Below are 144,179 nucleotides of genomic sequence, written 5' to 3' on the forward strand. Positions count from 1 at the left end.
GGCGGCAGCGCCAGTCTCAGGTGCTGCAGTGCTCTGGGATGCTGTCACCACGGCCCCGGGCTCACCCCCCCCTGCCCTGTGCTGGGGTGTGGGAGGTCAGGGTGCCTGTTGAGCCAGTGGACAGCTGGCTCTCTTCTTCCAGGTTGGGTTTTTTTTTTTTTTCCTTCCTGGTCATACCCCCCCCCCCCCCCCCCCCCCCCCCCCCCCCCCCACACACACACACACACACACACACACACACACACACACGTAGGGTGTAGGGTGGAGAGGCCACGTGCAGAGCCGCGTGGCCACTTGCCTCTCCTTTTTAACTGCACTATGATCATTATAACTCACAACACATACACACATACTACTCGATACACACAGGACCTTTGGGGCAGGCATGTTACTCAGAGGTTGATGAGATGGGGCCGCTGAGGTGGCCCCATTCAGATCCTCATTACTGCCTGTCCCCAAATTTTATTTGCGCTTTAGACATGGAGGGTTTTGGGGGGGCAGTGTGGGTGAGCACTGACGACCAGCAGTTGGTGCTTGTGGCACAACTGTCCCCTCAGTTTTAACTGCACCCTATACACCTCATTCATTCACAAACATAAACACATACACTTACAAGTTGGGTGAGGGGAGGGGGGGTGGGTCATCTCACACCCCGATTTCTTACACCTCGCCCGGGGTGGGGGTCGAGTGGTTCCTTGGGGACCGGGCTGGCGGCGTCTTGAGGTCACTGTTGGCCCTGGAGTGGTTTCCGCTCACCCCATCTCTAGAGGGTGGGTTGCTATGGATGAATGTGTGTCTTTGTATTTGTCACAGTCTTCGTGAGCATGGGTGGGTGAGTGGATGTGTACGTACGGTGTATCTATGTCTATATGTGTGTGGGTGAGTGTGTATGTGAATGTATGTGTATTTGTGCATAAATGTGTACATGGGTGTGCTTGCAGGTGTGCGTGTGGTTGTATGTTTGGCTGGACCTGGGTCTGGGCCTGTGCCTTGCCTCCTGGCCACTCCTTTCTGGTTGCCTCCTCCCCCCTGCACCCCTGGAGTGTGGGTACCTCCGGGTTCCTGGGTGGGGCTGGATATTCTGACGTGGGTGGTGGCCTGCTCCCCTGGGGGCTGCGGCGCAGGTCTGCATTGGCTTCTTTGGCGTGGGGGGGCTCTGTGGGGGCTCAGGCGGTCCTCGGGTACCGGGGCCCTGGGGCCCTGCTGCCGGCCCGTGCAAGGAGCTGGCCGCTGGGGGGGGCTGGCTTCTCGTTGCCTCGGATTCTCTGGTGCCCTTGCTCCTTGAATGGAGGGACTCCGTCTGACACCTCCCTCCCCCGTCTGCTGGGGTGGGTGTACAGTTGTCTTTGGAATGAGTGGCCGCGGGTCTTCGTAGGTCTTGATGGGCTGCTGGTGGCCTGGGCTTCCTGGGGCTGTCTTTGTCTGCCTCTAGCTTCTGATGGGCAGAGCTGCGGCGTTCTGCCCTCATTGGTAAGTACATTTCATGACACAGACACGGACACTCACGTAATCATAAGACAAAATGGTTGGTTTGTGTAACCAAGCAATTTTTGTTTTCCCCACACAATTTTTAATTTTGCAAGTATTGTCAGTATCTTTTATGTTTAACAAGTGACTAATTATTTAGTTTATTTACCTGTGCTCTTTCCTATTTTTTTCTCTCTCTCTATTCTCTTTTTTCCCCTCTCTCTTTCTCTCTCCCTTTTTCTTTTCTTCTTTTCTTTTTCCTAAGCCTGTCAGCTCTGGCAAAATTTGTCACACAGTATGCTAAAAATAACTCAAATAAAATAAAGGGTCTCACACCAACAAGAGAAGCCTATAGAGAACCTATAGAGCTCACCTTGAAATAGCAAATATGTTTGGCACAACAACGCATTCAGATCACAGTTCTGTTTGCAAGATCTGCCAGACATGATAGGCTAAAACAAAAGAAAGGCGGAGTGGGACATCATGCAACATAGCGAGCAGAGCCAAAGAAGTGGCCCTACTCACTGCAGCACAAGCTCCCCTCGCCCAAGACCCTATGTGTGTGTGATGTAATGTTTGACTGAGTGGGAGGAGGGGAAGGGCCAGGATATGTATGACTGAAGGGTAGAGAACTACCCCCGGAAGAAGAGAGCCAGCAAACTACTGGCTCACTAAACACCCCAGTTCCCTACACCCGACCACAGTGCAGGGAAGGCAGGTCCAGGGCCTGAAGTGGCCACAACCCCAGGGCACCACCATGCCCAAGGCACTCACAGTCCACACCACAGATAAGCACAACACAAAAACTCACCCCCCCACACACATACAAAAGACAACAAATATCACACACACAGTGGTCCTGAGTCTGGGACCAACCAGCCCCCTGTGGGAAACTACTGCTCCCTCACCTGAGTGCCCCACCACCCCAAAGGATGTGCAGGCACCCCAGAATCCCGGAATGATGGCCAGACATCTCGACGCAGGCCAGTCCACCCCACTTGGCGGTGCGCCCAAGGGGGCACAGACCCCCCAACGCAGGGAGGGGCCCAACCGGGAAACGGGCGACCCCGGGCACCAGGATTTCACTATAGTGGACTTAAGTATTTTTCATAGTAGCATATCGCTGTTTGTTGTTGTTGTTGCTCAAAGCCTGCAACAAAATGTTTTTAAAATAAAAGTTGTAATGCAGTACAGCTGCAGTTTATACATCTGCACACTATCATGTGTCAAAGTATTGATCAGACAATCGATGGTTCATGTAGTTATGATCCATGCCACAAAGACCAAAACATAATGTATTTATATATATTTTTGCATTTCTGTCATGTGTTACAGATGGGTCATTGAGCTTAAAAGGAAAAAAAAGTCCACACATATACAACACTACACATAACCCTAAAGGTGTTAAAGCATCTTTGTACTTCAGCACTGCTGTTATCAACATTATTCTTAAAGATAATTACCCATCTATTTATCTGCTGGTTGATCCATGAAAACTTTAGATGTTTTGTTTGCATAGATATGTTCATAATATATCTGTAGATTATCAAAGCATCCATTTCACAAATTCCAAGTTGGGCACACAGGACTACTGGTTGTGTAGACACACAGAGTATTTTGTTTATCTCCACAGTTTTTGTATATCACTCCTATTGTGGTTTTAGTTTAAAGCAGCTGTATAAGAGAGAGAAAAGCTTCAACTATATTCTAACAGCACACTTGAAAGGATGCTCAAAGTTTTACCCAAACCAGCGCTGCACCTCTCACATCTACTATGAAATGGTGAATAACAGTTAGGATTAGGTACCAGACGATGTTTTTATCAGTAAAATCATTGTATTGAATTGCATTACTATGAGATGAAATTAACAGCACCACACAGACATGGTTGTGGTGTTTATGTATGCAAAAACCAAACCCTTCAGCACTCTGAAAACATTAATGCTGCAGGTTCATTTATGCACACTTTACAAGTTTGACCCGATAAAGTTCACAGATTAAGCAAAAATGGACTCTAAACAATGCAAAATCCCACAACTACCCCCACCCAAACCCTATCAACACCAACAGTAGTCCACCTGTTGTAACATCCCCTATTATGTAATCTCAGCCACCAGACCAACAACACCACTTCTCCCCCCATCAGGCCAATACTACCCCACAACATCCCATATCAGCAGTCCTGTGTTTGATTTAAACCTACAGCCTGATGTTTAATTTTCATTTTGTTGCACATAAACTATTGTTTATAGTAAATTAGCCACATGTTTTCAGATCCTCCATCAGTTGTAAGTGCATTCTGAAATAAAAATAATGCAGTTGCACGTGGGGTTGATGGGTTCATAGATATCATAAAGTAGAGGAATATCAGGCTCATGTAGATGAAGAAAGAATTTTAAAACATTTATTTAACAAGATACATTCACACATATTTTGTTGTACTCTTGTAATAATCTCACAGCCTCTGACAGTGGACTCATCTCTGTTCTTGTCCTGTTGGACCTCAGTGCAGCTTTGATACTGTTGACCATAACATTTTATTACAGAGATTAGAGCATACTATAGGTATTAAAGATATTGCACTGCAGTGGTTTGAATCATATTTATCTAATAGACTCCAATTTGTTTATGTAAATGGGGAGTCTTCTTCACACACTAAGGTTAATTATGGAGTTCCACAGGGTTCTGTGCTAGGACCAATTTTATTTACATTATACATGCTTCCCTTAGGCAGTATTATTAGAAAGCACTGCATCAGTTTTCATTGTTATGCAGATGATACTCAGCTTTATGTATCCATGAAGCCAGATGACACACATCAATTAGTTAAACTGCAGGAATGTCTTAAAGACATTAAGGTCTGGATGACCTCTAATTTCCTGCTTCTAAATTCAGATAAAACTGAAATTCTTGTACTCGGCTCCACAAATCTTAGAAACATGGTGTCAAACCAGATACTTACTCTGGATGGCATTACTTTGGCCTCCAGTAACCAGTCATTTTTGACCAGGATTTGTCCTTCAATGCACATATTAAACAAATATGTAGGACCGCTTTTTTCCATTTGTGCAATATTTCTAAAATTAGAAACATCCTTTCTCAGAGTGATGCTGAAAAGCTAATTGATGCACTGTTTATTTTCCTTCACCTTATTTACTCTGTTTAAATTTCACTCTGTTTCTGGCTCTCTTCCACAGCATGTCTTTTGTCCTGTCTCTCTCCCCTCAGCCCCAACTGGTCACACCAGATGACTGCCCCTCCCTGAGCCTGGTTCTTCCTGTTAAAAGGGAGTTTTTCCTTCCCACAGTCACCAAATGCTTCCTCATAGGGCGTCGTTTTGACTGTTGGGTTTTAACTGTATTATTGTAGGGTCTTTACCCACAATAAAAAAGCACATTGAGGCAACTGTTTGTTGTGATTTGGCGCTGTATAAATAAAATAAAATTGAATTGAATTGTCTTGGGCTGAGCTTCGATCAAAGTCCTGCTTCATGCTGATGGTTTCCTTGATTTTCTCTTCAGGAGTCCGAGCTGAAGGGAAACACAATTCAGCAGGTAAACAGAGACCTCCGAGAAAAATAAAGACTCTGCATCAGCGGGAAAGTCTGACTTTAATCTTTGTAAATTCATTTCTTTACTGATGACTCTCTGCTTTCTGTTCAGAGTTTGATGATGTCAGGCTGGTGGGAGGAGCCAGTCGCTGTGCAGGAACACTGGAGGTGAAACATCTGAAAGAATGGAGACCAGTGGACTTCTCTGACTGGACCCTGAAGGCAGCAGCTGTTGTCTGTGAACATCTGGATTGTGGCTCTGCTGTTAGTTTCAGACAGAGAAGGCAGCGACCCAGATCTGTGTGGAAGATTAAACCAGACTGTGTTCAGTCTGGATCTGCTCTGATGGAGTGTGCAACATCAGATTATTCTTCTAGAATCCTGGATCTCACCTGTTCAGGTGAGTCCATTAGTTACATAATCTGTGCCATCATGTTTGATATTAATGCTCCAGGTTGACACATACACCAGCTTTCTTAGCTGATGGTTTCCAGCAGCAGCTCCTTTAGTTGCCATGGTGACAGGCATCAATGACCTACTAGCCACAACTTTCATCTGCTCTGATCAGCAGTTTCTCCTTCAGCCTGAGCAGCTATTTAAATGAACATGGTTATATCTTTGGCATTTTCTAAACAGAGTTTTATTCTGGATAAAACTCTGGATTTTATTCTCAGAAATACGTTGAAGCCAACTGTTGAAGTTGTTTGGGCTAAAAGCACAGATTCTGTAGTAGCTGAGCAGAAGGAACAGAATAAAGAAATCTGTAGATGATGATCTTCTCTGATCTCTCTGTGTGATCTTCTCTGATCTCTCTGTGTGATCTTCTCTGATCTCTCTGTGTGATCTTCTCTGATCTCTCTGTGTGATCTTCTCTGATCTCTCCAGACTCTGTCAGGCTGCTGAATGGTTCCAGTCTGTGTTCAGGCAGACTGGAGGTGAAGTCTAACCAGAGCTGGTCCTCAGTGTGTGAAGCTGACTTTGACCAGCAGGATGCAGACGTGGTCTGTAGGGAGCTTGGCTGTGGGCCTCCTTCGGTCCTCCAGGGGGCGCTGTATGGAGAAGTGGAGGCTCCGGTGTGGAGCAGAGAGTTCCAGTGTGGAGGCCATGAGTCTGCTCTCCTGGACTGTAGAAGCTCAGGCTCAGCTAGAAGCAGCTGCTCACCTGGCAAAGCTGTTGGACTCACCTGCTCAGGTAGAAGAGGAGCTACAGCTTTGATTTGGTTCAAACTTTATTCTGTTACTGATGACTCTCTGCTTTCTGCTCAGATCCTGTATTATTTTACTTTGGAAGCTTGTTTCTGCCACTGAACAAAACAAATATTCAGAAAAAAGCTTCCATATTTCACTGATGACTCTCTGCTTCCTATTTAGAGGTTGATCATGTCAGGTTGGTGGGAGGAGCCAGTCATTGTACAGGTAAACTTGAGCTGAAACATCTGGGAGAGTGGAGACCAGTGAAAGTCTCTGACTGGAGGTTGAAGACAGCAGCTGTTTTCTGTGCACATCTGGATTGTGGCTCAGCTGTTTTCACAGAAGAAAGTTTTGAGTCTCCACTCAGACCTGTATGGGAAATCACAGCTGAGTGTGTTCAGAGTCGATCTTCTCTAAAGGAGTGTGTAACATCAAAGGAATCACGTTTTGTCACAATGCTTAACTGTTCAGGTAAGCCCATTATCAGTGACATCATACATATAATCATCACAAGTTGATCAAGGTGAAAACTACTAAAGAAAAATAACTTCAGTTAAAAGTAGTGTGAAATTAAACAATTCATGTTAGACAAGAAATGACTAAAAGAATAACTTGAGTACATTTGAAAAAAAATATAACATCAGGTCAATATTCCTGATGTGTGGCTGTCTGAAATCACAAGGTCTAAATATTGCATCAATAACATGTTCTAACAGCCTGTTGTCCTTTCAGGTTGTGAACCTCACACTAGTATAATGAGCAGCCTGGTGTACACATCACTGTTAAGCAGAGTACAATGTTTTTGTCAAAGATTTCTACATGTCAGAATCTGCAGTCAACACATTCATAGTAAAGTTCATGGTACAAGAACTGGCTGAACACGTTGTGTAATGAGCTGCTGTGTGTCAGGAAGGACTCTGGAGATGAGACCTAGGTTCTATTCCAGGAAGCAGGTTTAGCTACAACTCCGGGTTTGTAACCCTAAAATAAGGAAACTGTTCAGGAGGAGAGCTAACCCCAACTCTGAGTCAGTCACCATGGTAACAGACTCTCTGACCCTCACCTGGCAGGTTTAACAAACTCTCTCTGACTCCGCCCCTCCTGCTGCACCTGAACCACCTGTCTGACACTCCCATTCATTTCCTCCTTCATAAAGTGGCTGTCAGAGCGTCAGAGGAGCGAATTCATCTGCAGACGTTTATGTTTCTACAAGCTCTGAAATCCCAGTTAGTCGTTAGTTTGTTATTTTTGTAACATGAAGCTTTTACAGTTGTTCACTCGTCAACAGGCTGTAAGGACGGAGACAGCGATGATGTCACGCATTTATAATGAGGCAGCTGCAGCTGTCAGACTGTCAGTCAGTTCCTCTGAAACATTTACTGTAGTTACTGCAGCATCACTGTTACATCACACTGATCTGGATGAAGCTGCTGACACAGAACACACTGATCAATGATAATGATCGATCATTGGTCGTGTTGGAAAAGCTCACTGATGGAAAATGTCTGATCCTGGAGATGATGGGAATGTTTGAGTGAAGATGAGGCTGAAATGATCTGAAGACTTCAAACTGAACTAAATGGATTTAAAGTGACTGAAATCAACATTTTGAAAGTTCTGCTGTCTGAAATTCAGAGTATGAATCTCAGCATATTTTCACTGAAAATCTCCTAAATCTGTGATCAGAGGCTCTATAAGCAAACTGTGTCTGAGTCCATCTGCACAGCAGGAGGATCCAAACAAATCTGTCATGGTCCTGGGCCGGTGGCACCGTGTTTTGGTTTCTAATTGTGAAGTTCTGTTCTATTTCTAGTTTTGGTTAGTTTAGTATTTGAATCTTAGTTTCTTTGTTTTCTGTTTTGGTTTCTCATGTTCTGTTTTCCCTATACCCCCGTGTGTGTGTAAGTCATGACCCTCTTGTATTTAGGTTCCCTTTGGTTTAGTTCTGTGTTTCTTAGTGTCTCTCCTTTGTCCCAGGTCTGGTTTAGTTGGTCATGTTCTCACTCCCTTTGTCAGTCTGTTAAGTCAGCATGTTTTTGGTTAGGTCAGTTCCTGTTTTATTTTGACAGTCTTGTGTTCCTTGTGCTTTGTGTTTAGTTTTGCTTCCCCTTTGTCATTAGTCTCATTTGGTTCACCTGTCATCCCCTGTTGTTTCCACTTGCCCTAATTCCCCTGTGTGTATTTAACCCCTTAGTCTGCCTTTGTTAGTTGTTGCGTCGTCGTCATTGTTATCCCCAGTGTTCCTGTCCTAGCTGTGTGTTTTGGGTTTTGACTTTCTCCCAGGCTTTTGTTTTGCCCTGGTGGAGATTTCGAGTTTTGGTGTTTTGTAATATTTGAGTTCCTGGAAATAAACAAGTTTTAGTTTACGTCTGCGTATGTCCTGCACTTGGGTCCTCTCCCTCCGCACACAGCCCCTCACCGTGACAGAACGACGCAACCACCATGGACCCAGCGGACTACCACTTTTTCGAGCCCGACGTGTGTGAGCCGTGGCTCGCTTCTGAATGCGATTCACGGTACGTGGGCACTCGCCTGGCCCTGGGAGGACCCGGCTGGAGGAAGAAGCCTCGGCGTCGCCGCATCTCGCCTTCGCCTCCAGCCCAAGCTTCCCCACTGCAGCTGCCGTTCACGACAGCTGCCGTATCGCCATCAGCCTACTCTTCTCCCGCCGCTTTCCTGGCTCGGATGTGGGATGGGGAAGAGGAGCCTGCCGCCACTACGCTTCTGCTTCATTCGGGCGGACGGAAGCGCAGCTCACGGTGGAGACAGAAGCAGCCACCAGCTGCTGCCTCTGGAATTTCTGCACAGCCTCAGCCTGGTACCACCGCGCAGCCACTGACCACTGCTGTCACCACAGCCTCCGCCCCTGTGTGTGAAATCACCGGACAATTTGTGAGTGCCACACATACGGATCTCTCTGATAATAGCACCTCATCCGGGATTATTTACAGACCAGAGGATTTTCAACAGGAATTCATTGACTCTGTATCGGTGCTCTGTGCACAATGGTTCAAGCTGCCCGATGAAGGGGCTCGGGAAGCAGTGAAGCATATTGTTCACAGACTGGTGTCCGCTCACCCAAGGTTTTTGGATTTCCTACCGGCATTAATAAAGGACTTTGTTGTGGAAATAATCCTCCCTGGTTTCTCACCCTCTTCTGTTTCAGCTCCCTTAGCTTTAGTTCCTGCTCCAGCTCCCTTAGATCCAGCATCCTCTGCTCCCTCTGCTCCCTCAGCCCCAGCTCCCTCCGCTCACCTAGCCCCAGCTCCCTCCGCTCACCTAGCCCCAGCTCCCTTAGCTCCAGCTCCCTCCGCTCACCTTGCATCAGAGCCTTCAGCTCCTGCATCAGCCGCCTCAGAGCCTTCAGCTCCCTCTGCTCGCCCTGCTCACCCTGCATCGGAGCCTTCAGCTCCCTCTGCTCGCCCTGCTCACCCTGCATCGGAGCCTTCAGCTCCCTCTGCTCGCCCTGCTCCCTTAGCTCCAGCTCCCTCTGCTCGCCCTGCTCCCTTAGCTCCAGCTTCCCCTGCACCCGTTCCTGTTCCTCGGGTGGGGGCAGCTAGGTCCAAGCCTTTGTATCAGTTTTCAGCGTTAGCTGCAGCAGCAGGGACTCAGTCAGCCTCTGTGGCTCTCCCTCTATCCCAGTCAGCTGTAGCTCCAGCCTCCGCTCTCCCCAGCTCTCAGTCAGCTCCTGTAGCTCTGCCTCGCACTCAGTTTTTGTAATATTTGAGTTCCTGGAAATAAACAAGTTTTAGTTTACGTCTGCGTATGTCCTGCACTTGGGTCCTCTCCCTCCGCACACAGCCCCTCACCGTGACAAGATCAGGATCAGGGGTTCAGACTGGATAAGGTCCAGATCCAGTTCAGGCTCCAGTCATTTCCCAGCTCATCCAGTTTGGATCCGTTCATAATGGATTCATTTTCCTGACACGATCTGCATTCTTTAATTAAAATGTCTCATCCTCCCAAACTGAAATATTTAAAACCTATAAAGCTGAGACATTTCTGAGAACATGAAACTGTGACTGACCTCTGACCTTTAACAGTGACTCAGGGAAACATCTCGGCTGTGGCTGTCAGAGAGCCGTCATCTATCAGTGAAGCTGATCTGAAATCAGATTAGGGAAATATTAAATTAGATTAGATTAGATTAAACTTTATTGTCATTGTACACAAGTATACAATGAAAGTTGCTGTTTCAGAACACCCGTCCAAGAGAAGACAAACAGTCCTGGGAGACAGGTGTCTGCAGCCATGCAGCCGTTTTACAGCACTACCGCTGATAAGAAGGAAACAACAGAAAAACAATAGGACATGTGAGGAAAAAAACATTTCATACTTTGCCCAGTAGGGGGCACCGTATGAGGTTGAAAAATTTTTAAAAACATTAAAGCAGTTTTTCTCTAAATCTCATTCTTATTCAGTAATGGCAGAAATAATGAAATTCTCATTTTTAAAATTAAGAATAAAATGAGGTTGATATTCCATCAATAGATTACATTTTTACTGAATACTTATTTAAACTGTTAAATGGTCTTAAACTGAACTGTCATAAGCTGAACTGTCTTAAACTGAACAGTCTTAAATTGCAGCAAAAACAGTTTTTATTAAATAAACTGACCTGAGGTCAGCCCCCTCCAGGGTCTGCTGCTGTCTCTAACACACAGGTCGGTCAGTAAACTCAGTCTGAACTGTTTCTCCACAGTTTTATCTTCACTTTCTGTCTCCTGCAGTTTGTCCGTCAGGCTGAATTATTAGATTTCATAAATCAAATGTGAAATTAGGATTCAGCTTCATCTGATGGAGATTCAAGTTGTGTAAATGATGACAGCAGACATTATAAAATAAATGATATATTTGATAACAAACTTTTATTCTGTCTATGATGATGTCAGAGTGGGTCAGGCTGATTAAAGTGACTCGTCATGCTCCACACTGACACGTGCGATCCTCCATCATCGGATTAAAATGGAGGCTCCACCCTTTATTTACCTGTTGCCATGGTGAATCCAGGTGTTGGCACTGCATTGATGATGGCTTTCTTTCCTTACTCATGTATGAGCTAACTCAGGGTGATCATACTCATAGTTGATTGACCAAACTCTGATCAGCTGTTATGGAACAGCTGATCAGAGTGGTGGTTAAGAGTTGCTGATCTCAGAGTTGATCAACTCAGACTATGATTTTAAACTCAGTTTGTTGAACATGCTTCCTGGAATAGGACCCAGCTTGAACAGTCCCTGGGAATGCCTTGGGATCCTTCCAGGTAAACTAGTGGAGGTGGCTGAGGAGAGGGAAGCCTGGGTTTCTCTGCTTAGGCTGATGCCCCTGCGACCTTGCCCCAGATAAGATCTCTTTTCTTTATGTCATCCTACTCTGACCACTCAGGGGCCAGTCAAGTATAAAGCAGGCTTGACCACCTTGAGGTGGAGCAGATCAGCCATTTACTTCACCCATTGTCTGCACAATTAGTGGCAGGCATGTTGGTGAGGTCTAACAGCCTTTTGTCCTTTCAGGTTGTGTACCTGACACTAGTATAAGGAGCAGCTTGGTGTACACAACACTGTTAAACACTATTAAGTAACTGTTAAATGTTTTGATCAAAGATTTCTACATGTCAGAATCTGCAGTCAACATGATCATAATAAAGTTCGTGGCACAAGAACTGGCTGAACACACTTCCCAGCTTTCCTGTGTCCTTCAGCTGAAGAAGGTTGATACGTTAAAATCTTCCAACCTGCCCACGTTCTCTTGATACTAATCAAAGAATCACCTACTTGAAATCATCTTTTCTTTAAACTGGCCAAAACTCTATAAATTACATCCTGGAGCCTAAATGAGCTACCAAGTATGGATCAAGGCTACCACAGTTTACTAAAACCAAACTGAAAGTAGGAAAATATTTTACTTTTTTGAAATTAAAATATATAGCTGGATATTAGGAAAGAGAAAAAACTCACTGAGTAGATATAATGCATTTAAAATGTTTTAAATGTTTTCAGTTTTAGTCTTTCAATCATCCATCCATCTTCATAACTATTATCTAATTCAGGGTGAGAACCTGGAGCCCTTTCAAGCTCTTATTGGGCAGGAGGTGGGGTACACCCTGTACATAACTGAATGTATCTAAAACATGCATTGTATCATAGCTACTATGAAACAACACATCAGTATACAGAACCTGTTCTATACTACATATACATATACTATACTGTGAAATACTGAATTCTGTTAATGAGATTTATCTTAACATGAACCACAGACTGCAGGTCTCTGTGTCACTACACTGACTAATATTATATGATGAAATTCTCCATCAGTGTTTGTGTACAACTCAACAACAGGAAGGAGGCTCCTCCTTGGTGGGGCTATTTGGCAGCTGTACTTTCATTCTTACAGTCAGTCCACTAACTTAGTAAAATCTCCATGTTCTGTGTCGTTTGAATGACCTCGGCCCAGTCAGTGCTGTGCACAGATGGAATACAGGGTAACAACTGCTTCTCTGAGGAAGCCCATGATGTAGCCACAAGGAAAGAAACTCAGGCATTTTAATCCACCGAATTCAAATAATTCATGCAGCTGAGGGCTCGATACGTATCAGAAGGGTGAGCCTGTATTCCTTAACCCCTCTCCTCAGTCCCTGCTCTGGAGTGAACATAAGATAACTGGAAGTCTTTACTGCTGGACAATGATGTTTGTTTTGGTGATGAAGGAAACTGGAATCATTTGGGTTGTTGCTCTGCTTCCCTAAACTCTGAGCCTCTTATTGCACAAGTTACTCTGCTGCTATTTCTACCAGCCCACCCAGATACAGCAGGATGATACCATCCTCACCAATGACCAGCTTGAACAGTCTCAGATTTCAATCAGTGCATTTTCATTTGCTGCCATGTTCTTCTTGTGTGTCTGCTGTCTCTGATCTCTCTGTGTGATCTTCTCTGATCTCTCTGTGTGATCTTCTCTGATCTCTCTGTGTGAGCTTCTCTGATCTCTCTGTGTGATCTTCTCTGATCTCTCTGTGTGATCTTCTCTGATCTCTCTGTGTGATCTTCTCTGATCTCTCTGTGTGATCTTCTCTGATCTCTCCAGACTCTGTCAGGCTGCTGAATGGTTCCAGTCTGTGTTCAGGCAGACTGGAGGTGAAGTCTGACCAGAGCTGGTCCTCAGTGTGTGAAGCTGACTTTGACCAGCAGGATGCAGAGGTGGTCTGTAGGGAGCTTGGCTGTGGGCCTCCTTCGGTCCTCCAGGGGGCGCTCTATGGAGAAGTGGAGGCTCCGGTGTGGAGCAGAGAGTTCCAGTGTGGAAGCCATGAGTCTGCTCTCCTGGACTGTAGAAGCTCAGGCTCAGCTAGAAGCAGCTGCTCACCTGGCAAAGCTGTTGGACTCACCTGCTCAGGTAGAAGAGGAGCTGCAGCTTTGATTTGCTTCAAACTCACTTTGTTCTCTTACTGATGACTCTCTGCTTTCTGTTCAGATCCTGAGGTTATCAGGTTGGTGGGAGGAGCCAATCGCTGCGATGGAATACTGGAGATGAAACATGTAGGAGAGTGGAGACAAGTCGATTACTATGACGAGACGCTGAAGAGAGCAGCTGTTTACTGTGAATATCTGGACTGTGGTTCTGTGACCTCTGTACAAAAGAGACATTACTCCAGTTACAAACCTTCGTGGAAGCTCAGTAACAACTGTGCTCAGTCTAGATCTGATCTGAGGGAGTGTGTAACATCAGGAATCTTTTACAATTTCCTGCATCTTACCTGTTCAGGTAAGAAGATGTGGCATACATGGGGTTAGAAAGACTAATTAAAAAAATACTTCAGCTAATTCCTGTTATAAAGATGTATCTGTTTATGTGAAGATGCTGCATGAGCTCTTTAGATAAGATAGAGATAAGATAAGATAGTGTTTATTTGTCACATGCACAGTTATACACAGTACAATGCACAGTGAAATGTATTTTGTACCTGCAACCATATATACACACACATATAAATAAGAAGAATAAAAATAAAAAAAAAAGTAATTCACACTATACACTATACTCTATATACTATACACTATACACACTTTTTAAATTATAATATTTATATTGTGCAATAATGGTCCAGTTAGGGCTCAGAGTTGAGCAGACGGATGGCTTGTGGGTAAAAACTCTTCTTCAACCTTTCAGTCTTAGCCCTCAGGCAGCGGTAACGCCGGCCTGATGGGAGCAGGGAGAAGAGAGAGTGTCCGGGGTGGCTGGGCTGTTTTAGGATCTTCATGGCCCTCAGCCTGCACTGCTTGGTGTAAATGTCCTGCAGGTTGGGGAGGGTGGTTCTGATGGTCCGTTCAGCTGAACGAACCACCCTTTTTAGGGCCATGAAGTCCTGCTTGGTGCAGTTTCCCATCCAGGTGGTGATGCTCCCACGCATGATGCTCTCGATGGTGCAGGTTTAAAAGTTCCTGAGCACCTTGAGTGGGAGCTTGAAGTCTCTCAGCCGCCTGAGGAGGTAGAGACGCTGTCTGGCCTTCTTCACAGTGATGTTTATGTGATGAGTCCAGGACAGGTCCTGTGAGATGGTCACTCCCAGGTATTTGAAAGTGTCCACTCTTTCCACCTCAGCACCACTGATGACAAGTGGATGGTAGTCCCTCTGCTGCTTCCTGCTGAAGTCCACGATCAGTTCCTTTGTTTTGCTGACGTTGAGCAGGAGGTGGTTCTCCTGGCACCAGTTCTCCAGGCGGGAGACCTCTCTCCTGTAGGCTGTCTCCTCATTGTGAGAGATTAGTCCCACAACAGCAGTGTCGTCAGCAAACTTGATGATGACGTTGGACTCTGACGTGGCCTCGCAGTCATGGGTGTACAGTGAGTACAGCAGAGGGCTGAGCACACAGCCCTCTGCTGTACTCACTGTACACCCATGACTGCGAGTACAGCAGAGGGCTGAGCACACAGCCTTGGGGGGATCCAGTGTTGAGGGTGAGGGAGGATGAGGTGAGGTGACCCACTCGTACCACCTGTGGTCTGCTGGTCAGGAAGCTGTGAACCCACCTGCACAGGGATGGGCCCAGGCCCAGGTCCAGCAGCTTAGAGACCAGCCTGGAGGGAACTATGGTGTTGAATGCTGAGCTGTAATCTACAAACAGCACTCTCACATAGTTCCCCTTACCAGTGTCTATGTGTGAAAGGGTCTTGTGGAGGAGGAAGGATATGGCGTCATCTGTGGATCTGTCTGGCCGGTATGCAAACTGTAGTGGGTCGAGGGTGGTGGGCAGTGAGGAGGTGATGAATGTCTTGATGAGTCTTTCAAAACACTTCATCACCACAGAGGTGAGCGCTATGGGCCTGAAGTCATTGGGGCTGCTGGGGTGTGGTTTCTTTGGGACAGGGACTATGATGGACTTTTTAAAGCAGGTGGGAATCACACACAGTTTCAGTGAGAGGTTGAATATCAGTGTAAACACAGGTGCCAGCTGGTCAGCGCAGGTCTTAAGGACACGTCCGCTAATACCGTCTGGTCCAGCCGCTTTCCTGGTGTTTACACGTCTAAACGCCCTCCTCACGTCGCGCTCCGTCACAGTGAGTGTCTCCGCCCCTCCGGCCGGGAGCGCAGCGGGCTGTCGGCTTCCCGACTCAAAGCGCGCAAAGAAGATGTTGAGTTCATCAGCCAGAGAAGCGTCGGCACTCACCGGGTGTGTGTGTGGTGCTTTGTAGTCCGTGATGGTGCGTAGTCCCTGCCACAGTCCCCTGGGGTCAGACTGTTGTAGTTGCTGTTCCAGTCTGCGGCCGTAGCGATGTTTTGCCTCTTTCACCGCTCTGCGGACGTTGTATGATGCAACCTTGTAGTCCTCCATGTTCCCAGAGGCGAGGCCGGAGTTGTAGGCAACGGTGCGGGACCTCAGGGCGTCGCGGACAGATTTATCCACCCACGGCTTCTGGTTGGGAAAAGTCCTGATGGTCCTCCTAAGTGAAGTGTCTTCAACAACTTTCCCAATAAATCCCACAACAGTTTCCGTAAACTCCTCGATGTCTCCGCCCGCGCTGCTGCGAAACATGTCCCAGTTGGTTGAATCCAACGCACCCTGCAGTGCGGCCTCTGTTTGATCAGACCACCGTGTCACTTCTCTCACAGCAGGGGGTTCCTGCCTGAGCCGTTGTTTGTATTTCGGCATGAGAAGCACAGAGGTGTGGTCAGACTTCCCAAAAGGCGGAAGAGGCTTTGCTTTGTAGCCATCTTTGAATGGAGAATAGCAGTGGTCTAGGGTCCTCTCTCCTCTGGTGGGGCAGTCGATGTGTTGAATCAACTCCGGTATCAGCTTTTTCAAGTTTGCACTGTTAAAGTCCCCGGCTACGATGAGAGCCGCATCACGCTGGTTAGCCTGATAGGTGGAAATAGCCTCATGTAGCTCGGATAGTGCAGTGTTTGTGTCCGCCTGAGGTGGAATATAGACGGCGCTGAAGATGACCGAAGTAAACTCGCGGGGCAGGTAGTGGGGGCGGCATTTCAGGGTTAGGAGCTCCAGGTTAGGTGAACATGATTGTTTCAGAAGGACAACATTCCTACTGTCACACCAGTTGTTATTAATCATTAGGCACACACCTCCTCCTCTTGATTTTCCAGACTCACTCGTTCTGTCCGTGCGATGAACACTGAAGAACTCCGACGGCTGTACGGCGTGGTCCGGTATGAGTGGAGTCAGCCATGTCTCCGTGAGACAGATGATGTTGCAGTCCCTTATGTCCCTCTGAAACTGTATCCTGGCCCTGAGTTCGTCCAGCTTGTTATCCAGTGACTGGACATTAGCCAACAGGATGCTCGGCAGTGGCGTTTGGTGCGCTCTGCGCCTCAGCCTCTCTCTTACGCCGGCTCTTTTCCCTCGGGGCCTTGTCCGTGACCTGGGTCCTTTGTTTGAGCTGGCCCACTGGAAACGCTGGATCTCCCGAGGCCAAGTCGGGTCGGGAGAAAAAGGTGTCAGAATACAGCCAGAGTGCTGTATTCTGATATTAAAAAGAGTCTGTCTGTCATACGTGATATGACACAGAGCAGGCGGAATTATAAAGTCCAAAATTAGAGCTAAACCTAATATATACAAAGAAAGCGTAGGAGCAGGTACGACGGCTGCTGACCTCACCAGCGCCATCTTGGATAGCAAAAACAGTCTCAGTTCTTTTTAAGAGGAAGAAACCTCCAGCAGAACCAGGCTCAGGGAAGGGCAGTCATCTGCTGTGACTGGTTAGGGCTGAGGGGAGAGAGACAGGACAAAAGACACACTGTGGAAGAGAGACAGAGATTAATAATAACTATTGATTAACTGCAGAGTGGGGTATAAACAGAGTGAAAAGAAGTAAATGAAGAAGCAGCCTAGGCCTACAGCAGCATAACTAAGGGTTCAGGGTCACCTTGTCATGAACTGCTGTGGCAGGAAGAGTAGGACCCCCAAAGGCAGACTCCAGAGACAAACTTAAACACAAAAAAACTCAACTTTATTGCACACACACACACACACACACACACACACACACACACACACACACACACACACACACACACACACACACACACACACACACACACACACAGGGACTGACATGGGACAACAGGAGACAGCTGGAGAGAACAGGTGGACAGACTCAAACTAAAGAGACTGGGGGAAGCAAAACTGAACACACTGCACAAGAAACCAGATACTACCAAAATAAAACAGGAAATAACACGAACTGGATAACCACACAGACTTGAAGCACAAGGCACTTGGGAACCAGAAATCAATATGTAAACAATAATTAAAAAAACAGGAACTACGATAACAGAACCAAAAGGAACTAGAACACAAAATGCTGGGCACACGCCCCAGGACCCTGACCGGTGATGGTATAGTTACCTTGAAAAAGTAGTCCGACTACTGATTACTGATTACTCCTTTAAAAAGTAACTTAGTTACTTTACTGATTACTTAATTTTAGAAGTAACTAAGGTAGATTACAAGTTACTTTATTAGTTACTTTCAGCAGCAGCCGGTCTTGTGCCAAAAAGTGATCGTCTGTCATAAAGTGATCCTGATGTTTCAGTGTGTTATTATGTGTAATGTCTTTGCTTATATTGGTAAACAGAGTGCAGTCAGCATGATTTATGGAGGGCTTATATATAAAATGCAGAAATAACCTGTTTTTCAACAATCTTTAGGAGTCTGTGTTATTGTACCTACATTATAATCAATCCAGAGCTTTTTGGTCACTTCAAATATCTTTATATAACTGTGATGTTATATTTGTTGTGATTTCTGCAGCTTTCTGAGCCAGATTTCTGTTTAAAAAGACATTTTCAATATAAAACGAATATATAAAAGTCACTTTGACAAAAACTGAGTGCAGCTTCTACCTTGTGATAGAAATGCTGTTTCTCACTCACAGTGACCTGATATCATTCATGAGATATGTTTGATATCTGCTTCACAGATTATAGGTCAACAAGTCATTTACAGACGTTTAAACACAATGAATGATTTTTTGGCAAATACTGAAAATTGCTTTTTGGCACAACACCAGCCTCTACTGCAGACTGTAGTAGAGGGCTACACAACGTCTTCAGCCCCCCCACCACTTACTGGTTTGTACTGAAGTCCAGCTTTTGTTGTTTGGGTGCTGGGGGGCTCCTGCATTAGCTGCAGCTCTGCTTCACCACCTGTTGAGACTCGCTCTGTAAGTTTGACTGCGTTATGACTCCAGATGTTTCCTCATATTTGACGTAGTGTTTTTGAAGCTAGATAGCACTTTGTCTGTGCACTCTGTGCTGTGACAAAGTGCTATCTAGCAGACACAGACTCACAATAGTGCCTGTGTTTCAGCTAGAAAACGCGCATCTCTCTCCTCCCTCCATTGTTACATTTGTGTCTCTGTGCTGTTGTTGTCCTCATGCTGAAAACAGGACTTAACTGTCACATCTGCCAGACGTCACTCCCCGAGACGCAAGACGAAAGCAAAAATATATCTTTGTACTGAGGAAAATGACAAAAACAGTAACGCACACTGACTTGGATAAATAACTTTAATCTGATTACTGGAATGCAAATAGTAACACGTTAGACTACTCATTACCAGGGGCGGTTCTAGGGGCGGGGCCACAGGGGCACTGCCCCCATCTCAAATCTGATTGGCCCCCTGAAGTGCCCCTGTCCTGTCACTCATCTGTCCTTTGTCCGAGAACAAGGATCAAATTAGAGGTGGATGCAATTCCATGCTGAAACACCAGTAGCGCTAATGAGCCAAATAGGAATGTCCAGCGTGAATAAAACTTACAGAAGAAAAAGAAGATTTGAACGATCTCGCGGAGAAAGTTTTTTTTAACCGATACCAGTTTGAGGAGTTTGTTGGTAATGATAAGTCATAAATCCCTTTTTATTCACAGCTGTCACAGCGCAAGTCTGATAAACATTAAAGTAAGAAGCAAAGTTAGTTAAGAGTAATGTTAACTGAGGCCCTACTTGTGTTTGGACATGAATGTTAGCATTTTACTAATTCATGTACTTCTTTGTAATTTGCATTTGTGTGTTAACATTAACTATAATGTTTGGCAGTGATAGAGAAGAATATGAAAAGAAAGGGTCAGTCTCAGGCGGGAATTCAGCAGTTTTTGAGCAGAGTGAGTCTGGCAGCTGAAGATGAGCAGGGTGAGAGGAGGGAGAGAGCAGCAGGACACAGCAGACCAGAGGCTGGTCAAGAGCAGGACACCTCCAGCCCCTTTTCATCAGGTCAGAAATCATTTAGGGAGAACAACAACAGTTAATGCTGTAATGTATGAAACTTCTGATATTGTTATTTAGTGAAACAGCATATAAGTTCACTGAATACTTACACCTCATGGTGATAAGATTGACTGTAACTTTAATGTAATGGCTTTAATTTTTATTGGTCCGTATATCACCACATCTACCACAAATACTTGGCCCCTCTATGAATACTGTGGCCCCTTGATGGCCCCTTACTCAGAAAAATCCTAGATCCACCACTGCTCCTTACTGAGAAAAAGTAGTCAGATTAGAGTAACGCATTACTAAGCAACGCGTCACTGATCATGACACACCTAATCCAGCCCTAACTATAAGCTTGATCATAAAGGAAAGTTTTAAGCCTAATCTTAAAAATAGAGAGGGTGTCTGTCTCCTGAATCCAAGCTGGAAGCTGGTTCCACAGAAGAGGCGCCTGAAAGCTGAAGGCTCTGCCTCCCATTCTACTCTTAAGTATCCTAGGAACCACAAGTAAGCCAGCAGTCTGAGAGAGAAGTGCTCTGTTGGGGTGATATGGTACTATGAGGTCTTTGAGATAAGATGGGGCCTGATTATTCAGGACCTTGTAGGTGAGGAGAAGAATTTTAAATTCTATTCTAGATTTAACAGGGAGCCAATGAAGAGAAGCCAATATGGGAGAAATATGCTCTCTCTTTCTAGTCCCTGTCAGTACTCTAGCTGCAGCATTTTGGATCAGCTGAAGGCTTTTCAGAAAGCTTTTAGGACAGCCTGATAATAATGAACTACAATAGTCCAGCCTAAAGTGTTAATTTTGACAGAAAATTTAGTTTTAGTCATAATTTAGTCATCTGAATAGTTTTTGTGGACGACTTATCGTAAGAATATAGTCGACTAAATCTACAGTCGATTTAGTCGACTAAAATATAAAGGGTGTAAATGTAAATGCTTTTTCTTCAGTTCCCTTGAATTAGTCATTATGCACACTTACACAAAATTAAACATTTATTAAAAGTTATGGAATATTATTAATAATATTAACTTTAGCGTTTCACCTGCTTCCCACACACCTGATCATTAACACCACCTCACTGAGATAATACGAGCGTTTTACAGCAGGACGCTCTGAAAGGTACAGGGCAGTGTTCAGGACTAAGATTAGGAAAGGCTAATCCACCGCGGTGTGGAGATTTTCTCTAAACATAAACGTTAAACTGGGAAAAACACTTTACCCTGCATGACATTAAAATGCTGACCTTTGCATGGAGATCTGGGTGACTGGTTTGCAGATGTCGTTTAAGATTTGACATGTTTTTACCCGAGATAGTCGCCCCACATGGTTTACACATCGTTTTGTTTGTCACAAGGACAAATGTGTCCATACATCGGCTCTTCTCTTTCTCCCTGCTGACATTGTTTACATAACTTAGTTCTATTGGAAGTAACAACCAATCACCTTCCCGGGTTTAGAGCAAATTTGTTCAACTCTGTGTTTGATTGGATGGTTTCCTAACTTGTCCCGCCCTGTCAAAAAATTCAGTCAGTTCTGATTGGATGCCGTCCCCGTCAAGCATTTTCCTCTCGTTTTCATTCATTGACGAACGTGTCAATTAATTTCGTTATCGTTTTTATTATTTTAGGTAGTTTTTGTTTAGTTATCGTCTCGTTATCGTCATGAAAAAAAGGTTCGTTAATGAAAACTATGACGAAAGTATTTCGTCAAAAAAAATTAACACTGTCAGCCTAGAAGTAATAAATGCATGAATTCACTTTTCAGCATCACTCTGAAACAGGATGTTTCTCCTCAAACATAAGGTGTTGGTTGAGGCTGCCTTAGTGCTATTTCTCAGGTTCCCTATCCTCAGTGTTACTGCATTACAAGTTAAATACCTACTATTTCTACCAGCCTACACAGACACAGTAGGCTATTATTGGCCCTGTCACTAATGAGTATGAATGATCTCAGGTTGGAATTTGAGCTTAAAGCACTGAATAGTTGATTGCTGCCATCTTCTTCTTGTGTGTCTCCTGTCTCTGATCTCTCTGTGTGATCTTCTCTGATCTCTCTGTGTGATCTTCTCTGATCTCTCTGTGTGATCTTCTCTGATCTCTCTGTGTGATCTTCTCTGATCTCTCTGTGTGATCTTCTCTGATCTCTCTGTGTGATCTTCTCTGATCTCTCTGTGTGATCTTCTCTGATCTCTCCAGACTCTGTCAGGCTGCTGAATGGTTCCAGTCTGTGTTCAGGCAGACTGGAGGTGAAGTCTAACCAGAGCTGGTCCTCAGTGTGTGAAGCTGACTTTGACCAGCAGGATGCAGAGGTGGTCTGTAGGGAGCTTGGCTGTGGGCCTCCTTCGGTCCTCCAGGGGGCGCTCTATGGAGAAGTGGAGGCTCCGATGTGGAGCAGAGAGTTCCAGTGTGGAGGCCATGAGTCTGCTCTCCTGGACTGTAGAAGCTCAGGCTCAGCTAGAAGCAGGTGCTCACCTGGCAAAGCTGTTGGACTCACCTGCTCAGGTAGAAGAGGAGCTGCAGCTTTGATTTGGTTCAAACTCACTTTATTCTGTTACTGATGACTCTCTGCTTTCTGCTCAGAACCTGTTAGGTTGGTGGAAGGAGCCAGCCGCTGTGATGGAACACTGGAGATGAAACATGCAGGAGAGTGGAGACCGGTCAGTGTCTATGACGAGACCCTGAAGAGAGCAGCTGTTTACTGTGAATATCTGGACTGTGGCTCTGTGGTTTCTTACAGACGAACAAATCTGTCCTCATACAGATTTACATGGTTTGTTCACCCTTTGTGTCTTCAGTCTGGATCTGCACTGAGGGACTGTGTAGAGCCACGTCTGCTTGACTCTGTTCTGGATCTCACCTGCTCAGGTAATTAAGGGGCCATTCCCTGTACATAAAGGACAGATGCAACCTTTGTGTAAACACCTTTAGTTTGTAAATGTTGCATTTTGAAGCCTCCACTTCATTTTTATGAGTGAATGATACTTTATTGGTCCCACAATGGGGAAATTATAGTTAACGTCAATGAGAACTGTCTTGTTGATTTTCTGGAGCTAGAAGTGTAGTGCTTAGTTAATTAGCTAACGCTAATGAGCTTTTTATAACTGACTGCTTGCTCATAGGGGGTCATTTTGTGTTTTCTCTGTAGCTATTGTCGGCTCTTTACAATATAAAACACATTCAGGCAGCTGTTTGTTGTGATTTGCTGCTATATAAAAAAATTGAACTGAATCAAAGTAAAGCACCTCTACACTTCTGCTGCTTTCTCACTCACTGCAACCTACATGGTTCTGCTCAGTGCCGCAGAGTCATGTGACCACAGCACAACTAATCACATCAGAGGAGGGGGCGGGGCAAAGTGTGCCTGCATGAATGTTTTTTTTTTTTTTTTTTTTTAATTACATTGAGTTAAAGATTTACATTAGTTAGTTTGTTAACAGTATCAAAATATCCATATACAGCCAAGTCGAAATATATATACACACCTCTATATATAGAAGCATGTAGAGGTAGGTAGAGGTAGGTAGTGTATGTACTATACAGTACTTTGCAATAAACAAAAACATGAAGGAACAAAACAATATCTGAGCTCTTACAAGAGGGTTGCTTAATGAGACACAATTTTGTATTTTTTGCATAGGTCAATAGTTTTAATCAATTTTTTATTATAAATTTTCAGATGTGATAATGTTTTGAAATATAAGGTCAGATCTGTTCGCTTAAAAACCGAATATAAGGTTTTTTTTTTTTTATTTCATTTCATGCATGTAGCATTTGGCTAGGATAATTAACAAATTGACAATATTTTGCTCATTGCTGGAAAAACGTAAATTGGAAAAGAATAATAATATATCATGCTCTCTAAGTACAACATCTTTACCAAAGTATCTTTCCAGATCTACCTGGAAATCTTTCCAAAACAGAGTCACATGCTTTTACCTCTATAGTTGACCTTAGAAACTGTTTACCTTGCCTTGTTTATCATTATTTTCAGAACCACCTCATGTGTGTGACTGCATAGTTATTCTTTCATTTTGGCATACTGTATTAACACACTGGACTTCATATAATCATATAAAAACAATAAAATCCGAGTAGAAAAAAATTTGATTATTTTTTTACTGTAAAAATCACAAACATGCTTAACAAATTATTTTATAAACTTAAAATTCAAATATAACTTGTAAATTTTCAAAACTTGTGTAAAAATATAGTAAATAATAAAGTTATATGCAACTATTCACATTAAAATGCAGGAAAGGCATCTGGCGTTTTTCTGTACAATATTTGCAGAGCAATCAGGACTCACAATAAGATGCTACACAAATTATTTATGCCACCTCAAAAACCAGTTTCTGTCCTCCACAAGACTGAGGGGCCATCACAGGCAAAACTTGCCATCAATGTTGTCTCTTTTACCACTTTTTCACCTGCTCCTCAGGAGCCAAATGCACCCAAATGCATCATGGTACCGCATAACTTCCTGATTGGTTGAAATGGTGAATTTTTTCATTAATAGGAAAGGGGTTGTCGGGTGTTATTTTGCTTTGTTTTGTTTTGTTTTTATTAGCAAGCACTTCCTGTTAGCGAAACTCAAGTTTTCGCCGTTTATTTCTGCACAAAACGCCCATCAAAGGTGAGGACAATATACAGGAAAAAGCATGGTGTAATTCATTGGGCATAACTCTGGTTTTACTTGGCCTATCAACGAAATTTCAAAACTGGTACGTAGGTTGAAGTCTGCTCTTTCGATACCTGTTGAAATGGACACTCAGCGCAGCAGCGTCCCGATGTTACGTCATCTCAAATCGGTGATGTCGTGGACTCCAGAGGGTTAAACAACAGTTCTTTAATCTTGTTGGGCAACACATATTTATAAGGGAGAGTAAAACAGAGTTCCAGATACTGTCCTCAATTGTTTGTTGGATCCATTTGTGTTTGACTGCTGTTCCTGATGTGGGACTGAGAGACTTTTTGTCCAAGATGAAGACGCCTTCAACTGTGACGTGAAAGTTATTAAAAGTAAAAAAGAGTCACACAAATCTGTACTGCATGTGACAGAGATATGATGCCAGATGACAGAGCATTTATTACAATTCTGTTCTCCTTTTTGGGAGACAGGAACGCTGTATTTCTGTACAAAATCATCATAAGAAAATGGAAGCCCTTCACAATTAAAAAGCTGTTTCACAAGTAGGACGTTATTTCTGAACCAGTTTTCAAAAAATAACGATATGTTTCTGTGTGTGATGTTGACATTGTTCCATATAAAGTATTTGTGAGAGAATAGTTGTGCTTGTAAAGGCGGGACCAGCACAGGAGAGCTTGTTTATGAAAGTTGGACAGTTTGGCAATTTTCCAACAGCAAAAGGGCACATTAATAAAAAATTAAGACCACCGACTCTTTTAAATAAAAAATTTGGAATCATGTTCCACATGCTATCTGGGTCTTTCAGGAATCTTTTGATCCAATTAATTTTAATGATTTGGTTAAATGAAGGGAAATCTAAGACGTTCAGACCGCCCTCTGCTAACGACAAAGACATAATTTTTTCTTAACCTTGTGTGGCTTATTTCTCCAAATGAAATTAAAAAGGATTCTGTCCAGATAGGATGTCTTATGTTTGGAGACTTCAAGAGAAGAGAAGACGTACGATGCCCTCGACAGGCCTTCTGCTTTGCTCAGTAATACTCTACCATAGAGAGATAAATCTGTGGCCAACTAAGAGTTAAATTTCTTTTGAATAGATGAAATAACTGGGTCTATATTATCTGTCATTAATTTCTTCTCATCCAGTGAGATTGTGATTCCCAGATATCTGACTGTATGTCTGGCTGAGATATTTCTGTATCAGTGATGTTTTTTAGAGCAAGAACGTCACGTTTGTTTAAGTTAAGGTGTAAACCAGATATTCCAGAAAACTCTCTAATGATGGATAATGCTGGGAGGACTTCACTTTTGCCTTCTAAGAATATGGTAGTATCATCAGCTAGCTGTGATATTTTTATTTGTCTGCCATCAGAGCTAATGCCCTTAAACTGATGCTGGGTTATTAAAAGGTTCAGGACTTGGCCTACCAGTAAAAAGAGGTAAGGTGAGACGGGACAGCCCTGACGAGGGCAGTTTCACTGAACTATTGTTTCCTTTATATAAGGTTTTAATTGCCTTTATAAAAAAGTCATCAATTATGAAAAAAGCCAGTGTGTCAAAAATAAAATTATGGAAAACTGTGTCAAATGCCTTTTGAAAATCCAAGAAAAGAATCAGGGGGCTACCATCAATAAGTTCTCTGTAGTTAACCAAGTCCAGAACCAGACGAATACTATTAGAGATATGACGTCTACTCATAAATCCACATTGACACTCATTAAATATTTCATTTAAGCCTGTTTTTAAACGCTTGGCTAGTAAGGAGGCCATAATTTTATAATCGCTGTTGAGGAGTGTTATTGGCCTCAGTTATCAATAAGTAGAGGATCTTTGTTAGTTTGGGGATTAGAGTAAGAAGTCCTTGCTTCAATGATGGGGCAGTTCTTCTTTAGAGAGCGCCTCATTAAATACAGCCAGTAAAAATTTAGCGAGTTGGTTGGCAAATACTTTATAAAATTCAGCAGAGAGCCCATCATTACCTGGTGATTCATTGTTTTTAAGACTTTTTATGCTTGCTGATACTTCGTCTAAAGTGATCTCTTTAGAGCATTCTCTGTTGAAATGAGCACTTATTGTTTTGACATTTTTGAGTTCAGAATATTAGACCTTTCAAGGCAATTAGTAGGGAGATAGAGATTGGCATAGTATTCAGATATATATTTAGCTATAGTATTACTGTCTTCACAAATTATGTCTCCAATGTTTAATTTGGTTATCATATTTATTTCTGAATTTCTCTTTTCTAAACTAAAACAGTATCTGCTGCTATTAGATCCCATTCCTACTAGACTGTTCAAAGAAGTCTTTCCAATTAATGATGCTTCAATCTTAAAAATGATCAATCAGTCTTTATTAGTTGGCTATGTACCACAGACCTTCAAGGTGGCTGTAATTAAACCTCTACTTAAAAAGCCATCACTTGACCCAGCTGTCTTAGCTAATTATAGGCCAATCTCCAACCTTCCTTTTCTCTCAAAGATTCTTGAAAGAGTAGTTGTAAAACAGCTAACTGATCATCTGCAGAGGAACGGTTTATTTGAAGAGTTTCAGTCAGGTTTCAGAATTCATCACAGTACAGAAACAGCATTAGTGAAGGTTACAAATGATCTTCTTACAGCCTCTGACAGTGGACTCATCTCTGTTCTTGTCCTGTTGGACCTCAGTGCAGCTTTTGATACTGTTGACCATAACATTTTATTACAGAGATTAGAGCTTGCTATAGGTATTAAAGGTACTGCACTGCAGTGGTTTGAATCATATTTATCTCATAGACTCCAATTTGTTCATGTAAATGGGGAGTCTTCTTCACACACTAAGGTTAATTATGGAGTTCCACAGGGTTCTGTGCTAGGACCAATTTTATTTACATTATACATGCTTCCCTTAGGCAGTATTATTAGAAAGCGCTGCATCAATTTTCATTGTTATGCAGATGATACTCAGCTTTACCTATCAATGAAGCCAGATGACACACATCAATTAGTTAAACTGCAGGAATGTCTTAAAGACATTAAGGCCTGGATGACCTCTAATTTCCTGCTTCTAAATTCAGATCAAACTGAAATTCTTGTTCTCGGCCCCACAAATCTTAGAAACATGGTGTCTAACCAGATACTTACTCTGGATGGCATTACTTTGGCCTCCAGTAACACTGTGAGAAATCTTGGAGTCATTTTTGACCAGGATATGTCCTTCAATGCACATATTAAACAAATATGTAGGACCGCTTTTTTGCATTTGCGCAATATTTCTAAAATTAGAAACATCCTTTCTCAGAGTGATGCTGAAAAGCTAATTCATGCATTTATTACTTCTAGGGTGGACTATTGTAATTCATTATTATCAGGCTGTCCTAAAAGCTCCCTGAAAAGCCTTCAGCTGATCCAAAATGCTGCAGCTAGAGTACTGACAGGGACTAGAAAGAGAGAGCATATTTCTCCCATATTGGCTTCTCTTCATTGGCTCCCTGTTAAATCTAGAATAGAATTTAAAATTCTTCTCCTCACCTACAAGGTCTTGAATAATCAGGCCCCATCTTATCTCAAAGACCTCATAGTACCATATCACCCCAACAGAGCACTTCGCTCTCAGACTGCTGGCTTACTTGTGGTTCCTAGGATACTTAAGAGTAGAATGGGAGGCAGAGCCTTCAGCTTTCAGGCCCCTCTTCTGTGGAACCAGCTCCCAGCTTGGATTCAGGAGACAGACACCCTCTCTATTTTTAAGATAAACTTTCCTTTATGATAAAGCTTATAGTTAGGGCTGGATCAGGTGACCCTGAACCATCCCTTAGTTATGCTGCTATAGGCCTAGTCTGCTGGGGGGGTTCACATAATGCACTGTTTCTTCTCATTCACCTTATTTACTTTGTTTATACTCCACTCTGCATTTAATCATTAATGGATATTAATCTCTGGCTCTCTTCCACAGCATGTCTTTCTCTCCCCTCAGCCCAACCGGTCGCGGCAGATGACCCCCCCTCCCTGAGCCTGGTTCTGCTGGAGGTTTCTTCCTGTTAAAGGGAGTTTTTCCTTTCCACTGTCGCCAAGTGCTGCTCATAGGGGGTCGTTTTGACTGTTGGGTTTTCTTTGAATTATTGTAGGCTCCTCGAGCTCTTTCTACATAAATTTCTTCTAGTTCATGTTGTAGTTTTTCTAGTGTGACATCATGATTTTCATCCTCTGCATTATCATGTAAACTTAGTGCAGATATGTCATTAAGCAGTGGCTATTTTTCTGATTTCAAATTTTAAAAATTCCCAGTATTTCCCATATTCTTTGCTTATCAATGCCCTATTCCGAAACTTTCCTATAAGATAGTTTATATCTGAAATTAGCTCTTCGCTTTTTAAGAGTGAGTTATTAAATTTCCAGTAACCAACACTCCTTTTATTGTTACATTTATTAAAGTTTAGTCTTAACGTTACCATTTTGTGGTTGGTCAGAATAGCAGAAGAGATTTCTATCTCACTTCCACTTTGTTCAAGTTCTGCTGAAATCAACCAAAAATCGATCGTGGACTGAATAGTAGAGTCTTTGTTTGCCCATGTGAGCTGCCTGTCTGCTGCATGCCGATGTCTCCATATGTCCAATAGGTTTGTCCTGTTGCAGAAACTGATTAGTTTGTTTTCTGAATTAATTGCTCTTGATGGACGGCGATCAGAGATGTTGGACCAAACCATGTTAAAGTCGCCCCCTAAGATAAGTTTTTCTGAGGAATATTTTTCAGAAAGAGAGTTAATATGTTTTTCTATTTCTTCAAGCAGTATAGTGTTTCCTGAAAGAGAGATATAACCATAAATGGTACCCAGTATGAACTGATCTCCTGTCACTTCAATAACAAGAACAAGCCAGGGGCCTTTGGATCACTTCTTGATTCTAACATTTCTCCACTGAATCTGCCTTTGAGGGTGGCGACCCCAGCAGAGTGATTAGATCCATGTGCCAATCAAATATCATTACCCCACTGATTTTTCCAGAAATTTAGATCATTTGGGCATGAATGACATTCCTGTAGCAGAACTAGATCTGCTATCATTTCTTTGCAAAAAAGAAAGAAGGCTTTCCTCTTCACCAAGTCTCGCAAACCTCTTGTGTTAACGAAAATTAACAATAACTCCATATAAGAACCTAAATATTACTCAGATAGTCAACAAATAAACAGATAAACAGCTCCTACATTAATTGTGTAAACCTGTGCAAATATAACTCTATTAAAGTGCTTTCATTTTGTAACAATATACTTTAGAGTTTGAACAACAGTAGAAAACTGAACTATAAAGATGTGGATGTGAGACACCACAGAGAAACACCCATGCTGAAAGATGGCTCCAAGTCTTACAGTTATGACCTTAACAGTCCTCTGGCATTGTCGGTTCTGGTCAGCTAGCGGACCGGAGACGGGGGAAAATTTTCAAAGGTCCATAGAAGTGTGTGAAGGGGTGATTGTCCACAAAAGCCCTCTTTTTTTAAAAATCATGTGTTATTGTCTTTTTAGCCTGGCCGAATCTCTTTCCTGTTGATGAAAGCCCTCAGACCGATGAAGTATCCTTTCTGCCCGTCTTTGCGTGCTTTTTCCACAGCAGGCCACGGCGTCGCTCTGGCTTCCTTCTCACCGTTTGTTAGATCCTCACCAAAATGAAGCTTCTTCTCTCTCAGGAAGGTGTGCCTGCATGAAAGGTGTCTGCACAGACATGTCTCCTTTCTGAGCAACAAACCGAACTTACAGGAGACAAACTAAAGCATCGATCCTATCACGCTTATATCGATCCAATACCAATACCAGTGTTGGTAGTGATACAATTGAAATTTGGATCAAATTGCGACTTTGCATAAAATAGAGCTGATTGCATCCTGTGGACATCTGCTCTGTCACCTGATTGAACCACTTGGGTCACCTGACCCGAAGCAAAATCAGAGTGTGTGACTGTGACTCAAACAGGCTCTCCTCCACACAGTCCTCATTCATACAGAGCTCTGCAAATGTGAACATTGCTGCTAATAGGTGGATTTTCCTGTGTCAGAGCAGCTAGCCAACAGCTACTGCTTCAGATACAGTGAAAGTGAACAGTATATCCTTGGATTTAACATGAACTCATTGCTGCAGCCAGGGGGCAGCACAGAGTGACCTCTTAAGCTGCTTTTTAGTTTGCTTGTTTTCCACTGTATTACCAGTTCTGATACTACAGTGGTATTCAAAAGTTTGGGCCCCCCTGATAATTGTCATGATTTTCCTTTATAAATCATTGGTTGTTCAGATCAGCAGTTTCAGTTAAATATATCATATAGCAGATGAACACAGTGATATTTGAGAAGTGAAATGAAGTTTATAGGATTTACAGAAAGTGTGCAATAATTATTTAAACAAAATTAGGCAGGTGCATAAGTTTGTGCCCCCCAAGCTTCATTTAACTTCTCAAATATCACTGTGTTCATCTGCTATATGATATATTTAACTGAAACTGCTCATCCGAACAACCAATGATTTATGAAGGAAAATAATCAAAATTATCATACCACTGTAGTTAGCTAAAATAAACTAATGTAAGTCTGTTAGAGGCAACCAGTCAATCCAGTGATGTCATGTTCTGTACTGCCACAAGATGGCGCTACATGTGCTCTAAAAACTTTAAGCACTTATTTCTTGGATCCAGCGTCACAGAGTTAAATCTGACAGTGTTCAGAGCAGGGCTCCATGCTGTAAATTAGCCTTCATACATGCAGCATTTCACATCCACTTTAAAGCTAACTGTCCGCCCTTCAAACTCATCTTCACTGTTTGATATGAAACCCACTGCAGTGTGTACAGAGGGGAAAATTACAGAAATATGTCATTTTCTAAAAACCTGTGGACCTAACAGCTGCTGAAGGCTCTGCCTCCCATCCTGCTGTTAGAACCTCGAGGAACCACAGCTGCAGTCAAAGACAAAGAGCTCCATTAGATCATTTGAAAACATGAGGTCATTAAGATGTTACAGGTCTGATTATTCAAGACTTTGTGTGTGAGAAGGAGTTAAAATTCAGTTCTGGATTTAACAGTGAGTCACTGAAGAGAAGCCAGTGTGGGAGGAACACTTTCTGTTTGTACTCTCACTGCTGTGATGTGTTTGGAATGACTGGAGTCTTTTTTAGGAAAAAACTGATAATAATGAAATATAAGAGTCCTGCTAAGTACAAATGTACTAAAATTAAAGTATTTTTCCAGCATCACTCTGAAACAGGATGTTTCTCCTCAAACATAAGGTGTTGGTTGAGGCTGCCTTAGTGCTATTTCTCAGGTTCCCTATCCTCAGTGTTACTGCATTACAAGTTAAATACCTACTATTTCTACCAGCCTACACTGACACAGTAGGCTATTATTGGCCCTGTCACTAATGAGCATGAATGATCTCAGGTTGGAATTTGAGCTTAAAGCACTGAATAGTTGTTTGCTGCCATCTTCTTCTTGTGTGTCTCCTGTCTCTGATCTCTCTGTGTGATCTTCTCTGATCTCTCTGTGTGAGCTTCTCTGATCTCTCTGTGTGATCTTCTCTGATCTCTCTGTGTGATCTTCTCTGATCTCTCTGTGTGATCTTCTCTGATCTCTCTGTGTGATCTTCTCTGATCTCTCCAGACTCTGTCAGGCTGCTGAATGGTTCCAGTCTGTGTTCAGGCAGACTGGAGGTGAAGTCTAACCAGAGCTGGTCCTCAGTGTGTGAAGCTGACTTTGACCAGCAGGATGCAGAGGTGGTCTGTAGGGAGCTTGGCTGTGGGCCTCCTTCGGTCCTCCAGGGGGCGCTCTATGGAGAAGTGGAGGCTCCGGTGTGGAGCAGAGGGTTCCAGTGTGGAGGCCATGAGTCTGCTCTCCTGGACTGTAGAAGCTCAGGCTCAGCTAGAAGCAGCTGCTCACCTGGCAAAGCTGTTGGACTCACCTGCTCAGGTAGAAGAGGAGCTGCAGCTTTGATTTGGTTCAAACTCACTTTATTCTGTTATTGATGACTCTCTGATTTCTGTTCAGAGCCTGTCAGGTTGGTGGGAGGAGCCAATCGCTGTGATGGAACACTGGAGATGAAAATGGGAGTGTGGAGGTCTGTGGAATTTAAAGAGTGGACCCTGAAGGAAGCAGCCACCTTGTGTGAATATCTGGACTGTGGCTCTGTGGTTTCTTACAGACGAACAAATCTGTCCTCATACAGAGATGCATGGTTTGTTCACCCTTTGTGTCTTCAGTCTGGATCTGCACTGAGGGACTGTGTAGTGCCACATGAGCTTAACTCTGTTCTGGATCTCACCTGCTCAGGTAATTAAGGGGCCATTCCCTGTACATAAAGGACAGATGCAACCTTTGTGTAAATACCGTTAGTTTGTAAATGTTGCATTTTGAAGCCTCCACTTCATTTTTATGAGTGAATGATACTTTATTGGTCCCACAATGGGGAAATTATAGTTAACGTTAATGAGAACTGTCTTGTTGATATTCTGGAGCTGTAGTGCTTAGTTAATTAGCTAATGTTAACGAGCTTTTTGATCTTTGATAAACTGTGATCATCGACCACTGCACAGACACCTGCTAATTAGTGCAAAGTAACAGATGAATATAATACTAGATTAAAAGAAAAGATAGAATTTGTCTCATTAAAGTTGAAGCACAGGCACACACAACATCACTCAAGACCTAGAACATAATCCATATTTATGACTGACTGCTTGCTCATAGGGGGTCATTTTGTGTTTTCTCTGTAGCTATTGTCGGCTCTTTACAATATAAAACACATTCAGGCAGCTGTTTGTTGTGATTTGCTGTTATATAAAAAAATTGAACTGAATTAAATTAAAGCACCTCTACACTTCTGCTGCTTTCTCACTCACTGCAACCTACATGGTTCTGCTCAGTGCCGCAGAGTCATGTGACCACAGCACAACTAATCACATCAGAGGAGGGGGTGGGGCAAAGTGTGCCTGCATGAAAGTTTTTATTTTTATTACATTGAGTTAAAGATTTACATTAGTTATTTTATTAGCAATATCAAAATATCCATATACAGCCAAGTTGAAATATATATACACACCTCTATATAAAAGTATGTCTGTGTAGATTCTCATTCATCCAGGTCATAGTCGTCTCTGGAGCTTGCAAAAAGGCGACTGGACTTCTTTTTGTTTCTTAAAGACGTTTCACCTCTCATCCGAAAAGCTTCTTCTCAACCAAATGGTGGAGAGACCCAGGTATTTAAACCCCTGTGGGCGTAGTCCCTTGGAGGTGGTTATGACCCTCTAAAAATTAAGACCACCGACTCTTTTAAATAAGAAATTTGGAATCATGTACCACATGCTATCTGGGTCTTTCAGGAATCTTTTGATCCAATTAATTTTAATGATTTGGTTAAATGAAGGGAAATCTAAGACGTTCAGACCGCCCTCTGCTAATGACAAAGACATAATTTTTTCTTAACCTTGTGTGGCTTATTTCTCCAAATGAAATTAAAAAGGATTCTGTCCAGATAGGATGTTTTATGTTTGGAGACTTCACGAGAAGAGAAGACATACGATGCCCTCGACAGGCCTTCTCCTTTGCTTTGATTTTTCCAGAAATTTAGATCATTTGGGCATGAATGACATTCCTGTAGCAGAACTAGATCTGCTTTCATTTCTTTGCAAAAATGAAAGAAGGCTTTCCTCTTTACCAAGTCTCGCAAACCTCTTGTGTTAACGGAAATTAACAATAACTCCATAGAAGAACCTAAATATTACTCAGATAGTCAACAAATAAACAGATAAACAGCTCCTACATTAATTGTGTAAACCTGTGCAAATATAACTCTATTAAAGTGCTTTCATTTTGTAACAATATACTTTAGAGTTTGAACAACAGTAGAAAACTGAACTATAAAGATGTGGATGTGAGACACCACAGAGAAACACCCATGCTGAAAGATGGCTCCAAGTCTTACAGTTATGACCTTAACAGTCCTCTGGCATTGTCGGTTCTGGTCAGCTAGCGGACCGGAGACGGGGGAAAATTTTCAAAGAAGGTCCATAGAAGTGTGTGAAGGGGTGATTGTCCACAAAGCCCTCTTTTTTTAAAATCATGTGTTATTGTCTCTTTAGCCCGGCCGAATCTCTTTCCTGTTGATGAAAGCCCTCAGACCGATGAAGTATGCTTTCTGCCCATCTTTGCGTGTTTAAATAATTATTGCACACTTTCTGTAAATCCTATAAACTTCATTTCACTTCTCAAATATCACTGTGTTCATCTGCTATATGATATATTTAACTGAAACTGCTGATCCGAACAACCAATGATTTATGAAGGAAAATCATCAAAATTATCATACCACTGTAGTTAGCTAAGATAGACTAATGTAAGTCTGTTAGAGGCAACCAGCCAATCCAGTGATGTCATGTTCTGTACTGCCACAAGATGGCGCTACATTTGCTCTAAAAACTTTAAGCACTTATTTCTTGGATCCAGCGTCACAGAGTTAAATCTGACAGTGTTCAGAGCAGGGCTCCATGCTGTAAATTAGCCTTCATACATGCAGCATTTCACATCCACTTTAAAGCTAACTGTCCGCCCTTCAAACTCATCTTCACTGTTTGATATGAAACCCACTGCAGTGTGTACAGAGGGGAAAATTACAGAAATATGTCATTCTCTAAAAACCTGTGGACCTAACAGCTGCTGAAGGCTCTGCCTCCCATCCTGCTGTTAGAACCTCGAGGAACCACAGCTGCAGTCAAAGACAAAGAGCTCCATTAGATCATTTGAAAACATGAGGTCATTAAGATGTTACAGGTCTGATTATTCAAGACTTTGTGTGTGAGAAGGAGTTAAAATTCAGTTCTGGATTTAACAGTGAGTCACTGAAGAGAAGCCAGTGTGGGAGGAACACTTTCTGTTTGTACTCTCACTGCTGTGATGTGTTTGGAATGACTGGAGTCTTTTTTAGGAAGAAACTGATAATAATGAATTATAAGAGTCCTGCTAAGTACAAATGTACTAAAATTAAAGTATTTTTCCAGCATCACTGAGACAGGCTGCTCCTAATTGTAACAATGTTGAACACTGAAAGAAGGCAGCCCTTGATGTGGCAGCTGAGGGAGTCAACAGTGAAGCCATAGTTCCTCGCAGGAGTGCTGGAGGCCAAAGTAACACCATCCAGAGTTCAGATTCTTTGGGCCAAAAACACCAACAGAGGTGAAGTTGGTGTTGCAGTGAGAAACACATTAAAACTGTGAAAACTTCATCCAGTTAAATTTTACATCCAGTGTCACAATTTAAAGCTAAAATCTTTAAAAATGTTCTCCCTCCAACGCTGTGGTTCCTCCTGGAAAATAGCACAACTCCAGAGTCAGCTGGAGACACACATGTGCTGTTGTTCTAAATTTCTGCCACTGAATTAAAGCCTTTGGTCTAACTGTATTAAGAAGAGTTTATAGTGTATTTGTGTGACGTGACACAGCAAACGACTCTGATCGATCTGCACATTATAAGCTTCAGTTTAACTAGCAAGTTGTAATGAAAAGGTCCAAGAGACAGAGATCCCTTTATTCACTTTTACACACAAGAGATGAAGCTGTAGTACAAATTTGTGACACTAAGTCACTGACGTTCGGTCCAAAGTGTAACTGAATCAAACAGGTCATTTTCAGGTTGCTGCAGTCTGAGTTTAATGAGAGCTGCTGGACTGATGATGGCTGTGAATGTATCTGATCAGATCCCACAGGTCTCATCATCAGAGTGGTCCTCCTGCCGCTGATTCTGCTGTTGGAGAACGTTGTCTTGTACTTCTACTGTAAGGTACTGAGCAACTCTTTGCAGCTCACAGTGAAGCCCTCAGTCTGTTTATTGAACTGCAGTGAGGAGCGACGCAGTCGGTCTAATCTGTGTGCCGTCATTCCTCTTCAGGCCAACAGGGGGCACAAGTCAGGCAGACGGGAGCACATTGAGCTGGTGGAGCGTAAACTCGGTGCTTGTGCAGCTGAAGGAGGGCCGGCTGAAGAAGGAGCTCATGGAGAGGAGGAGGACGTCCCAGCAGCTCATCGGACATCCTGATAAATTTGTGAGCAGAAACAGAAGCGACCATCAGCTCAGTCAAGGATTTGACTTTAACCACAAGGCTGGAATTATCCTGTAGCTCTCTGACAGGCAGCATGAAGAGAGCACAGACTGTATATAAAAGATACACATATGCCTGAATCTGACCTGCATTCCTTCTAATGTCCAGCAGGGGGAGACTCCTCTGGTTGCAAAAAGAAGTCTGATTGTATAGAAGAGAAAATGAGCCTGCTGCTCAGCTGCTCTCTGAGCTCAGTAACACTTCCTGATGTTGGTTGGTGAGTAAAACAGTCAGTGGAACATGAAGAGCAGAGGTGATGGAGCTGAAGAAAGTCACTGAGCACAAACACAAGCTGCCTGCAGCAAAGTCTGGGCCTCTTTGAATCCCTGTGTTCATGTATTGATGGATTATAGAGACGCCTGCTGAGACCGACCAGCTTACAGCTTACCTTCATTACAGGTGTTTTATTAAATATGCTTCAGGTTACTCCGATTTTAGGTCCACAGTCAGCCGTAGCTATAATAATAATAATAATAATAATAATATCAATACATTTTATTTTTAAGTGCCTTTCATGACACCGAAGGACAATTTACACGGTAGAAAACAAGACAAACCACAAAAGCACAAACAAGAAACTAAAATGAGCAACAGGACTAAAGTGATTTGCAGTTTGGAACAGGTCAGTTTTGAGTTGTCATATGAAAATATGAAAGAGTCGATATTGTCAATGGTGGGAGAGAGTTCCACAGCTGGGGAGCAGAGTGGGAGAAAGCTCTGTTCCCATAGTACTGAGGCGGGCAGAAGGAACAGTAAGGCGGATAGAGGAGGAGGAGCGGAGAGTGCAAGATGAGGAGGTGATGTGAAGAAGATCGACTAGATAAGGAGGGGCGAGGTTGTGGATGGCCTTAAATGCAAACAGGAGAATTTTGAACTGAATTCTGATCTTAACTGGAAGCCAGTGGAGCTGCTGTAGGACTGGGGTGATGTGGTGAAATGAGGGGGTTGTGGTGATAATGCAAGCAGCTGAGTTTTGAACTATTTGAAGCTTCTGGAGGGATTTGTAAAGGAAGGCTAATTAGAAGGAAATTACAATAGTCCAGGGGTGGCCAACTCCAGGCCTCGAGGTCTGGTGTCCTGCAGGTTTTAGATGTGTCTCTGCTTCAACACACCTGAGTCAAATATAGAAGTCATTAGCAGGACTCTGGAGAACGTGACTGCATACTGAAGGAACCTGAAAAACCAGCCTATCCCCCCAGGTTCCGGCATGTCCGTTTATTAAACAGGAATTGACAAAAACAATGGAATAAGGAGTCCAATTGTTAAATTTAATAAAACCATTTCAAACAGTTTACAGATTAATCTGGGTCAGACTGCATGCCATGAGATGGCATGCAGTACTGGCACATTCTAGTTCAGCTTACAGTTTCATATAGTCACAGCTTATCAGTCTTGTTACATCATTATTCAAAACAAGAAATGTGCAACACAGAGAAAAAGGATCCACAGCTGCTTCTCCCTCCAAGGGTTCCTTTATCATGTTTAGTCTCGTTGACCACTCAGGAGTCCTTGCTTCTGTTATTGATACAATGGCGACATAGCAGGAACATTGTGACCTAAAACATTATGTACTTGTGTATTTTAATCAGTTATGTTATTTTCCAGCCATTCCAGCCATTTGATTCATCCATTTGATTCAGGTGTGTTGGATCAGGGACACATCTAAAACCTGCAGGACACTGGCCCTCGAGGCCTGGAGTTGGCCACCCGTGCAATAGTCAATATGGGAGGTAACGAGACTATGAACAAGGATGGAGTTGGTATGCGGGGAGATGGAGGGGCGGAGGAGTTTATGTTTCATAGGTGAAATATGCAAACTGGGTAATATTATTGATATGGGAGTGAAAGGATAGAGTGCTATCAAGGATGATATCCAGACTCTTAACCTGAAGGGAGGCGGAAACTGAGGAGCTGTTGATGGTGAGGGAGAAACTGCCAACTTTGGATAGGGTGGATTTCTGTGAACTGTTTAATTTAGGGAAGTTTGAGGCGAACCAAGATTTGATTTCAGATAAGCAGGTGGTGAGGGAGGAGGGTGGGAGGGAAGAGTTAAGCTTGGTGGATAAATAGAGCTGGGTGTCATCTGCGAAACAATGGAAATGGATTTGGAATTTACGGAAAATATTGCCAAGAGGAAGAAGGCAAGTGATAAAAAGGAGGGGCCCCAGGACAGAGCCTTGAGGCACACCTGAGGTAACAGGAGAGGGGTGGGATTATATAGCCCAGTCCAGGGTAGGTGGATCAAATATGGTGATAATGAAGTTTTTGTTTAAGAAAAAATGGGTTTATTCATATTAGTGAGATATTAACCAAAACATGTTTCTGGCTCTGTTGTGGTTTACATTGATCATTTTCTGCTGACTGTCAGATTTTCAGGAATCAAGGCCACGTTAATTTTTGTAAATCAGGACTTTCTATTTAGGGATTTTGAGTCATTTTCATTCTTTGTAACTCCAGATTTTACTTACAGAACAAGAAGGAGACTTGCAGTAATTTTTCTCATCTTTATGTATAAAAATTTGCTGTTTTTTTACTCAAATTTGTCATTTTTGAGTAACTTTTCTTACCTTTATATTGATGTTTTACTTAAGAAATTGATTTTATACATATATTGCATAAATATCTAAATAAAACAATGTTTCAGGAGTTTCCTCTGTGAAATGTCTTCAGTCTAAATAAAAGGGTCTCAGGGGTGGGTGCCACTGGTGGGGCACAGAGCCACTGCAGGTGGAGTGTGGACACCGAGGGAAAGTCTGCAGTGAAACTATGTTGAATGACTGAGATTTCTGAAGGGAAAATAAACAGAGTGTTTGTGGATGCTGAGCTTTATTTCAGAGGAATTCAACCTGGATCCATTTTCAGTGATTGATGAAAAGTCGGGGGTGTGGGCTGATTTTGGCTGATTTTGGCTTTTGAAATGCCTGAAAGAGTTCAAACCCACAGCTGTGAATGAATGCTCTGGAGGGGGTCAGGTTTGTGCTCACAGCCCGTTTCTCCTCCATCACCCTCTTTCTTGGTCACACAGCCCTTAGACAGCCTGGAGGTGTGTTTGGGGTCATTGTCCTGCTGAAACACAAATGATGGTGCCACTAAGCTCAGATCAGATGGGACAGCATGTCTCTGCAGAATGCTGTGGTAGCCCTGCTGGTTAAGTCTAACTTGGATTTTGAATAAATCTCCAACAGCGTCACCAGCAAAGCACCTCCATCACACCTCCTCCTCCATGCTTCACGGTTAGAACTACACATGTAGGAACCATCTGCTCACCTTTTCTGCATCTTACAAAGACATGATGGTGTTTGGACTCATCAGACCAAAGGACAGATTTCCACTGGTCTCATTTACATTTCTTAGAAGTGGCTTCTCTGCAGCAATTCGACCAGAAAGTCCAGATTCACACCGTCTTCTCTGAACAGCTGATGTGTAGACGTGTGTGCTGCTTGAACTATGTGAAGCATTTAGGTGGGCTCTGTTGGGAAATATTTTTATCACCCAATGCTGACATTTAAAGTTATTATTCCTACTTCTGTTTATTTGCAACTAAACTGCTTTCTACACTGTAATAAATGCATATTGTGTGTCTAAAAGTAGTAGGAAGATTTGAGGCCTGTTTGAATTGCTCTTATTTGTCTTCAGGCACCAGAAGCTCTGCTACCCCTCCCTAACAGTCTGCTGTGGCCAAGCAGGCCCTCTCAGATCATACTCAAAGCATACTCATCTTCTGCTCTAGCCCTGTGATGAACCTGTTGCTCAGTCAAATTCATGCTTAGGGGTCTCAGCTCATAAAGCTGCCCTTTTTGGGTTCTTGTATAGGACACCAGTCATCCTGTTTGCCCATTTTTTGATTTATACTGGTAATAGGGATAAATCTGTCCAGTGGACCTAGCCATAGGCTTCCTTGCTTATGTAGCACAGCCAAAGATTTTGGAAATGCAAATCAAGAAAGTGCAAATCTGTCTGTGCAACAAGTCCAGGGGCAAAATGGGCCCCACTTTCTGCCTCATATCTGGCCTCTGTAAGTGTGGGCAGCTGTAAATCCTTCTCCAGGAGTACCATAGGACGGCCACAAGGAGGTTGTTTCTGACAATTATTGTGATGAATTTTTCTTACTGTCTTGTTGATGTACTGAAGATGCTCCGGGATGTTTGTGCCTTTTCAGATAATGTCAGTAGAATTAATGACAGTTTCTAATGTATGCTTACAAAGTGCAGACTCAGCACAAATCTTAGACAAAGAAAGGGAAAGAGTATAAATACCACGGTTAGAAGAGGAGAAGAGAGGAGAGAAGATGTAGCGACTGTCTTTGTCCGTGTTGTCCGTTTTTCCAGCAACTACTAAGGCACAACCTCCCGGGAGGGCTTCTTGCTTTGTTTTTGTGTTTGTATATTTCTAAGTAGTATAGTACTTAGAAATATACTTATATATATTTGCAACAGAGCTTGCTCATCGCCATGGATCATTTGGACAGTTTGATTTTATTTGGACTCATACTTAATCTCAGCACGGGCTCTCCTCGGTCGGAGGGAGTGATGAGGAAGCCGGGATATGTTCAACAGGTTCTTTCTTCTTTTCTGTTACTCTGTGTGTGTGTCTCAGTCTTCACTTTGCTACTGTCTGTGTCTTTATAACTATTTGTGTGCTACTAAGATGTCTAATAAACAGCCTGCATCAGAACCTGCTCAACCCTGTGATTTGTTGGTAACTATGGTTTTAATTGGGTTTTAATTTGCTGTCAAAAAGGAACATGGAGACCCCTAAAATGTATCCTACAGCTCTTATCTGGGGATCTGTTAATGTGCAGTTTCTGGGAGAAACAGAATCACAGTGAGCTGCAGCAGTAGCTCAGTTTCTTAGCAGATGCTATCATCTGTAGCTGAAATAAGAAACAGACGCTAACAGCTTTAATCTGATGAGAGCAGCTTACTCTGGTCGTCAGCTTACTCTGGTCGTCATGGTAACTCAATAGCAGCAGGATGGTGGTTCAGTGATTACAGCAGTGACTCACAACAAGAGGGTCCTGGGCTCAAACCTGGGCTCAAACCTGGGCTCAAACCTGGGCTCAAACCTGGGCTCAAACCTGGGTTGGGCCCTTCTGCATGGACTTTGCAGGTTTCTCCTGTGCTGGGTTAATGCTGCCTGGATCAGCCCAGGAAACACTCAAGAGATTCTTATTTTCAAATGCTTCATTTCCTGCTGCAAACCGCAGCCCTGACAGCAGCTTCTTATCAAATTAAAGTTCAGCAGAAATGTTCTCACAAATAGAAAATCAGCTGGGTCACCAGGAAACAGATTAAAATCAGCTTCCAGCCTGCTCTATCTCACCAAGGGTTAAATGAGGGGGCCTGAATGAACCAAGCTGATATTTAATATGCTATGTGTCAGCATGTTTCTGCATGTAGGAAACAAGCCAACCTTCCCTTCATTTCAAAACTTCTCCAGAGTTACTGTAAAACAGCAGAGTGATGATTTTCAGAGGAACAGTTTAATCGAAGGGTTTAGAGAGCATCACTGCACAGAAACATCCTCTGTCCTCCTTCAGAGTCCACTCAGTCCTGCAGTCATCAATAATCTGCTCTTCAGTCATACTAAAGCCTCATACTGTCTGTACTTTATCTTCTACTGTTTTTTTCTGAGGTTTATATATTTATGTTCAACCCTTTCAGATTGCCTTGAGTACCCATATTGTTGACACCTGTAGTTCAGAATGAAACATTTCTGTACACTGATAAACTAAAAACACAACCGTCCTCCAAAAGCTGGTCAGACATAACAAAAACACACTTTATGTCTCAACACAGATCATCTGGTTACAGGTTATCCTCTTCTAAGACACTTACTGTTTATCTGCCTCTACAGATTTCTGCTTATGATCCTGTGAGGATGGTAAATTAGGATTTGTTGGGCATCAAAATCAGATCTGGTTCAATAACAGTGTTTAAAATAACAGTTTTTGATGAGACAGTAAAGTAAATGTGTCAATATTTGCAGCTGATCAGGAGACTTATTGTATTTCAAATGTCCTCTAAAGTTGTCAGGTGGGAATGTTACACAACAGCAGGGGTTTGTGGGAAAATGAGCACAGCATTAAATATCCACAGCATCTGTAATGGCAGTAACACATCTGGCACAATAAGCACTCACACACACACTAAGGTTGTGCTATTTTTTACTAAAATGTAACATTTTAAACTTTAAATAGGAACCTTGGTCATATGTTCAGATGGAAATACAGTTACTGTTGTTCATTTATTTTGTGGTAACAATCCTACATTTGAATTCTTTTGGATGATATACTTGTATATTCAAAATAAGTGATTTTTCCACACTTTTGTTTCTTACATTAACGCCTTCCTTCTTCAGTTTCTTAAAAGTCACCAGTTTGATGTGTTTGCTGAGAGATTTGTTAACACAAGCACAAACTCCATCTGACATTTATGAGTAAGCTCATGCCCTCTAAGTTACTCCTGGCAGGAGTTATCAGTTTAATAAAAGGATTTATTAAAAGGATTGGGGTGGCTGTAGCTCAGTAGGTAGAGCAGGTCACCTACTGATCGGAAGGTCAGGGGTTCGATTCCTGGCTACTCCAGGCTACATGCCAATGTATCCTTGGGCAAGATACTTAACCCCAAGTTGCTCTCTGACCGTTCCGTCGGCGTGTGAATGTGTGTGAATGTTATATAATTAAAAAAGCACTTAGCTTAGTAAACATGGAAGTGCTTGTATGAATGGGTGTGCATGGGTAAATGTAAAAAACGTGTTGTATAAGCGCTTTGAGTGCTCTGACTGAGTAGAAAACTTCCGGCGCCGCGCGAGCAGGCAGCCAGTTTCAGCAGCTCCGCACTAATTCCGTGTTTTTTCTCATTTTGTTTAGTATTAGATGTGTTTTTGTGTTTCTGTATCTTCTGCTCTTTTTCCTCATGATGGAGCAGACTTTTTTCTGGAAAACTTTGTTTTTATTTACCCTTTTTATGGTGTTTATGTTTGGAGACTGCGAGAGTGGCCACGCTCCTATTGTTTACTCTCGGGACCAGCTGATCTCCATCGGGAGCTCCGCTGTGCCTACTCCTGCTGAACGACTCGATATTCCCCGCGAACTGAGAAGGAAGAGACGCGGGAGACGTGCGGGCATAGGTCGTCGTTGCCAGGGGAGAAGGTACAGGCCCGTCATCCCGTCCATCATCATGGGAAACGTGAGATCTCTTCCCAACAAAGTGGACGAGCTGGCGGCGCTAACGCGACATCAAAGGAGCTACCGGGAGAGCAGCCTCATGTGCCTGACGGAGACGTGGCTAACCGAGCTAACCCCGGACTCACACATAAACATGGACGGCTTTCATTTGATCCGTGCCGACAGAACCAAGGAGAGTGGTAAGAAGAGGGGCGGGGGTCTGGCTGTGTTTGTAAACGATAGATGGTGCAACTCCAGACATCTAACCATCAAAGAGACGCTCTGCAGTAAGGACATTGAACTGCTCGCTGTTGGTATGAGGCCGCACTATCTTCCTCGGGAGTTTTCACATGTTATTGTGATAACTGTGTATGTGCCGCCCTCTGCTAACGCTGCTGCAGCCTGCGATGTCCTCCATGCTACTACCAGCAGACTCCAAACACAGCACCCACAGGCCCTCTTTCTGATCTCAGGGGACTTTAACCACGTCTCCCTGTCCTCCACTCTCCCCACCTTCACCCAGTATGTCACCTGCCACACCAGGAATACCAACACACTGGATCTACTGTATGCCAACATCAAGGAGGCATACAGCTCATCACCTCTGCCTCCCCTGGGGGGCTCAGATCACAACCTGGTTCATCTCCAGCCTGTGTACAAACCCTTGGTACACAGAGAACCAGTTGTGACACACACAGTGAAGAAATGGTCTGAGGAGACTGAAGAAGCTCTGAGAGACTGCTTTAGCTCCACTGTGTGGGAAGAGCTTTGTGCCCCTCATGGGGAGGACATCGACAGCATCACGGACTGCATCACTGATTACATCAATTTCTGCGTGGAAAACACTGTGCCCACCAGGAGGGTACGGTGTTTTTCAAACAACAAACCCTGGATCAACTCAGAAATAAAGGCTCTCCTGAAGGAGAAGAAGAGAGCCTTTAGATCAGGAAATAAGGAGGAGCTGAGAGCCGTGCAGAAGGATCTGAGAAGGAAAATCAGGGATGGAAAAAACATCTACAGGAAGAAGATGGAGGACCAGCTACAGCAGAGCAACATCAGTGGGGTTTGGAGGAGTTTGAACTCAATTTCAGGCCACAAACCAAGCCCTAGGGTTGTGGGAGACTTAGAGTGGGTTAACAACCTGAACCAGTTCTTTAACAGGTTTCACCAGCCACCCACCCCTCCCCCAGCCCAGTCCCCCCTGCTGTCAGCCCCACCATCTTTAATGACTGCCAACCTTTCTTCTTCTTGGGACCTCACACCTCTCAGCTCTCAGCCATCACCCACCCCCTTCACTTCTGAGGACTCCATCTCACAACCCCCATCCCCCACCTCCATCTTGTCCCTCTCAACTCATCATGTGAGGAAGGAGCTACGTAAGATCAAGGTGCGAAAGGCTGCTGGTCCAGACGGCATCAGCTCCAGGCTCCTGAGGTGCTGCGCAGATCAGCTGTGTGGCATCATGGGATACATGTTCAACCTGAGCTTGAAGCTGGGGAAAGTACCACAACTGTGGAAGACCTCCTGTGTGGTACCGGTACCAAAGACCAAACATCCAAAGGATCTTAGCAGCTACAGGCCGGTAGCCCTGACATCGCATCTAATGAAGACCCTCGAGAGGCTGGTCCTCAACCATCTACGCCTCATGGTGTTGTCTTCGTTGGACCCGCTGCAGTTCGCCTACCGGCCTGGCATCGGGGTGGATGACGCCATCATCTACCTCCTGCACCGAGCTCTGACCCACCTGGAGAAGCCGGGAAGCACTGTGAGGATCATGTTCTTTGATTTCTCCAGTGCTTTTAACACCATCCAGCCAGGACTTCTGAGAGACAAGCTGGAACTGTCAGGAGTGGACCACCACATCTCCGAGTGGATACTGGACTACCTCACTGACCGCCCACAGTACGTGAGGACACAGGGCTGTGTCTCTGACAGGCTGGTCTGCAGTACGGGGGCCCCACAGGGAACTGTGCTGGCACCGTTCCTCTTCACCCTCTACACTGCAGACTTCTCCATCAACTCCCCACGCTGCCATCTGCAGAAGTTCTCTGACGACTCTGCCATAGTTGGCCTCATCACAGGTGAGGATGACTCAGAGTACAGACAGTGGACTCAGGACTTTGTGGACTGGTGCCAGCGGAACCACCTCCTGATCAACGCCGCTAAAACCAAGGAGCTGGTGGTGGATTTCCGCAGGCGCAGCCCCACCACACGGACACCGGTGAACATCCAGGGAGTGGACATTGAGATAGTGGACTCTTATAAGTACCTGGGTGTTCACCTAAACAATAAACTGGACTGGACTCATAACACTGATGCGCTCTACAGGAAGGGTCAGAGCAGACTCTACCTGCTGAGAAGGCTGAGGTCTTTTGGAGTGCAGGGGACACTCCTGAAGACCTTCTATGACTCTGTGGTGGCATCAGCCATCTTCTATGCAGCAGTATGTTGGAGCAGCAGCTTGTCTACAGCTGAGAGGAAGAGGATAGACAAGCTCATCAGGAAAGCCAGCTCTGTCCTAGGATGTCCTCTCGACTCAGTGCAGGTGGTGGGAGACAGAAGGACTCTGACCAAAATAACATCACTGATGGACAAGGTCTCCCATCCCATGCATGAAACTGTTGCTGAGCTGGAGAGCTCCTTCAGTGACAGACTGCTGCATCCTAAATGCACAGAGGAGCGTTACCGCAGATCCTTCCTCCCAGCAGCTGTAAGACTGTATAACCATCACTGCTCCCAACAAAAACCACAATAACCTACACAATGTAGGATAATATATAATATACTGTAAATAGTCCGGCACATCATGCACATTGTATATAGTGTTATTATTATTAGTAGTATTAAGGTTAATATTGTTTGTTGATTTTATATATATTCTTTTCTTAATAGTGTGAATTATTATATCTTTATTTATATTTATAATAACTGCGGCTGCTGTTACACCCAAATTTCCCCTCTGTGGGACAATAAAGGCTGTTTCTTCTTCTTCTTCTTCTTCTTCTTCTTCTTCTTCTTCTTCTTCTTCTAGAAAAGCGCTATATAAGAACTAGTCCATTTACCATTTAATAAAAAGATGACACAGATTGGCACAGGCTGTTTGTTCTGTCAGTAAACCAAGACACCAAAACATTTTTAGTCCTGCTGTTAAAATATGAGGATTGTGCCACCATCTGTTGTTTTTTTTTTGTTACTGTATCTAATCTTTTTAACTGGCTATTGTCAAATTGTGGACATATTCACAATCTGAGCAGTAGTAGTTTTGACATCAACAAAGGCAGTTTCAAGGGTAATAAGGGAGACTGGAGGACAAAAAAGTATCATTTTAGGCCGATCTGTCAACTATTTGCTATTTTTATCTCTCTAACCAGCAGTGGTCTTATTTCATATATTAGAATGACCTTTTCATGGAAAAAGTATGCAACACTAACCAGAAGATTTCATCATCTTTTTAACTAAATCTCAATCACATGAATCTTCTGTGTGTTTTTTTTTTTTTAAATATGTGACATCAAATATTTTATTCAAGCAAGTAGGTACATGTGGTTACAATCATATCACTATTCAAACACCCCAACAGAGCACTTCTCTCTCAGACTGCTGGCTTACTTGTGGTTCCTCGGATACTTCAGAGTAGAATGGGAGGCAGAGCCTTCAGCTTTCAGGCCCCTCTTCTGTGGAACCAGCTCCCAGCTTGGATTCAGGAGACAGACACCCTCTCTATTTTTAAGATTAGGCTTAAAACTTTCCTTTATGATAAAGCTTAAAGGTAGGCCTAGGCTGCTGGGGGGTTCCCAGTTTTTGACTCTGTTTATACCCCACTCTGCATTAAATCATTAGTTATCATTAATCTCTGGCTCTCTCCCCACAGCAGATGACCCCCCCTCCCTGAGCCTGGTTCTGCTGAAGTTTCTTCCTGTTAAAAGGGAGTTTTTCCTTCTCACTGGTGACAGTGAGAAGGAAAACCTGCTTGCTAATAGCGGGTCATTTTGACTGCTGGGTTTTGTCTGTAATTATTGTAGGGTCGTTACCTTACAATATAGAGTGCCTTGAGGCAACTTGAATTGAGTTGAATTTACCGTATTTTGTGGACCATAAGGCGCACCGGGCTATAAGGCGCATGATAAAACATATGTAGAACGAAACAAAAGCATCAGGTAAGCTGAACTTTATTCAACTCATTCACAATAACTCAGAATATTATTAAGTTGTAACAAATACAGAAAAATACCCTCATATTTTAAATCACTCATCTTCAACAAATCCATCAAATTCCTCATCTTCAGTGTCTGAGTTGAACAGTTGGGCGATTTCAGCATCAAGCATGCCGGGTTCCCTCTCTTCATTATCCGAGTCAGTCTCGTTGTTGTTACTGTTTTTTTTTTGGTTGCATCACACAGCAACCATTTAAAAAAGTGCAACTTTTGCTGGCAATCTCTTACCATCTTCTTCAATGTCTTAACTGACACTGCGATATATTCTTTATTAATGAGGGTAAAAACAAGTAATTTCTTCATTTTATATATAAGCCCTTCATAAATCCTGTGCACCTGTATATTTACCGATGTAAGCAAAGAAAAAATAATAAAAAAATAAATAAATAAATAAAAAAAGGAAATCCCTTTTTGGCACAACACCGGAAACCTGAAATCTCCGCTGTCACCGTGTTTTGTGTACATACAGCGCTCGTACTGCGTCCCTTCATACTCTGTGGTATCGCCCAGACCTCTCTTTGGCACCAAGGGGGACAGCACCCACACCCCCGGACCTGGAATCGTCCTTTAGCTACTTCTAGGCCTCTTTCCCACCAACAGGGTTCTAGAGCCGGTGCATTTATTTGAACCATTCGGCAGGTTTTTCACCATGGAAGCACTTGGTGCTCGGCCGAAAAACGGGTTCAACGCCGGCCTTGCAAACTAGCTGGTCTGGAACCAAGAACGTTTGCCGAAAGCGGCAGAAGGGCGTGACTCTGCTGTCTCAGCATCACGTTTTCTACCATATTACATGTGTATTACAGGAGAAAAGTGAAGCGATTTTCACTGCTGTGAATTAGGTTGGGCTCTAAGGCTGAACTTGCTGCTTTGTATCAGTTCATATCACAGATAAAAGGACACAAAGTGCGTACTTGTCGTCTTGCTCTAATCGCTGTCTGTGTTTCCCTCTGTGCTGCACACAGATGCTGCAGTAGTTTGGTTTGGACCCTAAAACGTATTTGCAGCAAAGAGGAGCGTGTTCTCCCACTTTTGTGTGCTTCAGCTTTAGTGTCCAGATGAGGACCCACCCACACTCATACGTAAAGGAGCAGTTCACAGAAACGCGGTGGAAACGCGGGCCCGTTCTTAAGCTTTTCGCTCATTCATTGGGAACAGCACGAGCAGTGGCACGAGCACCAACTCCTCGGCGGTGGGAAAGTAGCACTAGTGACTTTTGAGACAGCCGACAGCGAGTTTTGTTGCACAAAAGTTCATCGGACTCATCTCAGACGGGGACGAGGTGGCCTACAGGATGGAGGTCAAACGTCTGGTGTCCTGGTGCAGCCACAATAACCTGGTACTGAACGCCCAGAAGACAGTGGAGATTATAGTGGACTTTAGGAAGCACACAGCCCCTCTACCCTCCATCATCCTGACTGACACCCCCATCACCACAGTGGACTCTTTTCGCTTCCTGGGAACTACCATCACCCAGGACCTCAAGTGGGAGCCCACCATCACCTCTGTTGTCAAAAAGGCCCAGCAGAGGATGTACTTCCTGCGGCAGTTGAAGAAATTCAACTTGCCAGCAAGGACCATGGTGCAGTTCTATACTGCCATCATTGAGTCCATCCTCACCTCCTCCATCACTGTGTGGTACGCTGGAGCCACCACTAGGGACAAACAGAGACTACAGCGCGTTGTGCACTCTGCTGAGAAGGTGATTGGCTGTAACCTCCCATCTCTCCAGGACCTGTACACCTCCAGGACACTGGGGCGTGCAGGTCGGATCACAGCCGACCACTCTCACCCTGGGCACAGACTTTTTGACCCTCTCCCCTCAGGCAGGAGGCTACGGTCCATACGGACCAGAACCTCCCGCCATAAGAACAGTTTCTTCCCCTCTGCTGTTGGACTCATGAACAATTACCCTAAGACTGTTACCACCACCCTCCACAAACGCTGATGACCCTATGTCTATGCACCTGTCTGACTGCACTGATGTACATATTAGTGGAATATAGTCTACATTCTTTTATCTTTTAATTAGTCTCTGCACTGTATATTTTGTAATTTTGTAATATTGTGCTATAGTTATAGCTCTAATATCTCTGTATATTTGCAATTGTATACTTGTATATTGTCTTATAGTTTTTATACTTATTTGTTTTTTTCTGTAAGCACGAAGTACCGCAGCAATTTCCTAATGCTGTGAACCTGTTCACCCATATGGCAATAAAAACCTTCTGATTCTGATTCTGATTCTGAAGTTGGCAACAGTGCCGATCGCCAGATTACGGACAAATGAAAGCATAGATGAAAACAGGCCAAATCCATCATCGTTTTCTGCGGTTTACTGTGTACGGTTTCTATTTTTGGAACAATGCTTCCACTTCTTTTTGAATTTATCTTCGGCGGCTTTGGCTGCTTTCCAAACCTGCTGTGCTGCACTCGCAGCTTGTTCCTGTCTAATATCGTCAGTAGAGTCATTTTGTGAATCGATGATGGACTATTTTAGAGGATTCAAGGAGGCCTTTGAACTGATCTGCCAGACCTGAGGCCATGTCACTGCAGACCATGCAATGGTGCAGTGGTGTGGATGCCTCGGCATCAGCGGTCAGATGTCAGCGCTCAAATGACACAGACCGACTGACATTTTCTTACTGTTTGAAAAGCGTACGCTGGGTGTCACCCCCCCTCCCCCCGTCATACGCTTTGTATGCTCTGGAAAATGTGGATATTTGTGAAGCGTTCCTTACCAAAGTTGCACTAAAACATTTTGAAAGATTTTTGAGCGCAGTGTATCAAATAAAATTGGTTCACGGTCATAAGCACAACAAGAATTCATACATAAGGCGCACCGGATTATAAGGCGCACTGCCGATTTTTGAGGAAATTTAAGGATTTTAAGTGCGCCTTATAGTCCGAAAAATACGGTAATTGAATTACCATTTGAAGGGACGGCGGGTGTCTTGGGGCAGATAAACATGTGGTACCATTACAATTCTTGTTCACCTGAGCAAGGCCAGGCTTTAAGAAACTCTTCATATAGGTCAATCGGTGTGGCATTCTTCCAACCATCTATTTTCTTCCGCTAATCTGGGGTCAGGTTGCAGGGACGTCAGCCTAAGCAGAGAAGCACAGACTTCCCTCTCCCCAGCCATCTCCACCAGCTCATCCAGAGGGACCCCAAGGTGTTCCCACACCAGGTGAGAGATATAGTCTCTCCAGCGTGTCCTGGGTCTGCGCCGGGCCTCCTCCCAGTAGGACATGCCCAAAACACCTCACCCAAGAAGTGCCCATTAGGAATCCTAGTCAGATGCCTGAGCCACCTCAACTGACTCCTTTCGATGTGAAGGAGCAGTGGCTCTACTTTGAGCCCCTCCCACTTTACACTTGGCTGTGAACCATTCCACTGCAAGTTGGAGGCCACCCCCAGATGAAGCCAACAGGACCGCATCATCCGCAAGGAGCAGAGACGAGGTTCTGAGGCCATCAAGGCGGGAGCCTTTCGCCACTTGTCTACGCCCAGAAATTCTGTCCATAAATTTATGAACAGAATTGTGACAAAGGTCAGCCCTGGCAAAGTCCAACACCCACAGGAAATGAGTCCAACTTATTGCCAGGTATATGGACCAAAGTCTTGCTGCAATTGTACAGGGACTGAATGGCTCACAACAATGGGTCAGACACCCCATACTCCTGCAGGACCTCCCACAGGATTCCTAGAGGGATGCGGTCGAATGCCTTCTCCAAGTCCACAAAACACATGTGGACTGAATGGGAAAACTCACACTCACACTCAAATATCCTCGAGAGGATGAAGAGCCGGTCCAGCGTTCCGTGCTCAGCACAAAAATTGTTCCTGAAAAGTGTGATCCCACACCTCCGGTCTCCCTTCTTAAAGATGGGGACCACCACCCCGGTCTGCCAATCCAGTGGCACCACCCCAGATCGCCACGTGATGTTGCAAAGGCGTGTCAACCAAGGCAGCCCTACAATATCCAGAGCCTTCAGGAACTCAGGGCAAATCTCATCCACCCTAGAGGTCCTGCCACCAAGGAGTTGTTTAACCACCTCAGTGACCTCACCCCCAGTAATGGGCGAGTCATCCCCCTCATCCCCTGACTCTGCTTCCACTACAGAAGGTGTGTCAGTGGGATTAAGGAGGTCCTCAAAGTATTCCTTGCACTGCCTGACTAAAGCCTGTTGAAGCTGAAGTCAGCAGCACTCCACCCGCACTATAAACAGTGTGATTAGAGCACCGCTTTCCCCTCCTGAGTCGCCGGACAGTTTGCCATAATCACTTCATCTGAAAGTCTTTTTCATGGCCTCACTGAACTCCTCCCACACCCGAGTTTTTGCTTCGGCCACCGCCCGAGCTGCATTCTTCTTGGCCTGCCGGTATCCGTCAGCTGCCTTCGGAGTTCCACAGGCTAACCAAGCCCAATAGGACTAATTCTTCGGCTTGATTGCTCCCTTCAGCTCTGGTGACCACCACCTGGTTCAGGGATTACCACCATGACAGGCACCAACCACCTTGCAGCCACAGCTCTGAGCAGCAGCCTCAACAATGGAGTTGCAGAACATGGTCCATTTGGAGTCTTCAGCCTCCTTGAGAATGCTGTCAAAGTTGTGCCGGAGGTGGGAATTGGAGATCTTGCAGACTGGGGGCTCTGCCAGGCATTCCCAGTGCATTCTCACCCTCCCCACCACCTGGTCCAACTCACCACTAGGTGGTGATCAGTTGACAGCTCAGTTCCTCTCTTCACCCAAGTGTCCAGAACATACAGCTGCAGATCTGGTGAAACGATTACAAAGTCGATCATCGACCTGCAACCTAGGGTGTCCTGGTGCCCCAAGCACTTATGGACATCCTTATGTTCGAACATGGTGTTCATTATGGACAAACTGTGGTTTGCACAGAAGTCCAATAGCAACACACCATTCGGGTTCAGATTGGGCAGGCCATTACCCCAATCATGCCCCTCTGGGTCTCACTGTCACTGCCCAGGTGAGCATTGAAGTCTCCCAGCAGGACGATGGAGTCACCGGATGGAACACCCTCAACCACTCCACCCAGTGACTCCAAAAATGGTGGGTACTCTGAACTGTCATTCGGCGCATAAGCGCAAATAACAGTCAGTACCCAATCCCCGGCCCAAAGGCGTAGGGAAGCAATCCTCTCATCTACCGGTGAAAACTCCAACATACAGGCAACAATCCTGGTGGATACAAGAATACCCACCCCAGTTCACTGCCTGTCACCAAGGGCAACTCCAGACTGGAACAGAGTCCAGACCTTCTCCAGGAGACTAGTTCTGGAGCCCAGGCCATGCATTGAGATGAGCCCAACTATATCTAGCTGGTATCTCAACCTCACGCACTAGCTTAGGCCCGTTTTGACATTTCCATAGGGGTCTTCTGAAGCTGAGGCTGAGGCTTTAAGAAACTCTTCATGTGGGTCAGTCGGTGCAGCTATCTTACTGCTGTCAGTTCTTAGGCTTCTACAGCTTCAGGCAGCTCATAGGCAAAAGTTAAGATTAAGATTAAGATTAAGATAGTGTTTATTTGTCACATGCACAGTTATACACAGTACAATGCACAGTGAAATGTATTTTGTACCTGCAACCATATATACACACACATATAAATAAGAAGAATAAAAATAAAAAAAAGTAATTCACACTATACACTATACTCTATATACTATACACTATACACACTTTTATAAATTATAATATTTACATTGTGCAATAATGGTCCAGTTAGGGCTCAGAGTTGAGCAGACGGATGGCTTGTGGGTAAAAACTCTTCTTCAACCTTTCAGTCTTACCCCTCAGGCAGCGGTAACGCCGGCCTGATGGGAGCAGGGAGAAGAGAGAGTGTCCGGGGTGGCTGGGCTGTTTTAGGATCTTCGTGGCCCTCAGCCTGCACTGCTTGGTGTAAATGTCCTGCAGGTTGGGGAGGGTGGTTCTGATGGTCCGTTCAGCTGAACGAACCACCCTTTTTAGGGCCATGAAGTCCTGCTTGGTGCAGTTTCCCATCCAGGTAGTGATGCTCCCACGCATGATGCTCTCGATGGTGCAGGTGTAAAAGTTCCTGAGCACCTTGAGTGGGAGCTTGAAGTCTCTCAGCCACCTGAGGAGGTAGAGACGCTGTCTGGCCTTCTTCACAGTGATGTTTATGTGATGAGTCCAGGACAGGTCCTGTGAGATGGTCACTCCCAGGTATTTGAAAGTGTCCACTCTTTCCACCTCAGCACCACTGATGACAAGTGGATGGTAGTCCCTCTGCTGCTTCCTGCTGAAGTCCACGATCAGTTCCTTCGTTTTGCTGACGTTGAGCAGGAGGTGGTTCTCCTGGCACCAGTTCTCCAGGCAGGAGACCTCTCTCCTGTAGGCTGTCTCCTCATTGTGAGAGATTAGTCCCACAACAGCAGTGTCGTCAGCAAACTTGATGATGACGTTGGACTCTGACGTGGCCTCGCAGTCATGGGTGTACAGTGAGTACAGCAGAGGGCTGAGCACACAGCCTTGGGGGGATCCAGTGTTGAGGGTGAGGGAGGATGAGGTGAGGTGACCCACTCGTACCACCTGTGGTCTGCTGGTCAGGAAGCTGTGAACCCACCTGCACAGGGATGGGCCCAGGCCCAGGTCCAGCAGCTTAGAGACCAGCCTGGAGGGAACTATGGTGTTGAATGCTGAGCTGTAATCTACAAACAGCACTCTCACATAGTTCCCCTTACCAGTGTCTATGTGTGAAAGGGTCTTGTGGAGAAGGAAGGATATGGCGTCATCTGTGGATCTGTCTGGCCGGTATGCAAACTGTAGTGGGTCGAGGGTGGTGGGCAGTGAGGAGGTGATGAATGTCTTGATGAGTCTCTCAAAACACTTCATCACCACAGAGGTGAGCGCTATGGGCCTGAAGTCATTGGGGCTGCTGGGGTGTGGTTTCTTTGGGACAGGGACTATGATGGACTTTTTAAAGCAGGTGGGAATCACACACAGTTTCAGTGAGAGGTTGAATATCAGTGTAAACACAGGTGCCAGCTGGTCAGCGCAGGTCTTAAGGACACGTCCACTAATACCGTCTGGTCCAGCCGCTTTCCTGGTGTTTACACGTCTAAACGCCCTCCTCACGTCGCGCTCCGTCACAGTGAGTGTCTCCGCCCCTCCGGCCGGGAGCGCAGCGGGCTGTCGGCTTCCCGACTCAAAGCGCGCAAAGAAGATGTTGAGTTCATCAGCCAGAGAAGCGTCGGCACTCACCGGGTGTGTGTGTGGTGCTTTGTAGTCCGTGATGGTGCGTAGTCCCTGCCACAGTCCCCTGGAGTCAGACTGTTGTAGTTGCTGTTCCAGTCTGCGGCCGTAGCGATGTTTAGCCTCTTTCACCGCTCTGCGGACGTTGTATGATGCAACCTTGTAGTCCTCCATGTTCCCAGAGGCGAGGCCGGAGTTGTAGGCAACGGTGCGGGACCTCAGGGCGTCGCGGACAGATTTATCCACCCACGGCTTCTGGTTGGGAAAAGTCCTGATGGTCCTCCTAAGTGAGGTGTCATCAACAACTTTCCCAATAAATCCCACGACAGTTTCCGTAAACTACTCGATGTCTCCGCCCGCGCTGCTGCGAAACATGTCCCAGTCGGTTGAATCCAACGCACCCTGCAGAGCGGTCTCTGTTTGATCAGACCACCGTGTCACTTCTCTCATAGCAGGGGGTTCCTGCCTGAGCCGTTGTTTGTATTTCGGCATGAGAAGGACAGCGGTGTGGTCAGACTTCCCAAAAGGCGGAAGAGGCTTTGCTTTGTAGCCCTCTTTGAATGCAGAGTAGCAGTGGTCTAGGGTCCTCTCTCCTCTGGTGGGGCAGTCGATGTGTTGAATCAATTCCGTATCACCTTTTTCAAGTTTGCACTGTTAAAGTCCCCGGCTACGATGAGAGCCGCATCACGCTGGTTAGCCTGACAGGTGGAAATAGCCTCATGTAGCTCGGATAGTGCAGTGTTTGTGTCCGCCTGAGGTGGAATATAGACGGCGCTGAAGATGACCGAAGTGAACTCGCGGGGCAGGTAGTGGGGACGGCATTTCAGGGTTAGGAGCTCCAGGTTAGGTGAACATGATTGTTTCAGAGGGACAACATTCCTACTGTCACACCAGTTGTTATTAATCATTAGGCACACACCTCCTCCTCTTGATTTTCCAGACTCACTCGTTCTGTCCGTGCGATGAACACTGAAGAACTCCGACGGCTGTACGGCGTGGTCCGGTATGAGGGGGGTCAGCCATGTCTCCGTGAGACAGATGATGTTGCAGTCCCTTATGTCCCTCTGAAACTGTATCCTGGCCCTGAGTTCGTCCAGCTTGTTATCCAGTGACTGGACATTAGCCAACAGGATGCTCGGCAGTGGCGTTTGGTGCGCTCTGCGCCTCAGCCTCTCTCTTACGCCGGCTCTTTTCCCTCGGGGCCTTGTCCGTGACCTGGGTGCTCCGCGCCCTCCTTTGTTTGAGCTGGCCCACTGGAAACGCAGTATCTCCTGAGGCCAAGTCGGGTCGGGAGAAAAAGGTGTCAGAATACAGCCAGAGTGCTGTATTCTGATATTAAAAAGAGTCTGTCTGTCATACGTGATATGACACAGAGCAGGCGGAATTATAAAGTCCAAAATTAGAGCTAAACCTAATATATACAAACAAAGCGTAGGAGCAGGTACGACGGCTGCTGACCTCACCGGCGCCATCTTGAAAATAGGGTTCCATCTATAAAGCAGACAATCACCTCCTTAGGTTATTGTGTCAAGCCACGAGTCTTTATTTTATTTTTATAGAATAGAATAGAATAGAATAGAATAGAATAGAATAGAATGCCTTTATTGTCATTATACAGAATGTACAATGAGATTGGGGGGCCACTCCTGTTCAGTGCCATGCTGTAGAAAGTCACACTTCCTAAAATATAAAATAGAACTTCTAAAAGTATACATAAAATAAAACAATGTATAAAAATATAAACATTGTAAAAAATAAAATAAGTATATACATATAACTAGTGGATCAATATTGGATATTACACAATATAAGAGTGATAGATGTTGTTCAGTATAAATGATATAATATTGCACAGAGATGTGGGTGTTGTACAGTTACAGTGTGTGAGCTCAGGGTGGTGATTGCTTTCGCGAAGAAACTTGAGTCTGTTTGTTCTCCCTGTTTATTCCCATATGTTAGTAATAACTTTATTAAATGGTAGATGGAGTAGTTCTTATACTCAAAGCGCTTTATACAACACGTTTGTCTTTACCCATTCACACAAGCACTTCCTTCTACAGCTAAGTGCTTACTATCTAACATTCACACACATTCATGCTCCGACAGTTGCATCAGAGAGCTACTTGGGGTTCAGTAGCTTATTCAAGGATACTTTGACATGCAGACTGGAGCAGCCAGGAATCAAACCACCAACCTTTCAATTAGTAGATGACCTGCTCTACCTCCTGAGCCACAGCCACCACAATAATAATTATAATTGTTGTGTCTGTGTTATTACTCTTGTGACCGACTCCAGCTGTGCAGACAAAATCCAAACACTCAGGAAAAGCTGAACATGTGACGTGTCAGTGCAGCAAGAGCACTTCCTTTTCAGGATTTTTTAAAAAAGAATCAGACCCGCCTCTTTCTGCAGGCAGATATTTACTGAGCACAGCACATGTGATGATCAGAGCAGTGAGCAGACAGAGAGAAGTCTACCTGGACATGGATCACCTGCTGGTGCTGCTGTTGCTGTGGAGCTCAGGTAAGACTCTGGTTTAAAGAGTTGCTCAAAGAATTCACTGATTTGATTGGATGTTTTCGCTTACTCAGACCTGCTGTGTGCACGCTGAGAAAATCAAATATATGCAAATATATCAGTAACACAAATATGAATGATCTCAGGGTCATCTTGGTGTAGATTAAAGTTTCAGTTACTGTATGAACGCTGAGCCAAAATCATCACTCTGATATCCCAGATGAGAAGGGGACTAGTGCAAAGCAGCTTGATGGCTCCAACAAGACCAGGACACATTTCCAATGCTGCTGCTAGAATCCTAACAGGAATGGGTTACTGCAACTCTTAGATCTGTGCTGCAGCTTCCATTTATATACACTTAAGCTCAACAGAAGCACAATCAGAAAAAGCTTTACCCACCTCTATAAAATCTCATTTTGTGGATATTTGATTTGAGCAGAGCAAAATAAACGCCTAAAACTGCAACTCTTCATTTTCTCTCTCTTAAATTGAGTTCTGTTGACACAAGAAAACAATCATTTGTTCAAATTTCTCACACATCTCCTAAAGCACAACAAGAAATGGTGTTTCTTTGACCGAAGGAAACAAACTGTTCTGAAGGAGTTCACATATTAACTTTACGATAGTTTGAACATACATGCCGTTTATGTCTTTGGTTAAACCCATTTTGACTTCAGAGCTGCAGTAATTCTTCATGGTACAGATTCAACGGGGTGCTGGAAATAATCCTCAGAGATTTTGGTCCATTTGACATGACAGCATCGCACAGTTGCTGCAGCCATGATGAGAATCTCCTGTTCACCACATCCCAAAGATGCTCTGCTCTCTCACCTTCCTTTTATTTCTAGCTAACTGATCATGTGCAGAGGAATGATTTATGTGAAGAGTTTCAGTCAGGATTCAGAATTCATCACAGTGCAGAAACAGCATTAGTGAAGGCTACAAATGATCTTCTTATGGCCTTGAAGTGACTGTTGTTGTGATTTGGCCCTATGTAAATAAAACTGAACTGATCTGAACTGAATAGAAACGCCTATAAGTAGCTGAAACAGCTGGGCCCAGTAACGGCTTTTAAGTAATGCCTGATTGTTCATATTTAAGATCGGGTACACTATGGACGTAAAAGAATGGACATGGTCAGCATCAATACTCAGGTTGGCTGTGGTGTTAAACCAATGCTCTGTTGGTACCAAGGAGCCCAAACTGTCCCAAGAAAATATTCCCCACACCATTACACCACCTCCAGACTGAACCACTGATACAAGGCAGGATGGATCCATGCATTCATGTTGTTTACACCAAATTCTGACTCAACCATCTGAATGCTGCAGAAGAAATCATCAGGCCAGGCAACATTTTTCATTTGTTGCCCACTTTATGGTGAACCCATATGAAATGTAGCCTCAGTTTCCTGTTCTTGCTGAAGCAGAAGTACAGTGCAGTTTTTCTTGTTGCACAAGAACAACACTGAACTCCTCTACAAAATAATTTCCTTAATCAGCTCATACATGCACCAAAAAGGAAACAGCTGGAGATGGCCCTTAAAGCCCCAAACCTTTCATTTGTATTAAAACAGAGTTCATGTTTCTTTTTTTTAGGTTTGTTTGATGTTGTATGAATTTGATATGCGTATGTGTGCATAATTTAAAATAATTTGTCAAAATAAAAGTCTATATAGATGATTGTTCATCTTCCACACACTCTTATGTTCACTACCATTAGCTCAGTAGAGAAAACCAGACTTTAATAAGCAGACATTAATAAGACAGTTGATAAAAACAGTAACAGTAGGAGACAAGCAGCTTAAACGAGGCTGAGTGATGAGGGGATAAAATTAAAACATTTCTCTTTTTTCCCATTGGCTCTGTTACATGTTAAAAATGAATGATAACATTTTGATTTGAATGGAAACTTTTATTTTTATTTATTTACATCTTCTCATTTCTTTTTAGTTCTAAAGCACTTTGAATAATCTCAACACACTGACATTGCACGCACGCACACGCACGCGCGCACGCGAGAGATGGCACACACACACACATGCTCATATCTGATGATCAAAGGAAAATAACAGTTTTCCTTTAAGCCAACATCGACCTCTGACTGTGAGTGATGGAGGTGATGCAGCCATATAACACAGAGGAGAAGGCGACTCTTATCTCTCTCAGATTCACTGCAGGGAATTCAATTCAAGTAGCACAGCTGAAAACATGCTGAGAGCGCCCTCTTCTGGATGTTTGGAGGTCTCACGAGGGGGTCAATTCCCACCCCCTGGATGGATGTGAATGTGCTCAGAAAGCATGTGTACTTCTTTAGACTCAAAGAAAGGTTATTGTGCTGCAGTTTTACTCTGATGTGCTAGAAAATAAAATGACAGATTCTCAGATTCATGATTCTGTCTGACTGCATTGCTCCTATTATTAATTCCACTCATGACCATTTAAAATGCACTGTTCATTCCACACATGTAGTTTGCACTCATTGATCTGGCACGTGCACGAAGTTAAAGCTTGCAGTTCAGATGTGCTCAGGTACGAGGATTTGTATTCTATCAGAGGGTGTAGTTTACTCCACCTGCCTTTCTCCTCTTTCTTCTAAGCTTGGGTCGTCTTTCTTCATCCCTGCCAGCACTGAATGAATTTACTCAGCTGTTTCTGTGCTGCTAGAAAATGTTTGACAGCAGAACCTCAAAGAGTTTGTTCTTCTTGGGCTGAGCTTCGATCAAAGTCCTGCTTCATGCTGATGGTTTCCTTGATTTTCTCTTCAGGAGTCCGAGCTGAAGGGAAACACAATTCAGCAGGTAAACAGAGACCTCTGAGAAAAATAAAGACTCTGCATCAGCAGGAAAGTCTGACTTTAATCTTTGTAAATTCATTTCTTTACTGATGACTCTCTGCTTTCTGTTCAGAGTTTGATGATGTCAGGTTGGTGGGAGGAGTCAGTCGCTGTGCAGGTATACTGGAGGTGAAACATCTGGAAGAATGGAGACAAGTGGATTTCTTTAACTGGACCCTGAAGGCAGCAGCTGTTGTCTGTGCACATCTGCACTGTGGCTCTGCTCTTACTTATAAATGGAGAGTACAGAACGACACATCTGTGTGGAAGATTAAACCAGATTGTGTTGAGTCTGGATCTAGTCTGATGGAGTGTGCAACATCAGATTATTCTACTGTACTCCTGCATCTCACCTGTTCAGGTGAGCCCATTAGTGACATAATCTGTGTAACATCATGTTGACCGGGTTGACACCTACACCTACATACGCTTTCTTAGCTGATGGTTTCCAGTTTCCTACTGGCCACAACTTTCAGCTCATCAGTTTCTCCTTCACCCTGAGCAGTTCTTTAAATGGTGATGGTTATATCTTTGGGTTTTATTCAGGTTAATTAGTCTTGAAGGAACAATTCAATTCAGTTCAATTTTATTTGTATAGTGGCAAATCACAACAAACTATGGCTTCAAGGTGCTTTATACTGTATGGACCCCACAGTAATTACAGAGAAAACCCAACAGTCAAAACGACCCCTTATGAGCAGCACTTGGTGACAGTGGGAAGGAAAAACTGACTTTTAACTGGAAGAAACCTCCAGCAGTTCCAGGCTCAGGGAGGGGGAGCTGAGGGGAGAGAGACAGAGATTAATAATAACTAATGATTAAATACAGAGTGGGGTATAAACAGAGCTAAAAGAGGTGAATGAAAAAAGACACTCAGTGCATCATTGGAACCCCCCAGCAGCCTAGGCCTACGGCAGCATAACTAAGGGATGGTTCGGGGTCACCTGATCCAGCCCTAACTATAAGCTTGATCATAAAGGAAAGTTTTAAGCCTAATCTTAAAAATAGAGAGGGTGTCTGTCTCCCGAATCCAAGCTGGGAGCTGGTTCCACAGAAGAGGGGCCTGAAAGCTGAAGGCTCTGCCTCCCATTCTACTCTTAAGTATCCGAGGAACCACAAGTAAGCCAGCAGTCTGAGAGCGAAGTGCTCTGTTGGGGTGATATGGTACTATGAGGTCTTTGAGATAAGATGGGGCCTGATTATTCAAGACCTTGTATGTGAGGAGAAGGATTTTAAATTCTATTCTAGATTTAACAGGGAGCCAATGAAGAGAAGCCAATATGGGAGAAATCTGCTCTCTCTTTCTAGTCCCTGTCAGTACTCTAGCTGCAGCATTTTGGATCAGCTGAAGGCTTTTCAGGGAGCTTTTAGGACAGCCTGATAATAATGAATTACAATAATCCAGCCTAGAAGTAATAAATGCATGAATGAGCTTTTCAGCATCACTCTGAGAAAGGATGTTTCTAATTTTAGAAATATTGCGCAAATGCAAAAAAGCGGTCCTACATATTTGTTTAATATGTGCATTGAAGGACATATCCTGGTCAAAAATGACTCCAAGATTTCTCACAGTGTTACTGGAGGCCAAAGTAATGCCATCCAGAGTAAGTATCTGGTTAGACACCATGTTTCTAAGATTTGTGGGGCCGAGAACAAGAATTTCAGTTTTATCTGAATTTAGAAGCAGGAAATTAGAGGTCATCCAGGCCTTAATGTCTTTAAGACATTCCTGCAGTTTAACTAATTGATGTGTGTCATCTGGCTTCATTGATAGGTAAAGCTGAGTATCATCTGCATAACAATGAAAATTGATGCAGTGCTTTCTAATAATACTGCCTAAGGGAAGCATGTATAATGTAAATAAAATTGGTCCTAGCACAGAACCCTGTGGAACTCCATAATTAACCTTACTGTCTGAAGAAGACTCCCCATTTACATGAACAAATTGGAGTCTATTAGATAAATATGATTCAAACCACTGCAGTGCAGTACCTTTAATACCTATAGCAAGCTCTAATCTCTGTAATAAAATGATATGGTCAACAGTATCAAAAGCTGCACTGAGGTCCAACAGGACAAGAACAGAGATGAGTCCACTGTCAGAGGCTCTAAGAAGATCATTGGTAACCTTCACTAATGCTGTTTCTGTACTGTGATGAATTCTGAAACCTGACTGAAACTCTTCAAATAAACCGTTCCTCTGCAGATGATCAGTTAGCTGTTTTTACAACTACTCTTTCAAGAGTCTTTGAGAGAAAAGGAAGGTTGGAGATTGACCTATAATTAGCTAAGACAGCTGGGTCAAGTGATGGCTTTTTAAGTAGAGGTTTAATTACAGCCACCTTGAAGGTCTGTGGTACATAGCCAACTAATAAAGACTGATTGATCATTTTTAAGATTGAAGCATCAATAATTGGAAAGACTTCTTTGAACAGTCTAGTAGGAATGGGATCTAACAAACATGTTGCTGGTTTGGAGGAAGTAACTATTGAAGTTAACTCTGAAAGATCAACTGGAGCAAAAGAGTCAAAACAAATACCAGCAGTGCTGAAAGCAGCCGAACATGAAGAATAATCTTTGAGATGGTTATGAATAATTTTTTCTCGAATGTCTAAAATTTTATTTGTAAAGAAATCCATGAAGTCACTACTAGTTAACGTGAAAGGAATACTTGGCTCTACAGAGCTCTGACTCTTTGTCAGCCTGGCTACAGTGCTGAAAACAAACCTGGGGTTGTTCTTATTTTCTTCAATTAATGATGAATAGTAAGATGTCCTAGCTTTACGGAGGGCTTTTTTATAGAGCAACAAACTCTTTTTCCAGGCTAAATGAGCATCTTCTAATTTAGTGAGACGCCATTCCCTCTCCAGCTTTCGGGTTATCTGCTTTAAGCTGTGCGTTTGTGAATTATACCACGGAGTCAGGCACTTCTGATTTGAAGCTTTCCTTTTCAGAGGAGCCACAGTATCCAAAGTCATACGCAGTGAGGATGTAAAACTATTGACGAGATAATCGACCTCACTGGGAGCAGAGTTTAGGTAGCTGCTCTGCACTGTGTTGGCACTGAAGAGCATAACAATGAAGGAATTAGATCCTTAAACTTAGTTACAGCACTTTCAGAAAGACTTCTACTGTAATAAAACTTATTCCCCACTGCTGTGTAATCCATTAAAGTAAATGTAAATGTTACTAAGAAATGATCAGACAGGAGGGGGCTTTCAGGGAATACTGTTAAGTCTTCAGTTTCTATGCCATATGTCAGGACCAGGGTTATAATAGTTTTGGATTTTACATTATAGTTTAGTTTTAGTTAGTTTTTACTTTTTTTTCTTTAATTCAGTTAGTTTTAATTAGTTTTCAGAGTGGATTTTCTCGTTTTTATTAGTTTTTATTTTTGGTTTCATGCTTAGTTTTAGTTAGTTTCAGTTAGTTTCAGTATTAGTTTTAGTATTTTCATACCTAATCAGGTGCAAGATTCAAGGCGCAAAAGTGACTATTGTGTAATGAAAACTTGACAAAAGATACAGTTTAAAGAAATATATTCAACAACCAACTGTTCACAAGACATGCTAAATGTGTGTAATATTAAGGACACACATGAACATCAACAGGGAGAAACAAAGAAAAACATGAACTCCCAAACTCAATAAATTCTACAATAAACTCCACAATAAAGTTCAGCATCAGTGCAGTAGATTAACAACAGCTACATGTGGTGTTTGACAAAAACAAACTCTTTGAAGGAGTCAAAGCTCAAATCCAGCTGCATCCTGATGTTCTCACCACCTGAAGCTGCTTCTGTTTTGGAGCTAGCTTGGTTAGATGCTCGCTAATTAAACCTGCAGGGTCTTTGCGGCCTCTGTACACAACCTACGGAACTTGCCGACCTCATGTCCACATTTATGCTTGTGTAGCTGGATTGTGTGTGTTAATTACCTTGTGGTCGTGTGCAGGTGTTTGTACTCAAAGAACCTCCATACGGGACTCTGCCTCTTTCTCGGCAGACCGCAGCCATTACTTTGCAAACCAGCGCGGTGAGCGCACGCACATGCGCACTCACACACACAGTTGTCCTATGGCGCTCCCAGCTTAAACTCGGAGAGCGGAAAAAATGATTTCATATCAATCCACAAGGCTTAAAAAAAAAAAAAAAACAAGTAAATGAAAGTCAGCTTATCGATAATTTCAGTTAGTTTTAGTTAGTTTTGTAAACTCACAATTCAGTTTTAATTAGTTATCGTTTTTTCCTTTTAATTATAGTTTTTATTTATTTCAGTTAACGACAATGTTTTTTCAATTTCAGTTTTCGTTATTTCGTTCGTTTTCGTTAACTATAATAACCCTGGTCAGGACAAGATCCAGAGTATGATTAAAGTGGTGGGTGGGCTCCTTTACATTTTGAGAGAAGCCAATTGAATCTAACAATAGATTAAATGCAGTGTTGAGGCTGTCATTCTCAGCATCTACATGGATGTTAAAATCACCCACTATAATTATTTTATCTGAACTGAGCACTAAATCAGATAAAAAGTCTGAGAAATCAGACAGAAACTCTGAGTAAGGACCAGGTGGACGATAGATAATAACAAATAAAACAGGTTTTTGATTTTCCCAATTAGGATGGACAAGACTAAGAGTCAGGCTTTCAAAAGAATGAAAACTTTGTCTGGGTCTTTGATTAATTAATAAGCTGGAATTGAAGATTGCAGCTAATCCTCCTCCTCGACCTGTGCTTCGAGCATTCTGACAGTTACTGTGACTCGGGGGTGTTGATTCATTTAAACTAACATATTCATCCTGCTGTAACCAGGTTTCTGTAAGGCAGCATAAATCAATACGTTGATCAATTATTAAATCATTTACTAATAGGGACTTGGAAGAGAGAGACCTAATGTTTAACAATCCACATTTAATTGTTTTATTTTTTGGTGCAGTTGATGAAGCTGTATTATTTATTGTTTTTGAATTTTTATGCTTAAATAGCTTTTTGCTGATTTTAGCTTTGGTTTTTGGTGGTCTGGGAGCAGGCACCGACTCTATGGGGATGGGGTTTTGGGGGGATGGCAGGAGGAGAGAAGCTGCAGAGAGGCGTGTAAGACCGCAACTCTGCTTCCTGGTCTCAACCCTGGGTAGTCAGTTTTTAGGAGGGTTAATAAATTTGGCCAGATTTCTAGAAATGAGAGCTGCTCCATCCAAAGTGGGATGGATGCCGTCTCTCCTAACAAGACCAGGTTTTCCCCAGAAACTTTGCCAATTATCTATGAAGCCCACGTCATTTTTTGGACACCACTCAGACAGCCAGCGATTCAAGGAGAACATGCGGCTAAACATGTCGCTCCTGGTCTGATTGGGGAGGGGCCCAGAGAAAACTACAGAGTCCGACATCGTTTTTGCAAAGTTACACACCGAGTCAATATTAATTTTAGTGACCTCCGATTGGGGTAACCGGGTGTCATTACTGCCGACGTGAATAACGATCTTACCAAATCTACGATTAGCCTTAGCCAGCAGTTTCAAATTTCCATGAATGTCGCCTGCTCTGGCCCCTGGAAGACATTTGACTATGGTCGCCGGTGTCTCTAGCTTCACGTTTCTCAAAACAGAGTCACCAATAACCAGAGTTTGTTCCTCGGCGGGTGTGTCGCCGAGTGGAGAAAAACGGTTAGAGACGTGAACAGGTTGGTGGTGTACCCGGGGCTTCTGCTTAGGACTACGCTTCCTCCTCACCGTCACCCAGCTGGCCTGTTTTCCCTGCTGCTCGGGATCTGCTGGGGGGGAGCTAACGGCGGCTAAGCTACCATGGTCCGCACCCGCTACAGGGGCCTGGCTAGATGCAGGATTTTCCAGGGTGCGGAGCCGAGTCTCCAGTTCAGAAAGCCTGGCCTCCAGAGCTACAAACAGACTACATTTATTACAAGTACCGTTACTGCTAAAGGAGGCTGAGGAGTAACTAAACATGTGACACCCAGAGCAGGAAAGTGCAGGAGAGACAGGAGAAGAAGCCATGCTGGTAGTGAGTCGGCTAAGGGCTAAGCTACTAGCTGAGCTAAGCTAGCGAATTTCTAAAAACAAATAAAGTGAGTAATGTGAATACAGGTGATTCAGCAAAGAGTATGCTATTTAAAGTAGGTGAAGATTACACTAAAATATGTTATTATCCAGATAAATCGAGTTATACAGATATAACAGCTAACAGACAGCAAAACAGGAACAGGAAGTGATACAATACCGCAGTGAGAGCCAACACCAAGTGACAGTGACACAAAAAAAATGTCTTTAAGACATTCCTGCAGTTTAACTAATTGATGTGTGTCATCTGGCTTCATGGATACATAAAGATGGGTATCATCTGCATAACAATGAAAATGTATGCAATGCTTTCTAATAATACTGCCTAAGGGAAGCATGTATAATGTAAATAGAATTGGTCCTAGCACAGAACCCTGTGGAACTCCATAATTAATCTAATGTCGAAACCTCTGTAGCCCAAAATTGTTATCAAAATTATATAAATTATTACTAACAACTGATGATTCAATTGGAGTCTATGAGATAAATATGATTCAAACCACTGCAGTGCAGTACCTTTAATACCTATAGTATGTTCTAATCTCTGTAATAAAATGTTATGGTCAACAGTATCAAAAGCTGCACTGAGGTCCAACAGGACAAGAACAGAGATGAGTCCACTGTCAGAGGCTCTAAGAAGATCATTGGTAACCTTCACTAATGCTGTTTCTGTACTGTGATGAATTCTGAAACCTGACTGAAACTCTTCAAATAAACCGTTCCTCTGCAGATGACCAGTTAGCTGTTTTACAACTACTCTTTCAAGGATCTTTGAGAGAAAAGGAAGGTTGGAGATTGGCCTATAATTAGCTAAGACAGCTGGGTCAGTGATGGCTTTGATGTTTCAATTACTGCCACCTTAAAAGCCCGTGGTATATTGCTATCTAATAAAGACAGATTGATCATTTTTAAGATTGAAGCATCAGTAAATGGAAAGACTTCTTTGAGCAGTCTAGTAGGAATGGGATCTAATAAATGATCAATTGGTCAAGATGGCGGCGCGCACAGACGCAGCGGCTCACGGCTCTTCATTTCGGTGCTCTTTTTTATGGGGTTCCATTTGTGTCAAAAATAAGTAGAAGTAATATGTGCAGATGTTGTTGCTCTATGTTGTTGCTATGTGTCTTTGGTTGATGTCTATGTGTATGCTGCATATGTGTATGCTGCATAAGTGTTTGCTGCATATGTGTATGCTGCATAAGTGTTTGCTCAATATATATATGTTGCATATGTGTTTGCTGCATATGTGTATGTCTCTAGCTGCTGTTGTGGTTATTACTCACTGCGATCGTGCCAATTCATCTGCAGTAAAGTAGTGTACACCTCGCAGTTGTTTTTGTTGCCCCCTGTTTTTGGTTCATGTAGTTGTCTGCACGTCCTTAACGTCTGTGATTGGTCAATGTCGTTGGTACATGTCGTTGGTCCTTGTCGTTGGTCAGTGTTGTTGTTGCCTGTTCTCTTCGTCATTAATAACTTTTGAAGTAGGTCTTGTCTGATCAAAGTGTTTATTAGATATTACAAAAATGTTGGTCTTTCAATATCGGCGGTTTCGAAATGGTTAGATTTCGACGTCGTATTTTCTTTAGGCATTAATTAGGGCAGCAAAGCAAGAGAAGGGGTCCTGGCGCAAATGGCCTCGGCACAGTCGGAGGGGGCGGGGCAGGGCGCCGGGTAATTTTATAAGCCTAAAACTTTAAAAATAACACCACGGAGTTCAGGCTATTGAAGAAATTAAATATATATATAATGTAGCGATTCTCTTAGTTAGAGAGCGTGTTGATGTTGTGGGATTTCGGACTGTTCGGGAGGTTCGTGAAGGCAGCATGGAGAGAGTTAAAAGACCGAGAGCTTGCCTGTGTGTGTGTGTTGCTGTTCCGCTGTTGTAGTTGTGGTTGGCGTGGCTGTGGCCTACAGCAGCCGTTTTTCTGCTAATAAAGACGACCTTTGTTGTGAATATCGCCGACTGTGGAGGTGTGTTTACAACGTTACATTGGTGTCAGAAGTCAAACTGCTAACCGTCGGCTAGCCCTGCTTCGGCTACCTCAGTTGACAGCCTGCGCTATGGCAGCGCAGCGAGATGTGGCCGGGGCCCGCCCGAAGATCAAGAGAGAGGCTATGGACAGTGACTTTGGGGGCACGCTGGGTCCTGAGGGAGCGGACAGTGCCGGAGAGCGTTTGGCCCGCCTCAGACGGACTGCCAGAGGCCTGGCGGCCGCCGCTGGCTTTAGCCCGTCGACTGCAGGAATATACGCGGGCGCGGAGACGCCCGCCCCGAACAGCGCGGGGCCCGTGCTTGGCGATAGTGGCGCCCGGCCCTGCCAGGCAAATGTGAAAACCCCCAAGTACTCCGGTAAGGCTGACTGGGAGGCCTTCCATGCTCAATTTGAACTGTTAGCGCATGCTGCGGCCTGGTCCGAAGACACTAAAGCACTCCAGCTAGCCTTGTGCCTCACTGACGACGCTTTGGCATGCCTGCTGCTGCTTAGCCCAGCGGAGAGGGGTGACTACAGGGCTCTGGTTGGTGCTCTGCAGCGGCGGTTTGGGCAGTGTGGCCAGCCTGCTGTCCTGCGGTCCGAACTGACGAGTAGACGGAGACAACCGGGTGAGCCGCTTCGCGCTTTGGCTAATGACATTGAGATGCTAGCGAAGAAAGCATATGCCCACATGCCCATCGACGTGCAGAACGAGCTGGCCAGAGACCAGTTCATCCGCGCCATTATCCCTGGTGAGCTGCGCATCCAGACTCAACTTTCCCACCCCCGCAATCTGCACGAGGCCCTGGAGATGGCCTTGGAGAGGGAGGCCGTGGTGGCTTCTGCGGGGTGCGACCATAGCGAGTATGACCCGGTGGTGAGGGCTGCGGTGCCGGAGGCCCCGGGCCAGGGGGTGCCAGCGTGGGCGGCCGAATTGACCGAACTGGTTCGAGGCGTGTCTCTACAATCTTCACGCCGCGGTGCTCGTCCTCGCCGAGACCCTCCTGTTTGCTGGACGTGCGGACAGCTGGGCCACATCAGCGTGCGATGCCCAGACCGTGCCGGTGTTCAGGGAAACGCCTCAGGGCCTGCGTAGGCGGGACGGCGCAGGCCCCCTCTTCTGTGTCCCAATCCGCCGGGGCGCCGGTGGACAGAGCCCAACGGTACAGCTGGGGGTGCGGGGCTCAGCTCCCCCCAGAAGCAGACGACAGCACAGAGTCCGCGAGGGTGGTGGGCTGGACGCGTGCAGGGGATTTTTGTCACATCCCCATCACCCTGGCAGGGGCTCCGTGCACAGCTCTGGTTGACACTGGCTCCACTGCGACCTTGATGAGACCTGACGTGGTGCCGGTAGGAACCCAGTTGGAACCAACTACAGTAAAACTGCGTACAGTGACTGGTGAGTTAGCCCCGATGTTGGGAAAAGGACTGGTCCCTATTCAGGTGGGGGGCCTGGGAGTGAACTTGGAGGTGTGGGTGGCGGCGGTGCAGGACGTTTGCATATTAGGCCTGGACTTTCTGCGGGCCTCACAGAGTGTCTTAGACCTGGGGAATAACACGCTGACCTTTCCAGGGGGCCCCATGGTTGACCTGGTGCGCCCCGCACAGGCCCCGAACCTACACCCGCCAAAGTCGAGAGCAGCGGGGGTGCACCATGAGGCACACCTTCCGCCCCCGATCTACCCCCCTGCACCCCTGTCCCCTGACCCTGATTTAGCCACCGTGGTGGGTTCTCCTGCCTCAGACCAGCACACTGTAATGGGGGAGGGGGATAGACTGGCAGTAGTGAGGGACATATGGACACGTAGCTGCCAAGATTTAGATCATCCACAGCGGGAGGAGCTGTGGCAGGTGCTGCTGGAGTTCAAGGACATTTTTGCTCTGTCAGAAGACGAGGTAGGCTTAACTCACCTCCTGCAGCACGACATTGACACGGGAGATGCACGGCCTGTGAAGTCACGCCCTCGCCGCCTCCCCCTGGCGCATCAGGCTGCGGCTGATAGTGCGATCGGGGAGATGCTCAGGGCTGGCGTCATTGAACCCTCCGACAGCCCCTGGGCCTCGGGGGTTGTGATGGTTAAAAAGAAGAAGAGCCCCAAAATGAGATTCTGTGTCGATTTTAGGCCGTTGAACAGTGTGACTAAGAAAGACTCATACCCGCTGCCCCGCATCGATGAGTGCCTGGATTTGGTTTCCGGCTCTTCCTGGTTCTCCTCGCTGGACCTGCGTAGCGGGTATTGGCAAGTGCCCCTCAGCCCCGCAGCCAGACCAAAGACTGCTTTCAGCACAGGCAGGGGGCTGTGGCAATTCCGTGTTCTCTGCTTCGGCCTATGCAATGCGCCGGCCACGTTTGAAAGGTTGATGGAAAAGGTGCTGGCCGATATTCCCCGACAGGAATGTTTGGTCTACTTGGACGACATCCTGGTCCACGGAAGTTCCTTCGAGGCAGCTCTGGCATCCCTGCGGCAGATTCTACAGCGGATAGCGGCAGCGGGCCTGAAACTCCACCCTGATAAGTGCTGCTTTATGAGGAAAGAGCTGGAGTTCCTGGGACACAAAATCGGGGGTGAGGGTATCAGTACGCTGGAGGAGAAAGTGCAGGCGGTGAAGGACTGGCCAACCCCCACAAACTTGAAGGACTTAAAGAGCTTCCTTGGTCTGGCGTCCTACTACAGGCGGTTTGTAAGGGGGTTCTCCTGTATTGCTGCGCCCCTGTTCCACCTGCAGAAAAAGGATAGTGACTTTGACTGGTCAGCAGGATGTGAACAGGCTTTTGATCGGCTGAAAAACGCCCTAACAGAATCTCCCACCCTCGCCACCCCGGACCCCAGTCTGCCGTTTATTCTAGACACAGATGCCAGCGATGTCGGAATGGGGGCAGTGTTGAGCCAGGTGGGGCCAGCGGGGGAGAGAGTGGTGGCGTACTTCAGCAGAACCTTTAATAAGGCTGAACGACGCTACTGTGTGACGCGAAGGGAGCTCCTGGCCATAGTACGGGCAATAAGTCACTTCAGGTACTACCTTTGTGGCCTGCCCTTCACTGTCCGGTCAGACCATTCAGCCTTGCAGTGGCTAATGGCGTTTAAGGAGCCAGAGGGGCAGATTGCACGCTGGCTGGAGGAATTAGCGCCATACGTCTTCGAAGTGAAGCGGGGGCTCACCACGCCAACGCAGATGCCATGTCCCGCCGCCCCTGTGCTCCAGCTGGTTGCCGGTACTGCGAAAAGCGGGAAGCCCGGGAGGAGGAGCTCCGGGCTGGGGGAGAGCATGATTCCGGGTGTAGCGGAGGTGAGCTGGCCTGCAGAGTGGCACAGGTGATTGACCCGCTCGAGTGGAGAGCGCAACAGGAGCAGGATGTTGACCTCCGGCCAGTGCTACAATGGGTGGAGTCTGGTCAAAGACCGCAGTGGAGCGGAGTGGCTGGATACTCACCTGCAACTAAAGGACTGTTTGTGAAATTTTCAGCTCTCCGAGTAAAGGACGGAGTGCTGCAGAGAGCCTGGAAGGAGCCAGCTACGGGGGAGGAGAGGTGGCAGGTGGTGGTCCCCAGGGCCCTGAGGGAGGCAGTTTTGAAGGCCTCCCACGGAACCGCCGGGGTGGGGCATTTTGGAGTTTCCAAAACCCTTCGGCGGCTCCGGCAGAGTTTCTACTGGGGGCAGCTCAGGAGGGATGTTGAGGACTTTTGCCGCCGGTGTGACCTCTGTGCAGCGCACAAGGGTCCCTCAGACCAGTCCCGGGCCCAGCTACAGCAGTTAGCAGTGGGAGCCCCGATGGAGAGAGTAGCAGTGGACGTGATGGGGCCTTTTCCACGCACAGACAGAGGAAACTGTTATGTCTTAGTTGCCATGGACTACTTCACAAAATGGCCGGAGGCATATGCCATACCCGACCAGGAGGCGGAGACGGTGGTCGACAGGCTGGTGGAGGGCATGGTTGCCAGGTTCGGGATGGCAGAAACCATTCACAGTGACCAGGGAAGGAACTTTGAGTCGGCTGTTTTCTCTGTCATGTGTGAGCGCTTAGGGATGCGAAAGACCCGGACGACACCGTTACACCCGCAGAGTGATGGGCTCGTCGAGCGCTTCAACAGGACCCTGGCGAAACAGCTGGCCATCCTCACTGCAGAGCACCAGCGTGACTGGGACATGCATCTCCCCCTTGTTTTGTTGGCGTATAGGTCCGCTGTGCAGGATTCCACCTTGTGTACGCCTGCCCTGCTCATGCTGGGGCGAGAGCTACGGACGCCAGCGGAGATGGCACTGGGGAGGCCTCCGGACGCTCCGGTAGTCGTACCGGGTCCGGAATACGCCAGGAGACTGCAGGACCGGCTGGAGTCGGCCCATGCTTTTGCCCGTGATCAGCTGGAGAAAGCGGGAATGAGACAGAAAAGGAATTATGACTTGAGGGTAAAAGGGAAAGACTTCAGGGCCGGTGACCTTGTGTGGGTGTACAGCCCGAGGAGGAAGAAAGGCCGGTGCCCTAAGCTGGACTGCCACTGGGTGGGGCCTTGTGTAGTGGTAGAGAAGCTGGGGGAAGTGGTGTACAGGGTTCAGCTGCCGACTAGGGGGAGACGAGTGGCCCTTCATAGAGACAGGCTGGCTCCATATAAGGGTGATGTGCGCCCGGTCCAGTCGACCCCCCTGAGAAATGAAACAGCCACAGCCCCAGACTCACTGACTGTGCCCCCTTCTACTGCCCCACAGCTTCCTCCACTTTTGCACCCCATCCCAGATCAAAAGCAGGGTGCTGCAGGACAGCAGACACAGCCCCAAGTGTCGTCTACAAGGGGGCTGCAGAGGCAGAGAAGACCCCCAGGTCACCTCAGAGACTTTGTACGGGATCCCTCGGGGCGAGGGATTTAGTGAGGGGGGGCAATGTAGCGATTCTCTTAGTTAGAGAGCGTGTTGATGTTGTGGGATTTCGGACTGTTCGGGAGGTTCGTGAAGGCAGCATGGAGAGAGAGAAAAGACCGAGAGCTTGCCTGTGTGTGTGTGTTGCTGTTCCGCTGTTGTAGTTGTGGTTGGCGTGGCTGTGGCCTACAGCAGCCGTTTTTCTGCTAATAAAGACGACCTTTGTTGTGAATATCGCCGACTGTGGAGGTGTGTTTACAACGTTACAATATATATATATATATATATATATATATATATATATATATATATATATATATATGAGCTGCTGTTGCTTATGTACTTGTGTATTTTAATCAATTATTTTCCAGTTTAAGACAAAGTTTCTCAGGGAAATAAATGTACATATGGTAAGCATAAACATATACCATGAGTGTATTTGAAACTTCATAAAAACTCATTTCCTTCACTATTTACTATGTATAAACGCATGCTCGCAGTGGCAGGACCCATATCGCTTTACATGATATCTAGTGTCTGGGCCACCAGATTGTTAAATAACTGAAAATTTACTCTGAGAGTAGGGGGCACAATGGGCCAATAGACGCTAACCATTTTTTTTTTCCTTTTTAGGAAAGTCATTTATACAAATATCAACTGAGAATACATAGCTAGCCATGCAGGACTCGCTAATATGAAAAATTGATCAAAATGCCACCCGTGTCTTTGATCAGGGGCTCTGGGCACCCACTACAAAGTTTTGTGGTAAATGTTGTCTCATTTTATACAAAGCATTCCAGTTTTTTCAGCAGCACGAGGGCCAGAGGCCATGATAGGCACAAAATTAATTTCCAATTCACTTTGTTTAATGCAGTCAATGCGACATCTTGATAAATATGACAGAACATCCAGTAAATCCAAATTGTTCAGGCAACACGTTAACAGGCAAAATTTAACACTGGTATTTGCAATGAACACAAGGTACAAAAAGATTCAATAACGCTCCAGCTACAGCACAGAAAAGGCAAACATGTCATGGCCGGGGAGGAAACGGACGAGGAAGGACTCACATGAAGGACTCCAGAAGCAAACATAACTAAAAAGGGGATTTATTTCAACGGGGAAACACAAATACAAAAACCTTGGAAGGGAGGCACAGGGAGACGAAGGGCAGGCACAGGGAACACAGGAACATGCGGGCACAAAACATCAACGACGCGACAGAGAACAAATGAAAACTGAGGGCTTAAATACACAATGGGTAATCAGGGCAAGAGGAAACAGCAGGGAACAACAGGTGAGGCAAATGAAACTAATTACACAGGGGAAGCAAAGCTAAACACAAAGCACAAGGAAATCACATTGGCAAAATAAAACAGGAAGTGATAAACCAAGGAACACGCAGACAAGTCACAACACTGGGAACATGACAAACATACAGGGAGGACAAACTCAGGAAATAAATTAACACAAAACGCTGGGCCAACGGCCCAGGACATGACAGTACCCCCCCCTCAAAGGCCGGCTCCCGACGGCCAAAACCAGAAACAAAACCAGACAAGGGCGGGAGGCGGGGGACCAGGAGGGAGGGCCCGAAACAAAAACAAAGACAGGGAGCAAAACAGAAAGCACAGGGCGTGAACAAAACAAATCAAACCCGGACAGGAAGAAAACAAAAACACAGGACCAGAACAAAAGGCGACGGCACAAGGCCGGAGACAGTCCAATGTCCAAAACAGGGGGCCGAAACAAGGAACAGTCCAGGAGCTATGACAAAACAAAAAACAGCAGGGGAAAAAACACAGTTCAGGGGAGTCAGTGGGAAATCCAAAAACAAAAAACACACAGTTCAGGAGGCCGCAGAGGCCAAGGGGCCACAAAGCAAAATCCCAACGAGGGAGGCCGACCGCGCTCCCAGCGGCGGCGGCGACGAGGACGAGAAGGAATCACTGGAGGCCGACCGCGCTCCCAGCGGCGGCGGCGACGAGGACGAGAAGGAATCACTGGAGGCCGACCGCGCTCCCAGCGGCGGCGGCGACGAGGACGAGAAGGAATCACTGGAGGCCGACCGCGCTCCCAGCGGCGGCGGCGACGAGGACGAGGGGGAGTCACTGGAGGCCGACCGCGCTCCCAGCGGCGGCGGCGACGAGGACGAGAGGGAATCACTGGAGGCCGACCGCGCTCCCAGCGGCGGCGGCGACGAGGACGAGAGGGAGTCACTGGAGGCCGACCGCGCTCCCAGCGGCGGCGGCGACGAGGACGAGGGGGAGTCACTGGAGGCCGACCGCGCTCCCAGCGGCGGCGGCGACGAGGACGAGGGGGAGTCACTGGAGGCCGACCGCGCTCCCAGCGGCGGCGGCGACGACGAGGGGGAGTCACTGGAGGCCGACCGCGCTCCCAGCGGTGGCGGCGACGAGGAGGGGTCACCGGAGGCCGACCGCGGGGCGTGCGGCGGCGGCGACGGGGAGCAGACACTGGAGGCCGACCGCGGGGCATGCGGCGGCGGAGAAGGGCGACCCCGGGCTCTGGTGGGGAACCCTCGGGTGACGTGGAGCGCTCGGACTGAGCAGAGACCCCCACCGGCTCGGACTGAGCGGGACCCCCTGGCTCGGAGCGCTCGGACTGAGCGGAGACCCCCATCGGCTCGGACTGAGCGGGACCCTCGTGCGCGGAGCGCTCGGACTGAGCGGAGACCCCCATCGGCTCGGACTGAGTGGGACCCTCTGGCGCGGAGCGCTCGGACTGAGCGGGACCCCCTGGCTCGGACTGAGCGGAGACCCCCATCGGCTCGGACTGAGCGGGACCCTCTGGCGCGGAGCGCTCGGACTGAGTGGGACCCTCTGGCGCGGAGCGCTCGGACTGAGCGGAGACCCCCATCGGCTCGGACTGAGCGGGACCCCCTGGCTCGGACTGAGCGGAGACCCCCATCGGCTCGGACTGAGCGGGGCCCTCTGGCGCGGAGTGCTCGGACTGAGCGGAGACCCCCATCGGCTCGGAATGAGCGGAGACCCCCATCGGCTTGGAGTGAGCTGAGCCCATGGGCTGAACGGGGCCTACATAGTGAGGCACCGGATGCGTAGGCTGGGACCGCGGAACAGGGCACACTGCTGCTTTATTGAGCAGCAGGGGCTGCTCGAGGAATAGCAGAGGTGCAGGGGACTGCGTGGAAGCAGGCCGGGAGACGACTGGCTGCGTGGAAGCAGGCCGGGAGCCGACTGGCTGCGTGGAAGCAGGCCGGGAGACGACTGGCTGCGTGGAAGCAGGCCGGGAGACGACTGGCTGCGTGGAAGCAGGCCGGGAGACGACTGGCTGCGTGGAAGCAGGCCGGGAGACGACTGGCTGCGTGGAAGCAGGCCGGGAGACGACTGGCTGCGTGGAAGCAGGCCGGGAGACGACTGGCTGCGTGGAAGCAGGCCGGGAGCCAGAGAGAGCGGGCTGTGAGCTAGGGAGATCTGGCTGCGTGGAAACAGACCGAGAGCTAGGGAGATCTGGCTGCGTGGAAACAGACCGAGAGCTAGGGAGATCTGGCTGCGTGGAGACAGACCGAGAGCTAGGGAGATCTGGCTGCGTGGAGACAGACCGAGAGCTAGGGAGATCTGGCTGCGTGGAGACAGACCGAGAGCTAGGGAGATCTGGCTGCGTGGAGACAGACCGAGAGCTAGGGAGATCTGGCTGCGTGGAAACAGACCGAGAGCTAGGGAGATCTGGCTGCGTGGAGACAGACCGAGAGCTAGGGAGATCTGGCTGCGTGGAGACAGACCGAGAGCTCGCTGACACTGGGGCCTGAGAGGGAGCTGACACTACTGGAGCTACAGAAGGAGCAGGAGCTGAGGGAACTGGGACCAAAACCGAAGGAACTAAGACAGGGGCTGAGGGAACTGACTGAGAGGGCACTGAAACAGCTGACACTGGGGACCGAGGAAGAGTTACTGGAGCTGACTGAAGGCGAGGGAGAGCGACTGGAGCTAGAGCTGACTGAGACCCTGCTGCTGCAGCTAACACAGAAAACCGATGCGAAGGCTTGGACCTGGTTGCCCCCACCCGCGGAACAGGAACGGGTGCAGAGGTCAGCCCGTCCGTGGCTGCCCCCACCCGCGGAACAGGTACGGGTGCAGAGGTCAGCCCGTCCGTGGCTGCCCCCACCCGCGGAACAGGTACGGGTGCAGGGGGAGCTGGAGCCAAGGGAGCGGGAGCAGGGTGAGCAGAGGGAGCTGGAGCTAACTGAGGGGTCTGAGACTGCGACTGAGGAGGAGCTGGAGCTACAGCCGACTGGGAACACTGCGACTGAGGAGGAGCTGGAGCTACAGCCGACTGGGAACACTGCGACTGAGGAGGAGCTGGAGCTACAGCCGACTGGGAACACTGCGACTGAGGAGGAGCTGGAGCTACAGCCGACTGGGAACACTGCGACTGAGGAGGAGCTGGAGCTACAGCCGACTGGGAACACTGCGACTGAGGAGGAGCTGGAGCTACAGCCGACTGGGAACACTGCGACTGAGGAGGAGCTGGAGCTACAGCCGACTGGGAACACTGCGACTGAGGAGGAGCTGGAGCTACAGCCGACTGGGAACACTGCGACTGAGGAGGAGCTGGAGCTACAGCCGACTGGGAACACTGCGACTGAGGAGGAGCTGGAGCTACAGCCGACTGGGAACACTGCGACTGAGGAGGAGCTGGAGCTACAGCCGACTGGGAACACTGCGACTGAGGAGGAGCTGGAGCTACAGCCGACTGGGAACACTGCGACTGAGGAGGAGCTGGAGCTACAGCCGACTGGGAACACTGCGACTGAGGAGGAGCTGGAGCTACAGCCGACTGGGAACACTGCGACTGAGGAGGAGCTGGAGCTACAGCCGACTGGGAACACTGCGACTGAGGAGGAGCTGGAGCTACAGCCGACTGGGAACACTGCGACTGAGGAGGAGCTGGAGCTACAGCCGACTGGGAACACTGCGACTGAGGAGGAGCTGGAGCTACAGCCGACTGGGAACACTGCGACTGAGGAGGAGCTGACACTGGAGGAACTGACACTGGAGGAACTGACAGAGTGCTAGGGTGAACAGACATTAGGGAAACCGACTGAAGGCTAGAGGGGCCTGAGTACGTCAAAACTGGCCGCGTGGAAGCAGGCCGGGAGACAGAAAGAGCAGACTGCGAGCTAGAGAGAGCAGGAGCTAAGGGCGTTAGAGCTGACTGCGAGGAGACTGACTGCGAGGAGACTGACTGCGAGGAGACTGACTGCGAGGAGACTGACTGCGAGCTAGGGAGAGGAGCTGACTGCGTGGAAGCAGCCTGAGGCACAGCTGACTGGGGAGACTGAGACACAGCTGACACCGGGCACTGAGAATGCGCTGACACTGGGGACTGAGAATGAGCTGACACTGGGGACTGCTGTAGGTGAAGGGTGGAGGTTAAGAAATCCTGCACTAACCCATGCAGAGAGCCAAATAACCAAGGGTAATCATCGACTAGCCCTTGCAGCTGGGCCGTGAGCTGTTGCTGTTCCTGCTCACATGGGTCAGCCAGAAGGTCCATAACCAGTGAATCCACCCAACAGATAATGGTCTGCTTTACCACCTCAGGGAGGGGAAAGGCAGGGGGGTGACGGGAATAATTGTCCGCAGGCATAGTAGCGTTGAAGCCAGTGTTACTCACGGAAACGGAGGATTGGGTGTGAAGTGGTGAAGCGGTCCGCGGCGTTATACCGCTCGGGTCTCGGGGTGCCTTCCGCCGTTGCTGCCGGGAACTCCCTCTCCTCCGCGGCTGCCGAGGAAGGGAGGGATCAGCGAAAGGGGAGGCAGGTGAGTGACGATGACGGGGACTGTTCAAAGACGCCGGGCCCCCCAGCGCTAGACGAGTGCCGTCGAAAAAATTGGAGCCGGAGGGGGTTTTGTAATGGTCGCGTCGTTCTGTCATGGCCGGGGAGGAAACGGACGAGGAAGGACTCACATGAAGGACTCCAGAAGCAAACATAACTAAAAAGGGGATTTATTTCAACGGGGAAACACAAATACAAAAACCTTGGAAGGGAGGCACAGGGAGACGAAGGGCAGGCACAGGGAACACAGGAACATGCGGGCACAAAACATCAACGACGCGACAGAGAACAAATGAAAACTGAGGGCTTAAATACACAATGGGTAATCAGGGCAAGAGGAAACAGCAGGGAACAACAGGTGAGGCAAATGAAACTAATTACACAGGGGAAGCAAAGCTAAACACAAAGCACAAGGAAATCACATTGGCAAAATAAAACAGGAAGTGATAAACCAAGGAACACGCAGACAAGTCACAACACTGGGAACATGACAAACATACAGGGAGGACAAACTCAGGAAATAAATTAACACAAAACGCTGGGCCAACGGCCCAGGACATGACAAAACATTTGAGACACATCAGAACAAACCTTCAGGAACATCCAGTTTTATCCACAGTGAGAACTTACACACAACAGTTGATACTTCAAACCAGAAAAATCACAAAATACTATTAACATGTAAAAAAAGTAGTTATATTTTGAACAAGACCTTTAGAGCAGCCGCAGCAAAGACATGCTGCATTCAAACAAGCAAATTACTGTATCTTATTTAATTGAAATAAACAGAGTGCATCTATGATGCTTATCAGACAATTGCATCATCCCATTGACACTGATTAAGAACAAAGGACATTACAGCTCAGAGGTGATGCGTTTGATGGCATGCCCTTGTTTATCCAGGCGAACTGTGTACCACAAGCAAGTCAACATGAAAAGGAAAAAAAAAAGTTAAACAAAACCAAATGTTGGTGACTGCAGTATTCCAGACTCCATATATTCAGTAAAGTCTTCAAATGTGGCATGAATAGGAAGCCTCAAAACAACGCTGCACGTGTTGGCTTCAGGATAGCGCCGTCGGGCGCCATTTTCATGCGGGGCATGAAGGAATTCAATTTGAGGCCTCTGGGGGAAGCCCAAAGGAGGAATCTGGTCCACTCTAGAGACAAATATCAAAAGTTTTTCAAGGCTGACTGCACGTGAACCATCTAAAGGAAAAACAGCAATATAATATTGATTACTTTTGTCAAGTTTGTATATTACCTAGTAATTTTGTGCATAACAAACATACATACCGCCTACTTCAATTAGCCAGTCCCTCCAAAACATTAGGGTCAAATTTTCATTCTTTCGGGCATTGCTGCCAGCTGGGGAGAGGACGGTCTCAAAAAGAGTCATCATGCTCTGAACAGTAAGTTGGCTGTGTCCAGACACAAAGACGGGGCGAAGGACGTCAGGATGGGCCCTCATCGCCTCTGCCACCTTCAGGCACTCCAATCCCTCTATGAGCCTGTAAGAAAAGAGTACAGCGAAATTAGTAATTTTGCAATTCAATTTTAAAAATATAAGAACTGTGGTGTTGTGTCTGTATCTTTGCAACAGCGGAACTAATGACGTCACATGCATTGTCGGCAACAGCTGACAAAATAACACAGGTGAACTCTCTTGGTTTAAGTATATGGAAAACCATCCAATAAATTTGTAAAAGTGGACCAGCTGTAGCTGAAGATTTATTGTATCTTTTTGTACCTTGTGTTCTCATCTCTCATGATGCTCAGACGTGACCTATTAGAAGTAGCTCTCCTGTATATCGTTGCTCATGGTGTTAAGTGGCACCCTGGTGGTGTTGAGAAAAGAGAGCATGGTGGTTGGGCAGACATCATGCTATTCTCATAACCTCTCCAGCCCACTCAAACCCTCTGACAAAGCCACAACCCCAGAGGAACAGCATGTTTCCATGCAGGTGTTTGGATGACAGTTTGGAGCACAGTAACTGGTGCTGTTCTGTATTAATTGCATCTGAATGACATTTGATCAGACTTTTGTTTTACTGTGACTGGTTAGGACGTGAGATCACAGGAGCAGAAAAAAGAACACTGCCGTTTTGTTTGAGATTCTTCTTTTATTCTATGTGGACATCATTTTGATCGCAATAGATTATCCTCTGTGATGACACATTATCACTGATAATATCTCTGTGAAGACAGCTTTATGTTTACAGCTTTATGTTTTCATTCATGAATGCAGCATGTCTTTGCTGCGGCTGCTCTAAAGGTCTTGTTCAAAATATAACTACTTTTTTTACATGTTAATAGTATTTTGTGATTTTTCTGGTTTGAAGTATCAACTGTTGTGTGTAAGTTCTCACTGTGGATAAAACTGGATGTTCCTGAAGGTTTGTTCTGATGTGTCTCAAATGTTTGCCTTTTCTGTGCTGTAGCTGGAGCGTTATTGAATCTTTTTGTACCTTGTGTTCATTGCAAATACCAGTGTTAAATTTTGCCTGTTAACGTGTTGCCTGAACAATTTGGATTTACTGGATGTTCTGTCATATTTATCAAGATGTCGCATTGACTGCATTAAACAAAGTGAATTGGAAATTAATTTTGTGCCTATCATGGCCTCTGGCCCTCGTGCTGCTGAAAAAACTGGAATGCTTTGTATAAAATGAGACAACATTTACCACAAAACTTTGTAGTGGGTGCCCAGAGCCCCTGATCAAAGACACGGGTGGCATTTTGATCAATTTTTCATATTAGCGAGTCCTGCATGGCTAGCTATGTATTCTCAGTTGATATTTGTATAAATGACTTTCCTAAAAAGGAAAAAAAAATGGTTAGCGTCTATTGGCCCATTGTGCCCCCTACTCTCAGAGTAAATTTTCAGTTATTTAACAATCTGGTGGCCCAGACACTAGATATCATGTAAAGCGATATGGGTCCTGCCACTGCGAGCATGCGTTTATACATAGTAAATAGTGAAGGAAATGAGTTTTTATGAAGTTTCAAATACACTCATGGTATATGTTTATGCTTACCATATGTACATTTATTTCCCTGAGAAACTTTGTCTTAAACTGGAAAATAATTGATTAAAATACACAAGTACATAAGCAACAGCAGCTCATATATATATATATATATATATATATATATATATATATATATATATATATATATATATATATTTAATTTCTTCAATAGCCTGAACTCCGTGGTGTTATTTTTAAAGTTTTAGGCTTATAAAATTACCCGGCGCCCTGCCCCGCCCCCTCCGACTGTGCCGAGGCCATTTGCGCCAGGACCCCTTCTCTTGCTTTGCTGCCCTAATTAATGCCTAAAGAAAATACGACGTCGAAATCTAACCATTTCGAAACCGCCGATATTGAAAGACCAACATTTTTGTAATATCTAATAAACACTTTGATCAGACAAGACCTACTTCAAAAGTTATTAATGACGAAGAGAACAGGCAACAACAACACTGACCAACGACATGTACCAACGACATTGACCAATCACAGACGTTAAGGACGTGCAGACAACTACATGAACCAAAAACAGGGGGCAACAAAAACAACTGCGAGGTGTACACTACTTTACTGCAGATGAATTGGCACGATCGCAGTGAGTAATAACCACAACAGCAGCTAGAGACATACACATATGCAGCAAACACATATGCAACATATATATATTGAGCAAACACTTATGCAGCATACACATATGCAGCAAACACTTATGCAACATACACATATGCAGCATACACATATGCAACATACACATAGACATCAACCAAAGACACATAGCAACAACATAGAGCAACAACATCTGCACATATTACTTCTACTTATTTTTGACACAAATGGAACCCCATACTTGATTATATTAATCATACTAGATTATAATATTTTTATAATATTTTTATTTTAGAGAGTTTGATTTTCTGTTACATGGCACTGAACAGGAGTGGCCCTCCAATCTCATTGTACATCCTGTATAATGACAATAAAGGCATTCTATCTATTCTATTCTAAACATGTTGCTGGTTTGGAGGAAGTAACTATTGAAGTTAACTCTGAAAGATCAACTAGAGCAAAAGAGTCTAAATAAATACCAGCAGTGCTGAAAGCAGCCGAACATGAAGAATAATCTTTGAGATGGTTATGAATAATTTTTTCTCTAATGTCTAAAATGTTATATGTAAACAAATCCATGAAGTCACTACTAGTTAAAGTGAAAGGAATACTCGGCTCTACAGAGCTCTGACTCTTTGTCAGCCTGGCTACAGTGCTGAAAACAAACCTGGGGTTGTTTTTATTTTCTTCAATTAATGATGAGCAGTAAGATGTCCTAGCTTTACGGAGGGCTTTTTTATAGAGCAACAAACTCTTTTGAATATCTTCTAAATTAGTGAGAATAGAGAAATCTGCAGATGATGATCTCTCTGTGTGTTCTTCTCTGATCTCTCTGTGTGATCTTCTCTGATCTCTCTGTGTGATCTTCTCTGATCTCTCTGTGTGATCTTCTCTGATCTCTCTGTGTGATCTTCTCTGATCTCTCCAGACTCTGTCAGGCTGCTGAATGGTTCCAGTCTGTGTTCAGGCAGACTGGAGGTGAAGTCTAACCAGAGCTGGTCCTCAGTGTGTGAAGCTGACTTTGACCAGCAGGATGCAGACGTGGTTTGTAGGGAGCTTGGCTGTGGGCCTCCTTCGGTCCTCCAGGGGGCGCTCTATGGAGACGTGGAGGCTCCGGTGTGGAGCAGAGAGTTCCAGTGTGGAGGCCATGAGTCTGCTCTCCTGGACTGTAGAAGCTCAGGCTCAGCTAGAAGCAGCTGCTCACCTGGCAAAGCTGTTGGACTCACCTGCTCAGGTAGAAGAGGAGCTGCAGCTTTGATTTGGTTCAAACTCACTTTATTCTGTTACTGATGACTCTCTGCTTTCTGCTCAGAGCCTGTCAGGTTGGTGGGAGGAGCCAGCCGCTGTGCAGGTACATTAAATGTAAAATATCAGGGAAGGTGGAAACCAGTGGATGTCCCTGACTGGACCATTAAGGAAGCAGCTGTTGTCTGTGAACATCTGGATTGTGGCTCTGCTGCTTCTGTAAGACGGAGCGAGTCCGCTGGAATCTATACATTGACAGCAAGCTCTGACTGTGTTAAATCTGGATCTAGTTTAATGGAGTGTGCAACACGGAGCCAATCATCCTCCATGATAAATCTCCAGTGCACAGGTAAGCCTGTCAATCCAATCAAAATAATTTTCTTCATCTGGATCTAAACTACAGTGTGTGTCAGTGATGCCATCTGCCTCATGTGGTTGGAGTCAGAGGAAAGAAAAGATAGAAAAGAAAATGATCACAGTGGTGAGGGCATTAAATATATATCAGAAAGATCCAGAGTCAGATATCTGTAGAGTATTGCAGACAGAGGGCATGAATGACCTGCAATAGTGCTATATAAACAAAGAAAGGGGAGTAGAGTAGAGATGGATCCAGTGTGTCATGGAAGCCATCCAGCAGATGAGTTGATAGTATAACTTCAAGAAATAGGTGTCAGTCTCAACTCTCTGGGGGCCAGTCTTGGTGGGTCACACTCTTGTAAGATTACCACTGCCAGTTCAGAGGCACTGTCCTCTGAATTGGCAGAGTGGGGTGGTCACTCATATCTTCATGAAAGTTGACTGCAGAGTATCTTCCAGCTTCAGGGACATCACAGTCCTCCCTCAGAAGGTCCTAGACAGGAGATTCCATCTGTTAGTTGAACCTCAGATTCTAGAGGAACGATGCAGGTTTCATCCTGGTTGTGGAGCACTGGACCATCTCTTTATCCTCCTGAGAATATTAAAGGCTACATGGGAGTTTGGCCGACCAGTCCACATGTGTTTTGTGGAGTTGGAGAAGACATTCAAACATGTTCATGTGGGTGTCCTGTGGGGGATGTTTCAGGAGTATGGGGTATTGAAACTCAACAGATACACAATAATAATAAAGTTTTACTTACCTCAGTAATATCTCATTTCATGAATGTTTGATTTGAACAGAGCAAAATAAATGCTTAAAACTCCAACTGTTAATTTTATCTTAAATTCATCCTCACAGTTCCTTTGACGCATCTAACAAACATTAGTCAGAAACATAAGATATTAAAACCATGTCACAGATTTTTGACAACTTTTACTTCTATTAAAGTTTCCACATCAAGAATCGAGACAAACAAATCAACATCTATTTAATTTTAATCATTAGTCATTAATCTCTGGCTCTCTCTTCTTTTGTCCTGTCTCCCCTCAGCCCCCCCTCAGCAGATGACCCCCCCTCCCTGAGCCTGGTTCTGATGGAGGTTTCTTCCTGTTAAAAAGGAGTTTTTCCTTCCCACTGTCACCAAGTGCTGCTCATAGGGGGTCGTTTTGACTGTTGGGTTTTCTCTGTATTATTGTAGGGTCTTTACCCACAATACAAAGTGCCTTGAGGCGACTTTTGTGATTTGGCACTATATAAATAACACGGAATTGAAACTGAATGGTTTTAGCGTAACTAGGAAATAACAAAACTCAGTGAAAACAGCTAAACACAAAACACTGGGCACGTGGCTCAGGACCATGACACTGTGTGGGTGGATGGTTTATCAGGATTTAGTAATCCTAAAGTCGGAGCAGTCTGCAGGGTCAGTTTTAAGTCATGAAAGCTTTGGCAGCATCTTCAGTCCAGTCTAGTCTGTCATGTGCAGTCAGTCCCCTCCCATGTATCATTGCTGACAGTGGAGCCTCTCGCGCAGAGTATCCACTGACAGCAATATGACGTCATGCCAAGAAAACTCATCATTTGTTTCTTTGTTTGTGGTTTTGGGATGGATTGAATCGCTGCAATCCTTTTTGTGGAGAGGGACTGACCGTCTGATGAGATCACATGTCCCAGATAGGCGACCTTCTCCGAAGCCCACTGTAATTTGGAGAGGCTCACCTTGTGACCGTTTTCAGTGCGGTATTTTAACAACTCTCTTGTGTCTGTCTCGCAGGCCTGCTTAGAAGGGGAACAGATCAGCAAATCATCAACATATTGCAACAATGTGGAACCCTGTGGAACCTGACAGGTTTTCTTTCAGTGCACTGTTGAAAACTGTGGGGGCCTCATTCAGGCCCATGGGGCAACGTGTCCAAGTATAACTTTTCCCTTGGAAAGAGAAAGCAAACCAAAGCTGACTGGCAGGATGAACCTTTATACTGAAAAACACATTAGCCAGATCAATCACAGATAATTATTTGCTTTCTGGTGGAACTTGTGCCAATATGGTGTGGGGGTTGGGAACTTCAGGTGCCCTGGCATGTATTGCTGCATTCACTGCTTGAAGATCTTGCACAAAGCTCCATTCTTCAGGCTGCCCTTTGTCCCTTATTTTTTTTACAGGAAATATTGGTGTGCGCACTGGGCTGTCCTCACAGGGGATGATCACTCCTGCCTTCACTAAAGAGTTGAACACAGGAGTAATACCCTTAACAGCTTCTGGCTTTAATGGATACTCATGCTTACATGGTCTGAAGTCAGACTTAGGAGTCACCACCAAGGGGGGGGCACCTTTCATTTCCCCCACATCATATTTACTGGTTGCCCACAAGTGCTCCGGGATATCACGCAGTTCTGGAGAGTCTGGGGTCAGCTGGGATGGTTCCACCTGCTGGACATAAAGACAAGTTTTTGTTAGCAGCTGCACAGTCCTCATAACACAAACTACTGCTGTCAGGTGCTTCTCAAACACCCCATTGCAGTGTTTTACTCCTGGAATGTCAGTTTCTTCCCATTGTTTGAACTGTTGCACTCGTTTTAGCCACGGCCCCAAATCTTGCCGATCATCTTGTTCAGCTTTGGAAAGAGAAACATGTGGAGTGCTGTCATGATGCTGTTTTGTTCATCTGTGAGAATAATTTTAGCTGCACATCTATCTTTAGTCCAAAACACACTGTCTATTCGTACTCTCAGTGTTCTGCCTCTCTCTGTACCACTCTATCTCAAACTGCTCATCAGCTCCCTCACACACATGTGCTGTTACATGTAACGAGTCTGCTGCCCTGTAATCAGATGTGTGTGTGTGTGTTGTTGTGCAAGTTTTACCAGTTCATCACAAACAGGAAACACAGCAGTCTGCTGGAGTCTCCACTCATATGCATACAGCAGCAGATCTGAATCATATTTAACCATCTGCAACATTCTGTTCACCCGTGTGATGATCAAACCATCTTTCCCCGACACAACGACAATCCCAAGTTTACACATCAAATCTCGACCCAACAAGTTGACAGGACAACACGGTGACAGCAGGAACGCATGTTTAAAGAACCCACTTTCAGTATCTTCACATTGTAAATCTCTTGTGTAGTGTTCAATTATTGGAACACCTCCTGCTCCTACAGTTTTAATATATCTACCACTAAGTTTTGGTTTTGGGTTTAAATCTGCTTGGCTGATCACTGATTCAGTAGCACCAGAGTCTACCAGAAACACAACCTGCCGTCCTGCAACCTGGAGAGTTAGTTGTGGCAAGCGTTTGTAAGCAGTGGATGAGCTCAGCATTTGGTAAAAGGTGTGTCTGTTAGGCCTTTCAGGCGATGTCTGGGTACCCTTCCCTTTCTCAGCCTCCGCCCCGAGTCCGTCAGCCTCAGTTTCCTGCTTTTCAGGGCAGTAGCTCCTGTAGCTCCGCACTGAACACGGCTCTTTCTACCCCCCCACCCCAACTTCTTTCCCTCCAGCTCCTCTCTGCCTCTCCCACGGCCTCTCCCACGTCCTGCAGTGCTCCGTGTTTGTGCCAACTGGAGTTTTCCTTCAGTTTTGACTTTCCTCTTGTTATCTCGCTCCATTTCTTCCTTTGCCATTTTTTCTCCATGAATGGCAAATCTCGCAACCTCAGACAGTCTTGCCAAGTCCCACTGCACACAGTGTTTGTGTACATACGTTTGCACTTCAGGTCTTAGTCCTTTCACAAAGCGATCTCTGAGATGTACTTCCCAGTTTGTGATTTGGGGTGCGTGTCTCCATCCTGCCGCCGGGGTGTCCAAACCGCTGTGTTTTGAATGTATTTCCATCAGACGGTTTAGATAATCCACTGTCTCATTGTCCTGCTGAACACAGGCAGATACCTTGGAAAGGTTTAATCTCCATGGCCATGCAGTAGTGAAGTTGTCACAGTTATGGCGTTGGCATATGCTGCTCGTCCCCCAGTTAAGTTTGGGGCGACATTGTTATCCGGCCAGCCGTTGCTGACGCTTGACCAGACGCTTTGTCCCCATTTTAAAATGATCAGTCTTTTTATCTCTGCTGTTGTTGGTTTAAACTCCACAAGAAAGGAACAGAACTGGGCCACAAAGTCCTCGCTGTCCTCTTTGGGGTCTGGAAGGTGTTTTGCGGCTTCTCTCATATCATTTTCAGGCCACGGTCGGTAAACCAAAGCTATATTTCCATCTGTACCCATAACTTCAATCATGGGCATGGTCGTAATGCTGTCATCCAAACTGATAGCCTGTTCACTCATTCCTGGATTAAATTCTGTTCCCGATCTGGTGACATGAGGGGACAGAGGTGGTGCAGTTGCTCCAGCAATCTCTCGTGTAGGCTGGGGGAGGTTGGTTAGCAGTGATGCTTGTTTTCTAAGGTCAGAGTAAGGTGGAGGTGAAGCTGCGTTGGGTTCTCCCCGGTCTGATACTGGATAACATGATGTTGGTTGTGTTGGTCTGTTGTTTTGATCCAGGTCCAGGTCTACCCTGCTTTTGACACACTGAGACACTTGATTAGTAACATTTCTTGACCCGTCCACACTTTCTCTCCCTGAGTTTTGCTTCATCCAGCCACAAAAAAAAGCTTTCCATTCTACATGAAAAGGAACAAACTTCTTTTTTTTCTTCAATTGTTCGACTTTTTCTGTCTTCACTTTCTCTTTTTTCTAGTGATTGTTTTAGTGCATTTAATTTCCTTATACTAAAGGACCCTTCTTCTGGAAACCCATGTTCTTTTACCCACACATTAAATTGCTGCAAAATTTCCTCACCATGTTTGTTCTTCATAAATTGCACATTTGGACTGTTTTGGTTATACTTCATTTGTGCCGGCTTTTCTGTTTTGGGTTTTGAGTTCCCCATTTAGTTCCTGGCGGTATTCACTTTAATCTCAGAGAGCCACTCTCTAGATTTTCAAACACATCAATGCCTATTTGTGATTCGGACTCAGTAAGTCGTCACTTATGTAACCCACAATGCTGTTAACCTGCGTCTGCGCAATCAGCGCAAACCAGCCTTAGTTTGTGTGTGCCCACAGCGATCAGCCCAAATTAAATATGTCAATTTGCGTCTGCTGGTGGCGATCAGCCCAAGTCAACAGTGTTGATCCCAGATCAGCTGTGTTTACAGAACTTTTCTCTGAATGGTGGACCCTCTTACCAAACACAGAACAATTTCAAATTTTAATTTAATATTTGTCCTTAAAATTATAGTACAGTCAGAAAATCAAGTTGGTCTCACCCGCTCTCCACTCTGAGTTCTTTATCAATTAAGATTTCAGCGGTGAACAGTCAACGAACAGTCAATGAGCATAAAATAACCACAGTTCCTTTGTGCTCATTGTGTTGATACAGTCTTGTTCTGTTAGCTGTGGGGAGTTCAAGTTCCCACCACCATGTAGCATCAGCCTGATAATAAGTGCGTTGTGGCCTCGGACACAGCCTACAAAGAAGTTTGTTTCCTCATCTTCGCACACTTGGTCTTTGTACTAGAAAATTACAATTACATACCAAAGAGGTACACAGAGCTTATTAGAGCTGAAAAACAAATTTTCCATTACAGCCTCAGTTGTGGTTATGCAAGTGAAAAGTGAAGCTGCATCAAAGGACACCGTGGTTTCATCGGGATTCAGTGTAAGATTACGGAATTTTTTTCGTAAAATCTTGGAGTTTTCAGTGTGATGGGATGTGTTACCTACAAGATGGTGGTGAGGTGCTTGGAAATGTTGACCGAGTTTATACTGCTGATAATGGGTCTGAGTGGGACTCCTTTATGGATCTTGGACATGTGGAATTCCTCCATCTCTCATTTCCAAACATTCATTTTGTCACTGACATCACAGGTTTTTTTTTCTCAGTTTCTTAGTGTGACTTGTTCAATATCTTACTGACTTTTTGTATATGAACAATATTAATTTTACTGTACCAGGCTATGTTTTTAATAGGTTAACTGACTTCTGTTTCTACAGAAACAATAACTGTTTTATTTTGGTTGAGCTGGTTTGCAGTGTTTCCCACAGCTTTATATCACCCATTTATACGCTTTGTTAAATACTCATTTAAACTGCTGCCTATTAATTTTATATTTCTTTATCCATCCATCCATTCGCTTCCGCTCATCCTGTTCAGGGTCGAGGGGGGGGGGGGGGGCTGGAGCCTATCCCAGCTGTGATGCCATTATTTGCATCTTATTTATCTGATCTTTTGGCTTTAAAGCACTTTGGATAACCTCTGCTTAGAATAACAGACCCACACAGTAACATCACAGACACACACACACACACACACACACACAAACACACACACACACACACACACACACACACACACACACACACACACACACACACACACACACACACACACACACTCATACTGTATCTGATGATCAAAGGAAAATAACAGTTTTCCTTTAACCCAACACTGACCTCTGACTGTGAGTGATGGAGGTGATGCAGCCATATAACACAGAGGAGAAGGCGACTCTAATCTCTCAGATTCACTGCAGAAAATGCTGTGACAGGAATTCAAATAGCACAGCTGAAAACATGCTGAGAGCGCCCTCTTCTGGATGTTTGGAGGTCTCACATGTGTGTCAGAGGGCCAATTCCCTCCCCCTGGATGGATGTGAATGTGCTCAGAAAGCATGTGTACTTCTTTAGACTCAAAGAAAGGTTATTGTGCTGCAGTTTTACTCTGATGTGCTAGAAAATAAAATGACAGATTCTCAGATTCATGATTCTGTCTGACTGCATTGCTCCTGCTGATTTAACCTATTATTAATTCCACTCAGGACCATTTAAAATGCACTGTTCATTCCACACATGTAGTTTGCACTCATTGATCTGGCACGTGCATGAAGTTAAAGCTTGCAGTTCAGATGTGCTCAGGTACGAGGATTTGTATTCTATCAGAGGGTGTAGTTTACTCCACCTGCCTTTCTCCTCTTTCTTCTAAGCTTGGGTCATCTTTCTTCATCCCTGCCAGCACTGAATGAATTTACTCAGCTGTTTCTGTGCTGAGAGAAAATGTTTGACAGCAGAACCTCAAAGAGTTTCGATCAAAGTCCTGCTTCATGCTGATGGTTTCCTTGATTTTCTCTTCAGGAGTCCGAGCTGAAGGGAAACACAATTCAGCAGGTAAACAGAGACCTGAGAAAAATAAAGACTCTGCATCAGCAGGAAAGTCTGACTTTAATCTTTGTAAATTCATTTCCTTACTGATGACTCTCTGCTTTCTGTTCAGAGTTTGATGATGTCAGGCTGGTGGGAGGAGTCAGTCGTTGTGCAGGAACACTGGAGGTGAAACATCTGGGACAATGGAGACCAGTGGATTTCTTTGACTGGACCCTGAAGGCAGCAGCTGTTGTCTGTGCACATCTGCACTGTGGCTCTGCTTCTACCTTGGGATGGAGACTGGAGAACTACACATCTGTGTGGAAGATTAAACCAGACTGTGTTTTTTCTGGATCTGCTCTGATGGAGTGTGCAACATCAGATTATTCTCCTTTAATCCTGGATTTCACCTGTTCAGGTAAGCCCATTAGTGACATAATCTGTGTCATCATCCATCCATCCATTCGCTTCCACGAGTCTTGTTCAGGGTTGCGGGGGGGCTGGAGCCCATCCCAGCTGTCATAGGGCGAGAGGCAGGGTACACCCTGAACAGGTCGCCAGGGCCAACACAGAGAGACAAACAACCTTTCACGCTCTCATTCACACCTATGGGCAATTTAGTGTAGCCAATTAACCGAACCCCAGTAAGTGCATGTCTTTGGAATGTGGGAGGAAACCGGAGTACCTGGAGGAAACCCACGGAAGCACAGGGAGAACATGCAAACTCCACACAGAGAGAGAGGGAGAGGCCTGGGCCAAGGTGGAATCGAACCCAGACCTTCCAGGCAGCAGTGCTAACCACTGCACCACCGTGCTGCCCATCTGTGTCATCATGTTTGATTAGTTAATTAATGCACCAGGTTGACACATCCACCAGCTTTCTTAGCTGATGCTTTCCAGCAGCAGCTTCTATAACTGCCATTATAACAGATACCAGTGACCCACTGGCCATAACTTTCAGCCACTCAGATGCAGAGGTGGGAAGAAATGAAGTACAAATACAGTATTTATTATTCTGACTACTTTTTACTTTTACTCCCTACATTTTTACACAAATATCTGTACTTTCTACTCCTTACAATTTCAAAACTTATTTTAGGATTAACGCACCCGGGCGAAGATTTATTCCCCATCACTGTCCCTTCAAACATTAAACCAATCTGAGCCTAAATGGAGGAACAATAACACATAAAAGCCGATCATACTGTATCTCCTCCATCACCGCAGGTTATCGCATAGAAAAGAGATGAAAGAGGCAAAACCCAGATAATTTATGCATCATTTATTGTGCTGTTCTCTGGGGTTGCAGTGGGCCGGACCAAGTGCAGATGTTTGTAAGTTGTGGTCATGGTACTTCAAGATTTAGCTAGCTCTACAGAAGAGGAGCATAAAGGGAGTAACATGCTGCAGGTAATTTCAAACCTGCAGAATCCACTTTAACCCCTGATTATACTTTTTGGCTCAGTTTCCCGTACAGGGATTATGTCTAATCCTGGACTAAATGCTTTTTCCGATTGTGGTGTTCATTGACTTTTTCCTTTTAGTCTAGGACCATGCTTAATCCATGACTGGGAAACCGGCTGTTTGTGTTTAGGTGTGGAGGCAGAATCACCCTCTACAATGTAGGTGACAGAAGACAGAGCTGCTAATAAATTTCTTTCCACTGTTTATGTCCTAAATGACAGATTCAAGCTGAGTGCATTCATTAGGATTAGAATTTAGACTAGAATAACTTTTGTATTCCTGTGTAATAATTTTATTGTTGTATTGATATAGATCAAGGTTCAGTTAGCTTTGCACAAAATAAAAAGAGCTATTTTTAGTTTCTTACTTTGAGTACATTTCAGAGCCTGTACTTTCACTTTTAATTGAGTAAAAAAGTTGACTCAGTAATTGAGCTTTTTTGGATTTTTTTAACTCAAACATGTTCCTTTATTGAACCTGTTAATGTGGGCTATTCAACGATAAATCAGACTCTTTCCCAGAAGGGTTATAATAGTTTTGGATTTTACATTGTAGTTCAGTTTGATTTTGTTGTAACTTTTTTTCTCTAATTCAGTTCATTTCACTTCACTTTTAGTGGGTTTGGCTCATTTTAATTGGTTTTTATTTTTTGTTTAACACTTGGTTTTAGTTTAGTTTTCATTAGTTTTAGTTTTTCATACTTTGTCAGGTGCAACAGTAGCTATTGTGTAATAAGACCTCAAATTATACCATTAAAAATAAATTGTATTCAACAACCAACTGTTCACAAGATGGCAGCATTATGTGCTAAATGTGTATAACATTAAGGACACACATGAACAACATGAGACATCAACAAGGAGCAACATAAAGAAAAATCCAATAAACTTAAACTCCCAATAAACTCTTATCTCAAAAATATGTATCTGGAAAATTGAAAAATATTCAGAAAAATATTTATCTCATAAATAACTGAGGAATAAATTGGAGTGCCGAGCAGTAGATGCAGCTCCAGCTTCAGTGCAGCAGATTAACATCAGCTCCGTGTGGTTTAAAACAGTGGTCCCCAACCTTTTTGAGCCGCGGACCGGTTTAGTGTTAGAAAATATTTCCACGGACCGGCTTTTAATACGTCAAAATAAATGATACGACCATAACCAAGTGTGATATTTTCTACGTATAATAATAAAAAACGGGAATCCACTTTGTATTCGTATGCAACTCTATCAGCAGCGTTCTCGTAACATCCCGCCTCAACATGAATAACAGGCTCTCTGCCCACAGCGCTCCCTGGTCAGCTGTTAGAGCCATGGTAAAACATGCCTTCAAAATAAGATACACCGCAAAAACAAATACAGTAGAAATCACCTCAGTCGGATTCAAATGGCCCAGTTTGGGGTCTATTATCGAATTTCGCTGCAATGGCTTCTGCTTCATCTATGAATTTGCTTCTGCAAATTTTATAATCTGAAATTTTACTCGTAAGTGCAAGTTTGTAGCTTACACTTGCCACGATTGTCCCCGGTGAAATGAACTGATATAAACACTAAAACAATTTCCAGGCGTTGTTAGTGTGTGTGTAGTTGTGCACGAACGAGCCGATGCATGGAAGTGGGTGGACAGGAGCTAAGGAGGGTTTTAGCGCTAAACTCATCCAGTCAGTGACGTGCGGTGAGGGTCGTGACTGGTGAGGCACTGACGTCATCACATCAGATTTACAAACATATAGCTTATTCACCATTTGATTGGCAACAGTTGTTTTGTTTAACATTAACATAGTCTGAAGCAAACCTTTTAGCTCCGGTGTTGGTCTTCCTTTAATTATTATCTTCTGCTTCGATTGAAAGTCCAGTTTAGAAAATTCTTTCAGTTGAGTTATGTAATCTTCCATGTTGAACATAAGGCCAAGCAACAGGAAAAACTAACTGGCCTTGCTAACTGTTTATGGTAGCTTGCCGCCGAGGAGTCGTAGAGTCCCTGGGATCACCAGCGCCCCCTACCATGAGGCACGAGAACTGCGTGCCTCACCTAGTGTCTCTTCGCAGCAGTTTCATGATCGCTCAACACAAGAATGCATTACACACATACAGTTGTTAATGAAAAAAACAACAAAAAAAACTGTGCATTATATACACCAGCTAAAATATAGAAATTTAGTTCATATAGTAAAAGTGTTAGAACATTTTAATTGCCACATGCAAAGGGAAAGTAATCCGGTCTCACTGCATAGCATGCCAGCACAGTTAGTAGTCATTGGCAATGACTATACTGAGCCGCACCACGGATTGCGCAATCCGTGGTGCGGCTCGCCGGGCTGGTGCCTCACCGTTCGTCTCTTAGTATTTGACCGGCAAATGCAAAAATTCAGCGATTTTGAAAAAACTAATCTAAAAATGGTGTAGTTAAATGGAAAAGAACTTTAAAATACAAATCACTGAATGAATATAACCATTTAATTTATTTTTTAATTTTATATTTCCACGATGACAGGTGAGGCCGTGCCTCACCTGCCTCCCCTGACTGCACGTCACTGCATCCAGTTTATGCAATCACATTTAACTGGAAATTTATTACAATGGGACCAGATTTTTCATTCGAGGTAGGTGAATATCCGACGGATTTATGTGATGATTTTATTGGAATTAATGTTAGGAAAAATCAGGACCTGCAGATGCCATCCAACTAGAGCGAAAACCCGATTTGTGCGACTTCGACTTAGGTGATTTTTACTGTATAAAGCGCATGAAAAATACAACTCACCATAACACTGAATCCGTGTGAGCCCCCTGAGCTTGTATCTCTGATACTCATTTTTGCTGGCTTCTGGTTTGACTGGGTTCGGCCGATTTCACATGGAGCGTGGCTGCAGAGCCGCGGTGTCAAGCGCTGGAGAGTCAGTTTGATGGCTGGGACTACCTCACTGCTATCCCCGGTGTTGATAAATAAAAATGGTAAATGGACTAGTTCTTACATAGCGCTTTTCTACTCTTGTTGAGCACTCAAAAATTTAAAGAAGCGTTATGTAGGTCAACCAACCGATTTCGTTAGACAGGCCTGAAGCTTCTGGGTTTAATTTTAGCGGTGACGTATCATGTGAGCAGAAACGCCTTGACACGTCAAGAGGAAGTCATGGAGGGAAGTAACGGAGCGAATCCGCCCATTTTTCAAAATAAAATATAGTTTAGGCGCAGATAATAAGTAAAACGGAAATAATTTAAGTTATTTATTCTTTATGTGCGGCCCGGTACCAAATGTCCCACGGCCCGGTACCGGTCCACGGCCCGGGGGTTGGGGACCTCTGGTTTAAAACATCAGAACACAGAAACATTAGAAATAAGAACAAACTGAACTCTGAGGATCTGAAAGAATCAAAGATCAAATACAGCTTTTCAAGATCGTGTGTTTGTATGTGTGCGTGTCACACAGTGGTGTGGACAAGCCAGTCTCAGTTTTGTGATTGAAATTTTATAAAATTTTCTATAACATCACTGTCCGTCATCTGTACGAGCGATATCAAACAGCAGTTACATCGACACACCAGCAGGGCAGAGGGGAACAGACCCTAACAGTAGACATAAGTTATGGGGGGGGGGGGGGGGGTAAATAAATAAATAATAATAATAGTAATAAATTAATAATAATAATAATTTTAAAAAAGGAAAAAAAGTGGGGGGCCCTATTCACATACTTCAAAAATTAATGGGACAGGTTGGCCAGTTTTATTTAGATGGGGCACAGGGCATTGCCCACCCATCAAACCCCACTGAGACCTCATGTCTCCACCACCATGACCCATAGTTTGGCCCCCGCAGTCTGAGTATGTACGGGTCAAATTTAAGGAGGAAAATCTCTGTTTTGTTTAGTAATCTGTATGAAAGGCATTCCAGTGCAGCTAGCCTTCCTAGTTGGTTATACCATAAAGTAATGGGTGGAATAGAGGTGATAATTAGTTTACACCCCAACATTAATGCAGTCTGGACCCATTCAGCGGTGTTGGATGGCAAATTTAGATTAGATTAGATTAGATTCAACTTTATTATCACTGTAAGTAAGTAAGTAAGTAAGTAAAATTTTATTTATATAGCACCTCTCGAGACATAGATCACAAGGTGCTTCACAACATCAAAACAAATTACAATTGAAGTAAGGAGGACAAAAATATATTTATATATATATATATATAAAATAAAATAAAATAGAAAATAAACTAACCAAATGCAAGCCTAAAAAGATGAGTTTTTAGCTGTTTTTTAAAAGACACCACCGAATCCTCAGTTCTTATACATAACGGGATAGAGTTCCAGAGTTGGGGAGCCACTGCTGCAAAAGCTCTATCTCCCCTAGTTATCAGCCTTATGTGATGTAAGGCCAGTAGACCTTTATCACATGGTAAATGGTAAATGGACTAGCTCTTATATAGCGCTTTTCTACTCAGTATGAGCACTCAAAGCGCTATTACAACATGTTTACATTCACCCATGCACTCCCATTCATACAAGCACTTCCATGTTTGCTAAGCTAAGTGCTTTTTAGTTAACTATCATTCACACACATTCATACTCCGACGGGACGGTCGGAGAGCAACTTGGGGTTAAGTATCTTGCCCAAGGATACATTGGCATGTAGCCTGGAGTAGCCACGAATCGAACCGCTGACCTTCTGATCAGTAGGTGACCTGCTCTACCTACTGAGCTACAGCCACCACCACATGACCTCAGAGACCTGGTGGGAATGTAGGGATGCAAGAGTTCACTGATATAAGTTGGGGCTTGACCGTGAAGACCTCTATAAGTCAGGACCAGAATTTTAAATTGAACTTAATTAATGGGGAGGCAGTGCAGCTGGATGAGTAACGGTGTGACGTGAGAATACTTAGAAGATTTTGTCAGAAGCCTCGCAGCAGCATTCTGAACAACCTGGAGACGCTCCAGGGAGTTTCTGCTAAGACAAGTAAATAAAGCATTACAATAATCCAGACGTGAGGAAATGAATGCATGGACAGCAATCTCAAGTTCAGAACGTGACACAATGGGACTTAACTTAGCAAGGTTCTGTAAATGATAGAAACAAGACTGAACCAGAGATTTGACGTGGGTATCTAAAGAGAATGCAGAGTCAAAGGTTACACCAAGGTTCCTGATGGAAGATTTAGCAAATTTGCCAAGAGGACCAAGAGCGTACACAAGTATACAACAAAAAGTACGTTCATAACACCCATCAAAGAAGAATGCAAACAACAGAACAAACAGGGGGAGGCAGGTGTCTGCGGTCCTGCAGCCGTTATACAGGCGCTACCGTAGCAGGGAGGGAAAGCAAAGCGAAAAAACAACAGGATAGGTGAGGGAAAAAAAATCATCTGATATTTTGCCCCATAATCAGGGGCACAGTATGAGGTTGAAAAACCTCTGCATAGTAAGCACATACAGCATAAATGCATGGAAAAGCAACAGGGTAGGGCGGGGCAGGGGGAGCCAGCTGAGGCGAGAAGTCCAGGATACTGTGGAGCCTTCCAGCTGTCCTTGACTAAACAGTTCCTGATAAGAGTGGAATAATGTTCAAATGTTTAAGGAAAGATGAATAATTTTGGAGAGAACTGAATTTCCTTTTGTATAATTGATTTGACACATTTGTAAACTACTTTCCAGAAATCCTGTGCTTCGGGGCAGTTCCATAGCATGTGGATCAGTGTGTCCGTCTCAGTCTGGCATCGACAGCATTTAGGTGATTGTATAAGGCTTGCCCTACGTGGTGACCAATATACTCTATGCAGTAGTTTGAATTGTACTAATCTTGTTTTAAGTTCCCTGGACATTTTAAAAAATATTTTGAAGTGTCATTTTCCATTCCTGATCCATGAAGGTCATACCAAGGTCAATTTCCCATGCTGATTGTAAATTGGGGAGCCCGTTGTCCATATCCTTTACCAACATGGAGTAATATTTAGAGACTGCATGGCATCCCTATGAGATATTCCTAATATGGGTAAGATAATCTACAGTTGTAAAAGGTGTGGCTGGAGATCCATATATTTCAAGTAGTAAGTGATGAAGTTTTCAGTACCTCCAGAATTGACTTTCTGGGAGCTGAAATTGTGTTTTTAGTGCATTAAATGACTTAAGGACGCTGAGACCACCCAAGCTCTCCGGTCATTGCAATTCTTTAAGCTTTATTCTGGGGCGCTTATTATTCCAGATGAACTGGTTGCATAGTCTGTCAAATTGATGAAAGTATTTTGGTGGAATTTTGAGTGGGAGTGCCTGCAATAAGTAATTAAATTTTGGGGCACAGTTCATTTTGATTATATTGAATTTGCCCCATAGGGAAAGAAATAGCGGGGACCATCGGGCTATGTCAGATTTAAATCTATCCAGCAAAGGCTCAAAGTTGACCTGCACTACATTAGCCAAGGAATGGGGAATTGTGATTCCAAGATATTTAATACCTGATTTACGTAGGCCAACTAAAGTCTCCTGGCTGAAACAAAGTTCTGGGGCAGAAGGCTGTCAGAGGCAGATTTTGACCAGTTAACTTTATATCCAGATATACTGGATATAAGGATATACCTTGGTGTTGGCTCTCACTGCGGTATTGTATCACTTCCTGTTCCTGTTTCGGAGCACAGTGTTTTGCTGTCTGTTAGCTGTTATATCTGTATAACTCGATTTATCTGGATAATAACATATTTTAGTGTAATCTTCACCTACTTTAAATAGCATACTCTTTGCTGAATCACCTGTATTCACATTACTCACTTTATTTGTTTTTAGAAATTCGCTAGCTTAGCTCAGCTAGTAGCTTAGCCCTTAGCCGACTCACTACCAGCATGGCTTCTTCTCCTGCACTTTCCTGCTCTGGGTGTCACATGTTTAGTTACTCCTCGGCCTCGTTTAGCAGTAACGGTACTTGTAATAAATGTAGTCTGTTTGTAGCTCTGGAGGCCAGGCTTTCTGAACTGGAGACTCGGCTCCGCACCCTGGAAAATCCTACATCTAGCCAGGCCCCTGTAGCGGGTGCGGACCATGGTAGCTTAGCCGCCGTTAGCCCCCCCCCAGCAGATCCCGAGCAGCAGGGAAAACAGGCCAGCTGGGTGACGGTGAGGAGGAAGCGTAGTCCTAAGCAGAAGCCCCGGGTACACCACCAACCTGTTCACGTCTCTAACCGTTTTTCTCCACTCGGCGACACACCCGCCGAGGAACAAACTCTGGTTATTGGTGACTCTGTTTTGAGAAACGTGAAGCTAGAGACACCGGCGACCATAGTCAAATGTCTTCCAGGGGCCAGAGCAGGCGACATTCATGGAAATTTGAAACTGCTGGCTAAGGCTAATCGTAGATTTGGTAAGATCATTATTCACGTCGGCAGTAATGACACCCGGTTACCCCAATCGGAGGTCACTAAAATTAATATTGACTCGGTGTGTAACTTTGCAAAAACGATGTCGGACTCTGTAGTTTTCTCTGGGCCCCTCCCCAATCAGACCAGGAGCGACATGTTTAGCCGCATGTTCTCCTTGAATCGCTGGATGTCTGAGTGGTGTCCAAAAAATGACGTGGGCTTCATAGATAACTGGCAAAGTTTCTGGGGAAAACCTGGTCTTGTTAGGAGAGACGGCATCCATCCCACTTTGGATGGAGCAGCTCTCATTTCTAGAAATCTGGCCAAATTTATTAACCCTCCTAAAAACTGACTACCCAGGGTTGAGACCAGGAAGCAGAGTTGCAGTCTTACACGCCTCTCTGCAGCTTCTCTCCTCCTGCCATCCCCCCAAAACCCCATCCCCATAGAGTCGGTGCCTGCTCCCAGACCACCAAACACCAAAGCTAAAATCAGCAAAAAGCTATTTAAGCATAAAAATTCAAAAACAATAAATAATACAGCTTCATCAACTGCACCAAAAAATAAAACAATTAAATGTGGATTGTTAAACATTAGGTCTCTCTCTTCCAAGTCCCTATTAGTAAATGATTTAATAATTGATCAACGTATTGATTTATTCTGCCTTACAGAAACCTGGTTACAGCAGGATGAATATGTTAGTTTAAATGAATCAACACCCCCGAGTCACAGTAACTGTCAGAATGCTCGAAGCACAGGTCGAGGAGGAGGATTAGCTGCAATCTTCAATTCCAGCTTATTAATTAATCAAAGACCCAGACAAAGTTTTCATTCTTTTGAAAGCCTGACTCTTAGTCTTGTCCATCCTAATTGGGAAAATCAAAAACCTGTTTTATTTGTTATTATCTATCATCCACCTGGTCCTTACTCAGAGTTTCTGTCTGATTTCTCAGACTTTTTATCTGATTTAGTGCTCAGTTCAGATAAAATAATTATAGTGGGTGATTTTAACATCCATGTAGATGCTGAGAATGACAGCCTCAACACTGCATTTAATCTATTGTTAGATTCAATTGGCTTCTCTCAAAATGTAAAGGAGCCCACCCACCACTTTAATCATACTCTGGATCTTGTCCTGACATATGGCATAGAAACTGAAGACTTAACAGTATTCCCTGAAAGCCCCCTCCTGTCTGATCATTTCTTAGTAACATTTACATTTACTTTAATGGATTACACAGCAGTGGGGAATAAGTTTTATTACAGTAGAAGTCTTTCTGAAAGTGCTGTAACTAAGTTTAAGGATCTAATTCCTTCATTGTTATGCTCTTCAGTGCCAACACAGTGCAGAGCAGCTACCTAAACTCTGCTCCCAGTGAGGTCGATTATCTCGTCAATAGTTTTACATCCTCACTGCGTATGACTTTGGATACTGTGGCTCCTCTGAAAAGGAAAGCTTCAAATCAGAAGTGCCTGACTCCGTGGTATAATTCACAAACGCACAGCTTAAAGCAGATAACCCGAAAGCTGGAGAGGGAATGGCGTCTCACTAAATTAGAAGATGCTCATTTAGCCTGGAAAAAGAGTTTGTTGCTCTATAAAAAAGCCCTCCGTAAATGGTAAATGGTAAATGGACTAGTTCTTATATAGCGCTTTTCTACTCAATCAGAGCACTCAAAGCGCTTAGCTAGGTAAAGCTAGGACATCTTACTATTCATCATTAATTGAAGAAAATAAGAACAACCCCAGGTTTGTTTTCAGCACTGTAGCCAGGCTGACAAAGAGTCAGAGCTCTGTAGAGCCGAGTATTCCTTTCACGTTAACTAGTAGTGACTTCATGGATTTCTTTACAAATAAAATTTTAGACATTCGAGAAAAAATTATTCATAACCATCTCAAAGATTATTCTTCATGTTCGGCTGCTTTCAGCACTGCTGGTATTTGTTTTGACTCTTTTGCTCCAGTTGATCTTTCAGAGTTAACTTCAATAGTTACTTCCTCCAAACCAGCAACATGTTTGTTAGATCCCATTCCTACTAGACTGTTCAAAGAAGTCTTTCCAATTATTGATGCTTCAATCTTAAAAATGATCAATCAGTCTTTATTAGTTGGCTATGTACCACAGACCTTCAAGGTGGCTGTAATTAAACCTCTGCTTAAAAAGCCATCACTTGACCCAGCTGTCTTAGCTAATTATAGGCCAATCTCCAACCTTCCTTTTCCCTCAAAGATTCTTGAAAGAGTAGTTGTAAAACAGCTAACTGATCATCTGCAGAGGAACGGTTTATTTGAAGAGTTTCAGTCAGGTTTCAGAATTCATCACAGTACAGAAACAGCATTAGTGAAGGTTACAAATGATCTTCTTAGAGCCTCTGACAGCGGACTCATCTCTGTTCTTGTCCTGTTGGACCTCAGTGCAGCTTTTGATACTGTTGACCATAACATTTTATTACAGAGATTAGAGCTTGCTATAGGTATTAAAGGTACTGCACTGCAGTGGTTTGAATCATATTTATCTCATAGACTCCAATTTGTTCATGTAAATGGGGAGTCTTCTTCACACACTAAGGTTAATTATGGAGTTCCACAGGGTTCTGTGCTAGGACCAATTTTATTTACATTATACATGCTTCCCTTAGGCAGTATTATTAGAAAGCACTGCATCAATTTTCATTGTTATGCAGATGATACTCAGCTTTACCTATCAATAAAGCCAGATGATACACATCAATTAATTAAACTGCAGGAATGTCTTAAAGACATTAAGGCCTGGATGACCTCTAATTTCCTGCTTCTAAATTCAGATAAAACTGAAATTCTTGTTCTCGGCCCCACAAATCTTAGAAACATGGTGTCTAACCAGATACTTACTCTGGATGGCATTACTTTGGCCTCCAGTAACACTGTGAGAAATCTTGGAGTCATTTTTGACCAGGATATGTCCTTCAATGCACATATTAAACAAATATGTAGGACCGCTTTTTTGCATTTGCGCAATATTTCTAAAATTAGAAACATCCTTTCTCAGAGTGATGCTGAAAAGCTCATTCATGCATTTATTACTTCTAGGCTGGATTATTGTAATTCATTATTATCAGGCTGTCCTAAAAGCTCCCTGAAAAGCCTTCAGCTGATCCAAAATGCTGCAGCTAGAGTACTGACAGGGACTAGAAAGAGAGAGCAGATTTCTCCCATATTGGCTTCTCTTCATTGGCTCCCTGTTAAATCTAGAATAGAATTTAAAATCCTTCTCTTCACCTACAAGGTCTTGAATAATCAGGCACCATCTTATCTCAAAGACCTCATAGTACCATATCACCCCAACAGAGCACTTCACTCTCAGGTGCCGTTTACACGAGACCGTTTTCATTTTAAAACGGTGTCGTTTTGATGCGTTTCGCCCTTCTGTTTACATGACAACAGAGTGAAAACGATGTGTTTCAGAAACGGGGTCCAGAGTGTAGCATTTCAGAAACGCACCGGCTTGCGTTTTCGTGTAAACACTTGAAACCGGGGTGATTTGAAAACGCTCGACTCGCACATGCGCACTATGGTTGCGACGGACAGTTTTTCACGCACGCGCAAACTGGTAAACAGTACTCGCGGATTCACAAGTGCTTCTTATGCTTTTCCTGTGTTTTTACCGTTTTGTAATTCAGCGTTGTGTGCAGCAGCGATCCAACCTCATCATCGGTCCACACAAAACCTCTCACATTGGCCGTTTTGTAAGTAATGAACAATTTGCCACACTACCTACTGTGTCACTCCACGCATGCGCGTCTTGCGTAAACAAACTTTGCAAAGAGAAAACCAACGCTAACTTGTGGCCTGGCATGGGAACTACATCGTTTTCATCGTTTCACATGTCCTCGTGTAAACGCGGATCGTTTCTGAAACGCCATCGTGTAAACGGAAGGCTGAAACGCATCAAAACGACACCGTTTCCAGTGAAAACGGCTTCGTGTAAATGGCACCTCAGACTGCTGGCTTACTTGTGGTTCCTAGGATACTTAAGAGTAGAATGGGAGGCAGAGCCTTCAGCTTTCAGGCGCCTCTTCTGTGGAACCAGCTTCCAGCTTGGATTCGGGAGACAGACACCCTCTCTATTTTTAAGATTAGGCTTAAAACTTTCCTTTATGATAAAGCTTATAGTTAGGGCTGGATCAGGTGACCCTGAACCATCCCTTAGTTATGCTGCTATAGGCCTAGTCTGCTGGGGGGTTCACATAATGCACTGTTTCTCATTCACCTTATTTACTTTGTTTATACTCCACTCTGCATTTAATCATTAATTGATATTAATCTCTGGCTCTCTTCCACAGCATGTCTTTCTCTCCCCTCAGCCCCCCCTCAGCAGATGACCCCCCCTCCCTGAGCCTGGTTCTGCTGGAGGTTTCTTCCTGTTAAAAGGGAGTTTTTCCTTTCCACTGTCGCCAAGTGCTTGCTCATAGGGGGTCGTTTTGACTGTTGGGTTTTCTCTGTATTATTGTAGGGTCTTTACCCACAATACAAAGCGCCTTGAGGCAACAGTTTGTTGTGATTTGGCGCTATATAAATAAAATTGAATTGAATTGAATTGGAAACGAACTAACAATTTTTAAGAGGGCAGGGAGAGGGCGCTCTGGTTGCGATATCAAGACCAGGGCATCATCCGCATAGATCATCAGCTTATGATTCTCACTGTTAATACCTGGGAAATCTGGGTTCCTGCGTATTGTTGCTGCCAGAGGTTCCAAAGCTAAGGCGAAAAGCATTGGGCTCAATGGGCAACCCTGCCTTGTCCCTCTGTGTAGATCAAAAGGCTGTGATATCATGCGATTTGTTAATACCAAAGCCCTAGGATTGCAGTAAAGCAGTTTGACCCAGCTAATATATTTGGGCCAAAGCCATATGTTTCTAACACACGGAATAAGTACCACTCCACCCTGTCAAATGCCTTTTCTGCATCCAGGGGGCTATGGCAGGGGAAAGGTCACTAACAGAGTATATTTTGGGCTATCCACATAATATTAATCAGCCTTCTAATGTTGTCAGAAGAGTTTCTCGTACGAATGAATCCGACCTGGTCAGGATGTACCAGGCTAGTCCTGCCCCTTGTTTGCTGGGATTTTTTTTTTTTTTAAAGCCTGTCAGAACTGTGATCTGAATGTGTTGTTTTGCTATTATATTTGCTATTTCAAGATGAGCTCTATAGGTTCTCAATAAGCTCTTCTTGTTGATGTTTGACCCTTTATTTTATTTATCTGAGTTATTTTTAACATACAATGTAACAAACTCTGTGCCAGAGCTGACAGGCCGAAGAAAAGGAAAAGAAAGAAAAGAAAAAGGGAGAGAGAAAGAGAGCGAAAACAGGAGAATAGAGATTGCACATTTTTAAAAGAATCAAAGCCAAACTAGAATGACACTGCGCTGGGGTGCTTCGATCCAATATTCCATCCATAACCACGTTAAAATCTCCAGCCAGTAGAACTGGATAATCACCCATATCACTAATTCTACACTCTAGTTGTCCAAAAAATGTTAAATTGTCAGTGTTTGGTGCATAGATATTGATCAATATCATGCTGTGGCCTTGAATCTGTGGCCTTCCATTGTCATGGAATCTGTATCCAACATACAGATGCAAGGTGTGGTATTCCTGATATAAAAAAAACAGCGATGAGTGGGCAAGATCCATATGGCCAACCACAGACAGGGGAGGGGGGAATATAAGTAAATAAAAACAAGAACAGGTGGAAGTTTGGAAAAACAAATTTGGGGTGGTAAAAAACACTAGCCACCCTCTGGTGCACGAACAGCACCTCAAGTAACAGAATATTCCTGGTCAGTGACTAAAATCAGTCAAACAGTCCCAAAAAGAGAAACTTCTGCATGGAAGAAAATGTGTAAGAGTTTAGAGCAGCTATTCAGGGATTTAAATGTAAACACACAACTCTGTATGGGTGATTCATAACTGTCCTTAATATGCTGAGAGAAAGACGCCCTTTTGAAATAAAGTAATACAGTTAGTAGTGGATGGGGTGCGTTTGATTCGGAGGAGCTCAGGGCAAAAAAATTATTAGTCCATGATGGGAGTCTGATTTCTTTGAATTCAGTTTTAGCATCTTTACTGAGATCTTCAGTCAGGTTATATTATTTTGTTTTTTCACACTTACACCAATCCACATAAGTAATGAGTGCCCAGTGTGTAGCTCGTCAACCGTGAGTGTCATTCTTATGGCAAGGATCGAATGTAATCCATAGCTTTCTTCAGATCATTAAACTCCCATCTGCCCTTCTGCCCTCCACCGTCCTCAGCACCAGCACCGCCGAGAATAGCAGGGAGAACTTGATCTTTCTCTCGTGCAACAACCGCTTGTAAGGGGTGAACGTGGAACGTTGATCTGTGACGAGCTTGGAATAATCTGGGAAGATCGTAATGTGTCCAGCTCAGCTTTCCCAACTTCAGCACAGCCTCCACAATCCGCTCCCTGTCCTGGAACTGTAGGAATTGGATAATGATGACCCTCAGAGGTTGTCCATCAGGTTTGCGCTTCACTAGACTGTGGTGCACCCGCTCGATATCCAGACCTCCTGGGAAGTCGATCTTCAGTAGATGCGGGACCGTATCATGAAGGATACAGCATCTGAGTCTTCGCAGACCTCCGGGAAGCCAACAAAGCGTAGGTTGTTTCTTCTTCCGCTGTTCTCGAGGTCATCTAATTTCTACTGTAAGACATTGACTTCATCCCGAGTGGCGAGGGGGATTTACTCCAGAGTTCTATCAGCACCCTCCAGAAAATCTATGTGGGACTCCGCTTTGGTTAGCCGAGCAGCCATACTGCATCTGCTCGTTTGGACTCCACCGCTCTCATCGCAATTTGGATTGCATTGAGTTTGCTCTCTTGTGGCTCGAAGGTTTCCTTAAGTACTGCATAGATACTTGCAATGTCATTGGTCATTTGTTCAGTTGTGGTGGCTTGAGTTGTATCCACGTTCGTGGGTGGAGTCAGTGAGTCTCCCTGCCTTAGGCGATGATTCTTTGCTAGCCGCTTCTTGAGCTTTTGTTGGTGGCTTGGCACTGTCGATCTATATATGCAATCTTTATAAGTTCCTAAGACTTCTTACATTACTATATGTGTAGTGTGTAGCTCTGGTTTCAATGTGGATTAGCTACCTCACTGGCGGAGCTCCCCATTCAAGCTGCCATCTTGACCATTTGCGTCTACAGACTCCCGACTCAATGAACACATTTATCAGTGCATCCTCCCGCTCAGTGTTCCTGTGTATTAACTAGCCAGCAGTTTGTTTGGTTTTTTTTGCTGAAAACGGTCCATTATGGTTGTCACATTGCTGCATGGCCACGATGCTGGTTCTCTGTTGGAGCTACTCAGAGAAGCTAGTTTGGTTAGAGACTCCCTATTAAGCCTGAATTGGTCTTCTGCGCTGGGTCTTTACGGGGGCTGTGTACGCAAGTGTTCAACGTCTATTATGTGTGTTTATTACTGTGTTGTTGTGTCCCAGTGTTTTACCTACAGTGTCATCCGACAGAAACAGAAAATGCTGGTACTTTTTCCCCTCCTGGCTCCTCCCTCTTTGTGGTCTTTTTTTTTTTTTTTGGCTGTGTGGTTACATTTCTCGAGATGCACACATCAGGTTCTGGCGTAGGTTCAGCTGGGTTTCCATAGCCGCCTTGTGCGTGCTTCTCAGGTGGACTTTGAGGTTGGTGGTTTTCCCCTTGAGACATGTTCCACACATTTTGTCATCATCCACAACAAGACACTCGCTTCTATCTGTCTCATTATTGTACCCAAAGAAATCCCATATGGGACCTGCTGCTTTCTCCTAGCTTTTGCTGCTGCCATTATTTTTGCAGACTGGCACAGTGAGCAGACACACATGCACACACCTATACACACATGCACACACACACACACACACCTACACACACACACGCACGCAATGAGGTGCCGCATTGCGCTCCCAGCTAAAACTGTAAGAGTGGAAAAAATGATTTTGATCCACGTCTTATAAATAAACTGACAAACATGAAAACGAAGGCATATTATCTAAAAGTTCAGTTTGTTTTAGTTAGTTTGTAAAATGTCAGAAAACTTCTTCAGTTATGAAATAATCAGGCCCACTCGACCACCTTTTGTAGTAAGAGTTTAATTCTTGCAAGAGGAGCAGTCACTCTCAGCTCAGGCATCAGTGAATTCACACTGGGCCGTCCCAGCAAGTCACTCTTTATACAAATAGAATGCATACAATAAAACTGCCAGGCCTGGGAGCCAGGTAAGGACAGAAAACAGGCTCCGTGACTTCCCACAGAACTGGAATGTGATGTTGATGTCTCTGAAATCCCCAGCTCCTGAACGGCTATGGAGACAGGAACAATTTAAAGGTGGTTTGCAGCTCACTAGTCCCTGTCTCCAACAGGTTCAAAGGTTACCTCTTTACACAGACACATCTCTGTTCATATACAACAACTTATACAACAATTTATATAAGCATGATAATTATAATTAGCACAGAAACTATTTTTATAACAAAACCCACAATTCAGTTTCAGTTATTATTTATTCCTTTTAATTACCTTTTTTTTTTAAATTTCAGTAATCAAAAATATTTTTTTAATTTCAGTTTTCATTATTTCTTTCATTTCTGTTAATGATAATAACCTTGATTCGCAGTGGGTCTTGGACTCCACCAGGGCTTCTCTTTGTCAGGTACTTTCACTCACTTATTCCCCAGATGGTTGTCACTGTGAATGGATCAACATGCTTCATTTGGCACAGATTTTTCACTGCATGACCCTCCTGATACAGCTCTCCCATTCATCTGGGCTCGGGACCAGAACTAGAAGTTTGCGGTTTGGTCACCTGAGTAGGATGTCTCCTGGGCACCTCCTAGGAAGTGTTTCATGTGTGTCCAACTGATAAGAGGCCCCGGGGCAGACTCAGGACAGACTGGATAACGCCTCAGCAAGTCTAAGGGTTAGGGTTAGGGTTAGATAACATGGACGCAGCTTCAGCTTCTTTATGACAGCAGACACAACTTCAAAGCAGAAAAATATGCTGTACTCATTTTGTAAACAATGGTTACATCAGGATATCTTAGAGTATTTTTATGTAATGAGTAATGTTTCCTGTTCTTATATTCCAGAGAACAGAGCTCATTCAAGGTAACAAAAAAATTACAACATTTTAACAAGAGATATAAAAGACAATAAAGAGTATTTGATTCTGGTCTCAATGGGCAGGCTGTTTCACAGTTTGGGAGCTTTGATGGCAAAAGCCCGCTTACCTCTGTTTACTAGCTGAGACCTCAGAATAACCAGCAGAGCCCAGTTCCCAAATCTAAGGAAACACCCAGGCACAGAAGAGGTTAAAAAGTCTTTAAGGTACTTTGGAGCAAGGCCACGTAATGCTTTAAAACTGATGAGCAAGAATTTAAAATCAACACAAAATTTAAGAGTCAGCTGGTGTAAATCTGCCGGTACAGCAATAACGTTCATTTTTCTTGGTACCAGTTAAAATCAGGGCAGCAGCGCTGTGACTCAGCTGGAGACGGTGAAGTGAGCTCTGACTGATGCTGGAGAGCACTGCAATAGTTCAGGCAGGAAGAAAAATAAATAAATGCATGATTCAATAGTAAACAATGATGATTGAATTCTGGTATTATTTTTAGCCTCAATGAAGCCAAAGCCTGAACATTTTTACTTCAGCATTGAAGCCGAGCTCAGTGTCAAAAATACTCCCAGGTTAGGAACATTTTTGGACAATGAATCAAGCTTACTGAATACCAAGGAAGAAGAATTTTTTTTGGCCCAGTAAGTAACGCCTCAGAATTGTCATTGTTAAATCTGAAGTTTTGGGACAGCCAGCATCACAGCTAGGTGAAATTAATATCAAGGTTGCTGAAGGTTGCTGGACAGCAGAAGGACATATAACAGTGTGTCATCTGCATAGCAGTGATGAGCAACATTGATGATCTCACTGAAAGGAAGCACGTATACTAAAAACAAAAGTGGATCAAGGATGGAGCCTTGTAGTGGAACGATGTTGTGTATTAAATTTCCTGCTAACATGTTTCGCAGTTGAGTATGAAGTTCCTGCCATGGGAATCAGCACCTCTAAGTCTGAGGCCATGGTCCTCAGCCAGAAAAGGGTGAAGCACCCACTCGAGTTCAGGGACGAGTTGCTGCCTCAGGTGGAGGAGTTTAAGAATCTCAGGGTTTAGTTCATGAGTGACGGGAGAAGGAAGCAGGAGATTGACAGATGGATCGGGGCTGCATCTGCAGTGATGCGGATGCTGCACTGGTCTGTTGTGGTAAAGAGAGAGTTGAGTGTAAAAGTGACGCTGTGAATTTACAGGTCAATCTACGTTCCTACTCTCACCTATGGTCAAGAGCTTTGAGTAGTGACTGAAAGAATGAGATCACAATTACAAGTGGTAGAAATGAGCTCCTCCAAAGGGTGTCTGGCCTCTCTCTTAGAGATAGGGTGAGGAGTGCAGCCATTTGGGAGGGGCTCAAAGTAGAGCCGCTGCTCCTCCACATTGAGAGGAGCCAGTTGAGGTGGTTTGGGCATCTGACTAGGATGCCTCCTGGGCGCCTCTTGGGTGAGGTGTTCCAGGCATGTCTTATGTGGAACAGTCCTCGGGGAAGACCCAGGACACACTGGAGAGATTATATCTCTCGGCTAGCCAGGAAATGCCTTGGGGTCCCTCCAGATAAGCTTGTAGAGGTCACTGGGAACAGGGAGGTCTGGGCTTCTCTTCTTGGGCCGCTACCGCTGTGACCTGGAACTGGATAAGTGGAAGAAAATGAATGAATGGATGGATGGGCTAACATGTTTCCATTGTGTGTGGTTATTAATATGTGTTCTTGTTTTAATGATGAGCTCATATTGTTGTACTGAGTGTGAATCAGTGAATAGTTGTTTGCTGCCATCTTCTTCTTGTGTGTCTGCTGTCTCTGATCTCTCTGTGTGATCTTCTCTGATCTCTCTGTGTGATCTTCTCTGATCTCTCTGTGTGATCTTCTCTGATCTCTCTGTGTGATCTTCTCTGATCTCTCCAGACTCTGTCAGGCTGCTGAATGGTTCCAGTCTGTGTTCAGGCAGACTGGAGGTGAAGTCTAACCAGAGCTGGTCCTCAGTGTGTGAAGCTGACTTTGACCAGCAGGATGCAGAGGTGGTCTGTAGGGAGCTTGGCTGTGGGCCTCCTTCGGTCCTCCAGGGGGCGCTCTATGGAGAAGTGGAGGCTCCGGTGTGGAGCAGAGAGTTCCAGTGTGGAGGCCGTGAGTCTGCTCTCCTGGACTGTAGAAGTTCAGGCTCAGCTAGAAACAGCTGCTCACCTGGCAAAGCTGTTGGACTCACCTGCTCAGGTAGAAGAGGAGCTGCAGCTTTGATTTGGTTCAAACTCACTTTGTTCTGTTACTGATGACTCTCTGCTTTCTGCTCAGAACCTGATGTCAGGTTGGTGGGAGGAGCCAGCCGCTGTGCAGGTACGTTACAGGTAAAGTATCGAGGAAGCTGGCGACCAGTGGATGTCCCTGACTGGACCCTTAAGGAAGCAGCTGTTGTCTGTGAACATCTGGATTGTGGCTCTGCTCTTTCTGTAAGACGGGGAGAGGCTGTTGGAATGAATCCAATGACAGTACACTCTGACTGTGTTAAATCTGGATCTGCTCTAATGGAGTGTACAACATTCCTCCCATCTTCCTCCATGATAAAGCTCCACTGCACAGGTATGCCTGTCAATCCAATCAAAATTTTTTTCATTATCTAGATCTGTGCAGCATCAAATTACTCTTCTTCCATCATGAATATCACCTGCTCAGGTAAGTCTGTGACATTATGAATAACACTCATGTTTCCAATGACAGTCAGTGTTTTTTTAAATTGGGATGAAGTGAAAAGATTCTGGAAGCTTCAAACCCTCCATGGACTGCTGAACATCACCTGAGATGACACACCTGGAGGAAACTGAGTGCACCTTGCACTGTTACTAACCATCATGTGTGTGTGTGATTACAGACCTGCTGGTTCAGCCAATCATTTCTTTGTCCTCCATGGACGGGGTCTCCGAGGGGCAGCAGGGGCTTCTGGTGTCCAGAAGCTCCAATTTCACCATCAGCTGCTCCATCCAGCCACAGTACCCAGGAGGCTCCTTCCACCTCACCTTTAACAACGTATACAAATACACACAGGCAGCTGTCAATCACTCTGCTCACTTCCTGTTTCCTGCAGCAGAGCCCGCCCACCAAGGAAGTTACAGCTGTGTTTATGACGTCTACGTTTTTTCCCATAACTTCTCCTCTGAGAGCCGCCTGCTGTCTGTCACTGTCTCAGGTAAGATGAAGCAGAGCTCAGCCATCAACATCAACCTGCTGATATTCACACATTCAGTCTGAGGACAGAAGAAAAAAGTGGAAAAGACAAAACACAGGAAACAACTCTGATCTGAGTGCACATTATAAGCTTCAATTTAACTAGCAGGTAAAAACTCTGGAGCCTAAAAATCAAGACTTTACAAGTGTCCTCGACCCAGAGGCAGAATTAACTGAGCTGGTTCTTCTTTGTAATGAAAAGGTCCAAGAGACAGAGATCCCTTTGTTCACTTTTACACACAAGAGATGAAGCTGTAGTACAAATTTGTGACACTAAGTCACTGAAGTTCGGTCCAAAGTGTAACTGAATCAAACAGGTCATTTTCAGGTTGCTGCAGTCTGAGTTTAATGAGAGCTGCTGGACTGATGATGGCTGTGAATGTATCTGATCAGATCCCACAGGTCTCATCATCAGAGTGGTCCTCCTGCCGCTGATTCTCCTGTTGGAGAACGTTGTCTTGTACTTCTACTGTAAGGTACTGAGCAACTCTTTGCAGCTCACAGTGAAGCCCTCAGTCTGTTTATTGAACTGCAGTGAGGAGCGATGCAGTCGGTCTAATCTGTGTGCCGTCATTTCTCTTCAGGCCAGCAGGGGGCACAAGTCAGGCAGACGGGAGCACATTGAGCTGGTGGAGCGTAAACTCGGTGTTTGTGCAGCTGAAGGAGGGCCGGCTGAAGAAGGAGCTCATGGAGAGGAGGAGGACGTCCCAGCAGCTCATCGGACATCCTGATAAATTTGTGAACAGAAACAGAAGCGACCATCAGCTCAGTCAAGGATTTGACTTTAACCACAAGGCTGGAATCATCCTGTAGCTCTCTGACAGGCAGCATGCAGAGAGCACAGACTGTATATAAAAGATGCACATATATCTGAATCTGACCTGCATTCCTTCTAATGTCCAGCAGGGGGAGACTCCTCTGGTTGTATAGAAGTCTGAGAAAATGAGCCTGCTGCTCAGCTGCTCTCTGAGCTCAGTAACACTTCCTGGATTATAGAGACACCTGCTGAGACCGACCAGCATTTTATTAACCTGTTAACTGGCAAACGGCCATTTGTAGCCTCAAAGTGTCACAGTAACACTGCAGTCCGCTATTACGATGCTTTTATATGACAGACTAGATGCTCAGAGTTGGATTGACACCTTATTTGGTCAATCATGTTATGAAATGGGTTTTCCAGAGCCAATAATAACCAGAGAGCTTCATGTGACTTCTCTGGACATGCCCCCAAGTGTTCTCCAATCGTTCTGATTGGTCGACTCTGACCCAAAATCCAAAACAGATGTATAGCCAATAAAATTCCTGACATGTGAGTATATGGCACTATGGGGTTTGATTTCACATGACTCCATAAACTCACTGCGTAGTCAGTGCATCCTCTGTGCATGAAACTGAGCAGGAAGTAAGAGTGTGTGCGCGTAAACAGTGTTGACAATACTTTTTCTGGCCAACTGATTGTCAGAATGCATTAAAAACAGACTATATTTATTCAACGAAGTGACTAAATGACTCACAAGAGTGGATTATTGTTTATTAGAGGATTTCATTGCAAATTCGACCAGTTTTATCGCTGCAAAATCCCACGAACAAACAGCTGTAGTCTGAAGGCAATTCATGGTACGTGTAACTTTTTATTCTCAGCTCGTCTTCTTATTATATGCCGTTTAGATATAAATATGTATATAATGGTGAGCTTGGCATGCGCCATTTCACAGAAAATATCACCGTACGCTGTTGTTGCGCCACATATTGTGTGTGTGTGTGTGCTTTACATATGGAACAAATTAATTTATTGAACGAATTAAGATCGTAGATCAACTACATTCAGTTTCACCTTCCGATGATTTATACAGTGAAAGAATCCTACTTCAAACAGAATTTGATTCAGTCACTAATATCAAAGCCATAGACATGCACATGAGGTCGCGTCTCACCTATTATGAGTCTGGGGATCGTGCCGGCAAAATGTTGTCCCATCAACTTAAACAGTCAACAACTGCAGCTTTCATTACAGCAATAAAGGATGAGCGTGGCAGTATACTTACTAACCAAAATGAGATTAATACCCAGTTTAGGTCATTTTATGAGAGTTTGTATACTTCTGAAGCTGGTGACATTGCCTCGATCGAAGACTTTTTCAGCAATCTCACTATGCCCAGTCTGGATGACTTGGACAAATCTAAGTTGGAGGGCACTATTACTATATCAGAAATTATTCAGGCTATCACAAAAATGAAATCTGGAAAGGCACCTGGCCCAGATGGGTTTCCCATAGAATTTTTTTAAAAATTCACACCAAAATTAGCCCCTTTACTACTAAGAGTTTTTAGGGAGATATTAGATAAAAAGGCTCTACCTGTGACTATGACACAAGCAACTATTTCACTGATACTTAAAAAATCTAAAGATCCCTTGCTCTGTGAGTTATATCGTCCAATTAGTTTGTTATGTTGTGATTATAAGATTTTGGCAAAGGTCCTTGCTGGCAGACTCGAAGATGTTCTTCCTAAACTTATCCATCCGGACCAGACGGGCTTTGTTAGGGGCAGGCAGATTCCCAGTAATTTGCGACGTCTCTTTAATGTAATTTATCAGCGCCATGATGTCGAATCTGAAGTAATGATATCCCTTGACGCCCAAAAGGCATTTGACAGAATTGAATATGACTTTTTGTTCACTACACTCAAAAAATTTGGATTCGGCCCAGTTTACTGTACTTGCATCACCATTTTGTACACAGCACCACATGCATCGGTACGAACAAATAAGGTCACTTTCTTTCCTCTCTCACGTGGAACTCGACAAGGATGCCCCCTTAGCCCCCTTTTGTTTGATATCGCTATTGAACCTCTGGCAATTATGATAAGGGACTCCGCTAACTTAACTGGTGTGCAGAGAGGTGGGCACGTAAACAAATTGTCCCTTTACGCTGATGACCTCCTCCTTTTTCTGTCTAAACCGAGTACCACAATACCTATTGCTCTAAACCTAATTGATAAATTTGGACAGGTATCTGGCTATAGATTGAATCTTTCAAAAAGTGTTATATTCCCAATCAACGAAAAGGCACGTCAAATGACCTTCCATAGTCTCCCCTTTATAGTCAGTAAACATAGTTTTGATTATTTGGGCGTCCGCGTAACATACGACTACAGTTGCTTGTTTAACAAAAATTTCACTAAGGCACTGAATAAGGCTAAATTAGACATGGATAAGTGGTCAAAACTCCTTCTGTCTCTTGTAGGAAGAATAAACTCAGTCAAGATGACAATCATGCCAGGTTCTTATATCTATTTCAAACTATACCAGTCTTTATTCCTAAGAAGTTTTTCAAAGAGCTAAACAAATATATATCTGTGTTCGTTTGGAATAAAAACATTCCGAGAATTAGAAAGGAATATCTAGAGAGACAGAAAGAGGAGGGTGGATTATCCCTACCTAATTTCCTTTACTATTACTGGGCAACCAATATCCATAAGTTTTTGTACTGGTTTATGGATCAGTCGGATGCTGAATCTCCAGATTGGGTCTACCTGGAACAACATTCTAGCAGTCCGAAGAGGCCAATTTATTTCTTTTGAACAGCTAAAAAGGGACTTCGGTGTCCCTCAGGGTGACTTCTTTAGGTATCTCCAAGTACGCAGTTACGTGAAAGCTAATTTTTCATTAACGCTGCCTCAAATAACGTGGATTGATGAATGTTTGGATATGAATCTGACTGATAAGGGCTTAGTATCAGCTATATATGGCAAAATCCAGAACGCTGCATCCCCATCACTTAGACATCTGAAAGAATCATGGGAAGAAGAGTTAGGGGAACTATTTACTGATGCAGCCTGGCAGGCCACGATTTCAAGAATCCACTCTTCTTCAATTTGCATTAGACATAGCCTGCTACAGTTTAAGGTGCTGCACAGATTACACCTGTCCCCTAATAAACTATCTAGAATGTTTCTTGGCGTAGACTCATCTTGTGTTAGGTGTGGGCACAGCCCTGCTGATCTCAGTCATATGTTCTGGCTTTGCCCCAGGCTTCTCCCCTTTTGGGAGTCAATCTTTAGGACGACTACATTTTAATGTAAGAGGAATATTGATCGAAGTGCACTGACTGCCTTATTTGGGGTTGTCCCTCCGACAACACCAATAACAACGCAGCAGGTCAACGCCACAGCATTTGTTACACTACTTGCAAGACGCCTAATATTAGTCAATTGGAAGAGAGCTGCTTCTCCATCTCGTAAGCAATGGATAGAAGATGTTATGTTACATCTGAAGCTTCAGCATCTGAAACATACAGTTAACGACTCAATTCAACAATACAACATCACCTGGCAGCCATTTCTTTTGTATTTTGAAACAAAGATCTCCTGAGCATATAGCCCTCCCAGGCCTGGAGTGGCCTGGGTCCCTTTTGAAAAGATCGGATCTGTGTTGTTCAGGCTGGCATGAAAAGATCGGATACAGGTCGCATGAGGGCAAAAAAATCGGATTTGGGTCACTTCAGGCTGCAGTGTGAACGTAGCCTTAGAAGGGAATTACAATAGGGGGTGGAGGAGTTTATGTTTCATGGGTGAAATATGCAGGGTAATATTATTGATATGGGAGTGAAAGGATAGAGTGCTATCAAAGATGATATCCAGACTCTTAAGGCCCTTTCACACCGGACGCGTAAATTTCGTGCCAATGTTTTGTGCGTTATAAATATTTTTCGGACTCGTCTGTTCTTAATGCAGCCGTTCACACCAACCGCGTCATTTCACAGGATGAATTTGCGGCATTTATTTTTTCGGATCAAGTTCGATTTTTCTGAATTTCGCAAGCGAACAACAAGGACTGACCAATCAGAGCGCTGCATTTAGCAGCATGTGAGGTCATAGCTCAAAACGCGCACTGATGTACTGAATATACAGTGATGTGGGAACAATAAAATCATAATATTTTACCTCAGACACACAGCTACACGCTGCTCCGGGTCACTCGGCTCTCTGATGTTATCCTCTGCCTCCTCACATGTGATCCCAACTCTGCCAACAAGAGCTCAAACTGTCCCACTGACATCCTGAAATATGCGTGAAAGCGGCCGTGATGCAGCTTCAGCTCTGGGATCAAACCATGAAACTCTCCCTGCTGCTGCTTTCTTATGAGTTGGATGAACCCATAAACTCTCTTTCTTCCTTCTCGTGTTTAGAAACATCAGGGCCTCATTACATCATCGCTTGATGTCTACTGCATTTTTTTTTCACCGTGCGTTATATAGGGAGGATTTAGTCACAAAAAGCAATGCGTCCGGTGTGTATATAGGTTACACGACAGGTTTGCATCCGAAAGATTCGGAATTTCGTGTCGTTTTTGAGCAAAGCATCCGGTGTGAAAAAGCCTTTAACCTAAAGGGAGGCGGAAACTGAGGAGCTGTTGATGGTGAGGGAGAAACTGCCAACTTTGGATAGGGTGGATTTCTGTGAACTGTTTAATTTAGGGAAGTTTGAGGCGAACCAAGATTTGATTTCAGATAAGCAGGTGGTGAGGGAGGAGGGTGGGAGGGAAGAGTTAAGCTTGGTGGATAAATAGAGCTGGGTGTCATCTGCGAAACAATGGAAATGGATTTGGAATTTACGGAAAATATTGCCAAGAGGAAGAAGGCAAGTGATGAAAAGGAGGGGCCCCAGGACAGAGCCTTGAGGCACACCTGAGGTAACAGGAGAGGGGTGGGATTATATAGCCCAGTCCAGGGTAGGTGGATCAAATATGGTGATAGTGAAGTTTTTGTTTAAGAAAAAATGGCTTTATTCATATTAGTGAGATATTAACCAAAACATGTTTCTGGCTCTGTTGTGGTTTACATGGATCATTTTCTGCTGACTGTCAGATTTTCAGGAATCAAGGCCATGTTAGTTTTTGTAAATCAGGACTTTCTATTTAGGGATTTTGAGTCATTTTCATTCTTTGTAACTCCAGATTTTACTTACAGAACAAGAAGGAGACTTGCAGTAATTTTTCTCATCTTTATGTATAAAAATTTGCTGTTTTTTTACTCAAATTTGTCATTTTTGAGTAACTTTTCTTACCTTTATATTGATGTTTTACTTAAGAAATTGATTTTATACATATATTGCATAAATATCTAAATAAAACAATGTTTCAGGAGTTTCCTCTGTGAAATGTCTTCAGTCTAAATAAAAGGGTCTCAGGGGTGGGTGCCACTGGTGGGGCACAGAGCCACTGCAGGTGGAGTGTGGACACCGAGGGAAAGTCTGCAGTGAAACTATGTTGAATGACTGAGATTTCTGAAGGGAAAATAAACAGAGTGTTTGTGGATGCTGAGCTTTATTTCAGAGGAATTCAACCTGGATCCATTTTCAGTGATTGATGAAAAGTCGGGGGTGTGGGCTGATTTTGGCTGATTTTGGCTTTTGAAATGCCTGAAAGAGTTCAAACCCACAGCTGTGAATGAATGCTCTGGAGCATTCATTAAAAACCTGTTTTATTTGTTATTATCTATCGTCCACCTGGTCCTTACTCAGAGTTTCTGTCTGATTTCTCAGACTTTTTATCTGATTTAGTGCTCAGTTCAGATAAAATAATTATAGTGGGTGATTTTAACATCCATGTAGATGCTGAGAATGACAGCCTCAACACTGCATTTAATCTATTGTTAGATTCAATTGGCTTCTCTCAAAATGTAAAGGAGCCCACCCACCACTTTAATCATACTCTGGATCTTGTCCTGACATATGGCATAGAAACTGAAGACTTAACAGTATTCCCTGAAAGCCCCCTCCTGTCTGATCATTTCTTAGTAATATTTACATTTACTTTAATGGATTACACAGCAGTGGGGAATAAGTTTTATTACAGTAGAAGTCTTTCTGAAAGTGCTGTAACTAAGTTTAAGGATCTAATTCCTTCATTGTTATGCTCTTCAGTGCCATGTGCCAACACAGTGCAGAGCAGCTACCTAAACTCTGCTCCCAGTGAGGTTGATTATCTCGTCAATAGTTTTACATCCTCACTGCGTATAACTTTGGATACTGTGGCTCCTCTGAAAAGGAAAGCTTCAAATCAGAAGAGCCTGACTCCGTGGTATAATTCACAACCACACAGCTTAAAGCAGATAACCCGAAAGCTGGAGAGGGAATGGCGTCTCACTAAATTAGAAGATGCTCATTTAGCCTGGAAAAAGAGTTTGTTGCTCTATAAAAAAGCCCTCCGTAAAGCTAGGACATCTTACTATTCATCATTAATTGAAGAAAATAAGAACAACCCCAGGTTTGTTTTCAGCACTGTAGCCAGGCTGACAAAGAGTCAGAGCTCTGTAGAGCCGAGTATTCCTTTCACTTTAACTAGTAGTGACTTCATGGATTTCTTTACAAATAAAATTTTAGACATTAGAGAAAAAATTATTCATAACCATCTCAAAGATTATTCTTCATGTTCGGCTGCTTTCAGCACTGCTGGTATTTGTTTTGACTCTTTTGCTCCAGTTGATCTTTCAGAGTTAACTTCAATAGTTACTTCCTCCAAACCAGCAACATGTTTGTTAGATCCCATTCCTACTAGACTGTTCAAAGAAGTCTTTCCAATTATTGATGCTTCAATCTTAAAAATGATCAATCAGTCTTTATTAGTTGGCTATGTACCACAGACCTTCAAGGTGGCTGTAATTAAACCTCTACTTAAAAAGCCATCACTGACCCAGCTGTCTTAGCTAATTATAGGCCAATCTCCAACCTTCCTTTTCTCTCAAAGATTCTTGAAAGAGTAGTTGTAAAACAGCTAACTGATCATCTGCAGAGGAACGGTTTATTTGAAGAGTTTCAGTCAGGTTTCAGAATTCATCACAGTACAGAAACAGCATTAGTGAAGGTTACAAATGATCTTCTTAGAGCCTCTGACAGTGGACTCATCTCTGTTCTTGTCCTGTTGGACCTCAGTGCAGCTTTTGATACTGTTGACCATAACATTTTATTACAGAGATTAGAGCTTGCTATAGGTATTAAAGGTACTGCACTGCAGTGGTTTGAATCATATTTATCTCATAGACTCCAATTTGTTCATGTAAATGGGGAGTCTTCTTCACACACTAAGGTTAATTATGGAGTTCCACAGGGTTCTGTGCTAGGACCAATTTTATTTACATTATACATGCTTCCCTTAGGCAGTATTATTAGAAAGCACTGCATCAATTTTCATTGTTATGCAGATGATACTCAGCTTTACCTATCAATGAAGCCAGATGACACACATCAATTAATTAAACTGCAGGAATGTCTTAAAGATATTAAGGCCTGGATGACCTCTAATTTCCTGCTTCTAAATTCAGATAAAACTGAAAATCTTGTTCTCAGCCCCACAAATCTTAGAAACATGGTGTCTAACCAGATACTTACTCTGGATGGCATTACTTTGGCCTCCAGTAACACTGTGAGAAATCTTGGAGTCATTTTTGACCAGGATATGTCCTTCAATGCACATATTAAACAAATATGCAGGACCGCTTTTTTGCATTTGCGCAATATTTCTAAAATTAGAAACATCCTTTCTCAGAGTGATGCTGAAAAGCTCATTCATGCATTTATTACTTCTAGGGTGGACTATTGTAATTCATTATTATCAGGCTGTCCTAAAAGCTTTCTGAAAAGCCTTCAGCTGATCCAAAATGCTGCAGCTAGAGTACTGACAGGGACTAGAAAGAGAGAGCAGATTTCTCCCATATTGGCTTCTCTTCATTGGCTCCCTGTTAAATCTAGAATAGAATTTAAAATTCTTCTCCTTACATACAAGGTCTTGAATAATCAGGCCCCATCTTATCTCAAAGACCTCATAGTACCATATCACCCCAATAGAGCACTTCGCTCTCAGACTGCTGGCTTACTTGTGGTTCCTCGGATACTTAAGAGTAGAATGGGAGGCAGAGCCTTCAGCTTTCAGGCCCCTCTTCTGTGGAACCAGCTTCCAGCTTGGATTCAGGAGACAGACACCCTCTCTATTTTTAAGATTAGGTTTAAAACTTTCCTTTATGATAAAGCTTATAGTTAGGGCTGGATCAGGTGACCCTGAACCATCCCTTAGTTATGCTGCTATAGGCCTAGTCTGCTGGGGGGTTCACATAATGCACTGTTTCTCATTCACCTTATTTACTTTGTTTATACTCCACTCTGCATTTAATCATTAATTGATATTAATCTCTGGCTCTCTTCCACAGCATGTCTTTCTCTCCCCTCAGCCCAACCGGTCGCGGCAGATGACTGCCCCTCCCTGAGCCTGGTTCTGCTGGAGGTTTCTTCCTGTTAAAAGGGAGTTTTTCCTTTCCACTGTCGCCAAGTGCTGCTCATAGGGGGTCGTTTTGACTGTTGGGTTTTCTCTGTATTATTGTAGGGTCTTTACCCACAATACAAAGCGCCTTGAGGCGACAGTTTGTTGTGATTTGGCGCTATATAAATAAAATTGAATTGAATTGAATTGAATTGAATTGAATTGAATTGAATTGAATTGAATTGAATTGAATTGAATTGAATTGAATTGAATTGAATTGAATTGAATTGAATTGAATTGAATTGAATTGAATTGAATTGAATTGAATTGAATTGAATTGAATTGAATTGAATTGAATTGAATTGAATTGAATTGAATTGAATTGAATTGAATTGAATTGAATTGAATTGAATTGAATTGAATTGAATTGAGGGGTTGTTGGCCGGTCTGTTAGAAAAAAATATTAAAGAAAAATAAAATCCAACAGCATCGTCCCCTGGGGACGCCCGATTACCAGTCCAGCCCTGGCCCTGAACGGGAAAGGGGGAAGAGAATGATGGATGGATTTTTTTTCTTTTTTTTCTTTTTTTTTGAGAAATTGTATTACATTTACAGATTTCTATCAAGTAACAGTGATTATTTTCACTTCACCTGCCTCCATTCTGTGAGCTTCTTTAGTCTACCTGGTCACCCAAGCAGACTAAAGTGTCTGAAGGACCAGGTGCATCACTGAAAGGTGGAACTTTGCTGGAGAAATGGACCATATTCTTCTCAAAAAATCCTCTCATTTACCCATTTTACTCAAGGAGTCATGACAAGAGAAGGTTGAATATTTATCAGTTACTGTTTCAATTTAGGATGCGGTGGTCTGCACGGTTGCCTCACAGCAAGAAGGTCCTGGGTTAGAATCCACCATCTGGCCTTTCTGTGGCGTTTGCATGTCCTCCCTTTACTCCATAGTCTAAACACTTTGAGTTAGTGGGGTTAATTAATTTGTGATTCTAAATGTTGGTGTTAATGTAAGAGTGAATGATTATCTGTCTGACTGTGTTAGCCCTGTGACAGCCTGTCCAGGTTGTACAGCACCTCTCTCCCTTTGGCAGCTGGGATGGGCTCCACCCCCCTCCCACAATCCTGAATTAGATACCTGAAGAAAATGGATTGTACCATATTGGCATTGACAAATTACAGCTGCAGCTGATAGGATTGAGTGTGCCTAAAGATGATGAAGTGTGAAAGTGCTGCTGTACAAGGCTGCTTTAGTTCAGTTTGTTTAGTTCAGTAGGACCAAAGTACAAAGTCATATTTACTGTTGGAAAACAAACTATATTTGACTTTCTTCTGGTACAAGGTCACATGACCATAAATAAAGAGGTCAGTGGGACTGTCAGTGGACTTACGAGAAGCTCGGAATATCCATGGGTTCATATAAGGTGAACAGATCTGAGGATGGAATCTGACAAGGGGAGTCGAGCCCCATCTGCTCCTTCAGACAAACACTGAGCACAGGAGATGATCAGAGCATCACAGAAACATCTGCCTGGACAGCATGTGTTGGTGCTGCTGCTGCTGTGGAGCTCAGGTAGGACTCCGCATTAAGAGTCATCTCTTACAATTCACTAACTTGTTTTCACAACAAACACACACATGCACGCGCGCGCACACGCACACACACACACACACACACAGATGCAGCAGTTGGTAACCATCTGCATGCATTCACCCACCCATATACACCCACAAACAAAGATAATGACAAATGCACAAAGACACACATCCCGGACAAGGTGTAGGAAATGGGGGGGTAGGATGACCCAACTTGATCCGATGTGTATGTATTTATGTTTATGAATGTACGAGGTGTATAGGGTGCTGCTGAAAGTGAGCGGACAGTTGTGCCCATGAGCCCCAACTGCTAGTCGTCATTAATTATCAAAATTGTCCCCCCAAAAAAGTGCAATTAAATTTGAGGGGCAGATAGTAGTTAGGGTCTGAGGGGGGCCACCTCAGCAGCCCTATCTGATCAACCTCTGGGTAGCATGCCTGCCCCCCAAGGTTCTGTGTGTATCAGGATGTGTTGTGAATTATAATGACTTGTGAAAAGATCATAGCATGAAGTGCACTTTAAAAGGAGACATGCAAAATCCACTAAGCTCTAAAATACATATTTTTTGTGTACTTTGAGTATGTAGGAAAGCAGAAAATTTAAATGTATTCTCTCCCGGTGCTGCGTACATATCTTTATATTCTTTTTGGATCATATTTTTCAGTCTGTTCAGTTTTCTCTATTCCCTGTTACGTTTTCTTGTCTATTGTGTCACAGTATTTGCTGCATAACTGTTAAACAAGGTCATGGACTCATGAATCCACCATTTTATTCTCCCAGCAATTTTGTAGTCCAGGTTCAGTTATGCCAAAGTTGCAAGTAGACAAGTCAAAATGTTCCATTGCTGGGTGTATTAACCCACACGATCCCACACGATGTAAGGGATCGTGTGGGTGTATTAACCCACACGATCCCTTACATCGCCCCCGGCAGCAGAGCTTCTTCGAAGTGCTTGTTTCTCGAATAATCATATCGTTGCTCTTAAACTACAAAAATGGCTGAACGGGGTGGAGTGGAATGCTCTGCAACCTGGAGGGGGGGCATGAAATATCTCAAAACAGAAATGTTTTATCCATCAAGCAAAAGATCTCTGTTTGAGCTTTTGTAGAGACATAATTCCTTTGGGGGTTGCGCCAGGACATCTGGTGTAAAAATGTGCCAAATCAAATATATGGAGACCCGTCGTGAATAGAATAGAATAGAATAGAATAGAATAGAATAGAATAGAATAGAATAGAATGCCTTTATTGTCATTATACAGGATGTACAATTAGATTGGAGGGCCACTCCTGTTCAGTGCCATGTAACAGAAAATCAAACTCTCTAAAATGAAAATAAAAATATTATAATCTAGTATAATCAATATGATCGAGAGATATACAGAAAATAAACAATGTGTAAAATATACAAAAAATAGAATGTATAAAAATATATACATACATTGGTGCATCTGTACATTGTAAGAAAGTAAATGCGTGTATACATATAATAATGAAGATGATAAATATTGCACTTGGTGAATGAATATTGCACTAGTGAATGAATACTGGATATTACACAATATAGGAGTGATAGATATTGTTCAGTATGAATAATATAATATTGCACAGAGATGTGGGTGTTGCACAGTTACGGTGGGTGAGTGTGTGAGTTCAGGGTGGTGATTGCTCTGGCGAAGAAACTGTTCCTGAGTCTGTTTGTTCTGGCTTTGATGCACCTGTAGCGCCTGCCAGAGGGCAGCAGGTCAAACAGGTCAAAGCCAGGGTGTGAGCTGTCCTTGATGATGTTCCTGGCTCTGCTGATGCAGCGGGAGGTGTAGATGTCCATCAGGGAGGGAGAGGGCAGCCAACGATTCTTTGTGCTGTCTTGACTACCCTCTGAAGCCTCCCCCTGTCTGCCTCAGTGCAGCTGCCGTACCATACTGTGATACAGTACATCAGCAGGCTCTCAATGGATGAGCGGTAGAAGGTCAGCAGCAGGTTTGAGTCCAAGTTGTTCTTCCTGAGGACCCTCAGGAAGTGAAGTCACTGCTGAGCCTTCTTGATAACAGCTGTGATGTTATCTGACCAAGAGAGATCAGCAGAGATGAGGACACCGAGAAACCTGAAGGTGTGGACCCTCTCCACACGCTCGCTGTTGATGTAGAGGGGAGCTGGGTCAGTCCTGTGCTTCCTGAAGTCGATGATGATCTCTTTGGTTTTCATGGTGTTCAGTACGAGGTTGTTCTCTGAACACCAGGCTGTCAACTTCAGGACCTCCTCTCTGTAAGCTGCCTCATCTCCCTTTGAGATGAGTCCGACCACTGTGGTGTCGTCAGCAAATTTGACGGTGAGGTTGTTATTGTGGGCCGGACTGCAGTCATGGGTGTAGAGGCAGTACAGGAGGGGGCTCAGCACACAGCCCTGTGGGGAGCCAGTGCTCAGTGTGCGGGTGGAGGAGAGATGGGGGCCAAGTCTCACAGTCTGGGGCCGGTTGGTTAAGAATGGTAAATGGTAAATGGACTAGTTCTTATATAGCGCTTTTCTACTCAGTATGAGCACTCAAAGCGCTTATACAACCTGTTTTGCATTCACCCATGCACTCCCATTCATACAAGCACTTCCATTTTTACAAAGCTAAGTGCTTTTTAATTAACTAACATTCACACGCATACATACTCCGACAGAACGGTCGGAGAGCAACTTGGGGTTAACCCCTTAACTGGCAGCAAAAAAAATCACCTGAAACAACTACATAACACCCTCTGGTTATTATTGGCTCTGAACAACCCATTTCATAGCCTATTAACCGGCTGCGTCTGGTCCGCGGGCCGAATGAAGTGCATTTATATGGCAGGCTAGACCCGCCCATTTTGACTGACACCTCATTCGGCCAATCATGTTAAGAAATGGGTTTCCCAGAGCCAGTAATACTCAGAGGGCATCACGTAGCTTTGTCAGGTGATTTGGTGCAGCCAGTTACATGATTGGCCGAATAACGTGTCAATAAAAATGGGAGGGTCTAGCCTGCCATATAAAAGGGACTACAAACGGCCCGTCACCGGGCCCTTGCCAGTTAAGGGGTTAAGTATCTTGCCCAAGACATTGGCATGTAGCCTGGAGTAGCCAGGATTCGAACCGCTGACCTTCCGATCAGTAGGTGACCTGCTCTACCTACTGAGCTACAGCCACCCCACTGAGCTACAGCCACCCCTTGAAGTCCTTGATCCAGGAACATGTGAGAGGGGGGAGGCCCAGGGTGTGCAGTTTGGTGGTGAGAATGTCCGGGATGATTGTGTTGAACGCTGAGCTGTAATCCACAAAGAGCATGCGAGCGTAGCTCTGCTGCTGCTCCAAGTGGCTCAACACAGAGTGGAGAGCTACAGCGATGGCGTCCTCTGTGGATCTGTTTGCACGATATGCAAACTGATGGGTGTCGAAAGTCGGGGGCAGATGGTCTTTGATGTGCTGGAGAACCAGCCTCTCAAAGCACTTCATGATTACCGGTGTGAGGGCCACAGGGCGGTAATCATTTAGGCTGGTGACAGATGACCTTTTGGGCACGGGGATGATTGTGGCTGTTTTTAGGCAGGGGGGGATGACTGCTTGGGCCAGGGAGACGTTGAAAATCCTGGTGAGAATCAGGGTGAGCTGGTGGGCACACGCTCTGATCACCTTGCCAGGTACTCCGTCTGGTCCGGCAGCCTTCCTGGGGTTCACTGCCAGGAGCACGCGCCGTACCTCATGCTCCTGAACAGTGAGTGGGGTGCAGCCTGGTGGGGGGGGCAGGACTGGAGCAGATGGGTGGTCCTGAGGCATCTCAAAGCGAGCAAAGAAACAGTTAAGTTCCTCTGCTAGTGACACACTCAGGTCTCCTGCAGTCACATCACAGCCTCTGAAGTTTGTGATGTTCTGAATGCCCTGCCACACCTCCCGTGTGTTATTGCTGGACAGATGGGACTCTATTTTCCTCCTGTAGTCCGTTTTGGCTTTTTTAATTCCTCTTTTCAGGTCAGCTCGAGCAGCGCTGTACAGAGCTCTGTCGCCTGACCTGAAGGCAGCATCATGGGTTTTGAGGAGTGAACGGACTTGGCTGTTCATCCAGGGTTTCTGGTTAGGGAAAACCCGGATGTTTTTGCTAACAGTAACATTTCCGATACAGAACTTAATGTAGTCCAGTACCGTCCCTGTGAATGTTTCTAGGTCCTCGTGTTCGAATAGGTCCCAGTCTGTGTATGCAAAGCAGTCCTGTAGGTCGGAGAGTGCGTTTTCAGGCCAGGTTGTAATGGTTTTTACAGTAGGCCTGGCTCTCCGTCTGAGGGGGGTGTATGCTGGGGTGAGCAGCAGGGAAAGATGGTCGACTGGCCGAGGTGGGGGAGGGGTTTGGCTCTGTAAGCGTGCTTAATGTTGGAGTAAACATGGTCAAGAGTGTTCTCCCCCCTTGTGGAACATTTGACATGTTGGTGGAATTTCGGGAGTACAGTCTTTAAGTTGGCCTTGTTAAAGTCTCCCGCGATAATAAGAACACCGTCGGGGTGGACCCGCTGCTGTTCGTTAATGGCGTTCAGCAGGAGAGAGAGCGCCATGCTAACGTTAGCATCGGGAGCTATATACACAGCTGTGACGATCACTACTGTTAGCTCTCTGGGTAGAAAAAAGGGCCGACATCTTACAGACATGTACTCGAGGTCTGGGGAACAATGTTTGTCTATGATTGTTCCGTTGTTACACCAGTCCTCATGCACGTAAATACAGAGACCCCCTCCCCTGCTCTTACCGGAGTCCTTGGTCCGATCTCCGCGTAGCAGAGTGCGGCCTGCTAGCTGCACGCTAGCATCGGGAATGTGGGGGTTTAGCCAGGTCTCTGTGATAATCATTACACAGCAGTCAGGAACATAGCGATTTACAGCCAGCTCTAACTTCAGGTTGTCCGTTTTATTTACCATGGACCTGGCTTTGGAGAGATACAGGCTTGGCAGAGGAGGCCTGTGTGGTTGGCATTTCAGCTTCAGCATAAAGCCGGACCTGCAGCCCCGCTTCTGCTTCCTCTCCCTCCGCCATCGGCGGCGAATTCCAGACCCGATAACAATCCACGGAGCACCCGGCGGTCTCGCTATAGCGTCTGGGATGTTATGAGTGTAGTGAAAATCACTCGATACTGATATCTTGTGCCGGTAGCCAATGTCCACAAGATCCTGGCGTGTGTAGCAGTTGTTTGCAGAGACAAATGCAACAAAAAAAAATAAGACAGCGGCTAAAAGAAGCTTCTTTTTTTTTTACAAAATCATGGTCCACACTCTATGCCAGTTGGTGGCAGTAATGTGGGCCTCTCTCTGCTTTGTGCCCTGAGTTTGATCAGGTTATTGGGAAGGATGCTGGTTATGCCTGGCGTGCCCAAACGTACAGTGAGGTTGTGCTGGGAGCGTCTAACAGAGGTCCTGGTCTGTGAGATCTTCAATTCGCACCCCTGGAGATGTTCAACAGCGGGAGGATTACACGGGAGGATTGGGATATTGTGTCTGAATGGAGCATGTTCTGCACCTACATTGCTGAGGTGGTTATATGGAGCTGTGGCTGCAAGATGGTTGGTGCCTGCCATGGCAACAATCCCTGAACCAGAGGGTGGACACCAGAGGGGAAGGGAGCTGTCAAGGTGACGGAGTCCTATTAAGACTGGCTGGCTGAAACCAGAGAGTGTAGTCCAACTTCAGGGAAATCCCACCCCCACAGCCCCCTGAAGAAAAGAGTCTGTGTGTTAGTTGAACTTTGGATTTAGGAAGAAAAGTGCAGCTTTTGTCCTGATTGTGGAATGCTGGAACAAATCTTTATCCTCTAAAGGAGGGATGAAACCAACCAGTCTTCACATGTTTAGTGGACTTGGAGAAGGCCTTCAGCCAAGTCCCTCAGGGGCTCCTGTGGGAGTTAGTTCAAGATTATCCTTCTTTTTTGCTTCACCAGTTCAGGCTTCTCTCTTAGGACACTGTCTTTCTCCTCTAAATAATGAGGTAAATATGTTTCCTTTTTTAGAGAAAAGGTCATAGGGCGAGAGGCAGCATACACTGTATGTGGCAGGTTTGAACCCAGAACCTTTTTGCTTTGATGTGATTGTGAACAAAAATACTAATTAACAGAATTCGTATCATCAGATCTGCGGCCGTATGTTTTGGACACTCGGGTGAAGAGAGGAGCTGAGCTGTCAACTGATCACCACCTGGTGGTGAGTTGGATCAGGTGGCGGGGGAAGATGCTGGACAGACCTGGCACACCTAAACGTATTGTGAGGGTGCGCTGGGAACGCCTGGCAGAAGCCCCAGTCCGGGAGATCTTCAACTCCCACCTCCGGCAGAACTTCGACAGCATTCCGAGGGAGGTTGAAGGCATTGAGTCCGAATGGACCATGTTCCGCACCTCCATTGTTGAGGCTGCTGCTCAGAGCTGTGGCTGCAAGGTAGTTTGTGCCTGTCGTGGTGGTAACCCCCGAACCAGATGGTGGTCACCGGAGGTGAAGGGAGCCATCAAGCTGAAGAAAGAGTCCTATCGGGCTTGGTTAGCCTGTGGGACTCCGGAGGCAGCTGACAAGTATCGACAGGCCAAGCGGAATGCAGCTCGGGTAGTGGCCAAAGCAAAAACTCGGGTGTGGGAGGAGTTCGGTGAGACTATGGAAAAAGACTTTCGGACGGCATTGAAGCGATTCTGGCAAACCGTCAGGCGACTCAGGAGGGGAAAGCAGTGCTTCACTCACACTGTTTATAGTGCGGGGGGGGGGGGGGGGGGGGGGGGGGGGGGGGGGGGGGGGGGGTGCTGACTTCAACTGAGGCTATAGTCGGACGGTGGAAGGAATACTTCGAGGACCTTCTGAATCCCACTGACACGCCTTCTGTAGTGGAAGCAGAGTCTGGGGATGAGGGGGATGACTTGACCATAACTGGGGGTGAGGTCACTGAGGTAGTTAAACAACTCCTTGGTGGCAGAGCCCCTGGGGTGGACGAGATTCGCCCTGAGTTCCTGAAGGCTCTGGATGTTGTAGGGCTGTCTTGGTTGACACGACTCTGCAACATCGCGTGGAGATCTGGGGCAGTGCCATTGGATTGGCAGACCGGGGTGGTGGTCCCCATCTTTAAGAAGGGAGACCGGAGAATGTGCTCCAACTTTCGGGGGATCACACTCCTCAGCCTCCCCGGTAAGGTCTATGCCAGGGTGCTGGAAAGGAGGGTGCGTCCGTTAGTCGAACCTCGGATTCAGGAGGAACAATGCGGTTTTCTTCCTGGTCGTGGAACGCTGGACCAGCTCTTTATTCTCTCAAGGAAATTCGAGTGTGCATGGGAGTTTGCCCAACCAGTCTACATGTGCTTTGTGGACTTGGAAAAGGCATTCGACCGTGTCCCTCGGGGTGTCCTTTGGGAGGTTCTGCGGGAGTATGGGGTGTCTGGCCCGTTGTTGCGGGCCATTCAGTCCTTGTACAACCACAGTGAGAGCTTGGTCCGTATAGCCGGTAATAAGTCGGATTCGTTTCCTGTGGGTGTTGGACTCCGTCAGGGCTGCCCTTTGTCACCGATTCTGTTCATAATTTTTATGGACAGAATTTCTAGGCGTAGCCAGGTGGCGGAAGGCTTCTTCCTCGGTGGCCTCAGAGTCTCATCTCTGCTTTTTGCAGATGATGCGGTTCTGTTGGCTTCATCAGGGGAGGCCTCCAGCTCGCAGTGGAACGGTTCGCAGCCGAGTGTGAAACGGCTGGCATGAGAATCAGCACCTCTAAGTCTGAGGCCATGGTCCTCAGCCGGAAAAGGGTGGAGTGCCATCTCCGGCTCAGGAACGAGTTCTTGCTTCAAGTGGAGGAGTTCAAGTATCTCGGGGTCTTGTTCACGAGTGATGGGAGAAGGGAACGGGAGATCGACAGGCGGATCGGGGCTGCTTCTGCAGTGATGCGGACGCTGCACCGGTCCGTCGTGGTGAAGAGGGAGCTTAGCGTAAAAGCGAAGCTCTCGATTTACCGGTCGATCTACGTTCCTACCCTCACCTATGGTCACGAGCTTTGGGTAGTGACCGAAAGAATAAGATCGCGAATACAAGCGGCAGAAATGAGTTTCCTTCGAAGGGTGGCTGGCCTCTCCCTTAGAGATAGGGTGAGGAGTGCGGCCATCCGGGAGGGGCTCAGAGTAGAGCCGCTGCTCCTCCACATCGAAAGGAGCCAGTTGAGGTGGCTCGGGCATCTGATTAGGATGCCTCCTGGCCGCCTCCTGGGTGAGGTGTTGCGGGCATGTCCCACCGGGAAGAGGCCCCGTGGTAGACCCAGGACACGCTGGAGAGATTATGTATCTTGGCTGGCCTGGGAACGCCTTGGGGTCCCTTCGGATGAGCTGGAGGAGGTGGCTGGGGAGAGGGAAGCCTGGGCTTCTCTGCTTAGGCTTCTGCCCCCGCGACCCGGCCCCGGATAAGCGGAAGAAAATGGATGGATGGATGGATGGATGGATGGAGAATTCAGTTGGTGACATAGTGACACCATGTGGCAGAAGAAGGAAGAGTATTTCAATTTCACTGAAGCTGATGCAGAGTTAAATGACACTGTGCTGATTGCAGCCACTGCCATCAGTAATGTATGAACCTGTTAAACTGTCCTTGGTCAGTGGGAACCTCCTGATAGATGACAGTGGCAGTTTGGCTTTAAAATTGGACAAATTATTGTCCCATCCCCAGAGGTCACATAATCCTATAGCCCATTGGCACCAGAAGTGGCAGCTGACCAAAAAGGATCATTATAGAAAAGTCTTACATCAAACTCTTCATTGAGTCCAAACGGAGAAAGTGTATTGAGAGTGAATATCCAATAAGCTTCTCTTTGCAGTAAGACGGAATTAATGTCACCTCCGTGTGGTGATGGAGTGACCGATTCTATGCCACAGAACTGCAAAGCAGAGACACTATGTATGGCCTGTGTAAAATGCACTGCTACAGCATTTTTGGTGTTTTGGTTGCGAATGCAAGACCGATGTTCTGATATATGGGTTTTCAGTGGTCGCGGGGTTTTGCCGACATATGCCAAACCACATGAGCACTTCAACATGGTTTGGCATGTTGAAGTGCTACTACTTTCTGAAATACCCATGGATTAAAATATTTCCAGGAGCTTGTTGGTGTGCGGACCTCCTCCTTTTTCATTGAGTTCTGTTCGGATCCAGCACCCAGTTTTATTTTTTTGTGGATGTGCGTGTTTCTCTTTAATTAAGTTTATCATCTTCCTGATGTATTCATGGATCTTCATTGTTTCATCTAGGACAGTGGTTCTGACACTCACTAGTCCTCGGCCACCTTCCTTCTGCTTAGCGTACAGTCTCAGGGTGCTGGATTTGGGGTGAAACCCTCCATGCATGGTAAGGAGCTTTCTTGTCTTAACATCAGCGGCTTCTATTTCCTCTGGCCAGCTTATTATCCCAGCAGGGTATCTGACAACTGGCAGGGCGTAGGTGTTGATTGCCCAGATCTTGTTCTTGTTCTTGTTCTTCCCATTCATCTGATACATACATATATATATATATATATATATATATATATATATATATATATATATATGTATAAATATAATATGTGTGTGTGTGTGTGCGTTCATCTCAAACTAATCAAATGAGTCCAGAGTGAGTTCACTGGCTTTTTTCTAAGCTGAAAGAAACTTGTGTAAAAGCCATTCAGAGAGTATTTGTTGTGTCGTTGATTGATCTCCACTCCAAATGATTCTTTCTGATTTTTCTCTATTGTTCCTCTCAGGTGTCCATGCTGAAGAACAACTCAGACAAACAGGTGGACACAGACGTCAAACAGAAATAAAGAATTACAGAAGTAGAATCAACAGTCAAGTTCAACTTAAATAAATTATTTTTTTGTTCAGAATTTTTCCGGTTGGTGGGAGGAGCCAATTGCTGTGCAGGAACAATGGAGGTGAACCACCTGGGAGAATGGAGACCAGCTGAGGTCATTCCGTGGTCCCACAAAGCAATTGTTCTTGTTTGTGAACATCTGGATTGTGGCTCTGCTGTTTCTGTAGGAAAATGAGAGGGAACCATAAGCAAATCTTTGTGGGTCGTCAGTGGTTCCTGCATTTGGGCTGCATCTGCTTTCTGGGGTGTGTGCAGAGGACCTCACCTTTATTCCTCTACCTCCATTCTGGATCTAATCTGTTCAGGTAAAAGCTTTTGTGACAATGTATATTACATGTTATAATAATGTAACTGGTTGACACAGATTCTCATGAAGAAGCAGAGCTGCAGAGGTCCTCTTCATCAAAGGTTCCTTCTTTAGCTCCACAACTTTCTAGTCTTCTGCTTTATTTCAGCTTAGCTGGAGTTTGGTTTTTCACTTTCCCCTCACTCGCACAGCCTCCTTCACCCTAGGCAGCTCCCTAAGGAACTACCCACAGTGGCAAAGCTAACAGGTGCTACAATAATAATGAATAATGATAATAATTTTTATCACTTGCAAAAACAAGCACAGACGTACCACTGGACTCATGAAACTTGCACACCAGCCTGTTTTGTTCTTACCACCATGCTTATGTTAGCAAATCAGATTCATTCTAAACCATCGGTGCAATCTGCATACAGCCACATCTCCATTTCACTATATAAGGAATAGTGTGTTGGAGTTATGGTATAAATTCCATTCTGTTTATTATAAATTATCATATCTTCTGTTTGTATATTTTCTATAAGTTGTTTTATGTGCATATGATACTGTTGTTTTTATGTTTGAAATGGGAACACGTGGTGGTATTTCTTACAAAGGAAGTTGTAGTTATCTGCAGGCTGCTCTCAGCCTGTAGAGAACACATATAGGATACGTGTCTCGTATACGCCATGTTACATGCGCACATGTCACAGTATGCTTACGACCATATATGGTAAGGAAAAAGCCAAGAATGTTGTTTATTACATGCTGTAAACTGTGTTTGATGTAACCCACGTGATCTTATTGTGAAAATCCGAATAAAAGCGCTGCGCAGGAAGCAGTTCGCCAGGACAGATAACTTCCGCTCAGCTGAGAGCTGAGTTCAAGGAACGGATCTCTCCTCCTTGCGCAAGTTCAAAAGAGTTGTGTGTTTGTCCTCTGAGTTTTTAAAATGATCTGAACCTATCATTTTTTGGTCCTTCGAGAGCCGGAGCGGGACAGTTGCTGACTGACGCTGGAGGAGACGAACACCGAAGACTGTCTGACAGCCAGGATCATCAGTTGACCTGAAGAGAAGTCCTGAACCGTGAATTCGTCTTCAGGCCGGTGATTAGCTTCGCTCCTCCAGCGCCGTTCATCGCTCTCCCGGAGTCCGAGGGGACGTAACACCAACTGTAACACAGGTATGTGAAAGCCGCGCGTTATAAATTAGGTAGGCTCGCCGAAAGGAGTCCGTTTTATCCGATAGTTACCGCTGTGGTTTTCGGTTCAGAAACGCACAGGTCTGCTCAGGTTGGAAGAACGTAAAAAAAAGAACTCCAGTGGTTACCGCTATACTTCTGAACCTTGGTCCAGATTTCTGGACCAGTGAGGTATAGGTCTGCTTCGGGCTGGAGAAAATTGGTTATCCTCAGTGGTTACGCTGCATTGGGAATGGCAGGCTGCACACGCTGAGAAGACGGTACTGTGGGGTTTACTTTTGGTAATAAAAAGAAAGTAAATAGGCAACTCTCGCCAGGAAGAGAGGTTTCCCAAATTCGGATTTTAGAGATTTAAAATAGGCGCCGAAAATACGCGTATGTGTGTGTGAATGTGAGTGAATGAGAGCTTGAACGCCGCCTTTTGACGTGGAAGCAGCAGCGTGAAGGGATACCCTACGGGTGCCAACGAACTTTACGGCCTGTTGAAGTACACAGTGACGGGCGGATTTGTTATTAGGTCCCAGAAGGACACGTGGTCCGATCGGGACAAAGCACGGGAAGTAAAATGGGGATTATGAACAGTAAACTGAGTAAGCCTGCCCTAGAGGGGGATTTAAAATATATGGAGAGATACTCTCCGGGCAGCACAACGTTCTGCAATAAATGGAAGAAAAAGTATGGTTTTAGTGGAAAGTTAGAGTTGAGGGGATGTGAAGATTTGGTAAGAAATTTAAAAATCAGTGTGGCAACACAAGAAGGGAAGTGTAAAGTTGAAAAAGAAAGACAGTTAATGGTAGCAAAAACGTGGTTGGAACAAGCACAGAAAAGGGCCGCGGGCAGAGAACAAAAGAAGGGAAAACAAACCTCCTGTAATGTGCATGCTGCATTGTTAAGGCCAGAGGATGAGACAGTTAGGCCTTGTAGGGTGCAACCCCCACCTCAACCACCTCCCCCAGCTCAGCCACCTCTTTCAGCCCAAGCATCTCCCCCGCAGTTACAGGGGGCAGATGGTAATTTACAGGTTGAGGAGGAGGGGGATTTAGTGCAGCAATTAAATTTAACGGCAGGAAGGATGGTCCTTAGAAGTCATGATAAGAACAAACAAACAGGGAATGTGGTTGCCCTGGTACAAGGAGGTTATCCAGATTTAGAGCCCCTCCTGTGTAAATATGGTGTGAAACATTGCTCGGGGGCTGAGAGTTGTGATTGTTCTGTGAGACATTCAGACTCTTTATGGCCGGCAGTAAACACATTTCCTATGGTGGAAGTAGCTAATCCACATAGGGGTGTTGGTAATGATAATGCACAAACAATCTTAGTTTTTAGGCCGTGGACAAATGTAGAAATGTTAGAGGCAGTTAAAGGTCTGACATCTCATAAAACTAATGTAAACTTGTGGGCAACAGAGGTTGTAGGATTACAAGCCTCGTTTAATTTGAATGGTGATGAAATGGTTTCTGTATTCAGAAACCATTTTAAGCACGATTGGGGAAGAGTGAGAGGAGATTTCACTGGGAAAGATGCGGGAGGAGTAACACTGCCTCATGATTCAGTTGCTCTACGGCAGGGAATTCAGGGAGTAGTGTTGCGGACTAGAAACACACTGATTCCACCCCCAAATTATGATAAAATCTATCACTGCAAACAGAAAGACGGAGAGGGTGTTTTTGAATTCAGGGAAAGATTAGAGGAAGTGTTTAAAGCACACAGTGGCATACCAGAGGACCAAGACCCAAATGGTCCTTATCAAAGACAACTAAAACAAGCATTGATGTCTGGTTTCCACCCAAAATATTCTGATTTCATACGCAAACATAATGTAAATCATGCCACAGGAAACCTCATGGACACTATGAATTGGGCTCATCATGCAGAAGAGGTGATAAAATCAAAAAAGGATAAGAAACCAGTGCAAGTTTTTTATAATCATGACAGCCAAACGGATGGCTCTGCAACTCAAGTGTTTTTGGTGGGAGATCAAAGGCCTCAAAGAGTAGAATTTAAATCAGGAGGTAGAGGCAGAGGCCGGGGAAGAGGCCGTGGTCAGTATAACAGACCTGTCCCCAGGGGAGACGGCTGTTGGCTGTGTGGAAAACAGGGACACATATCCAGAGACTGCAGGGACAGGAGGTTTAGGGATCCTCCATACAATCCAGTTTACAACAGCTCTACATGACTAGGTGAAGTTTCAGATGACATTGAGGTTACCAGTGTTGATCTGAAGCTAATATTAGCTGTAATCTCCACACCAGGTCAGAAACCTTTAATAACTCTCTTGGTAAATGGCAAAACAACTGAATTCCTGTGTGACTCAGGTGCAGATAGAACAGTGGTGAAGGAACACATCCCAAAATTAAAAGAATCTAAGAAGAGAGTTTTTGTAAAATCAGCTAATGGGCAATTAAGTGCCTTACCCCTTTCAGCTCCAGTGATAATTAGTGACCCAGACACAGGAATTTACAGTCAGGGCCCTGTGGTGTTAAGTTCAGAGTGTCCAGTGAATTTGCTAGGGCGAGACATGCTTCAAGCTCTGGGAATTGCTATAGTTCCCACTCCAATGGGAATGCAGGCTACAGTGGTAAATCAGGTTCATGAAGTAGAAGAACTACCTCAGACTTATTACTACTGGAGCCTGGATTTTCCAAAATCAGATCTTGCTCAAACGGGTAGACAGCTATTAAATCTAATAGCTTCTTACCTAAAATCAGGGAGTGATTTGCAGCCTCCCGAAACTATGCACTGCACTCTCAGGTACAAGCAGACTCCAGGCCCAGACCAAACCTATGCAGAAAAGGTTAGGAAGCTGCAGACTCAAAAACTGAACTTGCATACTCTCTATGTGTTAAAACGAGAGTATAGTGGTGTCATTGTAACTTTGACTCCTGAAGCCCAAGGTCTGTATTCCTTTAATCCATTTTTATCAGTACCTCATGTGTCGCTGTCAAAACCTCCTACAGCTAAATGGGAAGATGTGGGCCAGCTTCTGTGCGATGCTGAAAAACTTACAGACTGGAGGGACATGGGTCAAGGTTGGTGGGAATCCTCTGATGGCCAGGTACAGAAAATCGAACTGCAGTGGACAGTCATGACTAAAGTCCATGAACACACAAATAGCTCTACATCAGCCTGATCTATGGTAAACATAGAAAATTTCCCAGAATTACAAATACTTCCTGATAGTTTGTGGTCAAAGGGAGCAGCAGACGTAGGATTATTAAGTACCGCTGACCCAGTAATTATTAAACCAAAATCTGATTACAGACCTTATGTACGTCAATATCCACTTAAACCAGACGCACAGGCAGGGATAGAGCCAGTAATCATGGAGATGCTGAAGGCAGGCATACTGATTGAAAAACCTGATGCTCGTTGTAATACCCCTATATTCCCAGTAAGGAAACAAGGTACAGATAAATGGCGTCTAGTGCAGGATTTAAGAGCTGTGAATCAAGCTGTACAAACTAGAGCACCCTGTGTTCCAGACCCACATACACTGCTAAATCAGTTGACCCCTGACAAAAAATGGTTTACGGTTGTGGATCTCAGTAATGCTTTTTTCTCGATTCCTTTACATGAGGATTCACAGGACTGGTTTGCCTTTACCTACAAGGGAAAAAAATTCTGTTACACGCGTATGGCTCAAGGGTTCACGGATAGCCCCACAATTTTTTCACAAGCTATTGCAAATTGCATGTCGCAGCTGTCAATAGCAAAAAATTCCCAAGTATTGACTTATGTGGATGACATTCTCATAGCATCAGACACAGAGGAGCATTGTAGAACGCAGTCATTAGAAGTGTTACAACACCTGGCAAAAACAGGAAACAAAGTCAGTTTGGAGAAACTGCAGTGGGTGCAAAGGGAAGTAAGGTATTTGGGACACATTCTTTCACAGCAAGGGCGAAAGCTTCTGGAGTCTCGGAAAACAGCCATCATGCAGGCACCCAAACCACAGACAAAGAAACAGATGTTGGCATTTTTAGGCTTATGCAATTACTGTAGAGCCTGGGTTCCAAACTACGCACAAATGACACAACCATTGTTATCAGTTATACATGATGTGCCCATGGCAATGTCTGAAAATGTAAAATGGACTCTAGAAGCTGAACAGGCATTTACTGACGTTAAGCAAGCTTTAACTACAGAAATAATTCTGCCCTTACCAGATTATTCTAAACAGTTTGTTCAAACTGTAGATTGTAAAAATGGTTTTATGACTTCAGCCTTGTTGCAACCCTTTGGTGACAAACTGCGACCCATTGCTTATTATTCTAAACGTTTAGATGCAGTGTCAAGAGCACTCCCACCTTGTGTGCAAGCGGTATGTGCAGCAGCAATGTCAGTGGAATCTTCGAGTGAGTTAGTTTTGTTTCATCCACTGACATTGAAAGTACCACACGCGGTCTCAGTTCTGTTATTACAAAGTAAGATGACTTTCCTTTCACCAGCGAGACATTTAAGCTGTATTGCTCTGCTACTATCTCAGCCGCATATTACAATTGAGCGCTGTACTTCCTTGAATCCTGCTACATTGCTTCCTACTCCAGAAGATGGAGAACCACATGATTGTAAAGCTATAACAGAGCAAAATAGTAAACCAAGGGAGGATTTGTTAGATACGCCATTAACAGAAGGCGACGTGGTGTATATAGATGGGTCAAGCAGGAAAAATGACAGAGGTATTACAGAAACGGGGTATGCAGTAGTAACTGATAAACAAATCATTAAGGCAGAACAACTACCATCTCATCTTTCAGCCCAAGCAGCGGAACTTATAGCTCTCATAGAAGCCTGCTTATTTTATAAGGATAAGACTGTGACAATTTATACAGATAGCCAATATGCATTTTCAACAGTGCATCTTTTTGCAGCCCAGTGGGCAAGAAGGGGAATGCAGACGTCTACAGGTCAGCCAGTGAAACATGCTACATTATTAAAACAGTTGCTCTTAGCTATTATGAAACCCAAAAACATAGCTATCTGTAAATGTGCAGCCCACACTGCGGGCAAAGATTCTGTCACCTTAGGAAATGCCTTTGCAGATAAGATAGCTAAGGAAGCGGCACAGGGCCTTTATGGCCACAGCGACATATACTTACATATACAAGAGCCAATAAGCCAGGAGGTTTTACAGGACATGCAAACACAAGCCCCGAAAGCAGAAATAGAGCAGTGGCTTAGGGATGGTGCGACATTGAAGGATAACATTTATCATATTAATGATAAACCGGTACTCCCTAAAGCCCTGTTCAAAACTGCAGCATTATTGAGTCATGGGCCTTGCCATGTCTCAACAGGAGGGATGGTACAGACAATAAGTAAATACTTTTATGCAAAAGGCTTTAATAACTATTCAAAAAATTTTTGTAGAGCATGTTTAACTTGCTGTAAAAATAATCCACAGGGTAATCTGAGACCAAGAAGGGGTAGATTTCCAACACCTTGTTATCCTTTTCAGTTCCTTCACATGGATTTCATAGAACCGAATCAATGTAGGACTTACAAGTACTGTTTAGTACTTGTAGATCCTTTTACAAAATGGGTTGAAATTATTCCATCGGCAAAAGCGGATGCACTGACGGTTGCAAAAGCCTTATGTAAGACCATAATTCCTAATTATGGCATTCCAGAGAAGCTGTGGAGTGATAATGGACCACACTTTGTAAATGAGATAGTATCTAAGGTGTCTCAAAATTTAGGCATTGAACTGAAGAACCATTGTGCATACCACCCGCAGAGTGCAGGGTTAGTGGAAAGAACAAATGGGACGATAAAAAATAGGTTGAGGAAAAGCATGGCAGAAACGGGGAGACCTTGGGTGGACTGTATAGACCTAGTGAAAATGTACATGCGCATAACACCATCAGAATTAGGACTTACTCCGTATGAAATATTATATGGCAGACCATTCAGGCTGCCTGTATATACGGAGGAAGAAAAGGCAGAAGAGAGCTGTGATTTGAGTGACTGGATGAGGAAATTTTTACAAAGTAAACAAGTAATTGATGCTAGTAAACTGCCAGAAGCATCTTCTTTCTCTTCACAGGTGCCACTGATACAGCCAGGAGACTGGGTGCTGGTCAAGGTCATCAAACGGAAGTGCTGGTCAAACCCGAGGTGGGACGGTCCATATCAAGTTCTACTGACCACACCAACAGCAGTGAAAATCGCTGAAAGATCTACGTGGATTCATCTGAGTCACTGCAAGAAGGTGGAGCCACTTACTTCGGAGTAAAGGTGGAAGTCTGGTTACAAAGGGGGAAATTCCTTATAGTGGTTTTTTCGTCTCAACCCAGTGAAGACAACAACTGATCCCTACTCCTTTAGAATGGCGCCCTTCTGCAGCCTCATAATTATTTTCAGCGTGAGCACACTGCTAATTTTAGGAGCAACATCTTCATTAAATTACACCCAGTACCCACATGAATATGCAACCAATGAATGGTGGCAGTTAATGAACGTCACAGCTCATGTTAATAATTGGACAAATTGTTATGTGTGTGCACATATGCCAGTGGCAGGACACAATACTGGACTGAGGCCATACAATGTTAGCTGGGAGCACTCATGGTGTCTCTATGGGTTGGCTACACATCCAGGGAGAAGAGCTAAATGGAGTGAAGCAAATTTTACCTCAATTCTTAACGTAAAGGGGATAAGTTCTCCCATTAATAGAAACTGTTCTATGTTAACAGATTTGCTCACTTGGCCCCAGTTAGCTAACCCCCTTCCTGAGGTACTGATGTTGACTCATTTGCCAGAGAAAGCTTTTCCAGCATGTGTTATAGCAAATGGAACCATCAAGGTGGGTAGATTACCAGCCACTCTCTGTAATGCTACCTATTCGTACTGTCCACCAACAGATGAGAGACAATGCCTGACCTGCCTCAAAAATATTGCTTGTTATAATAATCTAACTGTACGGAGGAAAGAATGTCAGTCTGACCTGGCCTACAGAATACAGATGGACACTGGAGAGCTGAGTCAGTGCTCACGAGTAGCACCAGGACCCAAGGGAACAAGAGTGTTAGCGGATTGGTATTTCATCTGTGGTCACAAAGCATACGTGTCCCTTCCCCCAGATTGGGGAGGCCTGTGTAGTGTTGCATATGTGTCAGATCATGTCTTTTTCATGCAGTACCAGGCCAGTCATACACATCACAAGACGAAGCGACAGGTTGGAGAGTGGCTCACGAGCCATTCAGAAGTCCCAGAGGAGCTCCGGATTTGGGGAGTCGGAGCGAAGATTGCCCAGTCTATCTTTCCAGGAATTGGACTGGGATTTGTGCGTGACCAAGTGGAAATAAATCGCTATGCACTATTACGTCTGGTAAATACAACTATAGCTCTAGGACAAGGAACTTTAAAAGAGTTAAGTTCACTCAGAGCAATGGTGATGCAAAACAGGATAGTATTAGATCTTTTGACAGCGTCCCAGGGTGGCGTGTGTAAGATTATTGGTAAGACATGTTGTACTTACATCCCAGATGAAGATAATGCTGGTGGAGCCATAAGGGAGGCACTCGACAGACTGACTGAATTACAGAAATATGTACAACAGCACACTCAGGAAAGCCAGAGTGATTGGTTTTCCTGGCTAAATGCGGGAACTTGGTGGCAGGTATTGTTGAAATGCCTGACTCCTGTTTTGTGTGTGTTAGTGTTGATTTGTGTGTTTACAATGTGTATTCTGCCCTGCATCAGATCCATGATAACAAAGATTTTTACTGGTTATGTTGTGTCATATTTGCAGCTTCAGATGGTCGACCAAGACGCTGAAATGCCTCAGGATATTTTGTAAATATGTAAATATTTGGCAATGAATGAAACCCACACTGAAAATGTGCAAGCAAGTGGTGTGGCGTGGAAAAAAGATGCCAGTGAAGTTATGATAAACAGGGGGGAAATGTTGGAGTTATGGTATAAATTCCATTCTGTTTATTATAAATTATCATATCTTCTGTTTGTATATTTTCTATAAGTTGTTTTATGTGCACATGATACTGTTGTTTTTATGTTTGAAATGGGAACACGTGGTGGTATTTCTTACAAAGGAAGTTGTAGTTATCTGCAGGCTGCTCTCAGCCTGTAGAGAACACATATAGGATACGTGTCTCGTATACGCCATGTTACATGCGCACATGTCACAGTATGCTTACGACCATATATGGTAAGGAAAAAGCCAAGAATGTTGTTTATTACATGCTGTAAACTGTGTTTGATGTAACCCACGTGATCTTATTGTGAAAATCCGAATAAAAGCGCTGCGCAGGAAGCAGTTCGCCAGGACAGATAACTTCCGCTCAGCTGAGAGCTGAGTTCAAGGAACGGATCTCTCCTCCTTGCGCAAGTTCAAAAGAGTTGTGTGTTTGTCCTCTGAGTTTTTAAAATGATCTGAACCTATCAAGCCACATCTCCATTTCACTATATAAGGAATAGTGATGGGAATTCTGGCTCTTTTCAGACAGCCGGCTCTTTAGGCTCCCAAGTGGCTCCTCAGTTTTAATTTTTTTTAAAAAGTGTCAAATTAATAACTAATGTAAAAACATGCAATATATCAAATGTTTCTTTATATACTCAACTTATAATAGAGTTCTCCAAATACAAATCCTAAAACAAAAGTTTGGAACTCAGAAAAACCAAGGGCCTTTGAGGAGTCGACCCTGTTTCTCCTACCTGATATAACCTGCCCTGTTTTGTTCTTCTAATTGCACTGATGGATTAACAATTCATATACATCTGTGCAGATTGTTTGTGGAGCCTGCTTGATATTACATTTTTTGCAGTATACACTATATCACATTGATCCTTTAACACCAGGCGATCCCTGCTGAAGCACCGTTTTCCTGACCTTACTAGCCACGAACAGCTGATAAAGATATAGCATATCCTCGCCGAGTTGGCTGATCAAATGATCTTTGATCTGCAGGATTTTTACCATAACTCCGCAACCATTTGTCCTATCGAAAAAAAATCAAGCAGTTCCTGAAAGCTCAGAAATTGGGCTTCACAGTCATGTAGTTGTATTATGGTATTTGTTGTAGGAAGACTGCAAACGGCAGCACTTTAGAAGTA

At 44.6% G+C, this 144,179-nt stretch overlaps 2 protein-coding genes and 1 long non-coding RNA gene across 3 annotated transcripts; 2 read left to right on the forward strand and 1 right to left on the reverse strand.

Annotated features, from left to right (window-relative positions):
- The first annotated feature begins 4,957 nt into the window (after window positions 1–4,957).
- Window positions 4,958–86,389, forward strand: LOC115776282 (scavenger receptor cysteine-rich type 1 protein M160-like). Its single transcript, XM_030723898.1, has 14 exons — window positions 4,958–5,021; window positions 5,130–5,417; window positions 5,903–6,208; window positions 6,388–6,678; window positions 13,294–13,599; window positions 13,678–13,968; window positions 22,134–22,439; window positions 22,518–22,802; window positions 32,197–32,502; window positions 60,729–61,016; window positions 83,931–84,236; window positions 84,315–84,484; window positions 84,538–84,596; window positions 86,380–86,389. Exons 1-14 carry the CDS (start codon window positions 4,958–4,960, stop codon window positions 86,387–86,389), a joined length of 3,276 nt encoding a protein of 1,091 aa, XP_030579758.1.
- A 5,115-nt stretch (window positions 86,390–91,504) lies between these two features.
- Window positions 91,505–112,709, forward strand: LOC115776283 (scavenger receptor cysteine-rich type 1 protein M130-like). The gene is made up of 7 exons (XM_030723899.1): window positions 91,505–91,514; window positions 91,731–91,763; window positions 91,870–92,157; window positions 111,601–111,906; window positions 111,985–112,107; window positions 112,311–112,362; window positions 112,559–112,709. Exons 1-7 carry the CDS (start codon window positions 91,505–91,507, stop codon window positions 112,707–112,709), a joined length of 963 nt encoding a protein of 320 aa, XP_030579759.1.
- LOC115776317 (uncharacterized) lies at window positions 108,779–110,159 on the reverse strand. Its single transcript, XR_004019442.1, has 5 exons — window positions 110,047–110,159; window positions 109,824–109,876; window positions 109,400–109,507; window positions 109,199–109,281; window positions 108,779–108,896 (listed from the first exon to the last, which is right to left on the reverse strand). It is a non-coding gene; the product is annotated as an uncharacterized LOC115776317 (long non-coding RNA).
- Window positions 112,710–144,179: the final 31,470 nt, after the last annotated feature.

This window comes from Archocentrus centrarchus, unplaced genomic scaffold (assembly GCF_007364275.1).
Source record: "Archocentrus centrarchus isolate MPI-CPG fArcCen1 unplaced genomic scaffold, fArcCen1 scaffold_30_ctg1, whole genome shotgun sequence".
NCBI lineage: Eukaryota > Metazoa > Chordata > Actinopteri > Cichliformes > Cichlidae > Archocentrus > Archocentrus centrarchus.

Coding starts and splice junctions, on each gene's coding strand:
- LOC115776282 (XM_030723898.1), top strand. CDS start 4,958: ATGCTGATGGTTTCCTTGATTTTCTCTTCAGGAGTCCGAGCTGAAGGG. Junction 6,209..6,387: donor TGTTGGACTCACCTGCTCAG/GTAGAAGAGGAG, acceptor CTTCCTATTTAG/AGGTTGATCATGTCAGGTTG. Junction 13,969..22,133: donor CCTGCATCTTACCTGTTCAG/GTAAGAAGATGT, acceptor TGATCTCTCCAG/ACTCTGTCAGGCTGCTGAAT.
- LOC115776283 (XM_030723899.1), top strand. Junction 92,158..111,600: donor CCTGGATTTCACCTGTTCAG/GTAAGCCCATTA, acceptor TGATCTCTCCAG/ACTCTGTCAGGCTGCTGAAT. Junction 112,108..112,310: donor TAAGGAAGCAGCTGTTGTCT/GTGAACATCTGG, acceptor TTCATTATCTAG/ATCTGTGCAGCATCAAATTA.